We start from the raw sequence: 144179 nt of genomic DNA, 5'->3' as shown, positions 1-144179 counted from the left end.
ATATCATTCATGGTCACCTGGTTGAAATAGGGGAATTTTTGTAAGGGAACAGTAAAAGGACCCCGTTCATGCTGGGCTGTTTGAGCTTGGCTAAAAGTGATCATCCCTGAGAATAGCCATGTGGAGGGGGGAGGGGCAAAGAGATCATCCCAAATAACAATGCGGAGGGGTGGGGGAGGTGTGTGCTGCACATCCACCCGAAAACCGCAGCCCCCTCCTTTTAAATGGCAAACCCAACTGGCATTGCTTCCTATGGGAAAGGAGGGCGCTGCAGTTTGAAAACATTCCCATATGTTACGAAGGTGTTAGAAGCCAAACCCGCATACCCTTTGGCTTACCATGGCTGCCTGGAAACCGAATTCTGTTGCCCAGCCATGTGTGATGTGTCACCATACCAGCAGGCGCTCAATATAAAAGGCAAAATGTGACCTTGTACCTAAAGCACACGTGCTGTCTGCTGTGAATTGTTTGATCCACTGTGAAAGAGTCTCCATTTTGTTCTCAGAAATGTATCATCTTAAATTTTACTCTCCCTTTTTATCCCCCCCGCAGGTGCAAATATTTCTATGCTCCCCCTGTTATCTCTGTCCCTGAGGTTATTGCAGATTAGAAGGCAAAAAACAAACAAAAAACCACTTGCGATGACGTGTTTCCTGAGCTCATGCAGTCCTCCCGCACTGATAGGGCACAGCTGAATGCATGGAGGCATTCAGTGGCAGAGTCCAGGAAAGCATTAAGTGAGCATGATGAGAAGAGGCAGGAGGTGATGCTGAGGCTAATGGGGGAGCAAACAGACATGCTCAGGCATCTGGTGGAGCTGCGGGAAAGCCAAGAAGAACACAGACTGCCACTGCATCCGCTGTCCAACCACCTGCCCTCCTCCCCAAGTTCCATATCCTCCTCACCCAGAAGGCCAAGAATGGGAGGGGGGAATGCTCTGGGCACCCAGCCACTGCACTCCAGAGGATGGCCCAAGCAACAGAAGACTGTCATTCAAACAGTTTTGATTTGTACTGTGGCTACAATAAGCAATGTGGCCTTGTCCTTCCCTCCTCCCCTCTCCCTACCCCACCCAGGACACCTTATCAGTTATCTCCCTTTTTTAATTAATAAAGAAAGAATGCATGGGTTTCAAACAATTGTGACTTTATTTCCTTTGCCAGCTGTGATCGAAGGGGGGGTGGGTGGGTGGTTGACTTACAGGGAATTAAAATCAACAAAGGTGGTGGGTTTGCATCAAGGAGAAACACACACAACTGTCACATCGTAGCCTGGCCAGTCATGAAACTGGTTTTCAAAGCCTCTCTGATGTGCAGCGCACCTAGCTGTGCTCTTCTAATTGCCCTGGTGTCTGGCTGCTCAAAATTGGCAGCCAGGTGATTTGCCTCAAACTCCCACCCCGCCATAAACGTCTCCCCACTTACTCTCACAGATATTATGGAGCACACAGCAAGCAGTAATAACAATGGGAATATTGGTTGTGCTGAGGTCTAACCTACTCAGCAAACAGCACCAGGGAGCTTTTAAACATCCAAAGGCACATTCTACCACCATTCTGCACTTGCTCAGCCTATAATTGAACTGCTCCTTACTAGTGTCCAGGGTGCCTGTGTATGGCTTCATGAGCCATGAGAGCAAGGGGTAGGCCGGGTCTCCAAGGATAACTATTGGCATTTCAACATCCCCAACAGTAGTTTTCTGGTCTGGGAAGTAAGTCCCTTCTTGCAGCTGCTTGAACAGCCTGGAGTTCCTAAAGATGCGAGCGTCATGCACCTTTCCTGGCCATCCCACATTGATGTCGGTGAAACATCCCTTTTGATTCACCAGTGCTTGCAGCACCATTGAGAAGTGCCCCTTGTGGTTTATGTACTGGTTGGTAAGGTGGTCCGGTGCCAAGATAGGGATATGCATTCCATCTATCGCCCCACCACAGTTAGGGGAAACCCATTGCAGCAAAGCCATCCACTATAACCTGCGCATTTCCTAGAGTCAGTACCCTTGATAGTAGAACGTCAGTGATTGCATTGGCTACTTGAATGACAGCAGTCCCCACAGTAGATTTGCTCACTCCAAATTGATTCCTGACTGACCGGTAGCAGTCAGGCATTGCAAGCTTCCACAGAGCTATCGCCACTTGCTTCTCAGCAGTCAGGGCAGCTCTCATCTTGGTATTCCTGCTCTTCAGGGTGGGGGAAATCAGCTCACAGAGTTCCAGAAAAGTGCTCTTATGCACGCAAAAGTTTCGCAGCCACTGGGAATCATCCCATACCTGCAACACTATGCAGTCCCACCAGTCTGTGATTGTTTGCCAGACCCAGAATCCGCGTTCCATTCTATCAACCAGCCCCACTGCCGCCATGATGTCCCTATTGCCACAGCGTGTGCTTTCAGGAATGTCTGTGTCCATGTCTTCCTCACAATCATCCTCGTGCTGGCGTCTCTTAGCCAGGTTCTGCACATACTGCAGTATAATGTGTGAGGTGTTTACAGTGCTCACAACAGCAGCGGTGAGCAGAGCAGGCTCCATGCTATGGCGTCTGCATGGGTAACCTTGGCAAAAAGGTGTGAAATGATTGTCTGCAGTTGCTTTCATGGAGGGAGGGAGGGGAGAGTGACTACATGTACCCAAAACCACCCACGACAATGTTTTTGCCCCATCAGGCATTGAGAGCTTAACCCATAATTCCAATGGGCAGTGGAGACTGCAGGAACTGTGGGATAGCTTCCCACAGTGCACCGCTCCATGAGTCGATGCTAGCCATGGTAGTGAGGACACACTCTGCCGACTTAATGCGCTTAGTGGGGGCATACACGATTGACTGTATAAAATCGATTTCTAAAAATCAACTTCCATAAAATCGACCTAATTTCATAGTGTAGACATACCCTTAAGGTGGCTGAGCAGGCAAGGCGATTAAGTATTCACCACTGGTACGACATGTTTAAGGGTTGGTCACCCACCTGGTCCGCAGTTCTAAATATAGTTTTTCATTCCATCATTGTTCTATTAGTAATCCAGACAGTTATGTTGGTTCTAATGCTCTGCATGTGCTTCTGGATAAAACACATCTCTTCTAAATTGAAATCACAGGTTGAAATCATAACCCAATACATAGCTTTAAAACAGATACGGAAGATTTAAATGGTGACCACACAAGAATTGTTCTTGAGAGGTCAAAAGGGGGACAGTGTAGATAAATCTCTGCATTAAGCATCTTCGCATAACTGTGTATCATTGTCGCATGACTTTGTATTATGCCTCTTCATATAACCTTGCATTTAAGTCTTTCCATATATAACCTCTATTTTCATACAACTTTGTATGAAAGTCCTTTGATATAGGAACTTTGTATCAAATCCTTATATAGAAACTTTGTATTGAGCCCTGGTATAATGTGTTATCCCCTAAGGATAGTTAAGGTAGAAGAAAAATGTCTTTTCGCTAGGAGTAGAATAAGATCTCCCCCCTTTTATTCAATTGCCCTGTTGAATGAATGAAGTGTGAATGAGTAAGGCATGGAAGGCAAACACCTCCAGACAGCTGCAAGAGTTGGAGAGAGGATGGAAGCCAGACCCAAGAACAATAAAACTTGTCAAGTGGGTTCATTAAAGAAGATCAGACATATTGATGGTCTTCGGAGTTAGAAGCAAGCACCTTCTTTTGAAAACACCCTCTTTGAAAATAAATGTGGCAGCATTAAGACAAGACCCAGAAGGAAGCCCCACAAATGACGAACTGACCGACACAGATTTTGCATCTGGTATATATTTGCATGAGAGGGAAGCTGCTATAAATGTGATGTGTCTTGCAGAGGACCCTGGGTCTCATCTTGTCAACATCGGAGCATCGATCCAGACTGACAGAAGTCTGGCTCCACCCCTCTTCCAACAAGACGGAGTGTGTTTGTGTGTGTATTTGAGTGCATGAGTGTTATATATATCATATGCATATGATACAATGTTAATTGATACATGTATTACCAATAAATGTGGCGCTTTGCCTTATTTCCCTGAAAAGATCCTGTCCGGTGGTTTAAGTACAACAGGGTCCCTGCCCGGTTGATGTCCTCAGTTAGCGAGGATACCATGACATCATCCAGAAAGTGGGTCCCTTCCCACCTATTGGATCATTTCTCTCCACACCAGCTTGATGCGCTTCTGCCTGGAGACTTTCCTCCTCCTTGACAGCACAAGGGCAGTCAAACAGGAAGTGGGACTGCTTTATGTCCTTGACAGTCTCCTCAATGTACCTCTCTGTCTCCCTTTGCTTCTCTAGTGCAGCCGCTGTGGCCTCAAGAGCACATACTCTGTCTTTGACAGCCGTGAGTTACTTGCCCTGCATGCATGCATACACCACCTGTCCACAGGGCAGGTCATAGGTGCCGACTCTGTGGGTGCTTCACCCATGGAAAGTAAAACAGTGGGTGCTGAGCACCCACTGACAATAGTAGTTATGCAGACCTGGCCACAGATCAGCAGTTCCAGGGTGGCCCCACCCGCACTGGTGAGCTAATAGGTGGTTGTGCTTATCAGCTGTTTAGTGGACTCTGCTAACTAGCTGTTTAGCAGTCCTGCCCCCACCTATCAGCTGTTTTGTGGCCCCTAGGATGATCAGCAGCTGTGAGATCTGCTCACCTGGGTTGCCCTGCCTCCTACCTACATCTCTTGAACAGGCTCCTGCAACTCCCAGCCTGGCTTTAACTGCAAGCAGCAGGTCAGTCCCATTCCAGGCAGAGGGAGCCTGGTTGGGCTGGGGCTGTGTGTGTAGGTGTGAGTGTGGGTGCGGGTGCACGCAGAGTCACTGCTACTGCCCCTGCTCCCCATTTCTTCAATTGCTGAGCTGCTCTGCCTGGGCTGGGGGAGGGGTGTCCTCAGGGATGTTCTTTAGGAGGGGAAAGGAGGACTGTTCTGCCCCCACCCCAGGTTAGTAAAAATCTAGGGGCAAATTTGTCTCTCTCATCCCTTCCTTGCACCCATGCATCCTTTATCCAAAATATTCATTTGGCACGGATGTTAAATCAGACAAAACACAGAGTTTTTCAAGGTGTGATTTAAAATCCCTTCCTCTCTCCATTGCTCAATTTTCTGTCCCTTGACTCTTGCGAGGTTATCATTTCACTAGGTCTCCTGTTGTCATAGGCTTTGTCAAGACCAGTGTTTGTCCTCCTGTTGTAGTTGATTGCCAATTGCTTGTTAAGTGAGTGTAAATGCTAACCTAGACACTTTGCAAATGTTTGTTTGTATCAGGACGTGGGGGCTCAGTCTCCAGCAAACCACAAAACTTTGTGCTTGAGGGCTTGGCTACACTGGAGAGTTGCAGCACTGGTGGAGGCTTTACAGCACTGCAACTTAGTCACCGTCCACACTTGCAAGGCACATACAGCGCTGCATCTCCCTGCCTGCAGCGCTGGCTGTACTCCTGCTCTGCCTCGGGTATAACTATTGCAGCGCTGGTGATGCAGCGCTGCTCCGCCAGTGTGGCCACCAAAAGCGCTATAATTGGCCTCCAGCAGAATTTTCCCATAATGCTTTTAACTAAAGAACTCTTTGCTTTGTTATAATGCCTCTCTTTGTTTTGTTGTGAACTCGGGGCTCCCGGAGCTGCTTATCTAAAAAACAAACACAGCTCCTGTTTGCTGTGAATGAGGCAGGCAGGGGGATGAATGTCTACAGCTAGTGTTTGCTTTAGGAGAGAAACAGCACGGCGGGGAGGGGGGAAGGGAGTCCTTCGGAGCAGCTGCTTATCTGGTCTGCAGGCTGTTTGCATTTAAGAGTGAATGAGGCGTCGGGGAAATGGTCAGAATTTGCAAGGCAGGGAGCTGACACAGTGTCGGCTCCAAAAATCCCCTCTCTCTCTCTCTCTCTCCCCCACGCTCCCTGTCACACTCCACCCCACCCCCCTCTTTTGAAAAGCACGTTGCAGCCACTTGAATGCTGGGATAGCTGCCCATAGTGCCCATAATGCACCACTCCCAACACCGCTGCAAATGTGGCCACACTGCAGCGCTGGTAGCTGTCAGTGTGGCCACACTCCAGCGCTTTCCGTACGAAGACAGCTGTAACTCCCAGCGCTGCACATCTGCAAGTGTAGCCAAGCCCCCAGAACAAACATTTGTGGAGAGCCTTACTTATCAATGTAATTAGTATTTTTGAAATTAGCTCAAATTATAACAGGACCACAATTCTCAGCTAGACAAAGCCAAAGCATGAGTCCCCCAGGCTAGACAGGACCTGGATTTTTAATATAAAAAGAGGCAACATAAATGTATCTTCCTTCCCCAAAACAAACACAAACAAACATACAAACAAAAAAAATCTAGGCCCCCCAAATCTTTGTGCCTTCTTTACACATCAGAAGAAAATAAAAAAGGCAGAGTCTCAGTTATTGCCCCTTTACAGATCATCTTTAAAAATGAAATTATCCTTTACATTCCTTATTCCCCCCAAATTAGGGTAACTGCTGACTTTGTGGGGCTGAAAAGCTGGATCTGGGTGTGAGAATTTGTCACTTTCCACCATTGCATGTACTTATAGAACAGAATGCTTGGAGCACAACAGCATAGGTTAGTGTAAGAGACAGCTGATTAGGGGAAAGAGGCCATCAAAAAAGCCTTGTCTTGAAAATAACCACAGAGCAAGATTTTTGAGGTCATAGAATCACAAAAGATTATGGTTGGAAGGGACCTCAGGAAGTCATCTAGTCCAACCCCCTGCTCAAAGCAGGACCAACCCCAACTAAATCATCCCAGCCAGGGCTTTGTCAAGCTGGGCCTTAAATACCTGTAAGAATGGAGATTCCACCACTTCCCTAGGTAACCCATTCCAGTGCTTCACCACCCTCCTAGTGAAATAGTTTTTCCTAATATCCAACCTAGACCTCCCCCACTGCAACTTGAGACCATTACTCCTTGTTCTGTCATCTGCCACCACTGAGTACAGCCTAGCTCCATTCTCTTTGGAACCCCCCTTCAGGTAGTTGAAGGCTGCTATCCAATCCCCCCTCATTCTTCTCTTCTGCAGACTAAATAAGCCCAGTTCCCTCAGCGTCTCCTTGTAAGTCATGTGCTCCAGCCCTCTAATCATTTTCGTTGCCCTCTGCTGGACTCTCTCCAATTTGTCGACATCCTTCTTGTAGTGTGGGGCCCAAAACTGGACACAGTACTCCAGATGAGGCCTCACCAGTGCTGAATAGAGGGGAATGATCACGTCCCTCGATCTGCTGGAAATGTCCCTACTTATACAACCCAAAATGCCATTAGCCTTCTTGGCAACAAGGGCACACTGTTGACTCATATTCAGCTTTTCGTCCACCGTAACCCCTAGGTCCTTTTCTGCAGAACTGCTGCCCAGCCATTCGGTCCCTAGTCTGTAGCAGTGCATGGGATTCTTCTGTCCTAAGTGCAGGACTCTGCACTTGTCCTTGTTGAACTTCATCATATTTCTTTTGGCCCAATCCTCTAATTTGTCTAGGTCCCTCTGTATCCTAACCCTACCCTCCAGCGTATCAACCACTCCTCCCAGTTTAGTGTCATCTGCAAACTTTCTAAGGGTGCAGTCCACACCATCCTCCAGATCGTTAATGAAGATATTGAATAAAACCGGCCCCAGCACCGATCCTTGGGGCACTCCACTTGATACCGGCTGCTAACTAGACATGGAACCATTGATCACTACCCGTTGAGCCCGACCATCTAGCCAGTTTTCTATCCACCTTACCGTCCATTCATCCAGCCCAGACTTCTTTAACTTGCTGGCAAGAATACTGTGGGAGACTGTATCAAAAGCTTTGCTAAAGTCCAGAAATAGCACATCCACTGCTTTCCCCTCATCCACAGAGCCGATTATCTCATCATAGAAGGCAATTAGGTTAGTCAGGCATGACTTGCCCTTGGTGAATCCATGCTGACTGTTCCTGATCACTTTCCCCTCCTTTAAGTGGTTCAGAATTGATTCCTTGAGGACCTGTTCCATGATTTTTCCAGGGACTGAGGTGAGACTGACTGGCCTGTAGTTCCCTGGATCTTCCTTCTTCCCTTTTTTAAAGATGGGCACTACATTAGCTTTTTTCCAGTCATCCGGGACCTCCCCCGATCGCCATGATTTTTCAAAGATAATGGCCAATGGCTCTGCAATCTCATCGGCCAACTCCTTTAGCACCCTCGGATGCAGTGCATCCGGTCCCATGGACTTGTGCTCGTCCAGCTTTGACTGTGAGGAACAGTCAAATGTAATACAGTCCTATTTTTAACACATGAAGGCAAGCAACTGAATATTGACAAAATGTACAAGTGCTTGTATACAAATGCTAGAATTCTAAATTCTAAGATAGGTGAGCTAGAGAGCCTGACATTAAATGAGGATATTGATACAACAGGCATCACAGAAATTTGGTGAAATGCGGCTAATCAATGGGTGTATAAAATATATAGACATGACAGAGTAGGCCATACTGGTGGGGCAGTGGCATTGTATGTTAAAGAAAGCATAGTGTCAAATAAGGTAAAAATACTAAATAAAACAGTGTACCATAGAATCTCTAGGGATAAAAATTCCAGGCTTGAATAAGAAGAATAAAACAATAGGAATGACCACCTGGCCAGGATGGTGACGGTGATTGTGAAATGCTAAGGGAGGTTAGAGAGGCTATAAGAACAGAAAACCCAATAATAATGGGGGATTTCAACTATCCCCATATTGACTGGGTACATGTCACCTCAGGATGGGATGCAGAGATAAAATTTCTAGACACCATTAATGACTGCTTCTTGGAGCAGCTAGTCCTGGAACCCACAAGGGGAGAGGCAATTGTTGATTTAGTCCTAAGTGGTACACAGGATCTGGCCCCAGAGGTGAATGTGGCTGAAGTACTCAGTAATAGCAACCATAATGTAATTAAATTTAACATCCATGTAAGGGGGAAAATACCAAAGAAACTTCAAAACGGTGAACTACACAAAAATGAAGAATCTAAGTGCAAATCAATAGGAACAGTCACAAAGGTGAAATGCCTGCAAGCTGCATGGAAACTACTAAAATCACCGTAACAGAGGCTCAAACTAAATGTATACTCCAAAATATTTATTTATTTAAACAAGAGGACTAAAAAAATGCAACCATGGCTAAACAATGGAGTAAAAGAGGTGGTCAGAGGCAAAAAGACATCCTTTAAAATTTGGAAGTCAAAACCTACTGAGGAAAATAGAAAGGAGCATAAACTCTGGCAAGTCAAGTTTAAAAGCGTAATTAGTATAATTACTGCACTCAGTATTTAAGGTGTGGGCCTGAATTTATAGAGTAGCATTATGATATTGTCAGTATTATTTTCTATCCCTTTCCTAACAGTTCATAACATTGTTAGCTTTTTTGATTGCTGCTGTGCATTGAGCTGAAGTTTTTAGAGAACTATCCACGATGACTTCCAAGATATCTTTCTTGAGTGGTAACATTAGAACCCATCATTATATATGTATTGATGGGGATAATTTTCCAGTGTGCATTACTCTTCATTCATCACCATTAAATTTCATCTGCCATTTTTGGCACCTACTTTTGGGAGAAACCCTGTAACTCTTTGCTGTCAGCTTTGGAGTTAACCATCTTGTGTAATCTTGTATTATCTGCAAACTTTGCCATTGCATTGTTTACCCCTTTTTGCAGATCATTTATGATTATGTTGAACAACACTGGTCCCAGTACAGATCCTTGGGGGATCGCGCTCTTTACCTCTCTCCATTGTGAGAGCTGACCATTTATTTCTACCATTCGTTTCCTATCTTTTAACCAGCTACTGATCCATGAGAGGATCTTCCCTCTTATCCCATGTCTGCTTATTTTGCTTAAGAGTCTTTGGTGTGGGACCTTGTCAAAGGCTTTCTGAAAATCCAAGAACACTTTATTGCAGGGGTGGGCAAACTACGGCCTGGGGGCTGCATCTGGCCCTCCAGATGTTTTAATCCGGTCCTCAAGTTCCTGCCAGGAAGCGGGGTCCAGGGCTTGCCCCGCTCCGGCGCTCCAGCCAGGGAGTGGGGTCAAGGTCTTGCCCCACTCTGCATGGCTCCCACAAGCAGCAGCATGCCCCCCCTCTGGTTCCTACATGTAGGGACAGCCAGGGGGCTCCGCACACTGCCCCTGCCCCAAGCGCCGTCCCCACAGCTCCCATTGGCCAGGAACTGCAGCCAATGGGAACTGTGGGGGCAGTGCCTGCGGACAGGGCAGCGTGCAGAGCTGCCTGGCCACACCTCCACATAGGAGCCAGAGGAGGGACATGCCACTGTTTCTGGGAGCTGCTTGATGTAAGCGCTGCCTGGAGCCTGCCCCCCGACCCCTTCCCATGCCCCAACCCCCTGTCCCAGTCCTGATCCCCCTCCTGCCCTCCAAATTTCTCGGTTATACCCCAGAGCACCTCCTGCACCCCCAACCCGTCATCCCCAGCCCCACCCCAGAGCCCGCACCCCAGCTGGAGTCCTCATGCCCTCCCACACCCCAGCTCCCAATTTCATGAGCATTCATGGCCCACCATACAATTTCCATACCCAGATGTTGCCCTTGGTCCAAAAAGTTTGCCCACTCCTGCTTTATTGACTGGAACACCCTTACCCACAGGCTTCTTGACAGACCCATAGAATTCTAATAGATTAGTGAGGCATGATTTCCCTCAAACGCCGTGTTGATGCTTCCCCAACAAATAGTGTTTATCTCTGTGTCTGATAATTCTGTTCTTTACTATAGTTTCTACCAATTTGGCTGGTACTGAAGTTAGGCTTACCAGCCTGTAATTAGCTACCTTCCAGTCATCTGGAACAAAGATGGATTTCAGTGATAGGTTACATACTACAGTTATGTAGTTCTGCCGTTTTACACATGAGTTCCTTCAGAACGCTTGGGTGAATACCATCTGGTCCTGGTGACTTATTTGTTTAAATTTAAATCTTTTTTCTATTGACACATCAGCATGGGACAGTACTTCAGATTTGTCATCCAGAAAGAATAGCTCTGATGTGGGTCTCTCCCCCACATCCTCTGCAGTGAAGAACTATGCAAAAAGTTCATCTTGCTTCTCTGCAATGGCTTTGTCTTCCTAGAGTGCTCCTTTAACTTCCTTTGCCATCTAGTGGACCCACTGCCTGTCTGGCAGGCTTCCTGCTTCTGATGTATTTTAAACAAATTTCTTACTATTAGTTTTTGCGTCTTTAGCAAATTGCTTCTCAAATTCTTTCTTGGCCTGCCTTATTATACTTAACCTGGCAGAGTTTGTGCCCCTTCCTATTATGCTCACTAGGATCTGACTTCCACATTTTAAAAGATGCCCTTTTGCCATCTGACAGCCTCCATTACTCTGCTGTTTAGCCACCATGGCATTCTTTTGGTCCTCTTACCATCTTTTCTGAGTTGGGATACATATTTAATCAGAGCCTCTATTATGGTGGTTTTAATTAGTCCCCGTTCCACTTGCAGGCATTTAACCCTTGGGACAGCTCTTTTTAATTTCCTTCTTACAAGCAGCCTCATTTTTGTGCAGTTCCCCTTTTCAAATTTAAATGCCACATTCCTTCTCTGTCATTTCTATATATCTTGTACCCTGGTTTACCATGCCCTATCATCATCATTCCACCACATTTCCATAATACATATTGTATCAGGGGTGGGCAAACTTTTTGGCCCCAGGGCCACATATGGGTGGGGAAATTGTATGCAGGGCCTTGAATGCAGGGCTGGGGGAGGGGTTGGGGTGCAGGAGGGAGTGTAGGGTGTGGGAGGGGGCGCAGTGTGCAGGAAGGGGCTCAGGGCAATGCGTTGGGGGGCAGGAGGGGGTGTGGAGTGCAGCAGGGGGCTCAAGGCAGGGGTTTAGGGGGCTCAGGGCAGGGGGTTGGGGTGTGGGGTGCAGGAAGGGCTCGAGATGCGGGCTCCGGCCCGGCACCGCTTACCTCGAGCGGTGCCGGGGTGGCAGCAGTGCACAGCTCCCTGCCTGCCCTGGCCCCGCGAAGCTGCTGGAAGTGGCCAGCATGTCCACCTGGGGATGCGGTGGGACCCTCACCTGTGGGTACCACCCCCCAAAGCTCCCTGTTCCTGGCTAACATGAGCTACAGGCGGCGGTGCCTGCAGGCAATGGCAGCACACAGAGCCCTCTGCCCCCCACCCCACTCAGGGGCCACAGGGACTTGGTGTGGGGCAGGGCAGGCAGGGAGTCTGCCTTAGCCCCGCTGCACCATGGGACTGGCAATCCCATGGGCCAGATTTAAAGCCCTGATGGGCCGTAAACAGGCCACGGGCCATAGTTTGCTCTCCCCTGTATTATATCAATATCCTCACTTAATATCAGCCACTCAAGTGCACCCATCTTAGTATTTAGACTTCTAGCATTTGTATACAAGTACTTTCAAAATTCATCAATATTTAATTGTCTGCCTTAAAGCCATCATGTGATGTAACTGAATGGGACTCTTTCATGTGACTTTTTCTTCAGTTCCTACCTGTACTTTGTCAATTTCTATCCCCTCCTCTTTACTGGGATATAGAGAATCCCCTTTAATAAATCCTCCCCTAAGGGTCATGTATGTCGGAACTATGTGCACCTCCACACCTGTCAGCTCTCCCCCAGCCCTTAGTTTAAAAATTCCTCTATGACCTTTTTAATGTTACTTGCCAGCAAGCTGGTTCCATTCTGGTTTAGGTGGAACCCATCCTCCTTATAGAGGCTCCTCCCTTCCCAAAAGATTCCCCAGATCCTAAATCCCTCCTCCAAACACCATTGTCTCATGCATACATTGAGTCCATGCAGTTCTGCCTGTCTAACTGACCCTGCATTTGGAACCAGCAGCATTTCAGAGAATGTTACCATGGAGGTCCTAGACTTTAATCTCTCACCTAGCAACCAAAATTTGACCTCCAGGACCTTTCTCCTACCTTTCCCTTTGTCATTGGTACCTACCTGTACTATGACCACCGGCTCCTCTCCAGCACTGCACATAAGCCTGTCTAGATATCTCGAGAGATCAGCAACCTTCGTATCCAGCAGGCAATTCATCATGCAGTTCTCCCAGTCATCACAAACTGAAGTATCTATATTTCTAATAATCGAATCCCTCATTACTATTACCTGTCTCTTCCTAATAACTGAGGTCCCCTCCCCTGGAGAGGTATCTGCTGTGTGAGAGGACACCATGACATCTTCTGGAAGGAGGGTCCAAACTATGGGATTGTTTCCCTCCGCTCCTGCTTGATGTTCTTCTTCCGAGACTTTTATACTCCTCAGGAGCACAGAGGCCGTCAGACAGGGAGTGGGACCATTCTACTGTGTTCCAAAAAGTCTCCTCTATGTACCTCTCTGTGCCCTTTAGCTCCTCCAGTTCCGTAGGCGCTGGCTTCCTCTGGGCCCAGGGGGTGCTCAACCCCCAGCCCTGGAGCACCCATGGTGTCAGCGCTTATGTCCAATTCAGCCACTCTGGTCTCAAGAGCCCGTACTCAAGTCTCTGAGGGCCATGAGTGGCTTGCACCAAAGGCACACATATGCCTCCTGCCCACAGGACAGGTAATCGTACATGCTGCATTTAGTGCAATAAGCTGTTTAGCCCCCACTCTGCTGCTGAACTTCTGTCTGCATTGTTCTGGGGGGGTTGGGTTTTGGGAGGCTTTTATTAGCCTACGTTTAAAGTACATTTGTTAGGCATATCTGGCTCCCATGCTCCCCTGCAAAGCACTCCTGTTTTCTGCCCCATGTCTCTTAGGAACTAGATTTTAAACCCCTGTTCTCCCCCAGTTAGCCCTGCCCCCTTGTCAAAGGATCCTAAGGGGATTGGGGATCAAAGGCTAGCAGGCTAGAGCCTGGCCGAGCCTAGCTGGCCGCTTGGCTTAGCACACAGCCCCAATGCAGAGCACTCTGTAAACTTCACTCAAGCAGGCACATGGCAGGGAAGCAAGTCCACACCAAAACAAACAAACAAGCAGGTAACAAACTCACCCTCAAGGGTGTCACAATCGCTCCTCCTCCACCAGCAGAACTCCACTGCAAAACTCCCCTCTTTGCTGTGTCGTGATGTCATTCTGGGTGAAACGGGGCGTGAGGGCAGGCAAAGCTCAGGGAACTGTATCAACACGCTGGAAGAGAAGCCAGCACATATTTGTTCAACCCCACTTGGAAAGGGGCTCTTGACTGAGCTCCTGCAAACACCCTGTTTGCTTTTGATGCAGCCACTACCTGTCAAGGGGAGTTCAGACTTAAGCCTGGTCTACACTAGGTGTTTAAACCGGTTTTAGGAGCGTAAAACCGATTTAACGCCACAACCGTCCACACTAGGAGGCACCATATATCGATTTTAATGGCTCTTTAAACCGGTTTCTGTACTCCTCCCTAACGAGAGGAGTAACGCTAGTATCGGTATTAAAATATCGGATTAGGGTTAGTGTGGACGCTGATCGACGGCATTGGCCTCCGGGAGCTATCCCACAGTGCACCAGTGACCGCTCTGGACAGCATTCTGAACTCAGATGCACTGGCCAGGTAGACAGGAAAAGCCCCGCGAACTTTTGAAATTCATTTCCTGCTTCCCCAGTGTGGAGATCTCATCAGCACAGGTGACCACGCACAGCTCATCAGCACAGTTAACAATGCAGTCTCCTGAGAATCGTAAAAGAGCCCCAGCATGGACTGCACGGGAGGTACTGGATCTGATCGCTATCTGGGGAGAGGATTCAGTGCTAAGAGAACTGCGTTCCAAAAGACGAAATGAAAAAACATTTGAAAGAATTTCTAAGGCTATGACGGATAAAGGCCACAGCCGGGACTCAGTGCAGTGCAGAGTGAAAGTTAAGGAGCTCAGACAAGGCTACCAGAAAACCAAAGAAGCAAACGGAAGGTCCGGGGCAGGTCGAAAAACATGCCGCTTCTATGCTGAGCTGCATGCAATTTTAGGGGGCTGCGCCACAAGTACCCCACCCCCTGATCGTGGATTCCGAGGTGGGGGTTGTAATCTCTGCCATGGCTGAGGATTATGCAGACGGGGAAGATGAAGATGAAGAAGAGGAGGAAGACCTAGCAGAGAGCACACAGCACTCCGTGAGCCCCAGCAGCCAGGAGCTTTTTATCACCCTGACGGAATTACCGTCCTCCCAGCCCTCACAAGCCACTATCCCAGACAATGACGCCATGGAAGGGAGCTCCGGTGAGTGTACCTTTGCAAATAGCAAACATTTTCTTTTAAGCAAGCCTTTTTTAATGATTGATTTGCCCAGAGGACTTGGGATGCATTTGCAGACAGTATAGTTACTTAGAAAAGTTTGTTAACATGTCCGGGGATTGAGAGGAAATCCTCCAGGGACATCTCGATGAAGCGCTCCTGTAGGTACTCCAGAAGCCTTTGCAGAAGGTTTCTGGGCAAGGCAGCCTTGTTCCGCCCACCGTGGTAGGACACTTTACCACGCCATGCATGTAGCAAGTAATCAGGTATCATTGCGTGGCAAAGCATAGCAGCGTATGGTCCCGGTGACTGCTGGCATTCAAGAAGCATCCGTTCTTTATCTTGTTCTGTTATCCTCAGCAAAGTGATATCGTTCAGGATAACCTGGTTAAAAATCAGGAATTTAAGTAAGGGGGGTGGCCATTTTTCTACTGGGTTCGTGGACTGCATCAGCTTAAAAAAAAAACTTTCCTGCACGTAGCGAAGCGGGGGGCGGGGAGGAGTGAAATGCCAATGATCTTTTCTGTGTTTGGTCACCGGCGATCTTCCCCAAGGTACCAGACACGCAGTGGGTGGGGGGTGGTGGGGTGGGAAGGTTGTTGATTAGCAGGGAGCTAGCGTGGTATTAGCCATGCGTTGGGGGGGAGGGGTAAATCACTACAGACGCTGAAAGACAGTGGCTTACCATGGCCGCATGCAAGCTGAATTCTGATGCCTGGACCTGTGTCTGTGAGATCTGTAATCCCAGAGCTGCAGGCACTCACTATTAAGATGAAAAATGCGACCTTGTAGGGAAATCACATGTGCTAGGTGAATACTGCTTTTCACTGTGAAAGAGTATAACCATTGTTCTGTGAAATGTGTCTTTCTAAATATTTATCTCCCTCATGCAGCTGCAAATTTTTCAACCATCCCTCCTCCATCCCAAAGGCTAGCACAGATAAGGCGGAGGAAAAAGAAGACGCGAGATGAGATGTTCTCGGATATTATGGAAGTTACACGCAATGAAAGAGCTCATCTGAATGAGTGGAAGGACGTGGTTTCAAAAGGAAAGAGGCCAGTGAACGTGAGGACAGGAGGGATGAACGTGAGGACAGGAGGGACAACCGAGATGAGAGGTGGCGGCAGGAAGACCGGCAGGAAAATCAGCGGTGGCGGCAGGAAGATCAGCGGTGGCGGGATGCAACTCTGGGGCTGCTGCGTGATCAAACTGACATGCTCCGGCGTCTTGTGGAGCTTCAGGAACGGCAGCAGGATCACAGAGTGCCGCTGCAGCCCCTGTATAACCACCCTCAACCCTCACCATGTTCCACATCCTCCTCACCCAGACGTGTAAGAACGCGTGGGGGGAGGCTCCGTGCACCCGCCCACTCCACCCCCGTGGACAGCCCAACCAGAAGGATGTCGTTTATGTGAATTTTTTTTTAATGGCCTTCTCCATCCCTCCTATCCTCCTCCCAAACCACACCCTTACTTCTCTCCCTCTTTTTATAATGAATCAATAAAGAATTCATGCTTTTTAAATGAGAGTGACTTTATTTGCATAAGTAAGCTGTACTCGAAGGGGGTGGGGGAGTTGCTTACAGGGACTGAGTCAATCAAGGGGGTTGGGTGTTCATCAACAAACACAGCAGTCACACTGTACCCTGGCCATTGATGAAGCTCGTTTTCAAAGCTTCTCTGATGCGCACCGCTTCCTGGTGTGCTCTTCTAATCTCCCTGGTGTCTGGCTGCGCGTAATCAGCGGCCAGGTGATTTGCCTCAGCCTCCCACCCCGCCATAAAGGTCTCCCCCTTACTCTCGCAGAGATTGTGGAGAATACAGCAAGCAGTAATAACATAGGGGACATTGGTTTGGCTGAGGTCTGAGCGAGTCAGTAATGTGCGCCAGCGCGCCTTTAAACGGCCAAATGCACATTCCACCACCATTCTGCACTTGCTCAGCCTGTAATTGAACAGATCCTGACCACTGTCCAGGCTGCCTGTGTATGGCTTCATGAGCCATGGCATCAAGGGGTAGGCTGGGTCCCCCAGGATAACGACAGGCATTTCAACATCTTCAACTCTTATTTTCTGGTCTGGGAAGTAATTCCCTTGCTGCAGCCGTTTAAACAGAGTAGTGCTTCTGAAGACGCGAGCGTCATGAACCCTCCCTGGCCATCCCACGTGGATGTTTGTGAAACGTCCCTTGTGATCTACCAGTGCTTGCAGCACCATTGAAAAGTACCCCTTGCGGTTTACGTACTGGGTGCCCTGGCGCTGCGGTGCCAAGATAGGGATATGGGTTCCATCTATCGCCCCCCCACAGTTAGGGAATCCCATTGCAGCAAAGCCATCCACTATGGCCTGCACGTTTCCCAGAGTCACAACCTTTCGTAGCAGCAGCTTAGTGATTGCTTTGGCTACTTGCATCACAGCAGCCCCCACAGTAGATTTTCCAACTCCAAATTGATTCCCGACTGACCGGTAGCTGTCTGGCGTTGCAAGCTTCCACAGGGCTATCGCCACTCGCTTCTCTACTGTGAGGGCTGCTCTCATCTTGGTATTATGGCATGTCAGGGCAGGGGCAAGCAAGTCACAAAGTTCCATGAAAGTGCCCTTACGCATGCGAAAGTTTCGCAGCCACTGGGAATCGTCCCACACCTGCAACACAATGCGGTCCCACCAGTCAGTGCTTGTTTCCCAGGCCCAAAATCAGCGTTCAATGGATAGAATCTGCCCCATTACCATCAGGATCTCCAAAGCGCAGGGGCCCGCGGTTTGAGAGAATTCTGTGTCTACGTCCTCATCACTGTCATTGCCGCGCTGCCGTATCCGCCTCCTCCTCGCCTCGGATTGAAGGTCCTGGTTCACCATAGACTGCACGAGAGTGCGCGAGGTGTTTAAAACATTCACGATTGCGGTATGGAGCTGAGCAGGGTCCATGCTTGCTGTGCTATGGCGTCTGCACAGTTCACCAAGCAAAAAAAGGCGCAAAACGGTTGTCTGCTGCTCAGGGAGGGAGGGGTGAGGCTGTACCCAGAACCACCCGCGACAATGATTTTTGCCCCATCAGGCACTGGGATCTCAACCCGGAAATGCCAAGGGGCGGGGGAGGCTGCGGGAACTATGGGATAGCTACGGGATAGCTACCCACAGTGCAACGCTTCAGAAATCGACGCTAGCCTCGGACCATGGACGCACACCACCGATTTAATGTGTTTAGTGTGGCCGCGCGCACTCGATTTTATAAAATCTGTTTTACAAAACCGATTTATGCAAATTCGGAATAGTCCCGTAGTGTAGACGTACCCTGACTGAGAGAGCGAGGAGTAAATTCTTGGGAAAAGCTTCCTCAGAGTTAATGTGTTTGCACACAGGAGGGCAGTGTTGTACCCCAAATAAAACAAGGTGGCCTTGAGGTGGTGTGAGGCCACCAGGCTCAGCTCTCTAAGGGGATGCTTGCAGGGGGCAGAGGCTGGGGGAAGGGGAGAAAAGAAGGGTGATGGTGAATAGTTTTCTTCCCCTTCCTTCCTGGAAACATTACGAGCTAAATCCTGGTCATTTCCATTGACTTCAAAGGGGGCTAGGATTTAATCCAATGTGAGCACAGGTCCAATTCACCAGTGTCTGTCTGTCCGACTTGTTACCCTGCTAATGCGTAAAATCTGAGCAAGGAGTCCTGTAATATAAACACAGTGACAGACAAATACTGTGGTTTATTTAGCCAGGTAGCCGCTCCGCCTTTGTTTTCTGTGTATTGCGCCTTTAACGCTAAGTAGTGTGCAGTCTGCAGAGACCAGCAGCCAACTTGTTGTTGAGTTCAGTGCAGAGGGCGGGATCTTTCATCAGGACTTGCCTTTGCTCATTTCTGGTGGTGCTGTTCTCCTTTTAAAATAAAGGTCTTTATGTCCGTTTGCTCTTCTGGATGCAGAAGACTGTCTTCTTGCTCCTGGGTTTGGTTAAAGTCCACCAAGTGTAAGTTAAAAAACCTTGCAAGCCTCCTATTCCCACTCTAGCAAATACTCTCTAGTCAAAACAGGGGTGTTAGAAACGTCCCCCAATGTGAAGTGCCTGAATAGATTTAATGCCCTATGAGCTCTTGAGACAGTATTGACATGTGTTCTGTCACCCTATCCTATTATTACAAGTAAAGAAAAACGTTCCCAACCTCTGTGCTTTTAGCATAACCAACAAACATGTGCATCCCTCTTGCTGCTCATGGACATCCAAGGCCAAATTCACCTCTGGAGTAGGCAGGTACAACTCTGCTGAAGTCAATACAATCACGCCTGCTTCCACCCATTAATTCTTGTAGTTGCAGAATAGCCAACCCCAACTGTTCAAAAATAATGAGTCAGGCCCCAAAATATCATGAGATTATTTTTAAGCCAATGAGATTTTCTAAAGCACAATACACTGGGGAAAGGGGCCTATTTGCTTTCTGGTTCTGCACCTTTAGCACCGGTGTCGTGTTTTCCAACTTCTCAGCAATTGTGAGGACTAGAAACATTTTTTTTTAAAATGAAAGATTAGAGGGGCATGTCACATGACTCCAGGAGCAGGGAATCTAAGGCAAAAATCAAAAATTGCAATGCTTGTTACTGAAATCATGAGAGTTGCCAACACTGTGTTGCTTGACATTATAACTTCCAATTGTGGCTAAGGAAATCTTGTTTAAAGTGGCTTGCATTCCAGTGGGTTCAGCCAACATGGCAGAAAAAATGAGGCGCGAATGAAAGAAAGAAAAACTCAGAGGAGGGCTCCCTTCATTCACCCAAGTAGTCCCACTGCCCTCCATAGAAATGCTTGATAAGTGAGCAGGATTTGGTAAGAGGAGTGAAGGAGGTAAGAAGAGACATAAAAAGAAAACAACTGAGTTTCATTCCATCCTTTTGCTATCTAGGGTTTTATTGGGGCTATTAACTATGTACCAGTAGCTAGACTATCCCCCAGTGATTTGAGGGAGAGGCATTATTAAGCACCTCTGGATCGTTGTAAAATGCATCTCATCTTAAGGAATCAGGCACTTGCTGTTTAGCAGAAACACCCCAACACAGTTGAAAACAATGATAAAAACGTGTTGGCGGATGAAATCCATATGGAAACAAAATGTACTAGAGCAGGATTATGCCTGAATCAGCACAAATTGCCAGTGGTGAGATTTTTCACTCTGTGCTAGATCTTCTTATGAATCAAAGCCATATTGAAATTGTGAAAGTAGAATGAATTATATTGTAAAAATAAGAATGGATTAAAGAAATGTTGTATGTACCTTTAAGCAGAAATAAGAAATGTTGAAATACAGGTGCCAGGAAAAGAAACATTAGGCATAAACAATGGTGCTAATGGCAAAACATTAACAGAAGATGGGTAATAGTTAGTAAGGAAATAAGATATGCATGCCTAGCCCAGGTAAACTTATCTGATTCTGCTTCCTTTGTTATCTTGTTAAGTTCTCACCCTTTTATCTGTATAAATAAGATAGTTTGTGCCTTGCATGGTGCTCACATTATCTGGGTGTCATTAGCAGAGCGCTGTGCTAATAAAACAGAGTGGTCTGACAAACTGTGAGTCCTGAGTCTAACTTTGACAATTTGTCATAGGTCTCACCCCCACTTGGAGCTGTTGGGTTCCAATGTGGGGACCTGCACTGGTTTCCCTCTAAACTAAAATCCTAGTTTAGCTCTAGTAAGCTGCCACCACTCAATCAGATATGTGGATTGAGACACAGTCCTTCCCCAAAATCCTAGGGGATTCCAAGAGCCCCAAATCCACGGAGTTCTTACACTCAGAAGAAATAAACCATTCCCCCTGCTTCCTCCCCCCTCCCTTTTCCTAGGAGAGACACCGGGATCCAACTACAGAGGGATACCTCCCCCTCCTCTTTCCCTGAGAATCCACCCAAAGAAAGATCAACCAAGTCCTTAATAGAAAAGAAAAGAATTTATTAAAGAATAAAAAAGAAAGTCACTTGTCTCTGTAATCCAAGATGGAACAATACAGGGTCTAAATTTATCAATCTCTGGAGAGAATCCCCCCTCCCCCTTTCTTTCTCAGTGAAAGCAAAGTAACAGCAAACAGAAATAAAGAATTTCCTTCAGCAAAACACACAATTGCAAATATAGAAAGCAACTCAAAAGACTAATTCGCCTTTCTAATTAATACTCACTATTGAATAGTAGAAACTACTCCAGGAGAACTTGGAGACATGACTGGCCTCTTTTAGATCCAAAGAGAGCTCTCTAACAAAGAACACAGACAAAGGCTTCCCTCCACAGAGATTTGAAATTAATCTGTCTCTGATTGGTCCTCTGGTCAGGTGGTCATCAGGTACTGCATGTTAACCCTTTACAGGTAAAAGAGACCTTAACCCTGATCTGTTTATTTATGACACGCCCCCCAAATCGCAGACAGTGGGGGACCCACACTAGCGGTGATTTCCTTCTAGAACTTTAAAATAAACAGATTAACAAAACACATGCACTATTACATATACTACTAAGTATGTAAACAACAAGGTATTTGACATTGAAGAACACTTTTTATGCATTTGACCAGACATACTTGGCAACGTCCTTGCCCATCCCCTCCCAGTGGAAGGACTTCCCCAACCTGTCCTTGGTTATGTTTACCCCAGAATGACCACTGGGATGTCGTGGCCCAAGCTTAAGAGCTTGTACTGGTACTTAGTTGGAACTACCAACTGTTTTTGAGGATTCTGGCCTTTCTGGTGTCCACCAGAAAGAATCTTGTTATATAAAAGTCCTTGTTTTACAACAAACTGGGATTGATTAGAAGAGCTGAGAGGCGGTGGGTTGCTCCGTGCCGCCGCCCAAGCTGTCTTAAGGCTGTCGTTGGCTTCCTGCTCAGTCTGGAACTGTTCCCTTGAGGCTGGAGACACCAGTTCCTTCGTAGACTGTGGACTTGGACTTGGTCCCTCTGGAAGCGATGTAGGTGATGAGGTTGTTTCCATTGACTGTGGACCGCTCTCCGCTGGTGCACAAGGTGATATTTTAGGCTCTGGCTGAGCCTCTTGGGTAGGGTTGTCTGCTGCTTTTGCCAGTTCAGGCCCGTTGGCGCCCTCTGGTGGTGGAGTTGCAAGCACTGGCGTCAGTGCTGGCGTCAGTGCTGGCGCTGGTTGCTCTTCCAGTTCCGGTCCTGGGACTGGATGTACTATGGCTGCTGCAGTTGTTGGCATGGGATCCGGTTCCACCACCTTGGTCTGGGTCCTGGTGGATGGCTCAGGAACAGGGATGGGAGTGCCTGCTTGTTTGGCCTGGCTGCGGGTGACCACTCCCCCCTTCTTGGCCAGCTGCACATGGCTGGCCAAGTCTTCCCCTAGTAGCATGGGGATAGAATAATTGTCATAGACAGCAAAAGTCCACTTTCCTGACCAGTCCTTGTACTGGTCTTCAGGGATGCTGTACCCATGGCAGGTCCTTTTAAAAAATTTTAAGAAGGCCTCAGTGTCCTCACCTGTCATGTAGGTGGGAAATTTCTTGGGATGGGGAACTGTGCCTGGAGAAGGATTGTTAGGGTTGACTGGAACATGTGGGTTAGCTCTTGCTAATTCCAGGTCTTTGTCTCTTAACTTCATTTGGTTCCTGTGCTCAGCCTCTTTGGCTGCCTCTTTGGCTCTGTGGTTAGCTTCTTGTTTTTCCAGCTCCCTCTTGTGGTTAGCCTCTTTGGCCTGTTGCTTCTCCATGTCTTTGTGCTTTCTGGTGCTGGCCACACCCCTCTGCATTCAGTGAACTGTATTGCTTGGTTCACTTTTACTACCCTTTCTATTCACGACTGAATAAAAAGAAACAAAACCTTTTCATTTGCAAAAGTGTAGCTGCTGTTTGCTGATATACTGAGAAGACCAAAAAAACTGGTTTGTCCTGTTTCTAGCACTTGCTAAGTACCTCACAGTGGGGGTTCTTCTAACAAGCCTCCTAGAAAACTTACATCTCTTTGCTAGCTGTTTTCAAGCAGACAGAAAGAAAAAAGGGAAAAAAAAGAAGAAGAAAAGTCTTTTTCTAACACAGCCCATTAGAAAACCTTATCTCCCTCAGATAATGTGAGCACCATGCAAGACACAAACTATCTTATTTATACAGATAAAAGGGTGAGAACTTAACAAGATAACAAAGAAAGCAGAATCAGATAAGTTTACCTGGGCTAGGCATGCATATTTTATTTCCTTACTAACTATTACCCATCTTCTGTTAATGTTTTGCCATTAGCACCATTGTTTATGCCTAATGTTTCTTTTCCTGGCACCTGTATTTCAACATTTCTTATTTCTGCTTAAAGGTACATACAACATTTCTTTAATCCATTCTTATTTTTACAATATAATTCATTCTACTTTCACAATCCCTCCTTTTGGTCAAGTTCACGCCATGACCAAAATTTTACTGGGTTCCACATATTAACCGTTCTTTATCTCTTTGTTCATCAGCAATATTCAAAATTATCATATTAGCACTCTGTTTTGGGGCAGTCACCTGGGTGGCAGGCCTTACGCAATTTTGGGTACAACAGGAGACTAACTGAAAACATACAAAAATTATTAGGATTCCAAACAGGATAGTCAGGGCTCCCTGAAACAACCAGTTTCCTAGGCCAGAGAAATTGAACAGGTTACTTAGCCACTTCCATAAAGAACTCGGCTCTTCATGGGAAAGATATGCGATTTGTTCTAAGTGGCTAGCGTGATCTATTACCTCATTGGTATCGTCAAGGGACACAATCAACTTTCACCAGAGTTTTGATTTCTTTCCACTTTCAACTCCTGCTTACAAAACACACAGAGATCTGAAAAAGAAAACAGTCTATTGCAGCTCTTTTTGGAGCCCTAATAGGATTTTAATTCAGTAGCATATTTCATTTGTATTTCTTTTACCCCTTTTTACAATATACACTGCACATGTCCTAGGGAAAAAGCACATTCCTTCTATACTACAACTTTTTTTTTAAACATTAGCCATATCAATTTTTACATACGATGTAACTGTTTCTTTTTTCTTACAGAGTTTTCATGTACCCTTATCAAAAGTGACAGTCTGATTACACAGAGCCATTTTAAGGCTCAATGTTTTTAACATTGCTTCTTTTTGATTTATGCACCTCACCTCTGCTGTTGCTTCAGAGGGGCACTGTTAAATTTTTTTTTTTTATTCTTTCACTACAGCTCTTATCTGCTATTGTTACAAAAAAAAACCAACCAAACAAACAAAAAGACTCCAGAATCTCTCCCTATTCTCCTGATTTTGACTGCCCTATTGCAGCCATGACTTGGTTTTTATTTAAAAAAACATTTTAAATTTTATAAAGAATCAAGTTACCCCTTAAGGGTTAAATGCTAAATCCCAAAGCCAAACAACACTAATTACCTGTGTCTTGCAAAAAGGTCTGTCAGTTTTGCAACTTTGAATTAAGAGTCAAATGAATTTTTAGTGGCATTAAAAACAAAAACAAAACCAATTTATCTTATACCTACAAAACAGGAGTTTTACAAACCAGATGTGCTGGTTTAGATTCTAAGAACTTTACATATTTTCACAGACAAATAGATACATACACATTTTCTTTTCCTTAACATTCCTTTGCACTGCTTTGTTTTTACATAGCTGTATATATATTTGGATTATTTACAGGCATTCTTTTGGAAAAGGGCCCATTTTTCCTTCAGAATGGCTGCAAAGAAACCAAGAATTCTCTCTCTTTAACATGGTCCTTTTTAACATTTTCACAAAGTTTAACTGCTTAATTCTCTCCAGACTCTGTAGAATTAACTTTTCACTCTCTTTCCTTAAATCACTTGTTTATCTCCCAAAATAACACCTTTATCACCTCAGATTTCACCATTTTAAGTATTGTTCCAGGGGTTCATGCCTGCACTTACTGCTTTTCTTACTCCTTACACTATGCCCTTAGGGCTTCCAACCTGTTTTTCAGTTTCTTTATCTGTTGCTTGCCTGCTTTTCTGGGCCCGATCCTGCTTTTTTCCAATGAACCGTTTGTGAGTGATATTGTAGTCACTTCACAATTTTGAAATAAATGTTTAAGGAAAGGGACCAGGAAGGGTGGGGGCTAGTTGAGGAACCCACCTTCTTTGCTGAGTTGGTAGTGGAACTCTAAAGAATCAGTTTTTGAGGCAGACAACAAAGGGGAACAGAACAAGGGGCTTTTTGTCCTTTTTACAATGAGATGGGAGTATTAAGGGGGTTGGATCGATCCGGGGTGGAGGTTTTTTTTTTTTGGTTTTTTTTTGAGAACGGGCTAAAGGGGAGCGCTCGGTCTGGTGGTGGGAGAGGAGGCTTTTAATAAAGCTTTCAACTTATTATTTGAATATTTGAGAGAGGCAAGTTTTGATTTTGTCCAGCTACGATTTGCCTCTTCCCACCACTGAATGAAACAATTAACCTCTTCTTTAGCCAATTTAGTTTTAGGTTGGCCGAGTTTGTCATTTAAGACGTCCACTCGGTCTTTGTTCCAAGATTTTAACAATGGCCACTGAGTTTTGGGATCCCCCTGAGTTAGCCTAGACCATTTTTCCAGAAATTTACAGGAGTCCGGACCCTTCTTACAGGAGTCTGGACCCATCCTAAATATATAAAATGAGCCAGCGTTCGTTTAGGGAACTGTCCTGTCTTAGACGTCTGGTTACCCATACAGGAGGACTTCACACACCAATCACACAAGAAGGAAATTCGGGTTAGGAGCCCACAGGCTACTGCCTCAATCGCCCTTGCTTTCACACCAGGGCTTTTACCCAAAGTGCGGTGCGGCTGCGATTGTGCAGATTCCACTCACTCAGACCGCGGGGACAGGAACCCCTTGGTCGGCCGATCCCCGGACGGAGATGGCACCCAGACTCAAACACTCCACAGGAGGACGGATAGACACAGAGACAGGACAGTCCTCAGTCCGGACAAAACACAGAAATAATTACCTGACCAGATTCCTGATGTCAGATCCCGGGATCCCTACCAGAACAGAGTGGGAACCAACAGGTTCAATGGCGTAGACTTCACTGTGGTCGTGCACCTTTCCATTCTGGTGGAGGACCGCTCGGGCCAAATGCCCAGGTGCCGGCTGCCACGGTCATCCTACAAAAACGGTCAGGAATCACACAGCCCCAGTGAAGACGGTTGCCATCTCAGTGGAACCTCCAAATTGTCAAAGTTAGACTCAGGACTCACAGTTTGTCAGATCACTCTGTTTTATTAGCACAGCGCTCTGCTAATGACACCCAGATAATGTGAGCACCATGCAAGACACAAACTATCTTATTTATACAGATAAAAGGGTGAGAACTTAACAAGATAACAAAGGAAGCAGAATCAGATACGTTTACCTGGGCTAGGCATGCATATCTTATTTCCTTACTAACTATTACCCATCTTCTGTTAATGTTTTGCAATTAGCACCATTGTTTATGCCTAATGTTTCTTTTCCTGGCACCTGTATTTCAACATTTCTTATTTCTGCTTAAAGGTACATACAACATTTCTTTAATCCATTCTTATTTTTACAATATAATTCATTCTACTTTCACAAAATGCTGTATAGTGCAGTGCCGCAGTAGGGTGTGACTATACATTGAGACACTTAAGGGAAAGGGATAAGAAGGAATTCCATTAAAGCATAGCATTTTCATGGCAATACTGATGTCTGAATATACTTTCCATTGACTGGCAGGAATTAGGGCCCACAACTGCGCTTCTCCGGTCATGAGGCAGCCAATGTGCACATCAGGGCTGCAGCCAAACCACCTGATTGACTAAGGCCATCAGGTGGCTTGCTCTTAAGCCCAGCAGCTGCAGAGGCTCAGTGGCTGCTCCGCACAGGTGCCTGTGGATTCTCCGCCTGCCTGTGCTTGCCTCACTGCAAGCCCTGCTCCTGTCTAGACCCTGCTGTCACTGTGCCTTTGTGGGTCACAACTGAGAATACCAAATTCAGGACAAACTGCTGAGAAATAGGGCAGACATGCCCCAAACTAGTAGTTATTCTCCCATGAGATATACCAAACCAGCAACAAAAGTAAACTTCTGTTTCACCACACTGACTAAAGAAGTTAGAACTGCAGTTTCCTTAGGCATTCCAGTCCTTGTATCACCACCAAAAACACTAGACTAGACACTTGAGATGAGTGGTTCTTTAAAACCAATTTCATCAAATAAAAGGTTCTTCTGATCCCAAAGGACCAGCCACACACCTAGGTCAATATACAACTCAGAATCTCACCCAAAAATCATGCTGTTGCCAATCCTTTAGTATCTAAAAATCTAAAGGTTTATTTATAGAAAGAAAGAAACAAACAAAGAAACAAAGATAGATGAGCGTTTAAATTGGTTAAAGGAATCGAATACATATAATAATTGCAAAGTTCTTGATTCAGGCTTGTAGCAGTGATGGAATAAACTGCTGGCTTAAGTCAAGTCTCTGGTTGCTTCCAAGTCATTGGAAGGTCCTCAATTCCTTGGTTAGAATGCTCCCAATAGTATAAGTCCCTAGTCCAGAGGCTTTAGCAGGAAAGGTGCAAAATGGAGGTGTTTCCGGGGTCTTTTATAGCTTCTCCCATGTGGAGGGAAAACCATTGTTCTCACTGTGGAAAACTACAGTAACAAGATGGTGTTTGGAGTCACATGGGCAAGTCACTTGTCCACGCATGATTTCGCCTAATCATAGAAGAAGCTATTACCTATACCCCAGACAGAATGTTCACCGGACAGTCCATTCAGTGTAGATGGGCGTCTTCCATTGTGAGTTAAAAATCCTTTTGATGAGCCACTTAACTTGAATAGTCCCTTCAAGATGTGCAGGCTTAACCAGAGGTGGGCAAACTTTTTGGGCTGAGGGCCACATCTGGGTGGGGAAATTGTATGCAGGGCCGGGGCAGGGGGTTGGGATATGGGAGGGGGTGCGGTATGCAGGAAGAGGCTCAGGGCAAGGGATTGGGGCAGAGGAGGGGTGCGGTGTGTATGAGGGGGCTCAGGGAAGGGGGTTGGGATGCAGGAGGAGGCTCAGGGCAGGGGTGCAGGAGGGATGTGGACTGTAGGAGGGGGCTCAGGGCAGGGGGTTGGGGTACAGGAGGGATGCAGGGTGCGGCAGGGAGCTCAGGGCAGGGGGTTGGGGTGCACAGGGGTGCGGGGTGCAGCAGGGGCTCAGGGCAGGGAGTTGGGGTGAAGGAGGGGTGAGAGGTGCAGGCAGGAGGCTTAGGGAAAGGAGTTGGGGGGGTGGGGCGCAGGAGGGGTTCGGGCTCTGGCCTGGCGCTGCTTACCTGGGGTGGCTCTGGGGTGGCAGCAGCGTGCACTGGGGCCAGGACAGGCTCCCTGCATGCCTGCCCTGTCCTCGACCCCGCGCCGCTCCAGGAAGCGCTGTGGCCTCTGTGAGGGGGGACGAGGGCTCCGTATGCTGCTTGCTGCGCCTTCAGGTACCTCCCCCGAAGCTCCTATTGGCTGCAGTTCCCCGTTCCTGGCCAATGGGAGCTGCAGGGGGCGATGCCTGGAGGCAAGGGCAATGCACGGAGCCCTCTGCTCCCCTGCCCAGGGGCCACAGGAAAGTGGTGCCGTCCGCTTCTGAGAGCGGCGCAGGGCCCATGGTGCCACGGGGGGCAATCCTGCAGGCTGGATCCAAAGCCCTGAGGGGCCAGATTCGGCCCACGGCCTGTAGTTTGCCCACCCCTGAGCTTAAACACACAAGCCTTTACTGCATGAGCTAAAAGACACGTCTCTTAGACCAGTGGCTCTCAACAAGGGGGTCCATGGCTCCCGGGGGGTCCACGAGCCCTTTCGGGGGGTCCATGGAGCCCCACAGCTGAAGGTGCCCTGAGCCCCAGTGCTAAAGCTGGGAGCAGCATGGGGCTGAAGGTGGCACCCTCCCACCCTGCCCTATCTCCACCCCCCAGGCAAGAGTGGTGCAGGGCTGAAGGTGGTGCTGCCCATACCCCCAAGCTGAGAGCGGTGCAGGGCTGAGGCTGGCAAACCTCCCCCACCCCAAGCCAGGAACAGCAGGGGGCGGAAGCTGGGAGCCCCAGCACACACACCCCGCTGAAGCAGGGAGCCACACTGGGATCCCCACCCCCACCCCTACACAGGCCCTAGCTACCCATTGCCTGCACCCTGAGCTATTCCCCTGCCTGCACACAGCCCCTGGCTACCACCTCCCTGCACCCTGAGCTACTCCCCTGACTGCATCCAGCTCCTAGCTACCCCCTGCATACACCCTGAGCTACCCTCTCTCTGCGCCCAGCCCCTAGCTACCCCCCGAGCCACCCCTTGCCCACACACAGCCCCAGCTACCCCATCTGCACCCTGAGCTACCCCCTGCCTGCACACGGCCCTGTTACCCCCTCCCTGCACCCTGAGCAGGTTTCAAGGTTTTTGAACTGAGTCCCACCTTTGAGTTATATTTTTTGGTTGCATCCCCCCACAAGACAGGCTGGGTGGCCTCCTGAGTGAGTCAGGGGGTGGAGGTGGGACTCCCTTTCTGGACCCTGCTCTGTGGAGCTGGCTCGAGCCCCACCAGCCCTTGCCCCCCAAAAATAGAAGTAAAACTATGCCTGTGCCCAAGGGTCTCCCCCACCCACCAGCCCTGAGTCCTGAGTTTCCCCCCCCCCCCGCCCCGCTCCCTTTGGGCCCTGGGGTTTGCATAGCGTGTTGAGTGGGGCCTCAGCAAGAAAAAGGTTGAGAACCCCTGTCTTAGTCAAAGCTGTAGCTGGCTCATCAATCTCTAGCTGGACTAAGTGCCACTAGAGGGGGACAGAGCCACGCCAGACAGGCATGGGTTACATGTACCCCCTTAGGGTGCAAACTGGAACAGCGAAGAGACAGAGCTATGGGCCCACCCCACACTGCACTGGGCTACACAGCTGCTTTCCAAGGGATTTTTTTAAATATTTTTGAGAGTCACCTGATGGGGTTCCCTCCCTGAACTCCCTCTGGGGAGGTGTCACTTGGCATAGCCTTTTGTGCAGGGCTATGCCTACATGGCACAAGTTAGCCTTAATTAGTGAAATAAATGTGCTAGTGCAGATTGATTTAATGTTGATTGATATGCATCATAGCAATAGATTTCATTTCCATCAGAGAGTTGAAAGATACACAAATCATTAAGCCTATAAACAGTTTCTAGCTATAAGATTACAATAATCCATCATTAAACTATACCTCTAACCCGCTGGGGAAACAGGTAATCTGGCACAGCTTTCCATTACAATACACCATGCTGCAAGTGCACCATCTGTAAAACTATACTGTAATTAAAAACCAATGTGCTGCTGCTGCAGAGTTGATCACATTCATTAGGTTTTCTGTCCAGCAAGAATAAAGTACTTTGTTATCTTGGGGGGAGAGGGGGAGAGGCCCACCTTGAGCAAACCCAGGGGGCTCTATTTTCTGGGTCAGTAGAGTTCAGGCCCATTAAGGCAGGAAGTGCAGAGGGGAGAGAATGGCTGTGCAGGGAGTTGCACAGCTGGGATGGGTGATGGGAAGGACACTGTGCCATTATGGAAGTGGTCAGATTGTGCCAAAGCCCAAGTAGGATGCAGCTTCCTGAGCGCTTGCTTGCCTCCTCAGGGGATTGAATTCTGACATATGTGAGCATTTAGTAATGTCCCAGGGATGCATTTCTAATAATAAAAAGAAAAGTGTGCCAGTAATGTGTAGGCACCAGAAATAGCGAGGGCAGGGGCTCAGAGACTGGTGGGCAGCTGGAGAGAATGGTGCCGGCTGGTGCTCATCAGTCACACACTGATGGAGACAAACTTTGTCAGCTGAACCCCTGAGTGCTGGGAGGGATTGATGGTCTGATGTGCAGGGAGTCAGACTAGAGGATCTGGTGAACCCTTCTGGCCTTGAACTCTGATTCTACAGCAAAAGAACCAACTAAAACTGACGGATGAGGGGCTCAACCAGGCAGCTGGAAATTCTCTCAGGTGTGGTGAAATCCTCAGCTGGAGAAGAGCTGACATGGTGACTTCCATGCACTCCCTTCCCAAGGGTAGGGGAAATGTTATATTGGGACATGTCAGGGACTTCCTGAGGAGAGAGAGGGGAATAGCTAGAGTTGCCCTAGGCTCTAGTGATCTCTGGCTGGTGTAATGACCCCTAGGGGGCAATATAAATCAGCAACATTTAGAACAGAGGGAGATGTGCAGAATTTAGAGAACATCTGGATGTGAAAAATTAACAGATAATCTGGAGAACCTAGAGAATTGGGGCTGACAGAAAAGATTCTTAGGTTGGCTTGCATTCCAGACTGATGCACTTAGAACAGGTAGCTCTCGCAGGGTTTAGCTGGAAGGTCTAAACAGTGCACTCATGATGAAAGGAGTATTTTAAATCCTTAAGTATCAGAGGGGTAGCCGTGTTAGTCTGGATCTGTAAAAGCAACAAAGAATCCTGTGGCACCTTATAGACTAACAGACGTTTTGCAGCATGAGCTTTCGTGGGTGAATACCCACTTCTTCAGATGCAAGTCTTGCATCTGAAGAAGTGGGTATTCACCCACGAAAGCTCATGCTGCAAAACGTCTGTTAGTCTATAAGGTGCCACAGGATTCTTTGTTGCTTTTAAATCCTTGTCATCTGGACATAGGGTTTGGAGACGTGGAAAAGTGCAGAATAATTTTGTAACCACGGTTCCCATAAATTCTCATTCAGGAAGCCAGAAATAACTTCGTTAAGCTTGAGAGAGCCAATCAAATTTTGGTTCCCAACTCAACTGATGGAAACCATTCCAGTCTTATTATCCTTAGATCCCACAGTTAAGTAAGTAAAGCCCCAGTCCTGGTGGTTTACTGGGCTGCTCAATGCTTTATTCTACTCTGAAAGAAAATATTAATGTACCAGGCTTTTTCAGTAAACTGAACGCTAGTCAGACTTTAATCCACCTTGCTAAAAGCTGATCATCCTTGGTGTAACTAGATAGTGCTTTACCCTGCTTTTCTTTTCTGAATGTCCTAGAGTCTGTGAAACCTTGCAGGAATCAGAGGGAGAATTGCAGACAATCGCTAATAAAAGACAGTTAAAGGATTAAGAGGTGGTTGCCCTTACAAAATTACTGACTGTTCATCCAGCCACATCATCTGTTTTATTTCATTGGACACCATAGCTTAGTCACTGAGGACTGACTGAGAATGATAGGCTTAGGGCTTGGCTACACTTACAAATTTGCAGCGCTGCAGCAGGGTGTGAAAACACACCCTCTCCAGCGCTGCAAATTGCGGCGCTGCAAAGCGCCAGTGTGGTCAAAGCCCCAGCGCTGGGAGCGCGGCTCCCAGCGCTGTCCGTTATTCCCCACAGGGAGGTGGAGTACGGACAGCGCTGGGAGAGCTCTCTCCCAGCGCTGGTGCTTTGACTACACTTAGCGCTTCAAAGCGCTGCCGCGGCAGCGCTTTGAAGCGCTAAGTGTAGCCACAGCCTTATTGAGCTACCTGTGAAGCAGGAATACACAGACACACCTGGTACAAGAATTCACGAGTGTTTGTTACCATTCCATGCTGTGAACCTTGATTTTTTTCCCCCACTGTATAATCTCTTTACCGATAACCGTTAGCCTATTAACTATTGACCACTATGTAACAATTAACCCAGGTAGACTTTAAAGCAGGGGTCAGTAACCTTTCAGAAGTGCTGTGCCGAGTCTTCATTTATTCACTCTAATTTAAGGTTTCGCATGCTGGTAATACATTTTAATGTTTTTAGAAGGTCTCTTTCTATAAGTCTATATTATATTACTAAACTATTGTTGTATGTAAAGTAAACACGGTTTTCAAAATGTTTAAGAAGCGTCATTTAAAATTAAATTAAAATGCTGATCTTACGCCGCCAGCCTGCTCAGCTCGCTGCCAGCCTGGGGTTCTGTTCACCTAGGCCGGCAGCGGGCTTAGCAGGGCCTGCGGCCGGGACCCCAGACCTTGGGGGGGGGTTTCAGGGATCAGGGCAGAAGGCTGGATGTGAGGGGGGGTGCAGGGCAGAAGGCTGGGGGTGTGGAGGGGTTCAAGGGTCAGGGCAGAGGGCTGGGGGTGTGGGGGAAGTCAGGTCAGAGGGATGGGTGTGTGTTGGGTGGGGAGGTTCAGGGCAGAGAGGTGGGGGTGCAGGGCAGAGGGATGGGGCTGTAGGGAGTGCAGGGCAGAAGGCTGAGTGTGTGTGGGGGGGGGTCAGGGCAGAGGGCTGGGGGTGTGGGGGAAGTCAGGTCAGAGGGATGGGTGTGTGTTGGGTGGGGAGGTTCAGGGCAGAGAGGTGGGGGTGCAGGGCAGAGGGATGGGGCTGTAGGGAGTGCAGGGCAGAAGGCTGAGTGTGGGGGGGGTCAGGGCAGAGGGCTGCGTGTGGGGAGGGTCAGGGCAGAGAGATGGGGCTGTGGAGATGCAGGGCAGGGGGCTGGGTGTGTGTTGGGGGGGTTCAGGGCAGAGGGCCTGGGGGGGTGTAGGGGGTGCAGGGCAGAAGGCTGAGTGTGGGGGAGGGACAGGGCAGAGGGCTGGGGTGCTCCCAGCCCTGCCCAGAGCGGCTCATGGCAGGGGGCTGGAAGGGATATGCCCTGTTCCACCCCCTTCCGCAAGGTCCCATCCCTACCTCTCTCTGCCTCCTCTACGGAGCTGTGTACATGCTGCTGCTCTTCCCCCTCCCCCTGGCAAGGGCCATCAGCTGATCGGCATAGGGAAGGAGAGGGGGCAGGGCAGGGAAGCACCTGCGGGGGATGGGGAAGCTTGGCTGCTGCAGAACCAAGCCTCTGCCTCCTGCCCCCGCAGGGGAGAGTGGTGGGCGAGGGGGCTGAGTGGGGCTGGGGGCCGGGACCGCGGCAAGCAGCTGCGTGCCACTCAAAAAATCGGCTCACGTGCCGTGTTTGGCACGGGTGCCATAGGTTGCTGATCCCCGCTTTAAAGTTTTAACTAAGGCCTTGTCTACACTACAAGACTATTTTGAATCAACTTAGTTCGAATTTGTGGATTCGACCTTATGAAGTCGAATTTGTGTATCCATACTAAATACACTAATTCGAATTTCTGAGTCCACATTCACGGGGCCAGCGTCGACTTTGGAAGCGGTGCACTGTGGGAAGCTATCCCACAGTTCCCGCACTCCCCGCTGCCCATTGGAATGCTGGGTAGAGCCCCCAATGCCTGCTGGGGGGAGAAATGTGTCGAGGGTGGTTTTGGGTAAGTGTCGTCATTGAACCGTCAATCACAACCTCCCTCCCTCCCTCCGTGAAAGCGCCTGCGGGCAATCTGTTCGTGCACTTTTCTGGTCAGTGACAGCGCGGACGCCACAGCACTGCAAGCACGGAGCCCGCTGCGATCATCGCCGTTTTCTCCTCCTCGCACTTTATCGTCCACGTCTTCCACAGTCATCTGCTGAGAAATTGGGCTACTTTTCAATGGTGCGGCAAGCACTGGGGGACCATAGGGGACGTTTTACAAACAGCAACGTCGGGTGGCCGGGCAAGGTTCATGATGCGTGTGTTTTCAGGAACTGTGGGCTGCTCAGACGCCTGCAGGAAGGTAGTTTCTTCCCGGACCACGAAATAACTGTTGTGGATGTGCAGATGCCTATAGTCATCCTCGGGGACCCAGCCTGCCCGCTAATGCACTTGCTCATGAAGCCCTATACAGGCGCCTGGGACAGCGACAAGGAACTCTTCAAATACCAGCGAGCAGCGAGCAGTGTGACCTGTGACTGTTCAGTTTCTTTACAGAGAAGCTGAACCTGCCCCTGTTTCTTTACCCAGTTACTGTTGACTCTCCTCTTCGGTTACATACCCCGTTCACCCCGTTACCCCCACTTCCAGCACACGTGTAAAAATAAAATACATGTCCCATTATTACTTAACAAAGGTTTCTTTATTCATGACTTTTCGTGAAAGGGTTGAAACTGGGACGCAGGCTGTGCTGGGTAGGGTGTGCGGTGATGTAAAGACCGCCTCTAAACTCAAGGAATGACAGGCTCCTGCTCCTAGAGCGGTCCGCAGTGCCGGAAGGCTTCTTTCAACGGAGCCTGCCATCCCTCTTTATGGAATTCTGTGTGCGGGCGGATATGTGACCTTGTGGTTGAGGAGGACGGATACAGATTCCTCAGCTGCGTGACTCAGCGGTCCAGGACAAGGACCGCTGTATAAGATCTGTAACCGCCCTCCCCCGCTGCAAAGTCACATCTCCCCCGCCCACACAAATCCTGGAAACCACCTCCAAAAACCGACCAGGTTGCCTACTGACTGCACCATGTGTGTGACCTGCTGCTGATCCTGCCCCCGTGTCTGTACCCTGGGAAAGGTGACTGTCCTATGCAATTAACCACCCCCTTCCCCACGCCCCCCATTCGAACACAGTATCCTTTGAAAAAACATAACGGAAACAGTAATTAACAGCAAAGCATTTTTATTAATTAAGTAGACAGTTAGGGGATGGGACTGGGATTGGGACTACTGTGAGTCTGGAAGTGAAGGACTTCGGCAACTGTAGGGTATGAGAGCTTTTGGGTACTTGAGCACTGTGCTGTGGTGCAGTGACAATATTCACGTCCCCGGCCGCCCCTCCTCCTGATTATTTTCGGTGAGGGGGGTATGGGACTTTGTGGCGGGGGAGGGCGGTTGCAGATACACTGCAGGGGGGCTCTGTCCTCCTGTGGTCCTGCAGAACATCCACAAGGCGCCTGAGCGTGTCCGTGTGCTCCCTCACTAGTCCAAGCATTGTTTCAGTCGCCTGCTTGTCTTCCTCATGCCACCTCTCCTCCCGTTCGCTGTGTGAGCGCTGGCCCAGAGAGACGGTCTCCCTCCACTGGCTCTGCTGGTCCGCCTCTGCTAGGTAGCAGCCCATACGTTCCTCGAACATCTTGTCCCTTGTCTTTTTCTTTCGCCGCCTAATCTTCGCCAGCCTCTGCGAGGGGGATGCTGTGGCAGGTCTGGAGACAGTGGAAGCTGTGAGATGGGAAACAGGGAGTGAATTCCTTGCAAAGATACATTTTTGCGAACAATTAACTGAGTCTAGGCTGTCTCTGTGAATTCTGGGTTGAGACCCCTGTGCCTGCTGGGGCAGAAATCATTTTCGCGGTGGATTCTGGGTAAATGTCGCCAGTCATTCCTTCCTCCGGGAAAGCAATGGCAGACAATCATTTCAAGCCCGTTTTCCCAGAATTGCCCTGGCATACGCCATAGCGTGGCAACCATGGACACTGTTTTGCCTTTTGTGTATGTCACCGTATGTGTACTAGATGCCGCTGACAGAGGCGGGCAAGCAGCGCTACACAGCAGCATGCTTTTGCTTTTGCATGACAGCAGAGATGGTTACCAGCCATATTGTACCATCAACCATACCATAAATTGGTAATAAGATGGTAATAAGATGGGCATGGTTACCTGTCTTTTTGCACTGCCCCATTTTGGGGCTGTCATAAGTGCCCCTGGCCGAGCAGCCAGGGGCGCAAAAGCAAAAATTGGGAATGACTCCCTGAGTCAATCCCTCCTTTTTGGTACCTAAAAATAGAATCAGTCCTGCCTAGATTATGGGCAAGTGTACTAGAGAACCACTGTATCATAGAACCAGAGAGCACAGAGAGCTCTGTGTCCGATCCTGCATAAATTATGAGCTGTATGCTATTCACAGGGGGTGCTCCTGCAACAACACCACCTGTTCATTCCGTTCTTACCCCAGCCTTCCTGGGCTACCATACCATTGTCCCCCCACTTGTGTGATGAAGTAATAAAGAATGCAGGAATAAGACACAGTGACTTGTTTGTGAGAAATGAGTGGAAGGAAGCCTCCAGCTGCAATGATAGTCCAGGCAGGACATTAAGGAGTGTGGATGAAGGAGCCCATCATCCCTCTGCTAGTCCAGGGGCAATCGAATCTTTTATTTACAATGAAGGGTGGGGGCTGATGGAGCTCAGCCCCCTGTTGCAATGATGAGGACGGTTACCAGCCATATTGCACCATCTGCCATCAAAAATTAGGGACAGGCACCCTTGATCGACCTTACTGATGCTAGTCGGCATGGTTACCAGCCCTTTTGCACTGCCCCATGTGCCAATATGCTGATGGTACAAAAAGATGGAAATCCATCATCATCATCAGGCATCCATAGCGTGGGGGGAGCAAGGATGTTGGTGTTGAGTGCTGCACCATCGCGTCTATCTTTCTATCATAAAATACTTTGTCTATCATTCAGTAAAGATAGGGTGACATGTAAAAGAGTCAACAGAGGATTGTTTTCACTTCTGGTGGTGGGTGGGGTGTGTGCGCAAATTGCCGAACTATGCCCTGACCCACCGCAGACACTGTGTTTGACCCTAGAAGCATTTGGAGCTCATCCAAGAATGCAAATACTTTTCGGAGACAGCAGGAACTGTGGGATACCTTGCGTCCTCATTCCCTCCTCCCTCCATGAGCGTCCATTATATTCTTTGGCTTTCCGTTACGCTCGTCACGCAGCTGCGTGCTGAGTCTGTGCTATGCCGTCTGTCCGTAGATTTTTTAAAAATACTTTGGACCAGGCGTAAAATTACAGTAATTACCCTAATTAGATGCAGGAGTCTCCGAGCGAGATCACCCTGAGGAGGGTCACTGAAGGAGATAGAGAGCGCATGCTGCGTGAAAGCTAGCACGAACCAGGGCCCGATGCAGCCGTGCTCGGGGAGGCAGTGCTCCCTGAGTACCTCATGAAAGCCTTGCGCGGAAAACTGTGCTACCACGGAGCACCCAATAAGGCAGCTCTCCCCAGGAACCTCCTGCTGATGCTTTTCGATTAACGCAAGGAGAGCTTCGTGGAGATCTCCAAGGATGATTTCTGTTCTATCCCCATATCTAGAGAGACCTCCTTTTCACACAGTTAAGATTCCTGTTATATTAAGAATAAAAGTTAACATGGTTAAAGCACTTACCGACTGCTCCTTCCCCTGATTCAGGGTCCAGGTTAATGGCCGGGGAGGGTTGTTGGGGGATCTCTGTGACGGTCATGAATAGATCCTGGCTGTCGGGGAAACCAGCGTTGTAAGCGCTCTCGCCTGCCTCGTCCTCCACAAACACTTCCTCATCTTCCCCGTCCGCGAACATCACCGAGGAACTGGCCATCGACACTGTCCCATCGTCAGAGTCCACGGTCACTGGTGGGGCAGTGGTGGCAGGCTCCGTAGCGTCCGTTTGCCGCTTTGATTTTTTGGTTGCCTTGTCTGGGGTCCTTGATTTTCACGCGGCGCTGCGTTGCATCCCGCCTGTATCCTCTGTCTCTCATGGCTTTGGAGACCTTCTCGTAGGTCTTTGCATTCCGTGTTTTGGAGCACAGCTCCGAAAGCACAGACTCCTCGCCCCACACACCGATCAGATCCAAGAGTTCCCAGTCAGTCTATGCTGGGTCCCTCTTTCTATTCACAGATAACATGAACTCCTCTGCTGGAGAGCTCTGCATCGTTGCAGGTGCTGCGGAGCTCGCCCCGATGTCCAGCCAGGACGTCAGATTCAAAGTGCCCAGACAGGAAAATGAATTCAAATTTTCCCGGGTCATTTCCTGTGTGGCTGGTCAGAGAATCCAAGCTCCGACTGCTGCCCAGAGCGTCAACAGAGTGGTGCACTGTGGGATAGCTCCCGGAGCTACTAAGTTCGATTTGCATCCACACCTAGCCTAATTCGAGCTAGCCATGTCGAATTTAGCGTTACTCCACCTGTCGGGGTGGAGTACCAAATTCGAACTAAAGAGCCCTCTAGTTCGAATTAAATGGCTTCCTGGTGTGGACGGTTGAGCGGTTAGTTCGAATTAACGCTGCTAAATTCGAATTAAAGTCCTAGTGTAGACCAGGCCTAAGATCATTGCCCTACATTTAGAACATTTTCATTAGGGTGGTGTTTTCAGCCACAACAGAGGAGTCAACTGCACCGATTACTTTGAAATTCAAGGATCTTTCTAAATTGCAGCAATCTTGTAAAACTCTAACACCAGATGGCTTCAGTGTGAAGTGCTGTGAAGAATTTTGTGACACTCTATTGAAGCCCTTATCTAAGCAATAGCAGGTGGCTTTCAAGGCAAAAACACTTCCTGATCCCTTTAACAGAGCCTGTATTTCTGTGAAACTTAAAAGCAGTAACGATGCAGGATGCAAATTAATTTCACTCATTAATACAGGCTTTAAAGTTTCAGCTAAATCACAGAAATGTAAACTAGATTCAGAACATTTCCTCTATAAACTTAACCAAAAATCTCAGAAGGGGTTTGTCAAGGCTGAATCCTCAAGCCCTTTCACCCCCACCCCACCCCGGGAAGAGCTGAGAAAGGAAACAAAGAAAATTAGCTGTGGCTACCAGCTAATCAAATAACACGCACAAACCTCTTAGGACACCAAAAATCCAATCCTGTTCTTAAAAAAGGTAAATTTTATTAAAAACAAAAAGAAAAAAAATATACCTGGAATTTAGGCTTTTGCTAGATTTTAAAAGAGCAATTCCAAAAATCAAGCACCCAACATAGCTTTCTTGGGGATTCAGCTTAAAGGTTACAAGCAAACAAAAGCAGCTGGTGTTAGCACAGAGATACACAAGCCAAAATAAACGTGTTCATGTCTAGCTAAACATCCCTAATTTACTTACATATTTGGGGGGTTCCAAATAAGTAATTCTAGGTATGATCTGATGAGTTTTCATACCTGGTTCAAACCTTACACAGCATTCCTGATTCTAGCATTGCCGCTCTGTGTCCCTCCAGAGAACAGATAAAGGGAAAGTTTTACCTTCCCATTGGCTCTTTTGGTCAGGTGCCCACTTTTTTCCCTTTACCTGGGGGACTTTTTAACCCTTTACAGGTAAAGCAAGTAAAGAACAGCTACCAGGAGGTATTTTACAGCTAACTGGCTGGCTGTCCATCAAAGAGAGCTATTCCCCTCCCCTTTATTTATCACAGGGTTCATTAGATGGGAATGTTTGGTGTAGAACAGTGGTTCTCAATCTTTTTTTCCCATGGACTACTTGAAAATTGCTGAGGGTCTCGGTGGACAACGTAATAATCTTTCCAAATGTTGTTTGTACCGTTAGCTAACTATTGTACAGCACGTTGGATAAAAGCGCTATATAAAAACAAAACTTAATAATAATAAATTGTTTGTTCTACAAATAAAAGCACACAACTCATATTTTAATATCAGTAGTCTTACCTTTCTAATGCAATGGATGTGCCCTCTCTCCCCGCTCTTTCCCAGCGCCAACTCAAGGGCTGCCACAGCAGGGGTCTCTCCCTCTCTCCCCCACCGCAGCAGCCCCTAAGCTGAGGCTGGGAAGGAAGGGGGTCTCTCCTCCCACCACAACAGCCACAGAGCTGAGACTGGGAAGGAGGGCCATCTGTCCCCAGCAGGCGCAGCCCTGGAGCTGCGGAAAGTCGCCTCTTTCTCTGGCCGCCGCAGCCCTGCACAGCTCAAATTCCCTCACCCCCTCTTTTCACCCCACTGCCCCCTCCCATCTACCCCCTATTTCCCCCCCTCCCCCCAAGGTCACTACCTCACCTTACATGTGCATCTTCTCCAGGGTCCAGGAACTTCATTAGTGGATGGCCCTTCATTCTCTCGTGTGCAGCCGCCCAGGTGCGCACCTTAGAGGGAACTATCTGCAGACCACCTGACTGGAACTCACAGACCGCAGTTTGAGAACCTCTGGTGTAGAATATACACAGAGCATTAGGGTCCTGAAGACAGCTGAACTCTCAAAACAAGAAATCATGTTTTTTTAGAAGCCTAATAGGCAGATCATAGAATCATAGGACTGGAAGAGACCTCGAGAGATCTAGTCCAGTCCCCTGCACTGAGACAGGGCTAAGTATTATCTAGACCAGCCCTGACAGGTGTTTGTCTAACCTGCTCTTAAAAATCTCCAATGACGGATATTCCGCCCTCCCCAGGCAATTTATTCCAGTGCTTAACCACCCTGACATTTAGGAAGTTTTTCCTAATGTCCAACCTAAACCGCCCTTGGCATTCTAAAGTCCTTTCTTCTGTGCCTTCCAGAGGTTTAAATTACAGACAAAATTTACACCACAGATACAAAATTGAATTGGTTGAATTCAACGCACAGGAACACTGCAGCAATGTGCACTTTGATACCCAGGTGACAGGCACCTTGTCCATTTCCTAGAGAGAGGAACCAAGCAGAGTTGTCCCCTTTCCCTGCTCACATACCTGTTTTTCACCCACCCTGCAAAGAGCGTAACTAGGATTCCAGTCTGAAAACTGTCAGATGTGCAGACATCATCATCGTTACTACAAATCCCAGCCCTTCAGGCCTTGCAGTCAGCGAAGCTCCTAGCCACCTGATGGAACTGTCACTTCCACTCATCAGTTACAGCAAAGTAGAGGCTTAGGGTTCCCAATGCATGAGGGACCTGGACTGAATGAAGAAGGAGAAGGAACATGTGGCTGAAGGGGGAAGAGAGAATGAAGAAAGGGAATGAGAGGGGAGGAGAGGCTGTGCTCAGCGCAATAAGAAAGCAATGCTGAGCCACAATGCTCCAGCCATATGTCAAACCTCAGTTGCTTCAGAACTTCCCATTTCAATTGGCAAAGAATCAGGAACATATTCAGGCTTTCAAATTCTGTCCAGCATCCATCATATTTATGATTTAAACATCCAACCACCAATGGAAAAATTATATTGGAGCATACCCTAAATCAGGCCTGCACAACTCGTAAAGTGGCGAGGGCCATATTCCTCCAAAGAAAACAGCTGAGGGCCGAAACCTCCCAGCCCGAGGAAACACCCCACCCCAGGGCCGCCCAGCCCTGCGGAAACAAACCCTCCTTCCCCAGCGCCACCCCACCAAAACAGCTGTGGGCCAAAAAGGAAGGTTGGGAGTGGGGAGGTGATACTTTATTTTAAATCAACCAGGGGCTCCCAGCTAAAGAGGTGGCTGGAAGCCCTGAGGGTCAAATTAAAGGGCCCGGGGCTCCGGCGGCTGGGGGAACCCAGCAGGGCTGGCTCTAGGTTTTTTGCTGCCCCAAGCAAAAAAAAAATTTGGCTGTCCCCCTTCCCAGCCCTGGGCTCCCCCCGTACCCTCCTGCTGCCCCAGTCCTGGGCTCTCCCCCCACCCACACCCCCTGCCGCCCCAGCGCTGGGCTTCCCCCTTTCCTCCCCACCAGTGCCCTCCCTCCACCCTGCTGCTGCTCCAGCCCTGGGCTCCCCACACCAGTGCCCCCCCCACACACCTCCTTCCGCCCCAGCCCTGGGTCACTGGTAACTCGCTCCCAGGGTGGGTCGTTCAGCCGGAATTTTGGATGTGCACAAAACACAGACAGGATTGGTTCCCATATGGTTACAGAGCTGCAGTAAAGTGGAACAATTTTCAGCTTGTGTGATTGGAGGATATCTGGATGCATATTATGACTGTCCTCCATAAATGAGGAAAAGTTGAGGTGCCTTTATTATTCTTTTGTTCCACTCTTTCTTTCTATGGGGAATTTGCAAATGCAATATCACTGTCTTCCTTTCAAACAAACAAAAAGGCAATGGCTGTTGAAAATAGCAATTCCAGTCCTAATAAGCATTTCTTGCTCAATTTTATCCTACTTTTTCTACAGCAAGTTACAGTGGATCAGTATATTTGATTTGGGAGAAATGAAGTAAAAGCTGCCCAAACCGAGCTTGAGCACTCCTGAATTTTGAGGTGTTCAAATCTGGAAAGCAGGTGCTGGGGGTGGGAGAGGGCTGTGGGCTCCATGGGGGAGCATGGCAGCAACTGTCTGGAGCTGCACGGAGCCAGACACGCTGGTCTGAGTAGCACAGTAAGCGGTTTGGGGGTTGGAGAAGGGGTAGGGGGTTCTGGGGAGCAGTCAAGGGAGAGGGAGCGGGGGGGGGTTGGATGGGGCAGAGGTTCGGAGGGGCAGTCAGGGGACAGGCAGCAATTGGATAGGCATGGGAGTCCAGGAGGTTTATCAGGGGACAGGAAGGAGGGTCCTGGGGGGAAGCTGGGTGGGGTCTCAGGAGGGAGCAGTTGGGGACAAGGAGAAGGGAGGCTTAGATAGGGGCAGGGGTCTCAGGAGGGGGTAATCAGGGGACAAGGACCAGTGGTGCTTAGATAGGGGGTGGGGGTCCTGGGGGGGGGGCAAGGGCTGGGATTCAAAGGGCTCTGGGCTGCTGGCAGCTGCGGGGAGCCCTGAGCCCTTTAAATCCCAGCCGCGGCCGGGAATCAGAGGGCTCTGGGCTGCCTGCAGCCGCGGGGAGCCCAGAGCCTTTCAAATCCCAGCCGCGGCCGGGAGTCAGAGGGCTCTGGGCTGCCTGCAGCCGCGGGGAGCCCAGAGCCCTTTAAATCTCAGCCGCGGCCGGGAGTCAGAGGGCTCTGGGCTGCCGGCAGCAGCGGGGAGCCCAGAGCCCTTTAAATCTCAGCCGCGGCCGGGAGTCAGAGGGCTCTGGGCTGCCGGCAGCAGCGGGGAGCCCAGAGCCCTTTAAATCTCAGCAGCGGCTGGGATTTAAAGGGCTCTTGTCTCCCTGCCCCTGCGGGCCGCCCAGAGCCCTTTGATTCCCTGCCGCGGCTGGGATTCAAAGGGCTCTGGACTGCCCGCAGAGCGCCCTGTGCGGGGGATTTAGAATCCCCCGGCGGGCCACATGTGGCCCGCGGGCCGTATGTTGTGCAGGCCTGCCCTAAATCAATGGAGCATTCTTCCGGGACCATGCTCAACTCAAGAAACCCCAGCATATTCCCCATGCTTTACATTCATTGCTAATGCTTCCAGCTGTGTTATAAAAGAGACACTAAAGAGACTAATTAAACCCTTGCAAAATATAGAGAGTGACGGGGTGCGGGCAGGAATGGAATCTCAGAAAGACCTCAAAGGATTGAAACTTCTTTTTAATATTGAAGAGTCTGATCTCCCAATGCTGGGCTATATATGTGATGCTAAATCCACCATTTTAACAAAGTTGCACTGGATACTGGCAGAGGAAATAGAAACCTTATTCCCCTGCCCAATAAAAGCCCTTCCTCCTCTGTATATTGCATTCCAGGAAAGTAGACCGTGATCAAATGAATATGCCCGTGTCACCCTCCCTTATGCCGCCAAACTAGAGAAAATCCAGTTTTATTCCAGGCATCACTGGGATTAATTTTGTAGTCTGAGGGAAGCATGAACTACATGAAAGGGCTTGTAGGAGATACACAAGGGCCTTATCCAAGGTCCACTGAAACAATGGAAAGATTCCTATTGTCTTCAGTGAGCATTGGAACAAGCCCTTATTTAGCAGCAATTGGCTAACAAGTCTAGCATTCTCTGACCTTCCCAATTCACGCATCCAGTATTAACATTATGCTCAGGAATACATTAAAGAAGACATAGAAAACTCAAGCAATGCAGCTTATCCCAGGTTCTGAGATGTATTTCTTGCTTTGAGAATCTGAGTTTGGCACCCACCACAGAATGGGAGAGGCTTACAGTGCAGTCTTCTCTGAAAAATGAATCTGTAAGTATGGTATGATAGCACTCCATGTTTACTGCTCCTCGATGATTTCTGTATCAAAGTGACTCAGTTTACATGTAAAAAGAGGGATTCCTAACTTCCAGCACTGCAAACTCACCATGGACTCTGAGGCTAGGTCTGCACTAGACAACTGAACTGTTCAGGCTAACCAGTTGGATATAAACAGTTAAATGCACTCACCCGGCCAGGCTGGCTCAGTTTAAGAAGCTTCGCATTTCAGTTCTGTGTCCACACATGGGCTGGTCTAAACCAGTTCAGTCGTACAACCCTGTGGATATGTATCCCAGAGTCTCCAGTACAACTCCCAACAGAAGTACCTTGTGAGTGATTTCAAAATGTCTGACTGCTGCTCAGGGGAACTGTAGGAAGAGAGATCAAATACCCATAAGCACCTGGGAAACTCTCATCAATCCACTGGAGCTCTGCTTATACACATGAAGGTCAGGCAGAGCAGTCAGAAGGTTTATGTTGTAGCATTTGAGAAACCACCATGACAGATCTGAGGTGGTTGTCGGAAGAAAGCAGAGGGTGTCCCAGCAGTGCCTGAAGAGAAGAGAATCAGACACTGATACCAGCACTTCAAAGAGCTTGCAGACCAAGTAACCGGGTACCATCACTAGCTGAGCCGATGGCTCTGTGCTTTACTCCTGAATGAATTACAGAGGGCAAATCACTGCTTTTGGGTCTTCTCCAAACCCACAGACTGGTGGAACTCAGTTGTTCTTCAGACTGGCAGTAGCAGCTGAACTTCAGGATGAGGAAGGAGACTTTCCTGCAACTCTGTGCTGTGCTTACACCAACCCTGCAGTTGTCAGACCACCAGAAAGAGAGCTCTTTTATCATGGAAAAGTGAGTGGCAGTTGCCCTGCAGAAGCTGGATACCATGAACTGCTACAGGGTCAATATGTTCACAGTGGGTGATGCTGTGGTAGAGATTTGCAGGGTTGTGCAAGATTGTTGCAGGGCTCTGTGATGAGAGTGGCCAAATATTCTAGAGCTTGTCAATGTATATAAACATTCTGGTTTCCCAAACTGTGCCAGAGCCATTCATGAAGACTGTGTTCCCATCCTATGCTTGTACCCACCAATCATGACAGTACATCAGCAGGAAGGGGTACTACTGCATGATGATTCAGGAATCAATGGATCATTGTGGAAGACTCATAGACCATATCAGGTGGCATCGAAGGGTGTAGGATACAAGAATTTTTAAAACTCCAGAGGAAACAGAGTGGAGCTCTGCTCCCACCAAATGATATTGACATTAATGGTGTGTCTGTTCTCAGTGGGATCATAGAAGAACCTGCCTATGTACTATTTACCCTGGCTCATGAAGCTATTCCCGCACCGTGCAAAGAAAGATGATTTAACTACATCCTAGCAAGTTGACAAAAGCAAGCTAGTGTACATTGGAAGGAGTAATGTGAACTACTCTTACATCTTACAGAATTCTAACTAAGGTAACAACTGATAAAGCAGTCGCTTATCATTGCTAACGGGACAATGGAGGCCTGTTCTCTATGTAATGTCAGTCAAAGCAGCAAACAAAAATTAGGATACATCAGAACAGCCTGTGCTCACTGTGGGCCCATTTAAATTCAGTTCAACCCTAGGATTAACCATGACCAGCAAATAACAGCTTTAAACATGATTGTCCTTGTACACACTAAGGGCAAAACTGTGTTTCTCATCATGTTAATTAACATGCTTTCCAACAAGATGCATTTTCTAAAGCTAAATGAGAACCAGGTTTTCCATTTTGCAGGAAATGTCACAATTTTGAGAGGTTTGTCCATCCCAAAACAGAGCAAACACAAAATAATTCAAAATTTCCTGCGAAACAAGAGTCCTAAAAATATTAATTGCAGGTGGCTCTAAATGTTTTATTTTAATAAAAATCAAAATGTTTCATTCAGATTTCAATTTTTTGAAATATTTTAATTTAAAAACTGAAACCAAAAGTCATTTTAAAACAGAAAATCAAAAGGTTCCATCCTGCACAGTTCTAAATGGAATGTTTCAACCTTATTGGAACATCTGTTCTTTTTTCTTCTTCAAGAAATTGTTGAAATCAACACATTTCCACACAGCATTTTGCTTTTGAAAAATCAGCGTTTTCCAACCAAAAAACATCCCACCGGAAAATTTCCAACCAGCTTTCACATTTTCTCAGTGTAGATATGATTGGTATAAGCAGCTAAGCTTGTAATGGCAAAGCTACAGCAAAGTATTATAGAAGCCATTTCCCTCCTAAAATCAAATCAAGCTGTTTTGCAGGACCAGTTAATGAAACTATGGGTTATTTTGCTATGAACCCTATTTTGGCAAATTAATCATTCGTCTTTGTGGCAGAAATAACTGCCCTTTAATTAACTTGAAGCATCCTATGGCAGAAAAGCCTTAACCTCCCTCTTAAAGTCAAAAAATGTCTTGCAGCAGCTGCAATGAATTTGCAAGACTCTAAAAATTTCTAGGCAGCTTAAGTATCAGAGGGGTAGCCGTGTTAGTCTGGTTCTGTAGAAGCAGCAAAGAATCCTGTGGCACCTTATAGACTAACAGACGTTTTGCAGCATGAGCTTTCGTGGGTGAATACCCACTTCTTCAGATGCAAGTAGTGGAAATTTCCAGGGGCAGGTTTATATATGCAAGCAAGAAGCAAGCTAGTGATAATGAGGTTAGTTCAATCAGGGAGGATGAGGCCCTGTTCTAGCAGTTGAGTGAAAACCAAGGGAGGAGAAACTGGTTCTGTAGTTGGCAAGCCATTAACAGTCTTTGTTTAATCCTGAGCTGATGGTGTCAAATTTGCAGATGAACTGGAGCTCAGCAGTTTCTCTTTGAAGTCTGGTCCTGAAGTTTTTTTGCTGCAGGATGGCCACCTTAAGATCTGCTATTGTGTGGCCAGGGAGGTTGAAGTGTTCTCCTACAGGTTTTTGAATATTGCCATTCCTAATATCTGATTTGTGTCCATTTATCCTTTTCCTTAGAGACTGTCCAGTTTGGCCGATGTACATAGCAGAGGGGCATTGCTGGCATATGATGGCATATATTACATTGGTGTACGTGCAGGTGAATGAACCGGTGATGGTGTGGCTGATCTGGTTAGGTCCTGTGATGGTGTCGCTGGTGTAGATATGTGGGCAGAGTTGGCATCGAGGTTTGTTGCATGGATTGGTTCCTGAGTTAGAGTTACTATGGTGCGGTGTGCAGTTACTGGTGAGAATATGCTTCAGGTTGGCAGGTTGTCTGTGGGCGAGGACTGGCCTGCCACCCAAGGTCTGTGAAAGTGTGGGAACATTGTCCAGGATGGGTTGTAGATCCCTGATGATGCGCTGGAGGGGTTTTAGCTGGGGACTGTATGTGATGGCCAGTGGAGTCCTGTTGGTTTCTTTCTTGGGTTTTCTAGGCAGCTTATTGAGCTTTGACTGAAAAGCTGAACTGTTGCTGGTGTTTTCGCAAAAAATAACTTTCTGTGAATTGCCTGTAGCTGAAAAGCTCACTCTTTTCCAACTCCTGCTGTCACTACTGACCTCTGATCCGAACATTAATGGAAGCTAAGACTCAATAATGCACTTCTCCCTGGCCCATCACCTTTCCCAAACCATTTCTTGTCCAACTGACTTCAAGTCATATCCCTTCTGACAGCTCAACACTATGACCCTGGTCAGCCCTGTCTCCTCCTCCTCACATCCTGAACAGTTCAATTCTCTTTGCTCCACTCCCACTTGGCCCCTCTGGGCATCCTTCCCTCCCACTGGCAGCTTTGTGGCACTGTGCCTCATATCACTCAGCCTGTGCCTAGTCTCCCCTGTTGTCCTTGTCTGACAGGAAAGGAACCTGATACTTTTGCTTATTCAGATAGCACTTCAGCTTTCTCTAGGCTTCTGGTCTATAGGATTTGTTCCTACCTGTTGCCAAAAATTCAGTGGGCCTTGAGAGGAGACTCCCAGTCTAACCTCTCTGTGCAGGTCCTGGATGACTACCAGTGCTCATGAGCTACCTCTTTCAGGGGCAAACACTGTGCTTCCATCCCCAGGGCTATCTACCTGATAATTTCCTAAAATCAAAAGTTATCTGAGTTTATTCTAAATGTAGAAATTATGCCAGGTTCCATATGAATTGTACATGAAGGGTTGTTAGGTCAGTTTATTTGCCCATCCCTAAGAAATACTAAACCACAAGGGACGGAAAGAGGCACTCCAGGACAGACCACAGCAGCAGCTAACAAACTTGAACACTAATGAAGGAGCGGAAGTGGAAATGAGAGGAAAAAAAAACAAAACATGCTTGATTGTGGCTCTGTTCTTTCAATCAGTAAGACACTGACTCCTTCACAAAGAGGAAAAACAGGAAAACAAAGACCATTTCTTAACCTAACAACTCCTTCTCCAAGCATAAGCCAGGCAAGAGCCATTAACACCTCACCGTATGCTCACCATGAGTATATCATTACAAAATAACATAAAAAGCCAAGGTGGAAATAGACTCCATCTCCCACCTAGGCAGAAGTGAGGAGCTTGATGCAACAAAGGTCCCATTTGCCTTTCTTTAACCATGGCAGATATCCACCCTCTATTAGGGCACAACTAACAAATGCCTTCAATGAATTATCAAAAGAAGAAAAAAAAAAGTTCCGTGATGCTTGGAGAGACACAGAAAGTGTAACTATCCTAAAAACCTGTGAGGACTCCTTCAAGTGAGCCTCTTACAGGCCCATCTTCTTATTAAATCAAGCTGCAAACATTTATGCTGCAGTCCTTGCAAACAGACTGAAAAAATTACCTACATATATTAACAGAGGCCAGACAGGGTTTATATAAAACAGGCAGCTAATGGACAACATTCACAGACTACTAGAACCGCTCTTATTTGCAGACTCTATCAATGAAACCCATCTATTTTTTTCACTAGATGCAGAAAGAACTGTTCACAGACTAAAGTAGCCATTCTTAAAAGATAGTATAGATACACTAGGTTTTGGTCCTAACTTTCAAAATTGGATTTCCATCTTGTATTGCAATCTACATTCTACTATAAGAGTAAATTGATATCTATCAGAAAAATCCCCCTTTTATAGACAAGGATGCCCCTTAGCATCCCTTCTTTTGGCTGTGGCAATGGAGTCATTCACCCAATCGATCAGAAATAATCCTAATATAAATGAATTACAATACAGAACAGGAAACACAAATGAGCCTGCTATGTCATGGCATTTGTTATGAATCCAGCTCAGCCCCCACCAGAATTTCAAGAGAAAATCTTAAAATGTGGCAAAATGTCAAGATTTAAAATAAACTAGGACAAGTCAGAACTCCTGGGTATCTATGTGGGCTCTGTTCCGTAGAAAAGTATAAGAGAATTATAAATAAGTAACTACTTCAATAAGACATCTGGGAATACACATTTCAAAGAGATGGCAAGACTTATATAATATTAATTATACTCCTTTGAGTAAGAAAATCAAAATGGACCTGGAAAATTGGTCAAGATATGAAATTTCACGGTTAGGGAAAATTGCTACAGTTAAAATGAATCTTATCTCGAATTAATTTCCTTTTCCAAACACTCTCACTTTTAGCCCCAGGAAGTCTCTTAGGTCAATGGCAATCCGTGATAAACAAATTCATTTGGGGAAATCAGAAACCCAGGGTTAAGAAATCTACTTTACAAAGACTATGGCAAAAGGAGAATTGGCTTTACCAAACATTAAGAACTATTACCAAGCTAGTCATATTAGATATCTGATGTACTGGATATCACCAACCCCCCAATAAGCATTGGGTAGAGATAGAACAAAGCTACTAGTTTGCAACCAAACTCCACATGATCCCCTGAATAAAGACAACCCATAGGCCAAAATCAATATAGAAACACCCTTTTTTTAAAGCAACAATAGAAACTTGGGATATTGTATTTAGAAAGTTATTCTCATACACACCACCTCTAATGCCCACAGTAGATAATATAGAATTTAACCCATCTAATAGCCTGGGAAGTTTTGACATTCGGGAACGTATAGGTATATCAAAAATTGGCCAATTGCTTAGAGACAATACATGTAGATCACTTGATTAAATACAACTTTCAAAAGACACCAGAATTCCAGTATATCGATACAAGCAATTAAGGCATTTTTTCAATCCACCCTCACAAAAAGGCATATCTAAGGAGAAAATGGACAGAATTTGAAAAACTGTATACTATATCCATGAAACATAAAGGTTTACTTTCTACTATATACAAAGTAATTTCTAACTATTACTTAGATGAAATAACCACAGTCATGAAAAGATGGAAAGTTGATGTAGGTATTGTGACAAAGCTCTGTCCTTGTCTCCGTGGGTCCCGCATTTCCTGGTGGATTTCACTAGCCTCAGAGGTTCACTGTGACCCTCCACATAGCCCTTCTCTCTCTAGAGACAAGGGTCACAGTCTACTGAGCCATTTTCATCATAAGCCAGTGAGGGAGGTGAGGAGAAGGTATCCTCCCTTGCACAGTCTCTGTTGTCTCCCAGTCTCAGTGATTAATCAGGGGGCAAAGGGGGGAGCCCAGGCCCACTCTCTACTCTGGACTCCAGCCCAGGGCTCGGGGTGGGGGGGCCACAAGGTGGAAGTTTTGCCTAGGGTATGAAACATCCTTGCACCCACCCTGGCTTCAGGTGTTCCAATCCACTGCTTTCTGGAAGGATCTTAATTGGCCCCAGGTGTCTTGATTAAGCTGGAGCAACTGCCATTTGGTTACCATGGTAACAGGGATTTGTTTAGCCTGGGTCTAACATACCTGTTTCTCACTACTTTCCTATAGCCATCTGGCCTTGCCCCATCACAGTATAGACTCCAAAACTGAGAAATGGAAGAACATAACAGGCAACGGTCTCTACACCTCAATAAGCACATTAACTAAGGTTTCAGAGGGGTAGATGTGGGAGAGAGGGATTGAATTGGCTTCGTTAGCACTGACCCCGCTACTTGGTAAGGCAACTCCCATCTTTTCATGTGCTGTATACCTGCCTACTTTTTTTCACTCCATGCATCTGATGAAGTGGGTGATAGCCCATGAAAGCTTATGCCCAAATAAATGTGTTAGTCTCTAAGGTGCCACAAGGACTCCTCATTGTTTTCACATTGATTAAAAAAATCCATTAAAATTCTTTATCACTGGTACCTAACGCCGCTTAAAATTAAATGGATTTATGGTACAGAGACTGGGAAATGCTAGAGAGAATGTAATGAAATGGGAGGATTTCTCTATGTTTGTTGGAGAAGTCAAAAAATTAAGCCATTTTGGAAAGCTGATGGAGACTCCATAAGTGTCAGCTGTCAGAGAACCTGTTGGTATTTTTATTAAATTGTCCAGAAAATTCTGTCTTATAAAAGCCATAAAGAACCGATCATTCACCTACTTGTTGCTTCAAGAATTACCAGAATTATCTTTCCAGACAGGTTTGCCAACAGGCACATTCCTGGAGAGATTAAAGCAAAAAGAACACCGAAAACGATTGTTTAGGACTGGTCTACACTAGGACTTTAATTCGAATTTAGCAGCGTTAATTCGAACTAACCGCTCAACCGTCTACACTAGGAAGCCATTTAATTCGAACTAGAGGGCTCTTTAGTTCGAATTTGGTACTCCACCCCGACAGGTGGAGTAACGCTAAATTCGACATGGCTAGCTCGAATTAGGCTAGGTGTGGATGCAAATCGAACTTAGTAGCTCCGGGAGCTATCCCACACTGCACCACTCTGTTGACGCTCTGGACAGCAGTCCGAGGTTCGATGCTCTGAGCAGCCACACAGGAAACGACCCGGGAAAATTTGAATTCCTTTTCCTGTCTGGACAGTTAGAATCTCATTTCACGGTTGGACATCGGGGCGAGCTCAGCAGCACCGGCAGCAATGCAGAGCTCTCCAGCAGAGGAGTTCATGTAATCTCTGAATAGAAAGAGGGACCCGGCATAGACTGACCGGGAACTCTTGGATCTGATCGGTGTGTGGGGCGAGGAGTCTGTGCTTTCGGAGCTGCGCTCCAACAAACGGAATGCAAAGACCTACGAGAAGGTCTCCAAAGCCATGATCCAGACAGAGGATACAGCCGTCATGCAACGCATCGCCGCGTGAAAACCAAGGACCCCAGACAAGGCTACCAAAAAATCAAAGCGGCAAACGGACGCTACGGAGCCTGCCACCACTGCCCCACCAGTGACCGTGGACTCTGACGATGGGACAGTGTCGACGGCCAGTTCCTCGGTGATGTTCGCGGACGGGGAAGATGAGGAAGGGTTTGTGGAGGACGAGGCAGGCGAGAGCGCTTACAACGCTGGTTTCCCCGACAGCCAGGATCTATTCATCACCGTCGCGGAGATCCCCCAACAACCCTCCCCGGCCATTAACCCGGACCCTGAATCAGGGGAAGGAGCAGTCGGTAAGTGCTTTAACCATGTTAACTTTTATTCTTAATATAACAGGAATCTTAACTGTGTGAAAAGGAGGACTCTCTAGATATGGGGATAGAACAGAAATCATCCTTGGAGATCTCCACGAAGCTCTCCTTGCGTTAATCGAAAAGCATCAGCAGGAGGTTCCTGAGGAGAGCTGCCTTATTGGGTGCTCCGTGGTAGCACAGTTTTCCGCGCGAGGCTTTCATGAGGTACTCAGGGAGCACTGCCTCCCCGAGCACGGCTGCATCGGGCCCTGGTTCGTGCTAGCTTTCACGCAGCATGCGCTCTCTATCTCCTTCAGTGACCCTCCTCAGGGTGATTTCGCTCGGAGAATACTGCATCTAATTAGGTTAATTACTGTAATTTTACGCCTGGTCCAAAGTATTTTTAAAAAATCTACGGACAGACGGCATAGCACAGACTCAGCACGCAGCTGCGTGACGAGCGTAACGGAAAGCCAAAGAATATAATGGACGCTCATGGAGGGAGGGGGGAATGAGGACGCAAGGTATCCCATAGTTCCTGCTGTCTCTGAAAACTATTTGCATTCTTGGATGAGCTCCAAATGCTTCTAGGTCTGCGGTGGGTCAGGGCATAGTTCGGCAATTTGCGCACACACCCCACCCACCACCAGAAGTGAAAACAATCCTCTGTTGACTCTTTTACATGTCACCCTATCTTTACTGAATGCTGCAGATAGACGCGATGGTGCAGCACTCAACACCAACATCCTTGCTCCCTCCACGCTATGGATGGCTGATGGTACAAAATGATGGAAATCCATCCTCATCATCAGCCTATTGGCACATGGGGCATGTCGGCACATGGGGCAGTGCAAAAGGGCTGGTAACCATGCCGACTAGCATCAGTAAGGTCGATCAAGGGCGCCTGTCCCTAATTTTTGATGGCAGATGGTGCAATATGGCTGGTAACCGTCCTCATCATTGCAACAGGGGGCTGAGCTCCATCAGCCCCCACCCTTCATTGTAAATAAAAGATTCAATTGCCCCTGGACTAGCAGAGGGATGATGGGCTCCTTCATCCACACTCCTTAATGTCCTGCCTGGACTATCATTGCAGCTGGAGGCTTCCTTCCACTCATTTCTCACAAACAAGTCACTGTGTCTTATTCCTGCAGTCTTTATTACTTCATCACACAAGTGTTGGGACAATGGTATGGTAGCCCAGGAAGGCTGGGGTAAGAACGGAATGAACAGGTGGTGTTGTTGCAGGAGCACCCCCTGTGAATAGCATACAGATCATAATTTCTGCAGGATCTGACACAGAGCAGCTGTGCTCTCTGGTTCTATGATACAGTGGTTATCTAGTACACTTGCTTATATTCTAGGCAGGACTGATTCTATTTTTAGATACCAAAAAGGAAGGATTGACTCAGGGAGTCATTCCCAATTTTTGCTTTTGCGCCCCTGGCTGCTCGGCCAGGGGCACTTATGACAGCACCAAATGGGGCAGTGCAAAAGGACAGGTAACCATGCCCATCTTATTACCATCTTATTACCAATTTATGGTATGGTAGATGGTACAATATGGCTGGTAACCATCTCTGCTGTCATGCAAAAGCAAAAGCATGCTGCTGTGTAGCGCTGCTGGCCCGCCTCTGTCAGCGGCATCTAGTACACATACGGTGACATACACAAAAGGCAAAACAGTGTCCATGGTTGCCACGCTATGGCGTATGCCAGGGCAATTCTGGGAAAACAGGCTTGAAATGATTGTCTGCCGTTGCTTTCCCGGAGGAAGGAATGACTGGCGACATTTACCCAGAATCCACCGCGAAAATGATTTCTGCCCCAGCAGGCACAGGGGTCTCAACCCAGAATTCACAGAGACAGCCTAGACTCAGTTAATTGTTCGCAAAAATGTATCTTTGCAAGGAATTCACTCCCTGTTTCCCATCTCACAGCTTCCACTGTCTCCAGACCTGCCACAGCATCCCCCTCGCAGAGGCTGGCGAAGATTAGGCAGCGAAAGAAAAAGACAAGGGACAAGATGTTCGAGGAACGTATGGGCTGCTACCTAGCAGAGGCGGACCAGCAGAGCCAGTGGAGGGAGACCGTCTCTCTGGGCCAGCGCTCACACAGCGAACGGGAGGAGAGGTGGTGTGAGGAAGACAAGCAGGCGACTGAAACAATGCTTGGACTAGTGAGGGAGCACACGGACACGCTCAGGCGCCTTGTGGATGTTCTGCAGGACCGCAGGAGGACAGAGCCCCCCTGCAGTGTATCTGCAACCGCCATCCCCCGCCACAAAGTCCCATACCCCCCTCACCGAAAATAATCAGGAGGAGGGGCGGCTGGGGACGTGAATACTGTCACTGCACCACAGCACAGTGCTCAAGTACCCAAAAGCTCTCATACCCTACAGTTGCCGAAGTCCTTCACTTCCAGACTCACAGTAGTTCCAATCCCAGTCCCATCCCCTAACTGTCTACTTAATTAATAAAAACGCTTTGCTGTTAATTACTGTTTCCGTTATGTTTTTTCAAAGAAGACTGTGTTCGAATGGGGGGCGTGGGGAAGGGGGTGGTTAATTGCATAGGACAGTCACCTTTCCCAGGGTACAGACACGGGGGCAGGATCAGCAGCGGGTCACACAAACGGTGCAGTCAGTAGGCAACCTGGTCGGTTTTTGGAGGTGGTTTCCAGGATCTGTGTGGGCGGGGGAGATGTGACTTTGCAGCGGGGGAGGGCGGTTACAGATCTTATACAGCGGTCCTTGTCCTGGACCGCTGAGTCACGCAGCTGAGGAATCTGTATCCGTCCTCCTCCACCACAAGGTCACATATCCGCCCGCACACAGAATTCCATAAAGAGGGATGGCAGGCTCCGTTGAAAGAAGCCTTCCGGCACTGCGGACCGCTCTAGGAGCAGGAGCCTGTCATTCCTTGAGTTTAGAGGCGGTCTTTACATCACCGCACACCCTAGCCAGCACAGCCTGCGTCCCAGTTTCAACCCTTTCACGAAAAGTCATGAATAAAGAAACCTTTGTTAAGTAATAATGGGACATGTATTTTATTTTTACATGTGTGCTGGAAGTGGGGGTAACGGGGTGAACGGGGTATGTAACCGAAGAGGAGAGTCAACAGTAACTGGGTAAAGAAACAGGGGCAGGTTCAGCTTCTCTGTAAAGAAACTGAACAGTCACAGGTCACGCTGCTCGCTGCTCGCTGGTATTTGAAGAGTTCCTTGTCGCTGTCCCAGGCGCCTGTATAGGGCTTCATGAGCAAGTGCATTAGCGGGCAGGCTGGGTCCCCGAGGATGACTATAGGCATCTGCACATCCACAACAGTTATTTCGTGGTCCGGGAAGAAACTACCTTCCTGCAGGCGTCTGAGCAGCCCACAGTTCCTGGAAACACACGCATCATGAACCTTGCCCGGCCACCCGACGTTGCTGTTTGTAAAACGTCCCCTATGGTCCCCCAGTGCTTGCCGCACCATTGAAAAGTAGCCCAATTTCTCAGCAGCTGACTGTGGAAGACGTGGACGATAAAGTGCGAGGAGGAGAAAACGGCGATGATCGCAGCGGGCTCCGTGCTTGCAGTGCTGTGGCGTCCGCGCTGTCACTGACCAGAAAAGTGCACGAACAGATTGCCCGCAGGCGCTTTCACGGAGGGAGGGAGGGAGGGAGGTTGTGATTGACGGTTCAATGACGACACTTACCCAAAACCACCCTCGACACATTTCTCCCCCCAGCAGGCATTGGGGGCTCTACCCAGCATTCCAATGGGCAGCGGGGAGTGCGGGAACTGTGGGATAGCTTCCCACAGTGCACCGCTTCAAAAGTCGACGCTGGCCCCGTGAATGTGGACTCAGAAATTCGAATTAGTGTTTTTAGTATGGATACACAAATTCGACTTCATAAGGTCGAATCCACAAATTCGAACTAAGTTGATTCGAAATAGTCTTGTAGTGTAGACAAGGCCTTAGGCTTTACCACTGCGTTTCTGTGAACTAGGATTGGCATCTGTGAGGGAGGATGCATCTGTGAAAGGGAGGATGCCATAAATCATGCTGTCATGTTAGGCCTCTCCCTGAACTCTGGTTGGCATTTGGGGAGTATGTACCATTATCTTCTTCCTGAATCAGGGAGCAGACTTTAAGGCCCCTCTCAGTGAGTTGTGTGCCTGTAAGTACGAATAAGCCTCCCAATCACTGCTCTCCACCTGGAGTTATGCTGTCTCAGCTTATTTTATGTATAGTTGAAACAAACAAGGTCATCTCCTGCTTATCAGCTTTCTTTAGTCATGTATTGTCCATTGTTAACTAGGCCTCATGCCTCAGACCGAGCCGTAGAGTTTGGGCCTGTGTGAAAGGTTCTTAACAGAGACTGTGGTCAAGATCTTACATACATATTACTGGGATTTTGGCCCTTCAAAAACAGTAGTCCAAATTAAACTCAAACTTCAGATATTAAAATAAGGAAAACAAACAGTAGGAAAAAGGACATAAACTTAATGTCACGTAGAATTTTGATAGGACAATTAATAAACAGGTTACACATCTAACAGTAAGAAAAACAGAAGTTTGAACCTAAATATGAGAAAATGAAAGACTTTAACCTGTGCTACCAACTGACAAATTAGAAGAGGAACAAGAAGAGTAGAAAAACATCAATCACAATATGTGATCAACACCACAAAGTTGAAGAAAGTGACTGGTAGCATGTCTCATCAATACAGCTTGAGGGACTTCCATAGACCAATTTATAATTGTATATTTGTGTATAATACTAAGTTTACCTATATTTAAGTTGTAAAACAAGTTCTGTAAGATTTCTGTTACCAAATAATGGTTCTGTTAATAAAATAATAAATCAACAAAGAACACAGAGGAACTAGTACACTGCATTATGTCCCTAGGACATGCAAGTAGTTGATCGCTATGCACTGTATAGAGCTCCCATATAATTTTTGTTCTTGCTGTAGATTCTGAGCAGTCAGGAATGTTAGATCTCCAGCAATAGGCTATTTCCTTGTTTGAAGAGATGTATCCATGCAGGAAGTTTTATCCCAATCTATTTATGTTCAGAACAGGTGAAACTCCTGGAGTGCACAGTGCCAGCCTAACGTGAGGTCTATGCACCAATTATTTGCCATTTATGCATCAATTTGAGGGCTTAAGTGGGACATACACCTTGTGCTAACAGGGATGAATTTTAATCCACAAGAAACCTCAAATGGCAAGGAGGCAAGGGTTATAAAACCAACAACAATGAAAGACCTGCAATAAAAGGCAATTCAGAACAAATTTTAAAGTATCTTGTGTTCCACCCATCCCTCCCCAACATCTTTATATACCGTTGATTTGAAATACAGGCAGTACAGGGCACGGATCTGTCTTCTTGCTTGTGTGGATGTAAAGCACCATCCAGACCTATGATGTTGTGTATATGCTTTGCTGAGTAGGATTTTGAACAGTGATATTAGCAGGGGTGAAAGTAACTTATAGGACTTACCAGTACTGCCGGAGTCCTGAGGGGGGCATGGCCTCATCCGGAAAAGGCGTGGCCTCAACCAGAAGATGCAGGGCCTCTCAAAATTTAAAGACCCTGAGGCACCGGCTGTGGCAGGGAGCCCCAGGGCCTTTAAATCACTGCAGAGGTGGCTGGGAGCCCCCGGGGCTCATGGGCAAATTAAAGGGCCTGGGGCTCTGGCCGCTGCAGAGTTCTGGGCCCTATAAATCCCCACCGCAGCTCCAGCTCCAGAGCTGCGGGCAGGATTTAAAGGGCTCGGAGCTCCCCGCCGCTGCTGGGAGCCCAGAGCCCTTTTAATCCCAGCCATGGAAGCCGGTGCGGTCCAGCATGGCGTACTGGCTCTTGCCGGTACGCTGGACCGGACCGGACCGGCTTACTTTCACCTCTGGATATTAGGTAACAAACACAGAAAGCTGAAGTTTCCTAAGCATCTGCCTGTGGTATCCACACTCTTATCCACTGGACACTGAAAATCAGCAGATTCTCTGTTCCCAAAGAAGCAGAACATAACTCTGCTTAACACATGGCACTTAGTGTTGTTTATAGAGAAAGCAAGGATAAGTTTATTTAACAAAGAACAGAGAGTCAAATGCTAGCAAACAGAAATATTGGAAACAAAGAGTTATATAAATGTAACCCTTCTGCCCCTCTGAGTTGGCAGCAACAAGGGCCGGGTTCAGTATCCAGGGATTCTGTTTCAATAACACAATGCAAAACCGGCTCGAGCCCCCACCCAGTGACCTGGGACAATTACCTACCACCCCCCCGGGCGCCTCTAGGAGGCAATACTTCCCCACTCGCAAGCGCAGAGTCCGAGTGTAGCAAAATCCTTTTAATAAAGGAGGGAAACAATGCGGCATCACGTTGGAGAGACACCACAAACAGGACTATACACAAACCATAAGCAAAAAACCCACCTCCAAGTACATTTGGCAGTGTCCTTTCCCCCTTAGGGTCTTAAGTCCAATCACCCCAAAGTCCAACAACCCAAGAGTCTCCGTCTCTGGTCAGTGCCACCCCAGAGTTCAAAAGTTTATCTGCCGAGTTTTACCCCCCCAGCCTTGATGGAAATGGGGGGGGGCACACACAGGGTGTTAAGGGACACCTTACGTAGGCCAGGGTCGACTGCCCCGCTTCTCCGTGGAGTTCTGCTGCAGCCTTCACCACAACTGGCTCCACTCCATCAGCTGTGCCGCTCCTCCAGCCAACCCGCGAACCGCTCCACACTGCTCACTGTTCCACGGGCTGCACCAACGTGCTGCAGACTGCTCCGCTCTGCCAGCTGCTTAGCGATCGATCTTCAGGCTTCCCCACTCAGTGATCTCAGCTCAGTAAGCTTAGCTCTTTTAGTGATTTCAGCTCTTAGTGGTTTCAACTTGTAGTAGAGGAGCCCCAGTGCCACCTTGGCCCCAACGTGAATTCAGGTCAGCAGCCTCCAGATGGACTCCTAAAGGATTCAAAATTAGCTCTGCTCTTTAACAGTGGAGAGAGGAGGATGTGCAATTGGTGTTCCAGGCCCTCAAAAGGGGCCCATACCATCAGGTACACACACCAGTCCCCAGCCTCTCTCTCTTCACTGGGTTTTGGAACCCATGTCCCTTGTCTAGCAAGTACTATTTAATGTAGGTTGAGTCATTTCTGTCATAAAGCAGTCTCATAGTTCCTCATTCACATAATTAAGGTAACAGCACTTTTTTTTCCTTCCTGCCCCAATAACAAAGAAATTGGGGATTCCACAGTGTGAAAATAACCATCCCATGCTGCTGTGTGTTATGCTAAGTGGAGTGGGTTTACCAATGCAAATGCACATTCCTAAAATTCCTTTGCCCACTCCTCATAATGTACCACCAGATGTCAGGGTAGATCTCATCCTGACTCTGCTTACATATAAAATAAAATCATAACATGCATTCTTGAGCCTAATCCCAGCAAAGAAGATGCCCTCTTGTCTAATAAAGTACTATTCACCCCAAAGTCCTTCCCACAGTGTTTTTCAACCAGGATGGCGTTCACGGAGCAATGCAGACAATGGAGTGCTGCTTCCAGGCCCAAGAAATGAGCACTGACTGGTGGGATGACACTGTAATGGAGGTTTGGGACGAAAAGCAGTGGCTGTTGATTCCTGGATCTGTGTGCAGTGCTTGTCCCAGCGCTTCAAGTACAGGAACACCAGACTGAGAGCTACATCAACAGTTGAGAAGCAAGTGGCAATCACACTCTGGAAGCTTGCAACACTGGATCACTACCAGTTAGTGAAAATCACTTTGGACTTGGAAAACCCAAAGTGGGAGCCAACGTCATGCAAGTGTGTAGGGCCATTAATCATATCCTGCTACACTGGACTGTGACTCTAAGGTCTGGTCTACACTGGGGGGTGGGGTCGATCTAAGGTACGCAACTTCAGCTATGTGAATAGCGTAGCTGAAGTCGAAGTACCTTAGCTCGAATTACTTACCCGTCCTCACAGCGCGGGATCGATGTCCGCGCCTCCCCCGTCGACTCCGCTACCGCCACTCGCTCCGGTGGAGTTCCGGAGTCGACGTGAGCACATTCAGGGTTCGATATATCACGTCTAGATGAGATGCGATATATCGAACTCCGAGAAATAGATTGCTACCCGCCGATCCGGCGGGTAGTGAAGACATACCCTAAGCAATGTGCAAGACATCATGGGTGGATTTGCAGCTATGGGGATCCTGAACTGCTGGGGGACAACAGATGACAAGCACATTCCTATTTTGGCCCCAGCCTGCCTTGCCACAGAGTACAGCAACTGAAAGGGCGACTTTTCTATGTCTATGCAAGCGTTGGTGGATCACTGGAGATGCTTCACTGATATCAGTGTGGACTGGTTAGAGAAGGTGCATAATGCTTGCATCTTTAAGAAAACAGGACTGCTCAAGAAGCTGCAAGCAAGGACATTCTTTCCTAACCAGTGAATTACCATTGGTGATGCTGAAATGCCAATAGTGAACCTGGGGGACCCAGCCTACCCCTTGCTCACCTGGCTTATGAAACTGTACACTGGCAACCTTGACAGCTCCAAGGAAAGCTTCAACTACTGGCTCAGCAGATGCAGAATGACAGTTGAATGGGCTTTGGGTAGATTGAAGGGACACTGGCGGTGTTTACTCACTTAATTAGTTTTTAAGGAGAAAAATATCCCAGTGTTTATAGCTGCCTGTTGTGTCCTGCATTACATCAGCAAGGCAAAGTTGCCACCAGGATGGAGAGTTGCCACCAAGATGGCGATGGAATAGCTGTCTGCTGACTTTGAACAGCCAAACACAAGGGCCATTAGACGAGCTCAATGCAAAACTGTGCCGCTAAGGCAGGTGGTGAAAGAGCACTTTAACAGTCAGCCACAGTAATGTGCTGTGCTGGACAGTGCGGTACCTGGCCCCAAAGTTTTGGGGGTCATTAGGAATTGTGTAGTACTTGGTGTATGTTTATGAATATCACACCATCTTTTAATGAACCTCTGAATCATGCAGTGTTTACTGTCCATTTATCCATATGACACTGTGGTTTAGGTCCTGTTCCATTACAAGTAAGGCATGCTTTGAGTGGCGCTAGGCATTCCATGGGATATGTTAGGAAGTAATCAAATAACGTATAAAAATGTATTGTGTACCAAAAACAGTGCACAAAATAATGTGCAATTAAAAACAATATTGTGCAAATTCACCAGATAAATTTACAGAACGGAACTTTAAAATGAGAACGGTAGAAAACATCTGTGTTCATTTCAGCCAAACAGACACCGAATGTAGCTAACATGAAGCTCGCGTGCACTAGCATGGCCAGTGCCTTGAACCAGACTGCCAATCTCTTTTCTCCTGCTTCCTGACCAGCCACACTCCCTTTCTAATCCCTCTTTATAGTAAACCTGAGGTCACCAGCCCTTGGTAATGAGGCTCAGCAGCTTTTTGTCAGCTCTGGACACACTAGAGAGAGATCCATAAAAACTGGTCAGGAATAAGAGAACTGCTCTTTCCAATTCTCTGGTTCCAGGCACTGGCTTCTTGTGCCACCTCTTGTAGTCCACTTAGAATGGGAGATGGTTATCTCAGAGGTAGCCTGTTTGTAAGTGCCCAAGTATGTTCACTTTCATGGCACCCTGCAATCCCCAGCAATGTTCCTGGGTTCATAAGGAGATGGGTGATCGCTGAAACTGGGTAGTGGCAGAAGCAGGGATTCTGATGGTGTCAAGGCTGGATCCCCACTCTAGCACTTCAAGCAGGGCCGGCTACAGGCACCAGCGAAGGAAGCAGGTGCCTGGGGCGGCCAATAGAAAGGGGCAGCACTCCATCCGTGAATGGGGCGGCATGTCTGGGTCTTTGGTGGCGGGTCCTTCACTCCCTTTCTTCTTCTTTGGCGGCGCTTTGGCAGCCGGACAATCAGGTTTTTCTTTTCTTTTTTTTTTCTTTTTTTTCTTCGCTGCTTGGGGCAGCAAAAAAGCTGGAGCCGGGCCTGACTTTGAGTACAGAAGGTGGGGGCCCGCAAGGATTTTAAAAATTAATACTTGCTACTCCAGGCTTGTACTAAACTCCCAAGGTTACAGCTTTTCTCTGACCTTGGCTTGGTAAACGCTGCCACCACCCAAATGCAAAAAAACCTTTGTGGGGTACCCTCAAGCCCTTTCGCCCCCCCTCCGGGGAAGAGCTGAGAAAGAAAACAAAGGAAATTAGCTGTTGCCACCAGCTAATTAAACAACATATGCACAAACCTCTTAGGACACCAAAAATCCAATTCTGTTCTTTAAAAAGGTAAATGTTATTAAAAACAAAAAGGAAGAAAATACATCAGGAACTTAGGCTTTTGCTAGTTTTTAAAAGAGCAATTCCAAAAATTAAGCACCCAAAATAGCTTTCTTGGGGGTTCAGCTTAAAGGTTACAAGCAAACAAAAGCATCTAGGGTTAGCACAGAGGAGATCCACAAGCCAAAACAAAGAAATAAACCTGATCGCATCTATTTAAATATTTCCTCTCCAATGATTTAGTCTAGGTATGGAAGATGAATTTTCATACCTGGTTCAAGCCTTACACAGCATTCCTGCTTAGAGCATTGATGCTCCCTGTCTCCTTCTCTGGAGAACAACAGACAAAGGGGAAGGTTCTTTTCCCCCATTTTACAAAGTTCTAGCCTCCCAATGGCTCTTTTGGTCAGGTGCCCACACCTTTTCCTTTACCTGGGGAACATTGTTAACCCTTTACAGGTAAAGCAACCAGAGAACAGCCACCAAAGGGGACTTTACAGTTAACTGGCTGGCTGGGTGTTCATAAAAAGGAGCCCACCCCACCCCTTTCATTTATTACAGATGAAAATTCTGTTTGGAGAGGTTATTCATTTTTTGTTACATTTATATTGTTGCTAGGGTATAATGTGAGGATAGTTGAGGGAGTCTGTTTCTGAAGCGTGTTTTTAAGAAAAAATTGTCAAGGATGCCCAGAATCTTGGATGGATGCTCTCTTGATGTAAAGTAGTAGAAACTGAAATAAACAAATATATATCTACAGCATCTGTGTATGTACACTATCTAGCTACTGTATTAAGGCACAGTCACTACTTATCTAGCTCCATGAGAGGTTCTTGCTCTTTCTCATGAGAGCAGACCACATCTTAATAATAACAGAGAGACTGGTGTCATGGACATCTCTCCTCTGGTTCACTATCCTATCCCATCCTTGTGGCATCTACTGCAATTGTTTACTTTTCTTGGAAGAGTAGTATTGGGAACATGCTTTATGTACTTTTAGCCAAAATTTTAATGCAGTGTAACAGCCAGAAACAAATAGAGAGTCAGCTCCAGGTCACCAGACAGTTTGCCAAGGACCACCAGTGGGCAACGGATCACCGTTTGAAAATCACATCGATAGTATTTGTCTATGGCATATAGACATAGTATCTAGCTAGCCAGCTAGCTCCCTGTCTCATGTACTGTGCATCTACTGTATCTAATCTAGCTAACCAAGCATTTACCATTCTTCACTGTGGTACCTGAGGCAGGTGTCTATCCCCCTCCCTACCAGGGACAGTGTGCCTCTCCCTGAGCTGCCAGCAGACAGAGCCCCAGGAATCTAGGTTATCTCCTTGGGGATTACATAGGGAAGGATACAGAGGTAGAATGTGAAGCTTATCGGGAGGATGACGGGGGGAGATGGAGATGGGGTTGTCTTATTCTGTCAACCTTTAAAAGTTTTAGAGCAAATGGAGGTTTTGCTCTTAGTGACCTAATTGATCAAAATCATACCTTTGTCCTCCTCGGGTTAATTTCCATTTTCTTGTAAATAACGAAACTCCGCACGGTAGGGAGCTACTTGGTAAATATATGATTTAATTCCCTAAGGGAAATGCCAAGCGTAATCACTGTTTAGGCCATCAGAGGTCTCCGGTAATTATGAGAAGCCACCAGCTGGTTTTGGCAGGGTTATGTGCTGGCCATATGCTGATTTGATTCAAATCAGAAAAGTCAAGCCAAGGGGCAAAAAAGAAAAAAAAGGAAATAGAAAAGGACATATGATGTGGTTCCTCTTTAAAAATATAATGTAAACATTTTACCTGGGTATGTTTCGAAACTGAAACTCAATTGTAGTGAATCATAAACTTAGTGGTGCCTGTTCTTATTTATTTATATTCCTCCTGGGCTCTCTGTATTGGCAGCTTACTGCAGAAGGAAGAAGTGGTTTGTTGCAAAACCCTTTCATAACCTACCGGAATATTTAAAAGCCTTATTTCAAGTTATTGACCATTATGCTGGCAAGAGACACATTTCATCTCACCACACCTTAGAGGGTACCATATATCTCTCTCACCAAAAGCACTGAAATCCTTTCTGACACTATGTTTGCTGAGTCACTACACTCCTCCCACGCCACTCTTGAACAATTATTCACTAGTTCTTTTTAGCATGTTTGAAGGTCTATCTGGTTCGGTAGCTAACATTGCTCTGCTTCCTTGTTTCCCCCTTTGGGAGACGTGGAGTACTTTGATTTTGTACACGTGTAGTTGCAGTCATTGGGTTTAGCGATGTTATATCCTTGGGGGCAGCCGGTTTAGGAAGAAATCACTTGAGGCCAGACAGCAGACAGCTAACAAAACCACCATTTTATTTACAGACTCAGAGAACTCACCCAGCCGGCTGAAGCTGGCTGAGCTATCCCCTAATAATCTAACTCAGTTACCATAGGAACCAAAAACCATGACAACCAAATACACAACATATTCCTCCCCCCCAATAAGAACATCCCCTAAATAAAACACACACTAGACTAGAGAAGGAGGGTAGACTGCCTCCATTCCCGGCTAAACTCTGGGGATTATTTTGCCCCATAACCATGGGTTCGCCCTAGCTAAAGATTCAGCCGATGAGGAGGCCTTCTGTCTCTAGGTGGATTACGGCGAACTTCTGGTGTTGTTGCGCCCGAAAGTACCATGGGCTCAGGGTCCGCAGCACGAACGGGTGAGGAGGTGGTATCAGCTCGTGCTGGGCAAAGGGGCATCTCAGCCGCCGGCAGTAATGGAGGAGGACAGTCAGGAATAGGTGATTCGTGATTCGGTGTCTCACCAGAAGAGGTGAAGTCAGACCCCTCAATTGCAGATGTGTCCTGAGGACTGGCATGACCTGGCAACAGCTGATCTACATGTCGCCGCCAGGTAAGATTCTCTGCAGTCCGGACTGTGTAGGAACCAGGTCCTGTTTGAGTGATGACTGTGGCCGGGACCCATTTAGCTCTGGAAGTATAATTCCGAGCCAAAACTGGCTGTCCCGGGCTAAAGGTTCGGTCTTTTGCTCTGGGTGCCCGTCTGATGACTTGATATTGCTGCTGATGTTGCACAGTTTGTCTGGGTTCAGAAGGTTTCAGCAGATCAAAGCAAGTGCGCAGCTGTCATCCCAACATTAGAAAGGCTGGGGATGCCTGGGTCGTAGCATGAGGTCTGTTTCGGTAGGAAAGTAAGAAGGTATCCAGACGCTTTTGAATGGAGTGTTGTCCCCTTGCTGATTTCAAAGCGTTTTTCATTGTCTGCACAAATCTTTCAGCTAATCCATTGGTGGATGGATGATATGGTGCTGACGTGATGTGGTGTATCCCATTTGCCTTCATAAAATTTTGAAACTCCTGAGAGACAAATTGCGGTCCGTTGTCGCTCACATGTTGTTCTGGCAGACCAAAACGACTAAAGAGTCCTCGTAGTTTTTGGATAGTACTCTCTGCTGTAGTGAACTGCATTATAGAGACTTCTGGCCATTTAGAATGGGCATCTATTGCCACCAAGAACATGCTTCCTTCAAGGGGGCCAGCAAAGTCAACATGAATACGTTGCCACGGGTTTTCAGGCCAGTCCCATGGGTGTAGGGGTGCCCACTGGAGTGCATTCCTCACACCCTGACATGACATACAAGCTTTTGCCTTCTCTTCAATAGCACTGTCCAATCCAGGCCACCAAAAATAGCTTCGTGCAATTTCCTTCATGCGCACTATTCCACAGTGACCAGAATGTAGCTGTTCTAACAGCTGTGATCTCAGTGGTGGTGGAATAATGTCACGTCTCCCCCACAACAAACAACCAGATTGGACCGATAACTCCGTCCTTCTGGACATGTAGGGAACAAGGTCAGATGAGACCGGAGAGGTTTGTCGAGATTTTCCATGCATCACCAGGTCCATAACTTGGGACAATACTGGGTCAACGCGGGTTGCCTTCTTTATCTGAGTAGCAGTGATGGGTGTATTCTCTACCTGTTCAAAGTAGAAGATTTCCTTTTGGGCACTGTCTTGATGTTTGACCGGCAAAGGCAACCTTGAGAGGCCATCTGCATTGCCATGCAGAGTGGATTTCCGATATTTGATTTCATATGTGTGTGCTGAAAGTAACAATGCCCAACGTTGCATACGACTAGCAGCTAATGGGGGAATGCCTGTGTAGGGTCCAAAAATTGACGTCAGAGGTCGATGGTCTGTGAGAAGAGTAAACTTTCGCCCAAACAGGTACTGATGAAACTTCCGAATTCCAAAAATAATTCCTAATGCCTCACGTTCGATTTGGGCGTAGTTAGTTTCTGCTTTGCTTAGAGTGCGTGAAGCAAAAGCAATAGGTCTCTCTTCTCTCGAAGGCATAATGTGTGACACGACTGCTCCCACTCCATAAGGGGAGGCATCGCAGGCCAATTGTAGGGGTAAGGATGGATCAAAGTGCGTTAGAACTTCAGAATTTAGCAATGGATCCTTAGCTTTGTTAAATGCAACATCACAGGCTTCAGTCCACTTCCAGGCCTTGTTCTGCTCAAGGAGCTCATGAAGTGGTTTTAGCAGTGTGGCTAACTCTGAGATGAACTTTCCATAGTAGTTCAGTAGTCCTAGAAATGAGCGCAGCTGGCTTACATTTCGAGGTGGGGGAGCCTCCACAATAGCTTTAACTTTTGCAAGGGCCTTATGAAGACCTGCAGAATCAATGATGTGTCCCAAATATTCAACAGAGGGCTTGAAGAATTCACACTTGTCTTTGTGAACTCGTAGGCCATACTCTTCCAGTCTTTGTAGGGTAGCCTCTAAATTCTTTAAGTGATCCTCTTCATTTCTTCCAGTGACCAGGATATCATCCAGATAGCACTGAACTCCTGACAAGCCACACAAGATCTGGTCCATAGCCCTCTGGAACAGGGCGGGAGCAGATGTTATTCCGAAGGGTAGGTAGGCGGCAGTATCGATAAAGCCCCTTATGAGTCACAATAGTCAACAGCTCTTGGGACTTTTCATTGACGTGCATCTGTAAATATGCTTGACTCAGATCAATCTTACTGAACTTTTGTCCCCCAGCCAGGCCTGCGAAGAGGTCATCGATGCGGGGAAGCGGGTATTGCTCTGCACACAACACTGGGTTGACAGTGACTTTAAAATCACCGCAAATCCGGAGAGAGCCATCTTTCTTCACTATTGGAATGATAGGAGTGGCCCATGAGCTATGGGTAACTGGTATTAGGACTCCATTGGTGACCAGGCGCTCCAGGTCTGCTTCAACTTTTGGCCTGATGGCATATGGCACAGTTCGGGCTTTCAGATATTTTGGTGGACTGTCAGGTTTAATGTTCAATGTCACAGTGATTCCCTTCATACTTCCCAAATCATCTCCAAAAACAGCAGCATGTTTCCTTAGTATAGGGGTTAGACTGGTTTCTTCTTTAGTCATCCGGTGCACTTCTGCCCAGTTCAGTTGAATCTTCCCAAGCCAAGACCTACCCATTAAGGCTGGGTAATTACCTCTCACCACAAACAGTGGCAATTTAGCCACCTGTCCATTGAGCTCCACCTTAACATCAATAGTGCCCAGCATAGGCACAGCTTCGCCCGTATATGTCTTCAGAACAGTTTTTGTTGCCTTAAGCGGAAGATGCTGTAGCTTTTCTTTATACACAGTCTTGGAGATCAGTGAGACGGCTGCACCGGTGTCCAGTTCCATGCGTATACGTTTGCCATCCAATAACGGGGTTACCCAGTATTCATGTGAGCCCACTGCCAAAGACAAAACAGGCAGTGGCACTTTCTCTTGCGCTGAGGTGTCACCTTGATCATCCTGGGTCTGCTCTAGGTTATGCAAGGTTCCTCTTTTTGTCGGCCAGACCACAGGCCTCCTTTTCTTTTGTTTACAGGCACACTCAATGTGTCCCTTTTTGCCACAGTGTCGACACACCAGGTCCTTACACTAGCATTCCAATGCCTGGTGACCCGGCTTACCACAGCGGTAACATTCTTGACTCTGCACTGTTTTGTGGGTCAGTTCTTGTGACACTTTTTTCACCCTAGGGGATGCACCGATGTATTGCGCCTCCCTTGTAGCCAGTTCCATGGAGACAGCAATATCAACAGCCTTCTGTAAGGTAAGCTGAGCCTCTGTCAGTAGGCGCTTCTGTATAGCTTCACTGTACAGGCCACACACTAACCTGTCACGCAGGGCATCATTTAACATCTCTTTAAATTCACAGTGTTCGGCTAGCTTTTTTTAAATGGCTACAAATTGTACAACTGTTTCATCTTCCTTTTGGTCTCTTTTGTGGAACCTATATCTTTCAGCAATTACCAGTGGTTTTGGGGAGAAATGGGACCCCAGGATTTCCACAATGTCACTGTAAGATTTAGTCTCAGGCTTAACAGGGTGTAGTAAGCTGCGTAGCAGGGAGTAGGTTTTAGCCCCTACAACACTTAAGAATATTGGCACCTTCTTTGTTTCTGTAATGTCATTTGCAATACCAAAAAGCTCAAAACGCTCAGTATACATATGCCACTGCTCTATATTCTCATCAAAAGGTTCCAGTGGCCTGGTCAGAGTAGCCATGATTTTAGTTTCACTTTCACAGTCAGTGCAAACAAGCAGTATTTTTATTTGTTTGTTTTGTACCTTGACTTCTACTTCCTTCTGTTACTGGAGCAGCACCAGGATCCCATCTATCGTCGCCACTTGTTATATCCTTGGGGGCAGCCGGTTTAGGAAGAAATCACTTGAGGCCAGACAGCAGACAGCTAACAAAACCACCATTTTATTTACAGACTCAGAGAACTCACCCAGCCCGCTGAAGCTGGCTGAGCTATCCCCTAATAATCTAACTCAGTTACCATAGGAACCAAAAACCATGACAACCAAATACACAACAAGCGACAAATTACACACTCTTGCAATGTGTGTGCTGCTGAACGTGACTGATTTACCTTTTTGAGGGGTGAAAAAACAGAGCAGTCTGCATGCAGGAAACTAGGTAAGATGTTGGTAATTCTTTGGGTTCTCCTGCTATCATGACAGATGCAGACCGCACAATGAAGTCAATGGAAGTTCTTCACACAAAATATTGAGGACAGGGTTCATTAAGGGCTAGTCAGGGGTCGGCAACCTTTCAGAAGTAGTGTGGTGAGTTTTCATTTATTCACTCTAATTTAAGGTTTCGCGTGCTAATAGTACATTTTAACATTTTTAGAAGGTCTCTTTCTATAAGTCTATAATATATAACTAAACTATTGTTGTATGTAAAGTAAATAAGGTTTTAAAAATGTTTAAGAAGCTTCATTTAAAATTAAATTAAAATGCAGAGTCCCCCGGACCGGGGTAGGCAGCCTATGGCACGCGTGCCAAAGGCAGCACACGAGCTGATTTTCATTGGCACTCACACTGCCTGGGTCCTGGCTACTGTTCCAGGGGGCTCTGCATTTTAATTTAATTGTAAATGAAGCTTCGTAAACATTTTTAAAACCTTATTTACTTTACATACAAGAATAGTTTAGTTATATATTATAGACTTATAGAAAGAGACTTTCTAAAAATGTTAACATGTATTACTGGCATGCAAAACCTTAAATTAGAGTGAATAAATGAAGATTCGTCACAGCATTCTGAAAGGCTGCTGACCCCTGGACTAGAGCATTACCCTTATATTCTTAACACAAACAATTAAGAATTATTACCCTATTAAGAAGAAGGGGGGGGAAGCAGTTCAGTGTTTGTTACCACCAGGATGTGGCATGACTCAGGCAGATGAGAGTTGCCGGAATGGGTTCCATCACTTGGAAGGAAGAATGAGAACTCAAGAGTGGAAGGAAAGCAAGAGTCTGTCTGTGGAGATTGTGAGGAGACAAGCAGCAAGGAAAGTCTGCCCAGAGGAGCCCCAAAGTTTTTGAAGAACCCGAAATTAAGGTGCATTCAGGACTCCTGTTGCCCCAGCCCTGTTGGATTTAATGTACAATAAGATAGAGGGCTGTCAAGAGGCTAGAACAAAGGATTAGGCATCATATGCCTGGGTTCTATTCACAACTGTTCCCTACACACAGTGAGACCTGAGACAAGTCACATCACCACTTTGTGCCTCAGTTTCCCCTGCTGTAAAAGGGAGATTATGATACTGACCTGCCTCACAGGGATGATGTAAACTTTAATTCACTAATTAGTCAGTAAAGCTACTTGAGATCTCTATGCAAATGATTCTGCTCAAGTGGATTATTAATAAACCAGAGGACAGGAGTCCTCTTATTCCTTTCCTTTCAGCTGTTATTAGCTGCCAACGGTAACGGCAAAACATCTTCTAAATAGAAGAAGCCATCAAGACCACTGTTGTTGTTTTTCTTTCTGAAATGCAGCTGACCAATGGAGCACCTGGTTACATTTTCCATGGACAAAAGAAAAGGGGCATTGTTTCAGCTATTTCCTCTTTCAGAGTGGTGCTGCACTACGTCTTCTAGATCGCAACTATGCAAAGCAGATGTCTGAACGTAGTACACGTCTGTACAACAAACTTCAGAACCTACAAGATGAAGTCAGAAGTTCCATTCTTGATGTTTGAGAGGGAGGGGGCTGAAAAATCACTCTTTTTGAGGTACCGCCCCTGCCAGTACATCTGGGGTATAAGTAAGATCACTCACATCTTTAATTCACAGATTGAACCTTAGCTGTTGACTTACAAGCAGAGAGGTGAATTGGATTATTAACGGCAGTACATAGGACCAAAGGTTCTGAAAGAAAGGTACGTAGCAAATATGTTTGGGATTTCATTTTGATTAATCAGCTGAGCAAATGGTTCATCCAGAATATCAAAAAACTGCTCCCCCCCGCTGCAATCAGATGAAGCGCACAGCACCACCCCCCAATATAGCAGCATCTCCCTCTGCAGCTTTGTACTTCATTCTTTTTTTAACAAAAGATAAATATATGGCAGGGCCATAAAATATAAACTTGCTGTGAAGTTTCAGTTATGTCAGAGGATAAATCACAGTGAAATCTCCTGCAATGAGAAAAGCCAGTGCTTCCAGGCAAGCCGCTACGCTTCCGACATGCTCCTCACATTTTTTTGGTCTGAACTCAATTTTTCATGACGCTGATCAAGCAAAAGAGCCAAGCAAAATGTTCCTCACCCACTCACCTGTGGGGAGTAATGTTTTTGACAGGCAAGTGGATATATTGCCTGCACCGTGAAGCGTTTGCAAGGCTAGCTTAAAATGAGAGGTGGGCTTGAGTTGCTCCGGCCGGCGCTTGGGATACAGCATGCATTTGCTGAACAAGTCAGACCAAAACCAGAAAGGGCAGAGAAATGATGTTTTACACTCAGTTTAACTATCTCACAAGTAACGGTGTTCATCAGCTAAAAGACAAACTTTGATTCAGCTGCTCCCAGTTTTATGAGGTCAAAACTGAGTAGGTTAACGGAGAGGGCAAATGGTTTAAGGACAACATTCATTTCTGAGAACCTCTGGGATGGCATGGGCAACTGGTTTTCTCTCCCATTTGTGAACTACCAGCCTGTTTCTGAAAATTTAGAGAGCTGTGATTTGTGTGCATCCTTTGTAATTGTAGAGAACTGCGAGTTTTGTCTCCTACTGGCTGCTAGCATTCTTAAGTTAGATGGGAAAAGAGACCTTTCTTGATGAGTGAAGGAGAATGAACTCTGCTTTTCTGATTCAGGTCTCTCTAACTTTAAATAAACTTGATAGTTTTCATAGCTGTTTTCAATATTCTTCTTATCTCTTTTCAAGCACCAGCAGCACTTTTGTACAAGGTATTAGTTCACATTTAAACAAGAGATATTTTTATGAAGTACATAATATTCTTAAACTTAAACAAATTGATTTCACTAACAAGGACCAGACCTTCTCTATTTCTCTCCTTTTTGGCATGTGGGAAAATTAACAATATATTAGGAGAGTAGAATCAACAGTCTGCCTTTCAAGTGACTTTGAGCCTTTCATTTTATTTAAGGAAAAAATTAATCATTCAAGTATCCAAAAGAGGCTGGATTTCTCCTCAAAGAGATAGTGGGAGATACCGATAGCTCTCCAGTGTGTGTTGTAAATGGAAAGAAGCTGGTTTACTTGAATATTATTGCATATTTTAAAGGGGTTCTTGTGGTAATTACAAAATATCTGTATTTATTCACTTAAACATCCTACCAGTTTGAAAGATTCAGGATTCCAGGGGTACTGCCTGTTTTAAGGCTAGGAAGTCGCTCTCAAAACATGTTGAATCTTTAAAAATGTAAGAACATTTTTAAGTCTTGCCCATGTAGACACCATATGGAAAACTAGATATTTATTTAAATGGCTGGTTTTCTATTAATGGAACAGGGTGATAACTATCATTAATGTTTTTCACTTCAATTAAAAAACAGATTAATATGAGAATTTAATATTACATTTTCATCCTCAGTGGTCCCAAAGCAGTTCCAAACGGCTGATTTATATGCAATCTATGCAGTGCACAAATGTGGAATAAGAGGGGCACAATCCTGCAGCATATATAAATTAGCCAGCCATTACAAGTGTGCTAGCTGCCTCACAGAACATAGAAGGTGCCTTCCTCAGAAGATCTTATAGTCGAACAGTGTGTCTTCAGTGCAATCAGGAGGCACAACTGCAGCATGTGTAGACATAAGTTGAGCTAGCTTGCTAAAAATAGCGGTGTAGCTACAGCAGCAGGGGTGGAGACATGGGCTAGCCATCTGAGGTGCATTCCCAGGATTCGGGCAGGATGGTATTCAGATCGCGAGCCTGTTCCACTGCCTGTGCCACCATGGTTATACTGTTATTTTTCACGAGCTAGCTTGATCAAAGGTAGCTTGGGTCTGCCTAGACATGCAGCAATCATACCTCCTGACTGCAGTGTAGACATATCCTAAAAGTCCAATCTTGAAACCAGGCACATGAGTCACTTTACACACAAGTAGCCACACTGAAGTCAGCCGGACTTCCACTGGACTCCTCATATGAGGCATTAAAATTGGGTTGGAGTTATTTTCAGTTCCTTAATCAGCCAGCAGAACATTCTGCCTCGTATAGCCCCTGTCCCAGTCATCTGATATCTACTGTATCGCTACTTGATGACCACTCTCTGTGTATTTCTTTTTGCAGAAGAATAAAGAGCTCAAACCGCAAAACAAAAATTGATGTCACATGTGTGGACATGCGTCATGAGTGTAAACTCTGAAAGGTAGGGCAATAGGTAAAAAATAATAAGGCCAGGTGGTTTAAAGACAAACTCAATCATTTTCATAGAATCTCAGGGTTGGAAGGGACCTCAGGAGGTCATCTAGTCTAACCCCCTGCTCAAAGCAGGATCAATCCCCAGACAGATTTTTGCCCAAGATCCCTAAATGGCCCCCTCAAGGATTGAACTCACATCTCTGGGTTTAGCAGGCCAATACTCAAACCATCTGCTCCAGGAGGTGAAAGGCAAGCCACCTTATAAATTTCACAGTAGTAAAAAGGAATGAGAAAAGCTATGATAATCACAACTCTAGCATCAGTCTCATTCGACCAGCTGAACAATGTTACATCCATAAAACTTGTTGCTGAATGAACAAAGCCGTAAATCTGGAACTGCCATGCAGCCACATGTGGATTTTACAGACATTGACTGAAGCTAATGAAATCTTTAGTTTTTGGTTTCTTTTTTAAGTTTGATTATGATAAACTACTAACGATCAGGCTTTTACAGCCACATAAGTACAAAAAGAGATGGCCACCACACAGAATTAGTATTACTTCACCAAAATAAAATGCCATCATTTACAGTTTTTCCCTCAAAAACTGTAAATCAGACCAAGATCAATTGTGTGGATCATACACATCACTATGCCCCAGAGAGATAGTCTTGCTCTAAACAGCATGTAGCAAAAGGGATTACAAAGCTGTTAGCTTTCAGTGAGTGCACTACTTGGAAACATGAAAGTGAGAGTTCTTTGTCTTTAGAAATGAGGCGGTATTGAAGTGACCTTATTAGAAACCTGGAAAATTATGAAAGGGGATTAATGATCCCGTGGTGATTTTTTGAACGCTGAAGGGTTCAAAACTGGCAGGACACTGCAGTATAAATCTAACAGAAGCACTAATTTGGGAACTGTAGATGTTTTCTACCAGCCGCACAGATGGGTTTTCTTATATATTTATGTGGAAGCAGGGAAAGAATTAATAAGGATTTGAAGGGGATCTTAATGCATGTCAGTCAGTTAGCAAGAGTTAGCCCAGCTGTAACCCTAATGACGTGAGACTTCTAGAAGCAAGGATAGTGTGAGGCAGAGGGAAAGAACTGTGTAAAAAGTTATTACGACCTTGTAACTGATAAACCAAATATGCAGCCTGGTGTCTTCTAGGAGTGAGACAAATAAGATAGCAGGATGGCTTATGTATAAACAAAATGCAGTTGTTGCTCTCTATCATCTGTATTATTGCTAGTTATTGTTTGTAACAAAGGTATAAATGCTTGCTGTAATTGTTTACCAGTTGAGAGACCTGTCCGGGACTGGGGCGACCCTGTGTCCTAGGGCACTCTCTCCCTCCATTGTAATTACTGGAGAAATAATAAAGTATTTGATTTTGCTGCACCCAAACGAAAAAGCGAGAACTGAGTTTTTCTCCGACAATTTGGGGGCTCGTCCGGGAAACGTGTCTCTTGCCCATTGTTGTCAGAGCAGCACAGTTACATAAAGACAAACAATAATGCTCTAAAATGCACATAAAATCAACCCCAATATTACCAGCAAGGCATCGCTGTGTGATGAGAAATATTTTTCCAACCATTGACCCCAAAAGCCAGAGTGAATAGCTGTGTCTTGCATTGCATTTTCAAAGCTGCAAAACTCTGGCTCTGCAAAAGTCAAATTTCATAACCCGAGCTTCCCTCTGCCCTCCAACAATGCTCTGCCATAAACACCCAGGGATAAAACACTGTAAAGAGATAGCAAGAGATTCCAGCCAGTTGTAATGGCTGTGACTATAAACGTAGCTAAAAAGAACTATGGCCATTTTTTCTGTGCAATTTCTTAGAAGCTCCTAGGGTATGTCTACACTGCAAATTAAGGTGTGACTGTAACACAGGTAGGCATATCCACACTAGCTTTCATTTAGCTAACATGAGTAACCACAGCAGTAAAGATGTGGCGGCATGGCTTTCAGCATAGGCTAGCAACATGAGTACATACCCAGAGTCCCCTGCGGGCTTGAACAGGGGTGGCTAGCCCATGCTCAAACCTATGCCATCACGTCTAGACTAAAGCTAGTGTAGGTATGTCTCCACTGCAAATGAAGGTGCAAGTGGAATAGGCCCAGTTGTACGACTATTACACCTTAATTAGCAGTGCAGACATGCCCTTAGAGATGGTTTCTCTTCTATGGAAACTGTAATTAAATGCGCATCTGCATGTTTCTGCACATGCACAGACACATGCCAAACTGAAGCTGCCAACTCTTACACACATAAAATAGGGTTCACGTAATTGGTACAAGCTGTGAGAGATTCTTTGCTTTTCTGCTTTCTCCATTGTTGGTATTAGTGACACATGTATCTCCAAACAATTAAAGGTTTGTTTCCGATGAGCCCCCTCTCCAAGAATTCACATTTCTCTGAACCTTACCTTCTTGAGCCGGCTGCACCCCTTCACTACTCCAGTTTTTTGCCAGGATAATTCCATCATATTAACTGAAGGAATAGCTCCAATCTAAAACTGCAGTAATGCAGTGCTGAATCAGTCCCAAATGTGTTTTCAGCACTGGGCAGGTAGTGTTCTTGTAGGATTTCTGGCAAGTCCTTTTCTATAAGAACACAGGAATTGCCAGGTTGATTCTAAAAGAGGATGAAGGTGTCAGGCAAACGAGGTTCTTATTTTTCCCAGTCTACTTTTCCCATCCTTTCTCTACACTGTGGCCTAGTCCTTGGACAAAGACACCAAGCAAACAGCACTGATTCCCCTAGCACTGAGCAGCGAGACCGATCCTGCCCTAGTGCATGCTAAAAGATTGACCTCTCATCATTCAAATCGTTCCTTAAAACAAACTTCTTTTGTAATGCCCACCAATGCTAATGCTCTAAAGCAACAGGGCTCAGTCCGGTTCCCATTTAAATCAGTGGCGGGTTTGTATTTGGTTTCACCAGGAGCAAAACTGTGACCAGGGTGCACCAGAGTACAGAGACAGAGATGGGCTCTGTTTTAAGACTAGACTGTCTTTTAGCTATGCAAGGGTACTTTGAGTCTGAAAGTACTGTGGGTCTAATTTAGCTTGTAAATTATTGGGCATAGGGGCTCTCTCTCTTTGTCTATAGCTATGTCCACAATAGGAGAAAAAAATGTGTTTTCAACATATGTTATCTAACACTTGCTAAACCCTTTGTATAGACAAGGCGATTTCCATTTAATATGTGCTATCAACCCTAGGCTCCCTCATAGGGTTTATCTCAACCAACGAAGGTCAGGTCTACACTAGAAGCACAACTTCGGCTCAGCTGCACTGCTGTAGCATGCCTGGTGAAGATGCTCTGTGCCGGCAGGAGAGCGTCTCCTGCTAACATAGCAGCAGTATGGATAGCACTTAGGTTGGTGTCACTTGCGTTGCTCGGGGGGCGGGGATCTTTTTCACACCCCTGAGCGATGTAAGTCAGATCGACGCAAGAAGTAGTGTAGACTGGCCCTCAACTGAAACTGCCTTGTCTACACTAGAATTTTAACAAACAAGCTAATATGTTTTAGCTAATATTAGGGCTGTTGATTAATCATAGTTAACTCACACGATTAACTAAAAAAAATTAACTGCAATTAAAAAAACGTAATCACGATTAATCGCGCTGTTAAACAGAATATTAATTTACATTTATTAAATATTTTTTATGTTTTTCTACATTTTCAAATATATTGATTTCTATTACAACACAGAATACAAAGTATACACTTCTCACTTTATATTATTTTTATTACAAATATTTGCACTGTAAAAATGATAAACAAAAGAAATAGCATTTTTCAATTCACTCGTACAAGTACTGTAGTGCAATCTCTTTATCGTCAAAGTGTAACTTACAAATGTAGATTTTTTTGTGTTACATAACTTCACTCAAAAACAAAACAATGTAAAACTTTAGAGCCTACAAGTCTACTCAGTCCTACTTCTAATTCAGCCAACTGCTAAGACAAACCAAGTTTGCTTACATTTACCGGAGATACTCCTGACTGCTTCTTATTTACAGTGTCACCTGAAAATGAGAACAGGAGTTCACATGGCACTTTTGTAGCTGGCGTTGCAAGGTATTTATGTGCCAGATATGCTAAACATTCATATGCCCCTTCATGCTTCGGCCACCATTCCAGAGAACATGCTTCCCTGCTGATGATGCTCATTAAAAAAAAAATGAATTAATTAAATTTGTGACTGAACTCCTTGGGGGAGAATTGTATGTCTCCTGTTCTGTTTTATCTGCATTCTGCCATATATTTCATGTTATAGCAGTCTCAGATGATGACCCAGCGCATGTTCATTTTAAGAACATTTTCACTGTAGATTTGACAAAATGCAAAGACGGTACCAGTATGAGATTTCTAAGGATAGATACAGCACTGGACCCAAGGTTTAAGAATCTGAAGTGCCTTCCAAAAATCTGAGAGGGACGAGGTGTGGAGAATGCTTTCAGATGACTTAAAAGAGCAACACTCTGATGCGGAAACTATAGAACCCGAACCAGCAAAAAAGAAAATCAACCTTCTGCTGGTGGTGTCTGACTCAGATGATGAAAAATGAACATGCGTTGGTCTACTCTGCTATGGATCATTATCAAGCAGCATCAGTCATCAGCATGGATGCATGTCCTCTGGAACGCTGATTGAAGCATGAAGGGACATATGAATCTTTAGCGCATCTGGAACGTAAATATCTTGCAATGCTGGCTACAACAGTGCCATGGGAATGCTTGTTCTCACTTTCAGGTGACATTGTAAACAAGACGTGGGCAGCGTTATCTCCTGCAAATTGTAGCCAAACTTGTTTGTCTGAGCGATTGGCTGAACATGAAATAGGATTGAGTGGACTTGTAGGTTCTAAAGTTTTACATTGTTTTATTTTTGAATGCAGTTATTTCTTGTACATAATTCTACATTTTTAAGTTCAACTTTCATTATAAAGAGCTTGCACTACAGTACTTGTATTAGGTGAATTGAAATATACTGGGGGGGTTTGTTTTTTACAGTACAAATATTTGTAATAAAAAATAAAGTGAGCACTGTACGCTTTGTATTCTGTGTTGTAAATGAAATTAATATACTTGAAAATGTAGAAAACATCCAAAAATATTTAAATAAATTGTATTCTACGATTGTTTAACAGTGCGATTAATCACGCAATTTTTTTAATCTTGCGCAATTAATCACAATTAATATATTAATTGCTTGACAGCCCTAGCTAATATGTTAAAAAAACACCTTTTATCCAAGTGAAGACAAGTTCTGTGATTCGTGCAGCTCCAAACAGACTACCAGCACTCAATAAATAACAATAACTCCCAAACTAAAATCTTTCTTAAAATCAACTTCTGGTTGAAGGTGTTTTTTCACTACCCATTGAGTCCAGCTACCTATGCCACCCCACTACGCCATCTAATCATGGACTAGATATGCCTCTCTTTTACCCTGGTGCAACTGCAGCAAAGTCAACCAGGATGGAACTGAAAGGAGACTTTGGCCCCATGTATCCATGAGAGGCAACTATTCTTGGAGTAATGAGAGGTGGTTACAAAACAGGATCTCTAGCTTGTAGAATCTCCAGCTAACATTATGCACGACTAATGCACAAATAGCAAACACAATGACTAATAGCAAACACAACCAGAAAAAGATCCAAGGTGATCCCTTCTTTGAATATTTATTGTAGTCTCACAGATGTGTGAGCTTCCAAATGTTCCACCCTCTTTATTTGTGGGAAGAACAAACTCCTGCCCCAGGTGTACCTGGAGAAAGCAGTGTATTTGGGGGGGGGGGTGCACAGTGCACTGTGTGAACCAGGGAGTAAGAAATAGAGTCTGAGTCATAAGGCGGGGGTGAGGGAAGTGGTATAAATGATGCGGATGAGTAAAAAAGAGAGAAAGAAGGACTGATGGAGAAGAGAAAAGAGAAAAAAGCAAGGGTTGATGGGGAGGCAAGATAGTAAACAAGACTGAAAAAGAGAGGAAGGGGAAATAACAGGATGGAGGGAGAGAGAATGAAGTACAGAAAAAAATATACTGCAGAAAAATAAAATTGTGGGACAGAACAGAAAAAGAGGGAGGAAAAGTTAAACCAAGATAAGGAGATAGTGGAACGAAAAGAGGAACAAAGGGAAACAAAAGGGGAAGAGAAAGAAGAAGAAACACAAAGATATTGTGTGTTTTTAAACATACGACGTAATACAGAAAACAACACCAGTGCGTGCACCAGACACCGACAAAGTAAAACACGGGTGGGGTCAAACGGAGGAGGAGGGACACACATCCTGAACATTGCATAGCACAGCTAAATACGGAGGGAGGATGCTGCAAATGCTGACCGGCCAGCCTACCTCTTCTATGGCTATCCCAGCTTGCTTTGCAAGGGGACTGCTGAGTTTTATTCCTGAGATACATAAAGGAGCAAGCCTCTGTCTGTCTTTTTTTTAAAAGTCCCTTGAGAAATTCCAGAATAGATTAGAAATTCTGTATCACCCTGAGATAAAAACTCTGTGCGGCAGTGCATTGGGAATCCAACTGTGATTCCAAGCCTTTGTATTACCTTTCTGAGGAGGGAAGATCCATTACTTGTGACATCCATGTGGCCATGAATCCTCTGCATTTAGGTTACCCTCCACTCTCTCCACTCCTTGAGCCATATCCCTGCATGCCGTTTCATTTTGACCTTTTAAACAAACATACTTTAAAATACTATTTCAATGGTAAATTGTTGTTACTCCAAATCACCCCCCACTTAGCCCACAGAAAAACCCAAACAGTTGGTTACTTTAAGTTGTCGGCATCATATTACGTCTTATTTCCTCCCAGCATCAAATGCTATCCAGCTACCCTGAAGCAGGAAGGAAGCTGTACAAATGTCTTTCTGCTGAGGTAATAGGGCTGGTGCTTCTCCAGATCCAGTCTTGGAGGCCATGATTGAGGGAAAGACAGACATTCAAATGCACATTGGGTAGGAGACTTCCTTTTTCTGTGTAAGGAGAATGGGTTCTCATGCTGTACAGCCAGGTTCTGTAGCCTATCAGTCAATCTTGCAGGACTTGGGCTGGAAGATTTTTGCCAGCATAAACCCAGCTGCAGTGTCCCCTTTCCCAGGCTGGCCATAGGGGACCAGTGCAGCCCTAAAATTCAGTAGGCCTAGCAAGAACGGGGACATGGCGAGGGCAGCCAAGCAATGTGCTCATTCGATGAACAACCAATGCTGCCGATGATGAAAAACCCATGAGGGGTACAGCACCAGGGGTTGAGTTGGGGCAGCAGCATGGTATAATTTAAATCTCCCTGAAACAGCTTTGATGCAGATGAACGAAGAAAGGAGAGGACTGACGGAGAAGAGGAGATGAAAGCCAGGACTGGTGGGGAGGCGAGACACAAACAAGACTGAAAAAGAGAGGAAGGGGAAAGAATGGGATGGAGGGAAAGAGAATGAAGTGTGGAAAAAATATACATTAGAGAAACTTCACGAGTCGTTTTGCCTGAGTTGGCCCCCACTAAAGTATTACAGTAAGGTTCTGTCACTTAACGTTGTTTCGATCTTACATCCCTGCTCAGTTGCAGACATGCTCCATTTAAAGTTGTGCACTGCTTCACTATAACGGCTTTTGGCTGCATGCTTTGTCCACAGCTGGCAGCCCCTCTATCAGCTCCCCTATGCCCCCCCACACAGCACCTTCCGCCCGCCGGCAGACCCTGCGGATCAGCACCTTCTCCCTCCTCCCCCCTCCCCCCGGCAATTAGCTGGCTTGCGGCGTTCAGGGGGAAGGGGGCAGGAGCAAGGACTCAGAGCGCAGGCTCCCCCTCCCTCCCCTCCCTCCCGAACACCGCAAGCCAGCTTATTGCCACAGGCAGGAGGCAGGGGAGAGAGGGGGGAGCCTGCGCGCCGAGTCCTCGCTCCTTCCCACTCCCTCCTGCCCCCTGAACGTTGCAAGCCAGCTGATTGCCACGGGCAAGAGGGATGGGGGAGGAGCGAGGCCACAACGTGTGGAGTAGAGGGGGACGAGGGGGGGAAGAAGAGCAGGGTTACGGGTGGGGGCTTGGGGGAAGGGGTGGCGTGGACGGGCCAAGGGTTGAGCCCCCCCGCCCCTGGTGCTTGAAGAGTAGGGGAAGCTGCCGCTGCTGCTGCGCAACGTGCTTCTCCGAGCCTACAGCACCTTCAGCCTCCTTGCCTGCCTCATTGTCTCCAGTGCCAGTGGGCTGTGCCTGTGTGGGGTAAGGCGGGGGCACCTCCCAACTATGGTACTGTACTGTATGGCCCAAAAAACATTTCCTGGAACCTAACCCCCCCATTTACATTAATTCTTATGGGGCAATTGGATTGGCTTAACATCATTTCACTTAAAGTCGCATTTTTCAGGAACATAACTACAACGTTAAGTGAGGAGTTACTGTACGTTTTGACTGGTAGACTCATGTCATGATAGCACTGTGATTCTGCTGAAGGGAGGAGGATGCAAAGGAGAATACTGGGAAAATCCATGGACTGCTGTGAACTACAGCAGTGGTTCTCACCCTAGGGCTGCCGCTTGTTCAGGGAAAGCCCCTGGCGGGCCGGGCCGGTTTGTTTACCTGCCGCGTCTGCAGGTTCGGCCGATTGCGGCTCCCACTGGCCGCGGTTCACCGCTCCAGGCCAATGAGGGCTGCAGGAAACAGCGCGGGCCGAGGTCCTGAGGCCTGCTGCAGTGCACTTCATAGAGGGAAAGGTGTGATGGGAGTGGGCTAGAGGCATGGCCAGGAGTTCTGTGAATTACATGGATCTGCTGCCCCACCTATGGAGAGCAGTTGCAGCCCCCAGCCACTACTCTGCTCCTACCCTGCAGTGGTGTGTTGCAGGTCAGTTCCACATCAGCTACTGTAAGCTGCAGAAGAAATTCTCTTCCTTAACCTGGCACACACATTGCTGAACATATGGTCGCTTATAGCAGCTATGGTGCTCTAAATATCAAAAAACTGCCAGGAAAGGAATGGACTCTCAACCAGGCTTAGCAGAATCCAGGAGTCAACTGAGCTCTCAGCACTATGCGCTTTTGATCTTGTGTTTCAGCAAATGTGAAGCGCCTCTTAGAAACAATGAAGACTTCATGCAATAGCAGTTCGGAGCAAGTCATGGAGGGTTCTCCCTCCGTACCACTAAAAAAATGCAGTTTATGGAAACAGAGTTTAATTCCTCCCCTGGACGAGGCTTTTATTGTTCATATTAATTACTAATAGACTTAAAAATATAAAGATTTTCTTCATAGCTCTGGGTTGTGAGCCCGATACACTGGCACATTCTGCCTGCTTTCAGCCACTTTGCTGCCATAAAACAACAAAGCCCCAATCTTACCCCACTGAAGGCAATGGGAGTTTTACTAGATTTAAATGTGTGCAGGATCAGACACCAAGAACATATTGGTGAACCTGAACAATTGGTTGTATTTTAGCTGTTAGTCTAAATCAGCTTTATGGTCTAATTATGATAAAGGATTCCCTTATTTCAGCCTCATTCTTTAGAATTTTAGGTAACATTTTCAAAGCATCTAAGTGATTTAGGAGCCTCATGCCAAAGTCATTTTTGAAATGTCACTTGGGCACCTATGTGCTTTTGCAAATTTTACTTTTTGTCTATTGTTAGCCCCAATTTAGTGCATTTCTGAGGAACTTTTTGCTTCTTGCTGCAGGGGTCTTTTGAAAATGAGATGTTGCAATTTTCCATATTTGCTTTTGTTTAATTCTTGTATTTATTTTCCTTAGTTTATTTAAATAAGTCAAGTCTTGAAAAAACTACTTACAGAATTTTTTTACATCCCTTTCAGAAAGTGAACAATGTGCCATGCAGAGCTAAATTTTCAGGCACTTTAGTGTTGCAAATGCATCCCTAATTTGTGCACATAATCAGCGTACTTCTTAAAAACAGAAACAAACTGACTGTGCAAACTGGGTAAGTGTCTGCATTTGCAAAGCAATCTGGTAATTTTTGTGTGCAGTTGCAGTGATTCCAGGGCCGGCTCCAGGCACCAGCGCAGGAAGCAGGTGCTTGGGGCGGCCAATGGGAAGGGGCCGCCGAATTGCCGCTGAAGAATGAAGCAGCGTGGTAGAGCTGCTGTCAAAGTGCCGCCGATCACGGGGGTTTTTGGTTTTTTCCTTCGCGGCTTGGGGCGGCAAAAAACCTGGAGCCAGCCCTGAGTGATTCCACGTACATATTATGTGCATTCTCACAACGCAGATGTACAACTGTACCTTTAACTGTTTGAAAATCTGGCCCACAAACAAAGTACAAATTCTGGTAAATTTATATAGATAACGTGTTTGAAAAGTATTTATACAGAAACCTCAGTAAATGAAGAAAAGGAAGACTGATAATTGATTTAAAATTCTAATATCTGATGTGAGGAGAATTGTAAGTGTACCACTCATTTTCTTAGTTGAAGACCTCCTCGGTTCACAATGATCAGTATCTAGTTATGAGTCAAGGAGGTGGTGTTTGGATCTGGGTCAGGATAAAGCTAGGTTTTATAGTTCAAACAGGAAGGCAACAAAATCTTGCAAGCTGTTTGGCAGACTGGATTGTAGAGCACTCATGAGAACAGTTATATTGTGAGATTCTGGCTGTCTATGATCTGGAAACAAGAAGTCTTATGGTCAAGGCACTGGACTGGAACTCAGGAGTCCATAGTGTCACCGACTTCATATGTGACCTTAGGCAATTTACTTAATCTCTCTGCGCCATTCCCGACCTGTAAACCTGTGATAATAATACCTCCTTTCTCTGCTTTTGTCTATTTGGACTGTATGCTTTTTGGGACAGGGGCTGTTTCTTGCTATGCGTACGTCCAGCACCTACCGCAATGGGGCTTCAGTTTCAGTTGGGGTTTCTTAGCACTACTGTAATACAAATAATAATAATAATAATAGAAATACTAAATCTTTCCCTTTTAGTTTTGAAGTCAACTTGTACCCAAAACCAGAGGTGGGCTTGGATCTAGGTGTTAGAATCCAAAGCCCTCCAAAATTCCAAGAGGCTACAATTTTAGGCACTTAGCCATCGCATTGATGAGTGCAGTACAGCTAGATAAGACTGGATAGAGAAAGAAAGAAAGAAAGTATGTAAATAAATAGAATGAGAGACAGAACAGTGCTATCATTAATACCATTGCACAAATGAATGATGTCCTGCTTCTAGTCCTGCCATGCAGGATTATGGACTCTGTCATGTGCTTCCCTGGTGTGGCTGTGAGCCGAGAACAGCACTGAGCCACCAGCAGAGCTGCTGAATAGAGCTGTTCGGAAAATGGAATTTTCCTTTCACGGAAAATGTTGACATTTTGAAATTAATTTCAGTTCCAGTTTTGCACCCACTTTGTACCCAATTCACACATCTTGGGCTCATAAATTCAGTACTGGCTACCCATGAGCGCAATGTTGCTGGTAGTATAAATGTATTAGTAAATCAGCAGTGACAGGTATTTGGGAGGATTACAGGAGCGCAGTATTTGAAACCAAAGCAAACTGAATGAATCATAGAATATCAGGGTTGGAAGGGACCTCAGGAGGTCATCTAGTCCAACCCCCTGCTCAAAGCAGGACCTAATACCCAACTAAATCATCCCAGTCTGGGCTTTGTCAAGCCTGACCTTAAAAAACCTCTAAGGAAGGAGATTCTACCACTATGCTATGATAAAGGGAAATCAGACAATCTGCTAGAGAGGCACAGGCTTGCATGCCTTACTGCCACTATAAAATGGAATCTTTAAATAAAAAATATGGAAGTAAAAGAAGTCAGACCCTTTCCTGAGTATTTCTGACATGGGAAGTGACATCACAGGCAGACACTCCCATAGTTTCATTGATATCCAGACTTCCAAAGTCATTTTTCAATATGCATTTTCTTCTTTAAAAGTATTTATTAGGGAAAAAAAGAGAAAATTTATTTTTTTCAAACTTTCCTGTTTGCAAATATTTCCAGTATTAAGGTTTTCATTGTCTTTTGTTCCAACTCAAAACTAGGCTTTCCCACACCCTACTCTGTTGCAATTGCTTAAAATCTTGTAAACACACATTGCCAGCTCAAGCCATCTTTCTATCCCTTTCTTTGGCTCATATCCCTCTGTTTCTCGCCATCCCAATTTAAAAAAAAAAAATCACTAGGCCTAATTTTTTTTCCAAACATTGTGTAGTTGTGAACAAGTTATGCGATCCTAAAGGACAGACTGGATGGCAAACTGTATGCATCACTGATGAGCTGCACAGGAAAAGGAAACTGGGCACAATTCTATTCCAATATCACACAATGGTTTCTAGACTTTTCGGCAAGGGGGAGGGTTATATGGACATTGTACTGATTAGGCTGTGAAATTTTTTTTTTCCTTAGACTTGATTTATTTAGGATCATTTGTACATAACTACGTCTGCAAAGTCTACTTTATTCTACAAGACAGACAGCTTCCCTACCATTAGTGAAACCCTGGTTTAGAATGGTTGCTTTACATAATTGATATATTAAAACATGGAATGCTTGTAGAGTTGTGGCACTGTATGGCATCTACACAGGACAGCCTTCAAAGGCTACGATTAGGGAGCCTCCTAGCTTATCGGCAATGTAAGCTCAGTTAAAGTCCTCTGGCCCATTTGCTTGACATTCGTGCTTTATGCCTTGAAATTTCTTTTTGATTGCATCCTTTGAGCTTGCATAGATCATCTTACTCTTGAGCTTGATCCTTCAGCCACTGATGTTGGTGGGAGCTTTGTCACTGATTTCCAGGGATGCAGGATCAGACTCTCAGTCCCTGATCCTGAAAATGCTTACATACATGAGTAGTCCCCTCAGGGTCGTCACCATTAAGGATCATATCTGCCATCTAACTACATGCGTACAGATGAGTCAGTTGAGTATAAAAGATTAACAGCACACTATGGCCCTAAGCCAGCACAGAGGAGGTAATAATACATTTGTGAAATTTACAACTGGAACCTGGAAATTAATCAGGGAACGCTCAGACAGATCACAGATCATCTTAAAACAGACTCCCAGGTACTACGTCTGATGTAAGTCCACATTGCGGCTCGTCAGTCTTTTGCGCAACCAACCTATTTCTGGGAATTTACCAAACAGCCTTTTAAAAACTTTTTTCTTGGGCTCATGATTTTTGCCAGGTTAACTCATTACTGGATTTAACCTGCCCACCTTTAGTCAGGCAAAACACCCCCGTTGAAGTCAGTAATGACTGGGGATCCCATCTTGCATACGTTTTGCATTCATAATGCCTATTTGAGTGAATAGGAGGTCAATGCATGAAGGCCTTTTAGGACTGGACTGTAAGTAAGGATGCAGCAGGATTTAGAATTTACCAATAGGCCTTTTTACTTATTTCTCTGCTATGTCATTATTTTTACCTGATTAGTACAGACGGCAGCTGAACCTGTTCCCACTGAAGTCAATGGGATATTTCCCAGACTCAAGGGCAGGATCAGCGCATTAGAGTATCCTTTCTCTTTGAAGATTGGGGGTGGGGGGAGAAAATCCTTCCCATAAAATATATTCAGGGCAAAACAGTAAATACATAGCCTCCTGACTGACAGCAGGAATTCAAAGGAGCATGAAAAGAAAAGCCTGTCTGCACCAGGAATAATTATTGTGTCGGTTACAACACAATAAATGCTTCTGCATGGCTTTCCGTGAGGAGGTGATACTTGAAGGGAGGCTGCTCAAAGGGGAGTATTAAAAATTCCAAGAGCTTTGTCCATACTTCTCTGCAGCCCAGCGGGACAAAGGAGACGAGCTGCTTTGATTTGCATTAGATCTGGTTAATTGAACGACCACTTGCTCTTTAGGTAGGATACAAATAATTAGCCTCTTCTAATGGGTGTTTAACTTCGGTCTTATCATTTGGACTTACAGCAAACATTTGCATTTTAGTTCTGGGCACTGGAAATGATTCTCTGATTTTCTCTTCTAGCCAGTCGCAAAGAATTCTCTGGATGGGCTGGGAAGCCATGAAGTTAAAAATCTCCCTTACTCTAATGTCTTCTATTTACAAAATTTTGCCTATTATTTGCTCCAGTTTTATGCATTCAATCTTAAATGTGTTTTCAATATCTACCGTAATTTAGCCTTTTTTGATTCCCGTTATGTGGCATGCTTTTAGGTTTTCCAAGTTTTACTGAGGCTTTCTCTTTAATAATTCAGCTCTCTCATTTCTCCAATTTCCCCAAGAAGCTTTGATCTGCTTTTGAAAAACCAAAATGTGTTACATTTTCTCATTACTTTTATGACCTACTTATTATATTTATTAATATTAATTAAATGCTAAACTAATTAAACTAACTGCTATGTCTGAAATTGTTCCCTGAACATTAACATTACAGAGGCCAGTTATTTAATTTCTTTAGTTAGTATTTTTGAATACAGTTGTTTACTTACAATAAGCTTTTTAAATACCATTTTAATCATTCTACTTTTTTTTTTAACTGTGATTAATTGCTCTAAGGTTTTAGGTTTGATTTGTTTGGTTGGTTTTGAGGGTGTTGTTTCTGTTTATTCTCTGGGTGCCAATAAAAATGTTGGTGTTTTTCTTCATACTTTATTATAGCACACCAAGTCGAGGGTATTTTTATATTAAATGTCAAAAAGTGTCCAATTTTCTGCCCTTTTTTTTTTACATTCGTTTTTCTTTCTTAATTATTTTATAAATAAAAAAAGTCATGAATGGAGTAATTCCTTTCTTAGGTGAACAATGACTAGCATAAAAACCTAATACAAGTGAAACAATAACTTTAACTTTCTTCCAGGACTCTTACCATTAAATAGATAATGTTCTTTAAAAAATATATTTTCATTTCCATTTAGAAGTTTTATCTTAACTTCTATCCATTGTGATCTAATGACATATCAAGTAGTTTGAACTTATATTGACTAGATTTTATTCATTCACTTTATTATCGCTCTAGTTCAGTGCTTTCCCCAATGTTTTCTACAGTTATTTTTACTTTATTTCTCACCGTATACTACACCTCTCTTTTTTTCAATCAACTTTGCCATTTGCCCATGTGATAAAAGGAACCTATGCTCTGCATTGTTCAGCAAGAACTTTTTTGTTTCGTCTGTACTCGCACTTTCACTATTAAGCTTTGGGACAGGATTCTATACTCCATAAAGTCAACAGCAGTTTTGATTTAGTGAGGTGGACCAGTTAGGTCCCTTCAAGGCATAATTTTACAGCAGCTTTTGTGACCCTTTCTAAACTTTTTGCTTATTTGCCTGTATATTTTGTTATTGTTTAATTTCTTCATTTTGTGTATAGTTTGGGGGATTTTTTTTTAACTCTTCTATATCAGTTTGTGCATGAGCCTCTTCATTTTGTGTCTTGTACTGCACTAAGCATATCTTCAGCTCTTAACAAACAATAATCCAACGCTTTATCTTCATTCACTTTTAAACCACCTTTGGAAAGAGAATTTGTGGTGTCTTTATGTTCCCAGTGCTTATAATCTAATTTAGTTCTATTTCTCTGCTCATTTCTCTATTTTTTCAGCAGGAAAAAAATTATTGGTGAAATACATAATAAGCATCCATATAAAATTGCAGAGAAAGTTATTGTCCCCCATACAAAATTACTCCTCCCAAAAAGTGAATTAAGAGAATTTTGCAAGGCTACCCTGAAGATTTTTTCATTCATTCTGCCCTAAGCATACTATGTGTAACACTTAGACTCAGGAGTAACTTGAGAGTGGTGCCACTGAAGCCATGCGAGTAAAGTTTTTCTAATGTCTAAGTGTTTTTGCAGGATCAGGCCCTGTTTAGAGCCAAAGTGGAAGGTTTTAACATCTGTTATGATAAAATTCAAAGGCTTTTATTATCTACAGGGTTTTTGTTAAAATGCAATACATAACAAAGGAATTTTTTTAAACTACCATAGCTTGTTAACTCAAAAACAAACTCGTTAGACTGACCTCACACTTGGTAAAGCAACCCCCAGCCTTTCATGTATTTATACCTGCTCCTGTATTTTAAACTTCATGCATCTGATGAAGTGGGTTCTAGCCCATGAAAGCTTATGTCCAAATAAATTTGTTAGTCTCTAAGGTGCCACAAGGATTCCTTGTTGTTTTTTCAAAAACAAAAATCTCTCTGCATTTGCTTATGAAATCTGGGTTTTAATTTTCACTTTTCCTTTTAATAGTTTTTAATAGCTCTTAATTTTTTCTACCAGGAACTTAAGTGAAATATTCTGACAATTCTGTGCCACTGGCATATTCTTATGAAATGTTTCCTTTTCTCCATGTTTTCATTTTGTTTCAATAAATATCTGCGCTAAGACAAATCAGGGGTTATTTCACACCCACAAATGCATGGGGCGTAATTTAATTATTTATAAAATCAGACATGCCAATTGTCTCCATTTAGGAAGGGCCATTCTTATTGTTTAGGAAAATATATACCCTTTTTTTTTTTTAAATTCTGTCCCTAAAGCTCTTGTAGTCCAAAATACTTGAATGGCATTTATAGGGCCTATTTTCCCTTTTAAAATATTAGCACTTTTAAGTGTTCGATTTCATGTATTTCTAAGGTGCCTGTGATTGGGACATCTAATCCTGCAGGCTGCTCCATGCAAGTGAACTCCTGCTTCCACACAAAGCCCTGCTTGAAGTCAATAGGCTCTACTCAGAGCAGCTCGGAGGGCTGGGAAGTAATTGCGGTGTTTGTTTGCAGGCATGGTTTATCGGCCAGATTCTTTGTGAAAATATATGACGGGCAATACATTTATTGAATATCTTGCACAGGAATGGTGACAAACCTTGCTTCTAGGAAACGTACACAGAAATCCACATTTTAGTAGCCAAGCTGACCTGAGTCTAATGCAGGGGTCAGCAACCTTTCAGAAGTGGTGTGCTGAGTCTTCATTCATTCACTCTAATTTAAGGTTTCGCGTGCCAGTAATACATGTTAACATTCTTAGAAGGTCTCTTTCTAGAAGTCTATAATATATAACTAAACTATTGTTGTATGTAAAGTAAATAAGGTTTTAAAAATGTTTAAGAAGATTCATTTAAAATTAAATAAAATGCAGAGCCCCCCGGACCAGTGGCCAGGACCCAGGCAGCGTGAGTGCCACTGAAAATCAGCTCGCGTGCCACCTTCGGCACCCGTGCCATAGGTTGCCTACCCCTGGTCTAATGCATTCCTGTAATCAATTAACAACATCAGCCACAAAGAATCCATTCTGAGGCAGAGTCACACTGAATCTGCACGGATTTATTTCTCATACTCAAACTATTTCTAAACAGATTTCCCCCCCCTTTTGGCACAGAGAAGCAATTTGGAGTAGTTTATCTGAAGGCAAATACACTTTGCAGTTGAAATGAGGAAAATATCAGCATGTGCAGTACTACAAAGCAGAGGCCTTAGGCAAATGAACAGTCTGAATTAGATATTCGTAGAGCAGGGCCCAAATCCTGTGGGCAGATCCCTACACGTAGACAGGGCCCTTCTACCACAGAGCCCATGCAAGGCATGCCTGCATGGATCCATTTGCAAGATGAGAGTGTAAATTTGGGGACTAGGGGAAAAGAGAGGATGGCACTAGTATGGTAGGGTGACCAAACAGCAAGTGTGAAAAATCGGGACAGAGGGTGGAGGGTAATAGGCACCTCTATAAGACAAAGCCCTGAATATCAGAACTGGCCCTATAAAATTGGGACATCTGAGCACCCTATGGTATGGTTATAGGAGGAATTTATGAGCGCTATCCTGTCGCCATTCTGCAGTCCTATAAAACCACTACTAAAATCATCTCAGTATATAGGGGTCATTATTCAATTAAATTAAAGACTGGTTTCATCCCCAGAAGTGAAACAGCATGCTCCAGCAACCGATCCCTGGCTTGAACACACCCCTTCACCCCCACAATCCTGGCACAGATGGAACCCACCACACGCAGATCTTCCTCCTCTGTGGAAGGGTTGCTCAGTTGTCCCCAGCACTGTCACCAACCTCCCTACTCCAGAACCTGGGGAGACTTGTACATGGGTCTGAGGTGTGCAAAGGGAGATGGGGATGGAGATTATGGTGGCTGCCAGCATGGGAAGCACACCAATAGCCCGTTCTCCCCACCCCCAACACACACACACACAGCCTGCAGCAATGGAGCAGAAAAGATGATAGAACCCTGAGCAGTATTATCTTCCACAGGTCCCAGGGGCTGCCAGGCCTACAATCTCCATTGGCCTAGAACTATCAGCGATCCTGAGAGGGCGCCACCGGGGCCAGAGCCAACACAGGAGAGATAATCCTGACCTCCTGTGGATCTCTGGGGATATGGCAGAGCTCCTCCCAAAAGTCAGGGTATATCTGGGCCTGTTTGCAATCTCTTTCATGCACTAATGCAGACCGTGCAAACACTTCGATTCCTCTTTCCCTTTTCTGCATTTTACCCCAAAGATAAAAGACAAGTTGAAAGAAGAGAAATTAATTTGCATTAAGTGCAAAACTGTTTAGTCTGATTGGCAGAGATATACAACTAGCTGTTCTTCTGTCCCTTCTTCTGGTCTCATTGAATGCACTCAGATGTTAGGTCTTGGGCCTTCACTTCCCCTGGGATGGAATCCCATGGCTCTCCCATTCTTAGATTAGGCTCTGGGCTACAGTACACTATGCATCCATGAAGATTATTTAGGAGGTCTGACTGGGTTCATTACCTAAGAACATAAGAACAGCCATATTGGGGGAGACCAATGGTCTATCTAACTCAGTGTCCTGTCTTCCAACAGTGGCCAATGCTGCATGCTTCAGAGAGAATGAACAGAACAGGGCAATTATTAAGTGATTCATCCCCTGGCGTCTAGTCCCAGCATCTGGCACTCAGAGGTTTAGGGACACCCAGAGCATGGAGTTGCATCCCTGACCATCGTGGCTAATAGCCATTGATGGACCTAGCCTCCATGAACTTATCTAAATCTAATTCTTTTTTGAACCCAGTTATACTTTTGAACCCAGTTATACTTCACAACATCCCCTGCCAATGAGTTGAACGGGTTCACTGTGTGTTGTATGAAGTATTTCCTTTCATTTGTTTTAAACCTGGTCCCTGGTTCTTATGTTATGTGAAGGGATAAATAACACTTCCTTATTCATACTATTCATGATTTTATAGACCTCTATCATATCCCCCTTTAGTCGTTACTTTTTCAAGCTGAACAGCCCCCGTCTTTTTAAACTCTCCTCATATGGAAGCTGTTCCATAACCCTAATCATTTTTGTTGCCCTTCTCTGTACCTTTTCCAACTCTAATGTATCTTTTTTGAGATGGGGCGACCAGAATTGCACGCAGTATTCAAGGCGTAGGTATACCGTGGCTTTATATAATGGCATTACGATATTTACTGTCTTATTGTCTATCCCTTTCCTAATGGTTACTGATATTCCATTAGCTTTTTTTATTGCTGCTGCACATTGAGCAGATGTTTTCAGAGAACTATCCACAATGATTTCAAGATCTGTTTCTTGAGTCGCAACTACTAACTTAGACCCCATCATTTTGTATGTATCATTGGGATTATGTTTTCCAATGTGCATTACTTTGTATTTATCAACTTGCCTTCAGAACTTGTGATCAGTGGGTAAAATAGGTGACCAGACATCTTTCTCAGAACACAATATTGTTTAATATAACCGAATGAACAAAGCATAAGCTAAGGGGGAGAGAATTTTAAAACAGAAGGTCTCTATATGTCTATCTTACTCTAAGGCCTACTACCCAGTAGCAGTGGCCCAGTTTTTGCTTCATCAGCTTCATCAAACAGCCCCCGATAACTGCCTCCCCCTTTCTCTATAGAGTCACTTTTTAACTGTTTGGTGTCCTATTGATCTTTTGGCACCCAGCCACAGAAAAGGAAATCATGTAACTTTGCTGGTGCCTGCAAAACTGGCTTCCCAGCTAACAGTCATGTTTACTGGGAAGCTGCTTAACTGGCACCATTGTGCTGCCCTAACTGGACTGCTATTAAATTAAACCAACAGATGCATACAGTAAACGTTCCAATAAGGCCATGCAGTAACTATCCCAATAACCAGGTGCTACGCAGTATTCATAAATTATTACAGATCAGCCCCACATGCTTCCCACTGATCATTAAAATCAAGCAAAAAATTACAGATTCCCAGTACCCCTTTCACTCTGCTGGAACAAGTCCCCCCAGTTCATCATCGCAGTGTTGCATTTTCTGCCATTCAGTGGTAATTAAGAGTGTGTAAATGTTTCCATTACAATCTTCTAATTTTGGTTTAAAAATTTACTCCATCCTGGAATCTGTCATAGTGTCTCATCATGAAAGTGAACCTCCCAAGGGGAGGGTAAGGGTCCAATTTAAACCAAAAAAAAAAAACCCTAATCCATTTGGCCACTTTAAAGCTGGAGGTGGATTACCTACGCCACGGGGAAACCTCTCCCATCAGAGTAGGTAGTGTCTACACTGAAGCACTACAGTGGCATAGTGTTGCTCTAGCATTTTAAGTGCAGACATACCCTAAGACTTTAAAAGACATTAGGAAGGAGAGACTTAATGTTCTGAGGACACAGATTTAATGAGCACAGAGGCTTTATTTTCCGTGAAATTTTCCGGAGGATATTTTGCCTACGGGTTTGGCATACAAGCAGATTATTTTAGAAAGGCACTGATGTTTAGGAGGCCGCAAATACTCCTTAAGAAAACTGACTCCTCTGAAGCAGTTACCAGGCCTCAAAAGTTGTTAAAATTGCTATGCACTACTATTTATGGAATAGGGCTTAAAAGTTGTGAAATAATCTAGTAGATACCATTTTTTAAATAGTCCCAAAACATATATTTATGAAACCCATAATTAGCCTTTATTTGGTATGTGTCATTTTTATAGCCCCTTGTTGTATATTTATATGTGCAATCAAGTAAACAAAAGTTGGATGACTTTTCATATCATTAAAGACTTTTTTTCATTTATTTAAAAAAAATGTTAAGAATAGACTAGGAAACACACACATTGTTAGGATAATGCCAAAAGCCTGGCTTGAGTCTCCAAAACCCAAGAAACAGGATGAAATCCAAAATGCTATCTCCCCATTTTTGGTGCCAATGGGAGATAGCATAGAACACAAATAGGGGCCTGCAAAAGCCTGTGTGTTCCTAATCAAATGTACTGTCTGCAAATAATGATGCTTTGCACTCTAGCACCTTCCATCTGTGTTTAGAAACACCAAGGGCAAAATTATGTCTAGCTATAAAGCCTGGAGGGAGGAGCACAAGGACTTCTCACTATCCAAAGTGGTAATTGAAGGCAGGTAGGGGGCAGAGACAGAGCCCTGCCTCTCTTTGATGTAATGCAGTGGCAATACTCTATTTATACCCCAGAAGCATTGTGCCTGCTTTACAAAGGTCCCACTGGAGTAGTGGGTGTTAGAGAGCTTATTCCTTCACTCTCACACTTCCCTGGTCCTTCTCGCATGAACAGAGAGCAACAATACCTGAAGTCCAAAGGTGCAAACAATTCAATGTTTATTGGGGTGAACTTCCAGCAAGCTTAAATTCAAGTTCTTTTTCTTATTTTCGAATCCCAACTTACTTCCTGTTTGCCCCTAATTATATAGTAATATTCTTAGCTATACCTTAACCAATCATTCTACTAAAATTTACCTAACCAATCCTAACATTCTGTAACCTGATTAGCTAACCAATTATATCCCACCACCTTAATTAGTTTACACTCAGCAAAATTAATTATTCAGCAGACAGAAACAATCACCGAACCAGACAGAGACCATGCAAATAAACATTCAAAACAATACAGAAGTGAGGATTTCACAACTACATCTATACAGACATAAGGGTTTTACAACTACATCTATACAGACATAAGGGTTCTCCAGCTGTGTCTATTAATAAGTGAGTTCTTACCAGACAGAAAACTATCAAACTAAATTTTCTTTTACATGTTTTGGGCTTTTCCCTTTCTCTGGAGGTGATAGATCGAATCACCTTCCTAACAGCTCCAGATTACCTTATATCAATATGACTAGTTTGGAATGTGAGGATGTGACCATACATTTCCCAGTTTATGGCTGGCCTCTGCTGCTTAGCTGAAGAACCAGGCCTCAGACTGTCACAGTAAGAGAAGGCCATTATACAGACAGACAGTGATTTTTTATTCTTTCTTTTATACCTCTATAACTAGGTAAGTCAGGGGTCCCCAACGCGGTGCCCACGGGTGCCATGGCGCCCATGGGGGCATCTTAATGCGCCCGCGTCCTGGCCCCCGGGAGAGCACCCGCCGAAATGCCGCAGCGGCATTTTGGCGGGGACGCCTCTCGATGACGACGCTTGTCGCTGACAAGTGATGTCATCGAGAGGCATCACTCCCGAGTTTCGGCAGCGATGCCTCTTGATGATGCCGCTTGCCGTTGACAAGTGACGTCATCAAGAGGCGTCACTCCTGAATTTCAGCGGGGACGCCTCTCGATGACGCTGCTTGCCATCGACAAGTGACATCATCGAGAGGCGTCGCTCCCGAATTTCGGAGGAGACGCCGCTCGATGATGCCGCTTGCCATCAAGGGGCGTCACCGCCGAAATGCCACCGCATTTCGGCGGGTGCTCCACCGCTGCAGTGGTCCTTCGGCTGACGCCCGCCAGCCAAAAAGGTTGGGGACCACTGAGCTAAGTGATAAGAATACACCTAAATTCTTAAAGTATAGGCCTTTGCAGACAGGCCTGAATATCTATATCCTAACAGTGGGGCTTGGCACTAGTCCCCATGGCGGGCACTGTGCCTTAAGGTACAGTGGGACCCTAACAAAGGAAGGTACACAACATCCACTTGGGTCACTTTACGACAGCTGGCAGCCTAGAATTAAAAGGGATGGAAACCGACTTCTCCTCCACAGCATGTTTCTGGCTCACTCAGCACCTGTCCCCAGCAGCTGGGGCGGCAGCGGGCCACCCCCTGCCCATGCTCTGCTGCTGGAGACATGGGCCAAGCGAGCCATAGCCCCTCTCCCTTCCCGGCATGCTTGGACTCCATGTCCCCAGCACCTCAGCCTGGGAAGGGAGCACGCTGCCACTGCCTCCCAGCCAGGCTCTCTCAGGCAGATGCAGCTCCATCCCACTCCCCCTGACCCAGATGCCAGAGAGAGTAGCCAAACATGCAGGGGGTGGAGGGAGAGGAGGCACAGGGAGAGAAGGACAGAGCCCCTTTTCCTCCCCGTCCCCAGCAGGCCCCTGGGGGGCATTTGATCCTCCATGCCCCCCCTTGATGACCTTCAAAATAAGCCCAAATAAGCCCAACCTGTTTCAGAGGGAGGGCGATGGGTGTGTTTCTACAAATTCCATATGTTTAGTAGTTCTAGTTTTGCTGCATACAACATTAATTTACACATTAAATGTATTAAAATAATACGTGTGTGTACTGACATTATTAAAAAAAGGCCGTCCTTGCTCTTTCCATCCTCCGTGGCCTCTATGGCCTTAATGTAGCACATTCCCACGTTGAAGCACACCCTGGTGTGGGGGAAAAAATTGGAACATAGGATATGTCAAGTGGGCGGACCAGAAAGTTCATGAATTTGAATGTGTTTTCTGAGTTGAATGGGAGTGGGGATAGGAGGATTCTAAAATTCAAATGACGTCACCATCACATTGACACCAGTCAAGCACTAAAACCACTCCTACAACCATTTTTAAGCTATAGCTTTGTGTTGAAGTCACTTATTTTAAAAAAGCTCAAATAAGCAACCACCAACTAGAACAAGTCCGAAACCTCGGAAAATTAAAGCGCCTTTTTTAAAAAACTTGACCAATTCTGCTTATTATGTAGCACAAGCACTGACACAGGCGTCATGGGAGGAGGGGAGCATGGGAGTCACATGCCCCCCCCCCAGATTTGCTGCTTGACTTTTATTGAGCATGCTCACACGGACTGAGCATGCTCAGTAACACTGCTGAAGCCAACGGGAATGGTGAACCATGGCCACTGGGAGTTGTGGATGGCCGTGCCTGCAAACAGTCAATGTAAACAAACGGTCTCACGGCCCGCCAGCGGATTACTCTGATGGGCCACGTGCAGCCTGCAGGCCACAGGTTGCCTATCACTGCTCTAAGGCCTTCCTCACCGCAGTAAATTATTTCTACTCTTACCAGGAACAGAATGTATACTGGAGCTAGGTGTAAGAATCATCTTGAGCAAATTCATATCACCTTTGTAACAGACATCGGTGTTTGTTTATCTAAGGGTGTTCATGCATAAGCCAGCCAGAGTTTGTTCCAAGGACACAAAGAGAAAGGAAGATTTTTGCACTGACATTTGGGTTTGAATTAGATCTTACTATGACATACGTGGGACAACATTTAGAGAAGCAATTGCTCAACACCCTAATTGCTTCTTAGAACAACTAGGTCTAGAGCACACAAAAAGTAATTAAGAACATAAGAACGGCCATAAGGGACAGATCAATGGTCCATCTAGCCCAATGTCCTGTTTTTTGACTGTGACCGGTGCCAGATGCTTCAGAGGAAATAAATAGAACAGGGCCATTATCAAGTGATCCATCCCCTGCCCTCTAATCCTAGCTTCGGGCAGTCAGAGCATGAGGTTGCATCCCTGACTATCTTGGCTAATACCCATCAATGGACCTATCATCCATGAGCTTACCTAGTTATTTCACAACATCCTCTGGCAAGTAGTTCTACAGGTTGACTGTGTGTTGTGTAAAGTACTTCCTCTGTTTGTTTTAAACCTGCTGCCTAATAATTTCATCTGGTGACCCTAGTTCTTGTGTTATGTGAAGCAGTAAATAACACTTCCTTATTCACTTACTGCACACTACTCATGATTTTATAGACTTCTATCAAATCGCCCTTTAGTCATTTAATTTCTAAGGCCTGGTCTACACTAGGATCTTAAATCGAATTTAGCAGCGTTAATTCGAACTAATCGCTCAACTGTCCACACCAGGAAGCCATTTAATTCGAACTAGGGGGCTCCTTAGTTCGAATTTGGTACTCCACCCCGACAGGTGGAGTAACGCTAAATTCGCACTTGCTAGCTCGAATTAGGCTAGGTGTGGATGCAAATCGAACTTAGTAGCTCCGGGAGCTATCCCACACTGCACCACTCTGTTGACGCTCTGGTCAGCAGTCCGAGCTTGGATGTTCTAAGCAGCCACACAGGAAATGACCCGGGAAAATTTGAAATCCTTTTCCTGTCTGGACAGTTAGAATCTCATTTCTTGCTTTGACATCGGGGCGAGCTCCGCGCCACCTGCAACGATGCAGAGCTCTCCAGCAGAGGAGTCAGCCCAATGCAAGAATAGAAAGAGATCCCCAGCATGGACAGACCGGGAAGTCCAGGATCTGATCGCTGTGTGGGGCGAGGAGTCTGTGCTGTCGGAGCTGCGCTCCAACAAGCGTAATGCAAAGACCTTCGAGAAGGTCTCCCAAGCCATGACACAGAAAGGATACAGCCGGGATGCGATGCAGTGCCGCGTGAAAGTCAAGGACCTGAGGCAAGGCTATCAAAAAGTCAGAGCGGCAAACGGACGCTCCAGAGCACAGCCCCAGACATGCCGCTTCTACGAGGCACTGCATGCCATTCTCGGTGGGTCTGCCACCACTGTCCCACCAGTGACCATGGACTCAGTGGATGGCATAGTGAGCCAGGACAGTTCCTACTCGATGTTCGCCGATGGGCAAGACGACGAAGGGTCCGTGGAGGAAGGCGCAGGCGACAGCGAACACAATGCCGCTTTCCCTGACAGCCAGGATCTCTTCATCACCCTCACAGAGATCCCCTACCAACCCTCACCGGCCGTGAACCCGGACTCAGAGTCAGGGGAAGGATCAGGCGGTAAGTCGTATAAACAAGAAAATATTTATTTGCTCGAAAACATGTATACCAAAAATATAAATTCTATCTATAAATAGTATATCTAAAAGTTTTTAAAGGGAAACTAAACGAACAGTAGGTCTACACAGATTGGGATGGAACAATAGTCCTCCATGGACAATTCCACAAATGCTTCAAACAGTTCCTCAAATACCCTCCGCAGGAGGTTTCGAGGAAGAGGTGCCTTATTTGGTCCTCCGGTGAAGCTCACTCTTCCACGCCACGACATCCTCAGATACAGGGGAACCATCGCCTCTACCAGCATGGCCGCGTAGGGTCCCGGTCGGTGAAGTGCTTCCCTTAACATCCTTTCTTTCTGCACTCGAGAGACACGCCTCAGGGTAATCTCGTTACTGAAGTGCTGCATCTAATTAGGGCAATTAGCGAATAGTTACTGTTCTTAATGGTTTACTTATACTTTGCATAACAAAGCCCCGCGCTTAGCAGCCACGTGCTGTAGGCCACACAGGAAAAGCATACATTGATCTTTCCCCTGCAGTGTCGGGAGTGGCTGCAAAAGGGTCATAGTATCTGATTTCCAGATTGCCTTTAGCACGACGGCACAGCTATCCGTTAACTGATAAGCATAATGTACTGTAAGGCTTACCAGGACTCTCTGCTAGAGGGATTCTGCTATCTCTCCCGACTTCTCCGCTCTCCTGTTCAATGGCGCAGCCAATCAGAGCGTAGGCCAAAATGTTGTGCTTCTCTGGAGACCACATGACACTTGTTGTCCGGTACGGTCTTCTTCATAGAAATTGACTAGACGGTGTTCACTGTTCGCCAAAATGTATCTGTACAAGGAAATCACTAACTTTCCCCATCACACAGCTTCGGCTCCTTCCCGGACTGCCCCGGCATCCCCCTCGCAGAGACTGGCAATGATTAGACGGCGAAAGAAGAAAACTAGGGACGACATGTTCGCTGAACTGATGGCCTGCTCCCGAGCAGAGGCTGCAGAGCAGAAACACTGGAGGGAGACCCTATGTGAGCAGCATCGCACACTCATGGAACGTGAGGATAGGTGGCGGCAGGAAGACCAGCAGACCACCCAAACGCTGCTTGGTCTCATGAAGGAACAAACGGACACGCTTCGTCGCCTTGTTGATGTCCTGCAGGACCGCAGGCTGGAGGACAGGGCCCCCCTGCAGTGTCTCTGCAATCGCCCTCCCCAGCCAAGAAGTCCTGGCCCCCCCTCACCCAAAAGTACAAGACGGAGGGGTGGCAGAGGCCGTGAGAACTGTCACTGAACCAGAGCAGAGCGGCCGTGTACCCCGCACTTCTCACGTTAGAAATTTGTAGAAGTGCTTCCCTTATAGGCTCAGCCAGTCCCAAATCCAAGGTTCATCCCCCCACTGTTTATTAGATTAATAAAAGATGTTTGCTGTTAATCACTGTTTCCGTCATGTCTTTCCTGTCAGAGGATTTTTCGGTGTATGGGGTGGACAGGGGTTTCATACTTGCACGGTATAGCCTACAGTACCAGGATACAGACTTGGGGAAAGGATCAACTGCGGGGCACACACACACTGCAGTCAGTAGGCACCAGGGTCATTCTGTGTTGTGTATGCTGCCCCTGATCATTTCGTAATGTGTATGCTTGTCCAGGTCCTAGCGCCTGCCACGCCATTACTGTGAAGGCAGGCTGCCCTTACGATGCACTTGCAACGGATCCACGAGCCTATCCGCTGCCCTGAGCCCCAACAAGAGCCCTCATCCACGGACAGATAGTCACCCTTCTCCCACACCCATCACCCCTTCCCACGCAGAAACCCGCAGCCCACTGCCGTCATCCAAACCCCTATGCAAAGAAGGCACCACTCGCCCCTTCCTGCAAACCCTCCCCTTCATGCAGAACCACTGTCATCCGTCCCCCACCCCAGGGACCTATGTAGGAGCAGGAGGATGTCAGTCCTCTATGGAGGAAGCGGTCTGTACGTCAGTGCACACCGTGCCCAGCACAGTATGCGTCCATGTCTCAACACCAGAACAGAAATGCAAAGTAAAAGAAAGATTTATTAATAATGAGTGTAACAATTAATTTGCTTAAAAACGTGCTTTGGAAGTGGGGGAAACTTGGAGAACGCGGCATGTAGCCGCAGATCCAAATCGACACAAACTGACACAGGCCCAGGGTCAGTTTCTCTTGAAAGCAAGTGGAGAGTCATAGGTTACCCTGATCTCCGAGGAAACTTGCTTTCAAAGCCTCCCGGATACAGAGCGCTTCCCGCTGGGATATTCTCTCGGCACGGGTGTCTGGCTGAGCGTAAACTGCAGCCAGGCGATTTGCCTCAACCTCCCATCCGGACAAAAAGGCCTCGCCCTTGCTCTCACACAGATTGTGCAGCACACAGCATGCAGCAATAACTACGGGGATATTCTTTTCGCTGATGTCCGAGCGAGTGAGTAAGCTCCGCCATCTCCCCTTGAGACGTCCGAAAGCACACTCCACCACCATTCTGCACTTGCTCAGCCAGTAGTTGAAGAGTTCCTTCTCTCTGTCCAGGGCGCCTGTATAGGGCTTCATGAGCCAGGGCATTAGCGGGTAGGCTGGGTCCCCGAGGATCACTGTAGGCATCTGCACATCCCCAACCGTTATTTTGTGGTCCGGGAAGAAAGTACCTGCCTGGAGGAGTCTAAAGAGACCAGAGCTCCTGAACACACGCGCATCATGAACCTTGCCCGCCCACCCGACGTTGATGTTGGTAAAACGTCCCCTATGGTCCACCAGTCCTTGCAGCACCATGGAAAAGTAGCCCTTTTGGTTAATGTAATCGCTGGCCTGGTGGGCCGGTGCCAGGATAGGGATGTGAGTCCCATCTATAGCCCCACCGCAGTTTGGGAATCCCATCGCGGCGAAGCCGTCTATGACAACCTGGACGTTTCCCAGGGTCACCACCTTTGAGAGCAGTTGCTCAACGATTGCGTGGGCTACTTGCATCACAGCAACCCCCACGGTAGATTTGCCCACGCCAAAGTGGTTCGCTACTGACCGGTAGCTGTCTGGCGTGGCAAGTTTCCAGAGGGCTATGGCCACTCGCTTCTGCACACTCAGGGCTGCTCGCATCCGGGTGTCCTGGCGCTTCAGGGCAGGGGACAGCAAGTCACACAGTTCAAGGAAAGTGCCCTTACGCATCCTGAAGTTTCGCAGCCACTCTGTGTCATCCCAGACCTGCAGCACTATGCGGTCCCACCAGTCCGTGCTTGTTTCCCGGGCCCAGAATCTCCGTTCCACACCATGAACGTGACCCATTGCCACCATGATCTCCACTGCCCGGCGTACCCTGCTTTCTGAGAGGTCTGCGCCACTCTCCTCACCGCGCTGCCGGAGCCTCCTCGCCCGATTTCTCAGCAGCTGACTGTTGCAGAGGTGGACGATAAGGTGCGAGGAGTTGACAACGGCCATAAGTGCAGCGATGATCGCAGCGGGCTCCATGCTCGCAGTGCTGTGGCGTCCGCGCTGTCACTGACCAGAAAAGTGCGCGAACAGATTTCCCGCCGGCGCTTTCAGGGAGGGAGGGCGTTTGTGAGTGACGGTTGAATGATGACAGTTACCCAAAACCACCCTCGACACATTTTTCCCCCAGCAGGCATTGTGAGCTCTACCCAGCATTCCAATGGGCAGCGGGGACTGCGGGAACTGTGGGATAGCTTCCCACAGTGCACCACTTCCAAAGTCGACGCTGGCCCCGTGAATGTGGACTCAGAAATTCGAATTAGTGTATTTAGTATGGATACACAAATTCGACTTCATAAGGTCGAATCCACAAATTCGAACTAAGTTGATTCGAAATAGTCTTGTAGTGTAGACAAGGCCTCAGATGAACAGTCCTAGTCTTTTTAATCTCTCCTCATATGGAAGCTGTTACATCCCTCTAATCATTTTTTATTGCCCTTCTCTGTACTTTTTCCAATTCGAACATATCTTTTTTAAGATGAGGTGACCAGAACTGTACACAGTGTTCAAGAGAAAACTCAAAAAAGAGTCCTACAAAAAGTAGAAACTCAGTCAAATTACAAAGGGTGAATATAACAAATAACAAGTATGTACGGACAAAATTAGAAAAGCCAAGGCACAAAATGAGATCAAACTAGCTAGGGACATAAAAGGAAACAAGAAAACATTCTACAAATGCATTAGAAGTAAGAGGAAGATCAAGGACAGAGTAGACCCGTTACTCAATGAGGGGGGAAAAAGATAATAACAGAAAATGTGGAAATGGCAGAGGTGCTTAATCACTTCTTTGTTTCGGTTTTCACCAGAAGAATGGTGGTGATTGGACGTCTAACATAGTGAATGCCAGTGAAGATGAGGTAGGATCAGAATCTAAAATAGGGAAAGAACAAGTCAAAAATTATTTAGACAAGTTAGATGTCTTCAAATCATCAGGACTTAATGAAATCCATCTTAGAATATTCAAGGAGCTGACTGAGGAGATATCTGAGCCATTAGTAATTATCTTTGAAAAGTCATGGAAGACAGGAGACATTCCAAAAGACTGGAAAAGGGCAAATATAGTGCCCATCTATTAAAAGGGAAATAAGGACAACCCAGGCAATTACAGACCAGTCAGCTTAACTTCTGTACCCGGAAAGATAATGGAGCAAACAATTAAGCAATCAATTTGCAAATACTTAGAAGATAATAAGGTGATAAATAACAGTCAGCATGAATTTGTCAAGAACAAATCGTGTCAAACGAACCTGATAGTTTTCTGTGACAGGGTAACAAGCCTTGTAGATGGGGAAAAGTGGTAGATGTGGTATATATTGACTTTAGTAAGGCTTTTGATACTGTCTCGCATGATCTTCTGATAAACAAAATAGGGAAATACAACCTAGATGGAGATACTATAAGGTGAGTGCATAACTGGTTGGAAAATCATTCCCAGAGAGTAGTTATCAGTGGTTCACAGTCATGCTGGAAGGGCATAATGATTCTATGATATGGGCACACCATCAATTTATATAATGTCATTATATTTTCTGTTTTATTATCTATCCCTTTCCTAGTGGTCCCTAACATTCTGTTAGCTTTTTTTGACTGTTGCTGCACATTGAGCAAATGTTTTCAGAGAACTATCCACAATGACTCCAAGTTCTCTTTCTTGAGTGATAACAGCTAATGTAGACCTCATCATTTTGTATGTATGGATTGAATTATGTTTTCCAATGTGTATTACGTTGCATTTATCAGCATTGAATTTCATCTGCCATTTTGTTGCACAGACACCCAGTTTTGTGAGATCTCTCTGAAACTCTTTGCAGTCAGTTTTGGACTTAGCTGTCTTGAGTAATTGCCACCTCACCGTTCACCCCTTTTTCCAAATCATTTATGAATATGTTAAACAGCATTGGTCCCAGGACAGATCCTTGGGGGACCCCTTTGATTTCAAAATACAGCCATCATTATGAGTAAATGATGGTCAAAGTACTGCATAGCTTTCTGTGGTAAATCTTCATTAGTACTTACTCCTTTTCCATGATAGAAGAAGTTCCAAAAGTGATTATGTGGATTGCTGGGGATTCTTGGACCAGATGGGTACACGAGTATTATCTAAAATTCCAACGCAATTCAAATTTAGAACTAAAGAAATGTCATTATCTGGGAGGTACATCAGGAAAAGGTGGCAATAGTTAATTCCAACAATGAAGATCTCTTATCCTTTCCCAAACTTTAAAAAGATTTAGTGCAGAGCAAGTCATCTTGGCATGTTAAATGTAGTACAGTTAATTCCAGCAATAAAGACCTTTCATCCTTCCCCAAACCTTATAGTGATCCTTTAGAGAGGAAATTATTTTAGCATATCAAAAGAACTACACTTAATTCACTTAGCAACTTTTGGCCTGATAATGAACTCACCCCAGTTTTAAATTCAGTGTGCTTAAACCCTAAATATAGATGCACTTAAACTGGTTTAGCCACAATGTTGCCAACTCTGGCCATGTTATCATGAGTCTTGCAATAATTTTGTTTTCCTTAAAGCCCCAAGTGTTGGACATGTGTGAATACCTGAGTATCTCAGCTTTCATTTACAAAAAAAAATTAAATCCCTAGTCTTCATGATCAGAGAGTGCTTAAAAATGTGATCCCAATGTGGCCTAAACACTCAAAAATCTGAAGGCAAATAAAAAGAAACCAAAATGTATTAGGTTTCAGAGTGGTAGCCGTGTTAGTCTGTATCAGCAAAAAAAAATGAGGAGTCCTTGTGGCAAATTTATTGGGACATGAGCTTTTGTGGGCTAGAACCCACTTCATCAGATGCATGAAGTGAAAAATATAGGAGCAGGTATAAATACATGAAAGGATAGGGGTTGCTTTACCAAGGGTGAGGTCGGTCTAACAAGATAAATCAATTAACAGCAGGATACCAAGGGAGGAAGAATAACTTTTGAAGTGGTAAGAGTCTGGCCCATTACAGACAGTTGACAAGAAGGTGTGAGAGGGAGAAATCAGTATTGCGGAAATTAAGTTTAGGTTTTGTAATGACCCAACCACTCCCAGTCTTTATTCAGACCTAATCTGATGGTGTCCAGTTTGCAAATTACTTCCAGTTCTGCAGCTTCACGTTGGAGTCTGTTTTTGAAGTTTTTTTGTTGAAGAATTGCCACTTTTAGGTCTGTTATTGAGTGACTAGGGAGACTGAAGTGTTCTCCTACTGGTTTTTTAATGTTATGATTCCTGATGTCAGATTTGTGTCCATTTATTCTTTTGCATAGAGACTGTCCAGTTTGGCCAATGTACATAGCAGAGGGGCATTGCTGGCACATGATGGCATATATCACATTGGTAGATGTGTGCAGGTTCTATCAAGTACCACAAAGCCCTCCATACACATTGGAAGACTTGGTCCTTTGTGTTCATAATTTTTGTTTTTCCATAGACAATGTATTCTGATTTATAATGAATGATCTGTGGTGAAATTAAGGGCTCTGCAAAGGCACCTGTTGCATGAACCTTTTTCAAATCTTTTAATGCTGTTACTAAATGATTTGACACTGCACAACAGTATGTTTTAAAGACAGGCCACAGTAGATTATGTCAGCTGAGTCGACAAATGAAAGTGCAGTGCACGCTTGGTAATTTTATCTGCAATTGACATATTGAGGAAACCTTTTCTTCTCCTTTAATCCACAGCTTCTGCCTCCTTTGTCCCGCTATTGATGTGATCGACTGCGCTTACTGCAACCAAATCACGAGAAAAGGTTGGCCTCGCTCTTTTTGTTCCTTTGAATTTTGTGCTGGCAGACACAGTCGTCAATGAATTCGTGACACAGCACAAAACTAATGCACAGTAAAAGTAAAACCAGCCCTCAACTTCACTAGGGCCAGCTGCCCAAACAAAGGGATGTCAGAACTGCTGGAGGAACTACTGGGATGTGGGATGTCAAAATATGAATCCGGTTTATTGCGAAATTAGGGAGGGTGGTATCAGTGATGAGCTGCCAAAATACTAACAACCGGTTCCCTCCTCCTCACCCCATGAGGGGTCATGCCCCCCCCGGACTCCTGCCCCATCCAACCCCCCCATGTTCCTTGACAGCCCCCCCCGGGACCTGTGCCATATCCACCCCCCTTCCCTGTCCCCTGACTGCCCCTTGCCACCCCATCCAACCCCTTCTCTCATTGCTGATGGCACCCGGGGACCCCAACCCCATTCAACCACACCTTCTCTCTGTCCCCTGACTGTCCCTGGAATCCCTACCCCTAACTGCCCACCACCACCCCGTCCAACCCCTACTCCTTCCTGACTGCCCCTGCAGGACCCTTGGCCCCGTTCAATCCCCCTGTTCCCTGCCCTCTGACTGCCCTGACACTAATCCACCCCCCACAACTCTCCTGCCCTCTATCCAACACCCGCTCCCTGCTCCCTTACCTTACAGTGCTGCCTGGAGATGGGGGCCCAGCTGGGCTGGGGCCAGGACCGGAACCACCCGGCCGAGGTCGGGGCCGGGCAGGAGCCGCGCCGCCCGGCTGAGGTCGGGGCCAGACTTGGGGACCGGGCAGGAACCGCGCCGTCCGGCCGAGGTCACGGCTGGACCCTGGGGGTAGAAGCCGCGCCACCCGACCCCAGAGTCCCGCCACGACCTCGCCGAGTGGCGCGCCGCCTCCTGCCCTCCTCCCGCTGGCACCCCCGCCCCCTGGCCCCAGCTCACCTCATGGAAGCCGCTGCTTCCTTCTCAGCCCTCCCAGGCTTCCCGCGCGAACAGCTGATTCGCGGGAAGCTGGGGAGGGGGAGGAGAAGCCAGAGGAACTTCAGCAGAGGAGGCAGAGTGAGGTGAGCTGGGGCTGGGGGAAGGATAGACAGCTGCTAGAGCTTTAGTTAAATTTAAAAGCCCTTTTGGAACTAGTTGTCCCTCCAGGAACAACCGGTTCTAAACGGGCTTCTAAATTTAACAACCGGTTCGCACGAACTGGTGCGAACTGGCTGCAGCTCACCACTGGGTGGTATATGCCTTTCAGACAAGACATGAAGCTGAAGTCTTGAATACTTGTGGTTGATTAATATCATAACGAGCCTTTTACAATAGTACAAGATGCTAGACTAGACTTCGTTCTGGCCAAATTCCAGTGGGTTATAACCATTCTTGTCATGAAGTTCCCCTTGCAGTTTCAACTGGCTAAACTGTTCTTCATTTCCTGTCCACAACTGTTCTCTAGTGTTGCTGCATGCTGTTGAGCAGCTGCATCACTTCACCCCAGAGGTGGCAGCATTTCAGGAGTGGATTAAGTAATTCCCATGTGGCTGTTGGAGCAGTTGGGGATGAAAGTGCTATATAGAACCATAGAAATGTAGGACTAGAAGGGATCTGGATAGGTTATCTAGTCCAATCCCCTGAAGGAAGGCAGAACTAATCTCCAACAGGTGATAGATATTATCTCAACAGGCCTCAGTCATCGGTGCCTGGGATCAAACCTGAGACCTCTGGAGCTTAATGCATGAGCCTCCCTTTTTAAGAAAGAGGAAAAACATGATCCAGGAAACTAAAGGCCTGTTAGTTTAACCTCAATTGTATGCAAGGTCTTGGAACAAATTTTGAAAGAGGAAGCAGTTAAGGACAGAGATTAACAGTAATTGGAATAAAATACAGCATGGTTTTACAAAAGGTAGAACATGCCAAACCAACCTTATCTCCTTCTTTGAGAAGATAAGTGATTTTTTAAACAACGGAAATGCAGTAAATCTAATCTACCTGGCTTTCAGTAAGGCATTTGATATAACTCTATATGGGAAATTATTAAATTGGAGATGATGGGGATTAATATGAGAATTGAAAGGTGGGTAAGGAACTGGTTAAAAGGGAGACTACAGTGGATCATACTGAAAGGTGAACTGTCAGGCAGGAGGGAAGTTATTAATGGAATTCCTCAGGGATCTGTCTTGGAACCAGTCTTATTTAACATTATTACTGACCTTGGCACAAAAAGTTGGGGTGTGCTAATAAAATTTGCAGATGACACAAAGTTGGGAGGTATTGCCAATACCGAGGAGGACCGGAATATCATACAAGAAGACCTGGATGACCTTGTAAACTGGAGTAACAGAAATGGGATAAAATTTAATAGTGCAATGTCTAAGGTCATGCATTTAGGGACTAACAATATGAAATGTTGCTGTAAACTGGGGACGTATCAGTTGGAAGTGACAGAAGAGGAGAAAGACCTGGGTGCATGGGTTGATCGCAGGACAACTATGAGCCACCAATGTGATCCGGCCATTAAAAAGATTAATGCATTCCTAGGATGCATCAAGCGAGGTATTTCCAGTAGAGACGGGGAAGTGTTAGTACCATCATACAAGGCACAGGTTAGACCTCATATGGAACAGTCTAAAAATAGGAAATGTTCAAAAACAAGGTGGGGGGAGTAATTAATTTTGAATGAATTCCACCATGTGACTAATGTCAACCAGCCAAAATCAGCAACAAGACCCTCCCCTGCAAAAAAAAAAAAGAAAGAAAGAAAAAAAAATCATACAACAACCAACAGCCTAAACTTCTTCTTTGCAAGTTTCTGTTGCAATGTTTTGAAAAAGTGAACATTTGGGAAAAAAATTATTTTTAGAAAATGGTGGTTTTCAGTCACATATTTTTTCATATGAACACTTCCCGCTAGCTCCAATAACAACCCCTTCTGGAGCGGATATACAGTAGAACTTCAGAATTTCAAACACCTCAGGAATGGAGGTTGTTTGTAACTCTGAAATGTTTGTAACTGAGCAAAACATTATGGTTGTTCTTTCAAAAGTTTACAACTGAACATTGACTTAATACAGCTCTGAAACTCTACTAGGCAGAAGAAAAATGCTGCTTTCCCTTTTTTTTTTTAATAATTTATGTTTAACTTGGCTTTTTTTTTCTTTTTTTTTTTTTGCTGGTCTCTGCTGCTGCCTGATTGCCTACTTCTGATTCCAAATGAGAGGTGTGGTTGATTGGTCAGTTCATAATTCTGGTGGTGTTCATCACTCTGAGGTTCTATTGTAACTTGCACCCTATCCTAGGTGTTCCTCTACTAGCAACAAAATGCTACAAATATATGAAGCGAGCCACTCTAAAATCCAAACAATAAGCATGTTTTCCAAGTCTGAGATTCTTCTGGGAATTTATTGCATTTCACTAGAAAATCTTTTGCAACCCCAAAACTTTCACCACAGTTAGAGCATGAAATTTTGTTTGTATTCTGACATGTGCCTAATTCGTTAGCAGTTATGTGATTGCAAACTCATTGCAGAACATAGGGTATGATTTAACTTAACACTTCCAAACATTTTACTCTATGAAGGTATTAAACACAGCAATACTGTGAAATTGAAGATTATTTTGTCTGTGAACCTGTATCACTCCATAGTAAACCATTTCAAAGCTCTTTTCGCTACTCTTCCCTCGCCCCCTCTATAATTTGTGACTAATTTTGGTGTTCATGGAAGCACATTTTCTTTTCTCCCCAGGATGGAAGATAAGAACCTCTTCCTTGCTTTATTTCTCTGCTCCATTTTGCTTTCAACTGCCTATTCACACATGATCTTTGAGGAGAACAGAGACACCAATCTGGCAACCAGCAACAAAATGAAACTCCCAGATCTCCCACCCATCTCTATAGTAGGTTAGTAAAATGCTATTTGGTGGCAAGCTGAAGCACTTTGCAGAAAACAGTGTGGTTATAAATTAAGAGAGGGCATATTGACATCTGAATACAAAAGGGGTGGGCAAACTTTTTGGGCCGAGGGCCACATCTGGGTGGGGAAATTGTATGCAGGGCTGGGGCAGGGGGTTGGAGTGCAGGAGGGAGTGTGGGAGAGGGTGCGGTGCGCAGGAAGAGGCTCAGGGCAAGGGATTGGGGCAGAGGAAGGGTGTGGGGTGCAGCAGGGGGCTGGGGTGCACAGGGGTGCAGGGTGCAGCAGGGGACTCAGGGCAGGGAGTTGGGGTGCAGGAGGGATGCAAAGTGCAGGCAGGGGGCTTAGGGAAAGGAGTTGGGGGGTGAGGTGCAGGAGGGGTTCAGGCTCCAGCCTGGCGCTGCTTACCTGAAGCGGCTCCGGGGTGGCAGCAGCACACACTGGGGCCAGGGCAGGCTCCCTGCATACCTGCCCTGTCTCCAGCCCCGCACCGCTCCAGGAAGCACTGCAGCCCCTGGGGGAGGGCCATGCAATCTATGAATTATTAACCTGATGTAGCCATAAAACCAAAGTGAGTGCAAAAGGGGTGTGAATCATGCTCATTATTGTTTAATAGCACTTGTCACTCACTTTACACCAGTGTAAATTACTACAGAGGGTGCTGGGCAGTGGAGAATTGGGTCCTCTCAAGTCAGGATTGAGGCACATTGGCAGGGAAGGATCTGAGGGGCTCATCTAGTTGCTGCTGTGCTATACAGAGGAGCAAGTATGTGCTGATTGACACAGCAAAAGGCTGGGAGTCTGGAGCTCAGGATTCTGTTCTGGCACTGCCGCTGACTCCCTCTGTGACCATGAGCAAGTTACCTTACCACTTCCCTGTCTGGAAAATGGAACTAATAATGCCTGCCTCAGGAGGTATGTTGTGAACCCTAAAGATGATACTTAGAGGGCTGCACATTTCATTGCTCATGTGGTCTGAGCTCTGTGTTATCCCAACTTTTTATGCACAAATGGAGGCCTGGCTGAGCAGGGAGGCTGGCTGGAATTGGAATCGAAAGACCCAATTGTGGGATCCTAAAGTGGGGGAGAAAGGAGGAGAATGGCTGGAATGGGGGTGACAAGGATACGGAGTGGGGGGAGCTGGCTAGAGAGCAAAGGAAAGGGGCCTATATGGGAGGATCAGGCTAGAGTGGGGGCGAGGGGTCCACCTGGGTTACCTCCTAGCCTATTTAAGAAAAGAAGTGTGTGATCAAGCTGTGGCCTGTGATATGTGTAAGCAACAGCAGAGGACACCAGAGAGTTTCATCAGCCTGCAGCACCTATGAAATGTTTGAGCTGCCCAATGAAAGGTACTAAAGATGCATAAGCTGATATTAATTATTAGTATCATTTATACAAAGTCACTAGTCAAATAGAATGCAACGTTCCCAGGGTTCTCAAGCGGGCCCCTTTCCATGTCACAGTATTTACATACAAAATATCAATTGTAAAGAAATCTGAAGGGAAGGTAATCAAGTGATCATTACAAGTTGCTCCACCTGCTTCTCTCACTTTGCAGGATAGTCAGCTACACAGCTGTATTAGGCTATGAGATGCCAGTGCAAGGTGGCTACATGTATGTATTGTTCCTGTATTTGGGGTTCTAGTCACCCTCTCAGTTGGAACACAAACATCATCAGTCCAGCTGAGAAATACACTGTTGCATGTTTTTCTCTGGGGAGAGCTTGGGTTATTGTCTGTTATTTGAGGGAATTTCTCTCCATCATCAGCTGGTTCCAATACCCAATTTCAGTGTTTATGATGAAGCTTCTGCCTTCATTAACTCAGTCCCACTTGCCTGATACAAGCCGTGTAACTTCTGGTTGGATACACAATGAGCAGAACGGTACAAATTCGTTACCTATTATTTATGCTCTCCCCTCTATACAGCACAACTCTTTAGTCCTTAGCTCTGTGCTCATATCACCTTACATTTAAAAACACACAGAAAATATGGAACAACATTCCCTAGGCACTTAAATTCAATGGATAGCAGGTGACATCACAATAGGAGGTTGTTGAAACATCAAGGCAAATTGTTTAAAATTATTCCATGGCAATATTGGGTTAAGAAAAATATTTTAACTGGCCTGTTGTTCCCAAATCCCAATTCAGTTACAGTAGGAAAATTACAAAATAGATTTGATTATGGATGGTCCCCATCAACAAGCAATATCAGGTTTTCATAAATGGCCTGCAGCGATTCTACTTTGGGTATCAAATCACATCTCTCAAGCTAAGCAGGGTTGGACTTGGTTAGTGCTGATTAGATAAATGTGCAATTACTCATCTTATTTGCATGTGCAGTTACCGGGACTGCACACAAATTGAATCAATGTGTTCACAAGTGACCACCATTTGCATGCAGATTTTGGAATATGTGGATGTTTCAAAATAAATGGAAGGATAAACAAAATTGCATCTGAGACTAAGGTTTACGATTTCAAAAGGGCTAACTTTACTAAATTAAGGCGACTAGTTAGGGAAGTGGATTGGACTAACATATTTAGGGATCTAAAGGCGGAAGACGCCTGGGGTTACTTCAGGTTGAAGTTGCAGGAGCTGTCAGAGGCCTGTATCCCGAGAAAGGGAAAACAGTTCGTAGGTAGCAGTTTTAGACCGAGCTGGATGAGCAAGCGTCTCAGAGGGGTGATTAAGAAAAAACAGAAAGCGTACAAGGACTGGAAAATGGGAGGGATCAGCAAAGAAACCTACCTTATTGAGGTCAGAGGGTGTAGGGATGCAGTGAGAAAGGCAAAGAGCCGGGTGGAGATGGACCTAGCGAAGGGGATTAAAACCAATAGCAAAAGGTTTTTTAGCCATATAAATAGGAAGAAAACCAAGAAGGAAGAAGTGGGACCGCTTAAAACTTTAAACGGAGTGGAGATTAGGGATAATCTTGGCATGGCACAATATCTAAACGAATATTTTGCCTCAGTCTTTAATGACGCTAATGAAGGGCTAAGGAATAGTGGTAGAGGGACTGATGGGAATGAAGATATGGGGGTAGACATTACGGTATCTGAGGTAGAAGCCAAACTTGAACAGCTTAACGGAAGTAAATCGGGGGGCCCGGATAATCTTCATCCTAGAATATTAAGGGAATTGGCGAGTGAAATTGCAAGCCCATTAGCGATGATTTTTAATAAATCTCTAAACTCGGGGGTTGTATCGTTTGACTGGAGATTAGCTAATATAGTTCCTATATTCAAGAAGGGGAAAAAAAGTGACCCAGGTAACTACAGGCCTGTTAGTTTAACATCTGTAGTATGCAAAGTCATGGAAAAAATTTTAAAGGAGAGAGTGGTAACGGACCTTGAGGCCGATGGCAACTGGGACAAATTACAGCATGGTTTTACGAAAGGTAGATCGTGCCAAACCAACCTGATCTCCTTCTTTGAGAAAGTAACAGATTTTTTAGACAAGGGAAATGCGGTGGATCTAATATATCTAGATTTCAGTAAGGCGTTTGATACGGTACCGCATGAGGAATTACTGGTTAAATTGGAAAAGATGGGGATCAAAATGAAAATCCAGAGGTGGATAAGGAGCTGGTTAAAGGGGAGACTGCAGAGGGTCGTATTGAAGGGCGATATGTCGGGTTGGAGGGGGGTTACCAGTGGAGTTCCTCAAGGTTCGGTTTTGGGTCTGATTTTATTTAATCTATTTATCGCTGACCTCGGAACCAAAAGTAGGAGTGGGCTGATAAAGTTTGCGGATGACACCAAGTTGGGAGGTATTGCCAATTCGGAAAAGGATCGGGATATCCTCCAGGGAGATTTGGATGACCTTGTAAACTGGAGTATTCGTAACAGGATGAAATTCAATAATGAGAAGTGTAAGGTTATGCATTTAGGGATGACTAACAAGAATTTTAGTTATAAGCTGGGGACGCACCAGTTGGAAGTAACGGAGGAGGAGAAGGACCTAGGAGTCCTGGTTGATCGTAGGATGACTATGAGTAGGCAATGTGATGTGGCCATTAAAAAAGCTAATGCGGTCTTAAGATGCATTAGGCGAGGTATTTCTAGTAGAGATAAGGAGGTGCTAGTCCCGTTATATAAGGCGTTGATGAGACCTCATTTGGAGTATTGTGTGCAGTTTTGGTCTCCCATGTTTAAGAAGGATGAATTCAAACTGGAACGGGTACAAAGAAGGGCCACTAGAATGATCCGAGGAATGGAAAGCCTGTCGTATGAAAGGAGACTTGAGGAGCTCGGTTTGTTTTCCTTAACCAAAAGAAAGATAAGAGGAGATATGATTGCACTCTTTAAATATATCAGAGGGATAAATACCAGGGAAGGAGAGGAATTATTTCAGCTCAGTGCTAATGTGGACACGAGGACAAACGGATATAAATTGTCAGTCAGGAAATTTAGGCTTGAAATTAGACGAAGGTTTCTAACCATCAGAGGAGTGCAATTCTGGAACAGTCTACCGAGGGAAACAGTGCGGGCGAAGGACCTCCATGACTTTAAGATTAAGCTGGATAAGTTTATGGAGGGGATGGTATGATAGGATAACAGGTTTAGTCAATAGATCAATAACGTGCCACACTGGTAATTAGTACAAAGGGTCAATGTTGGGATATTGTTAGCCTTTTCCAGAGGGTCTGGCTGGAGAGTCTTGCCCGCATGCTTGGGGTTCAGCTGATTGCCATATTTGGGGTCGGGAAGGAATTTTCCTCCAGGGTAGATTGGCAGTGGCCCTGGAGGTTTTTCACCTTCCTCCGAAGCATGGGGCAGGAGTCGCTTGCTGGTGGATTATCTGCTACTTGAAGTCTTTAAATCATGATTTGGAGCATTCAACAGCAGAGTCAAGGGAGAGAATTAGTTCAGGAGTGGGTGGATCGGCTTATGTGGCCTGCATCTTGCAGGAGGTCAGACTAGATGATCATAATGGTCCCTTCTGATCTTGAATTCTATGATTCTATGATTCTATGATGGCATTCTTGATCACTTATATTTTCAATGCAAGGGTTACCTCTCATACACAGTATACATCCTGACTTTACGAGGACCATCATATTTTTTCATATGATGAATTTTTCAGGGTCCTGACATGTCCCAGATTTTCATTTAATCAGCCAAAACATTCATTATTATTTTCTTATAATTGCAAGATGTAAGTTCCAGACAACCTACAGAACTGAATGGAATTTGCTCTGAGCTTACGAGGAGTAGACATTCCGGCTGAACACTGATTCAAGTGAAAAGAAAAGTCAAACAGGCTGATAAGTATACAGTATCAGAACTGTTTATTTTCTCAGAATGTTAATGACACTTGTTCAGTGTTTCATGATAAACTTATTCAGATACTGGAAAAAATCCTCCACTCAGACAAGCATGTTCACATTTGTCATATTTGCTGTTAAATCAGAACAGGCAGTAGCAAGACCAGCACATATTTAAAGCAAAATCATGCACTTTTGCCTGTTGTAGAAATATTTCATAACCCTAAAATATGATGTTGTAAAAACACCCAGTATTTTATTTTGAAAATATAACCACTTTAATTAACCTTTGTATTTGTACAAAACCACAATCTTGATTGGGTTCTTTGGGCACTAAAGCGATAGATGTAATAATTAATAATTATTCATTGTAATGCTTAAACAGTTTCATCTTCCTCCCTGTGCAATGGCAGTTTATAGTATCACTTCTGAAGTATGGGGTGACTTTAGACATGGTAGCTTTGTCTGTCATTCAGGCTTGTATCCACTAGGTGGCTCTCATTTTCAAAAGGCGCTCAGGAGGCCTGTTAATCATGCGTGTAGTAGTTTATGAATCTGTCAACTCCCAAACAATCTGCCCTTTGTGTATTCCCTGAAGAGAAGCTATGGGAGCATGAATTACAGAAGAGATAACCAGAGCAGAAGTTAGTTTTCTAGAAGTTAGTCAGCAAGAGATCCAGCTTAAGAGGTTGCCCACATGACACAGAGGCAGGGATAGAATCCAGTTCTTCGGGGCAGCATTTGACAGCCTGAACCAGAAGACCATCCTTTCTGTCTGCTGTTGTCTGCCTCACTCACTACATGCCTTCCAACTTCCGAAAAACAAAAAGATACAGGAGTCCAGCAGACAACAGTTTCCTTCACTACAGAGATTTCATTCATTCCCAGGACAGGTCAGTTCTGGGCACTGAATAAGGAACACTCAGATCAGGCCGGGGGGGGAATTAGTGTGTGAGCACACAATGAACAACTATCACAATGCATATGCAGAAGGGGGCCAAATTAATGTTGCATGTGTAAGCAGGGGAATGGTCCCACTATTGTGCAGAACTTTCCTGGCTTATATTCAACAAGGACAAGTGCAGAGTCCTGCACTTAGGACAGAAGAATCCCATGCACTGTTACAGACTAGGGACCGAATGGCTGGGCAGCAGTTCTGCAGAAAAGGATCTAGGGGTTACGGTGGACGAAAAGATGAATATGAGTCAACAGTGTGCCCTTGTTGCCAAGAAGGCTAATGGCATTTTGGGTTGTATAAGTAGGGGCATTTCCAGCAGATCGAGGGATGTGATCATTCCCCTCTACTCAGCACTGGTGAGGCCTCATTTGGAGTACTGTGTCCAGTTTTGGGCCCCACACTACAAGAAGGATGTGGATAAATTGGAGAGAGTCCAGCAGAGGGCAACAAAAATGATTAGGGGGCTGGAGCACATGACTTATGAGGAGAGGCTGAGGGAACTGGGATTGTTTAGTCTGCAGAAGAGAAGAATGAGGGGGGATTTGATAGCTGCTTTCAACTACCTGAAAGGAGGTTCCAAAGAGGATGGATCTAGACTGTTCTCAGTGGTAGAAGATGACAGAACAAGGAGTAATGGTCTCAAGTTGCAGAGGGGGAGGTTTAGGTTGGACATTAGGAAAAACTTTTTCACTAATAGGGTGTTGAAGAACTGGAATGGGTTACCTAGGGAGGTAGTGGAATCTCCTTCCTTAGAGGTTTTTAAGGTCAGGCTTGACAAAGCCCTGGCTGGGATGATTTAGTTGGGTTTGGTCCTGCTTTGAGCAGGGGGTTGGACTAGATGACCTCCTGAGGTCCCTTCCAACCCTGAGATTCTATGATTCTATGATACTACCCCGGTGAAATGGGCTAGCGAAAGGATCTGAGTCCTCGCTCCCAGTCCCTTTACCCCCAGGCCTGCCTGACCTCGAGGACTCCCCTTACACTTGCCTATGTGGCAGAGTCTTGGTAACCTCAACAAACCTGGGCCCAGGATTCCTGGGGTGCTCGACCTCCAACCTTGTCGTGGTCACTTAGGGCAGAGGCTAGGGGGTCTCCACTCCGGGGTGCTCCCTCCATACTGGACAGTTCCCTGACCCACTGATCATTACATACAGTTCAAAGCAAATACAGTTTATTAAACAACAATCAATTTAAAAAAATAAGGAAAAAACGGAAAAGGTTCAAGGAAAACCCGTCACTCTGCTCTCTGGCACAGGGGCATCACAACCAGCATCTCTGGAATGTAAGGGAAGTTCAGTCTGTTCCTCACATGTCCCAGGCCTCCTTCTCAGGCCCTGGCTGTGCTGCAGGGATGCTGCAAGTCGGACACTTGCTCTGGCGGTGGCCACACACCCTCAGGCTCTTGGTGGCAGGACTCTTCTTCCTAGCATTGCCTTGACCCTGTCAGGGTTACGATCCCCCTCCAAGTCTGGCCTGCAGAGCCTCTTGGAGGGGGCATCTCCCTGAGCTGGGCCCACTGCCCAGGGTCCCCCTCGCTCTCCCCAGCTGCTCACCGCACCCTGCTCCGGACTGCTCCAGCCTCAGCTCCGGCTCCACACTGCCTCAGCATGGCTGCTGCTGCTGCTCTGCCTCCAGCTCTCTGGGCTGCGTCTCTGCCCCCCTGGCTCTGATTGCTGCAGCTCTGCTCCCAGCACAGGTCTGCTCTGTGGGCTGCTTCTGTGACTCTGCTCCCAGCTCTGACCTGCTCCCTGGGCTGCTTTTCTGGCCCCTCTGGACAGAGGCGGCAGGTTTGTATAACCTTTGGTGGTGCCCAGAATGGCTCCAAGTCCCACCCCCCCTCCCACCTGCTTAAGGCTCTGGGAGGGAGTTTGGGTGTGGGAGGGGGTTTGGGGTGCAGGCTCTGGGAGGGAGATTGGGTGGGGGCTCTGAGCTGGGGCAGGGGTGCAGGCTCTGGGAGGGAGTTTGTGTGTAGGAGGGGGTTTAGGGTGCAGGCTCTGGGAGGGAGATTGGGTGTAGGAGGGGGTTTAGGGTGCAGGCTCTGGGAGGGAGTTTGCGTGTGGGGTACGGGCTCTGGGCTGGGGGTTGAGGTGCAGGAGGGGCTGAGCAGGGGTGCGGCGCTTACCTCGGGCGGCTCCCGAAAGCAACCCGCACACCTCAATGGCAATAGCTCCTAGGCAGGGGGTGCTGGGGGGTCTCCACACACCGCTGCCCCCAGGCACCACCCCTGCAGCTCCCACTGGCCACAGTTCCTGGCCAATGGGAGCTGCAGAGACGGGGCAAGGGCAGCATACAGAAACACACACCCCCATGCCACCCTCTTCTGGGAGTGGCATGGAGCGAGGGTGGGCAGGAAGCTGCCTTAGCCCCGCTGTGCTGCCGGTGGCGGCTGGGGGCCCCCCCTTTTAAATCGCCTGGGGGCGGCAGGCAGGGCTGGGAGACACTCCAGGGGAGGCGCCTGGGGGCGGCTGGGGGGGAGACCCGGCCCCAAACATTGGTGGAGCTTGGCTCCTAGGCCCTGAATATTCCTGGAGCATGGGCACCACAGGCCCATATAACTCACACACACCCCCGCCTCTGGATCGGGCACGGCTCTGCTCCCCAGCTCAGCTTGGGCCCCTGCTTTCTCCTCAGCTCGGCCCCACTCTGGCTGACCCAGGCAATTCCAGCTCACACAGAGGACGGGACCCACCCTGGCCTCCTGACTCCCTGATTAGCCTGCCCGCCCTGTCAATCAGGCTGACCTGGAGCATTGGCCTCTCCCCATTGTTCCTGGGGACTGTCAGTCTCAGGCTCCTGATTTCTCATTGGCCCTTCCCCTTTCTTTTGGTACTGGGAGCTAGCCAACCAAAACACCCCCACTGAGTGTTAGTAAGGGGACTGTTGTCCCCTTACACATGGGCAAATCTGGCAATTCCTAACTTCTGAGTGCTTGACTTTGCTAGTTTAACATAGTTTGGGGGTGTAATTTCCTAATAAATCAATTATTTCTTTAAAAATTGAAAAAAAATGCTGTCATGTGGAACCATATAGACCATCGACTTTGGTCATCAGCAGGGTTTGGATCTTTAGCTCCACAGCATAAACATCTACCACTTGAGCTAATGGAGTAGCTGTTAACAGTAGTAAGCTGTTTTCCTCTATGTGGACCATGCCATTAGTGGGAGATGAGACACACTTTGCCAGTGAGTTCCACAGCTATGCGTTGGCAGTAGAGGACTGTAGAGAGTCAGGACTCCTGGGTTCAATTACAGGTTCTGGAGGGGAGTGTGCTGTAATGGATTATAGACTGTCCTGCCCCTGTGCCCTCACCCTGTCTCTGTCTCCCTCAGCTCCTGTTTGCCTCCCATCCCTGTCTCCTGCCCCTTGTCCTATACACACCCAAACTCCAGCTCCTCCACACTCCCCTTCTTCTATCTACTCCCCACCCCTCAGGTCCTACCCCATTTCCACAACCCAGCTCCTGCCCTGCTTTCACTCAGCTTTGTGTCCCACCAGTGCAAGCACTCCGGTATGGCAATGCAGTAACACCACCTCCCCAAGTGGTGTTGAGCCAGGGTCAAAGTACTGTGGTGGATGCATTGTGAGTGTAGACACTGCATGATCTATGTTGAGCTAACAGTCCTCCAGCAGCTGATCCCCGTCCCTCCACCTCCCTCCCCCATGGCCGGAGGAGCCCTCCAAGCCGCACTACACTTCCCCTCCTGAGACCCCAAACCACCCCGCAGGAAAAGCTCATCTCTTCCTGAAGAACCTGAGCTTTTGATATGTGCCATGCAGGTTCCGGGGTGGCTGAGGAGGTATGTGTTACTCAGCTTTCTGGTTTTATCAGCAATCGCCCTGGAGTCCAGGGAGATGACTGATGAACCCAGGAAGCTGAGCAGCACATACCGCCTCCTTAGCCACCCCAGAACCTGCATGAGGCATAATAATGAACAAAAACTTCAGTGAAAACCCTGCAACCAGCGTCCAGCGGCCGCAGTAACACTAGGGGAGGCTTAGCTGTCCCTGGTCTATTATACCCCCGGCCTATGCCCATCCACCCTTTGAAAACCTCACACATTTTTGAAATGCCTTTTCCTGATGGCCTAGCTTGGTGAGAACAGCTAACAGAGCAGTTCTCCTTTGTTGTGTGCAACTGCCCAATTGATCATGTTAGTCACAAGCTCCAGCCATGCTCCTGCCTGGAGTAGACAGGAGGTATTGGATCTCCTGGGTCTGTGGGGAGAAGAGGCTATGCAGGCACAGCTACAGATCCATTGTAGAAATGTGGACACCTATGAGCAGAAATGCATGAAGGATGCAGGCAAAGGTGTATGACAGGAATCAGCAGCACTGCTGTAGGAAAGTGAAGGAACTGCATCAGGCATACCAGAAGATCAGGGAGGCCAACGGTTGATCTGGTGCCAACAGCTGATGCGGTGCCAAACCACAGATCTGCTGCTTTTACAACAAGCTGCATGTCACACCTGATGGAGACACCGCCACCACCCCACAGAGCACCATGGATACTCCAAGGAGCCCAAGACACAGATCCCTGCTGTGGACAGTGAGGCGGAAGAGGAGGGTGGTGGATATGCGACGAGGGATCCGGCTATGCCACGAGCCAGGACCTGTTCAAGGCTCCACCTCCGACTAGCCAGTCCTGGCAGCCAAGCACGGGCACGCCCAATGAAGGGGCAGGAATCTCAGGGAAATGTGTGAATGCATTTTCTGCTACAATGTTTAAATGTACAGATGGCGCCCGACTCCAGCTTACCAGGACACAGGTATCAACTTCTCATTAATTTACTTGTACTAGAAGAGGTAGCGGTAAAACAAACAGAAGTAGAGTTGATATCTGCTTTTCATTCCCTTGTAGGAGTAGACCAGGGGGATGCGGAGCAATTTGTTTGTGTACATGGGGATGTCCCTTGAATCCTCCTAAGAGACCTCAATGAAACTTTCAAGGAGATACTCTGCAATCCTCTTATGAAGGCTTCTAGAAGGGAAGCTTTATTTCTTCCTTGGCAGTAGGACACTTTCCCATGCCAGTCCATGATGACTTCAGCAGGCACCATTGCAGAACGCAGGCTAGTGGCATATGAGCCCAGGTGGGACACCAGCAGCAGCTGTGCTCTCTGTGCCTATGTTACCCTCAGGAGGGAGATACCAGCTAAAATCACCACTGCCTATGGGAAATGGTGCCAGTGCTCAGTGCCAGTGCCCTGCACTTGTACCCACAGAAACTGGGGTTTCATGCAGGAGAACAATTCCTTCCTCATTCCCCCCATGGCCCTGCTGGGCCATACGTACCATGGCTGGGCTGTGCAGACGTGCTCCAAGGCTGAAGGGTCAATAAGCAAGTCTTGTTTAAAACTTTAGGGGTGCAAGGGATGGGAGCTCTGAAACTTAACTTTCAGTTTCCGTTGTGACTATAAACACAATGGTACCTCTGTGTGTTTTATTAGCAGCTGCTGCCATTGCGGCCTCAAGGGGTTTCCCCCCTCCCCACCCATGGAATGCCTGACCATGGTACAGAGGAGTAAGAAGAGGACCCAGGCAAGATATGTTCTCAGAGATCCTGCAAGCCAATGCTGCATCAAACCATGAACAGAGGGCCTGGAGGATGAATATTTCAGACACTATGGAGAAGGAAAGCGCGGAGAGGAGAAAGGCCCAGGAGTCCCAGCAGGAAAAGGAGAAGGAGATGCACCAGGACATAATGGGGCTTCTCCAGCAGCAAACACAGATGTTACGGACTTCTGTTGACCTGCAAGTTCTGTAAGCACAGGCTCTCCTCCCTTTGCAGTCAATCAATAATTCCACCATAGCATTGCCCTACACCCCCTAATATTCTTCATGGCTGCATCTGTACCCCTACTACTGCATTCTGGGCAACAGTAAGGACAAGTACAATTTCACATACATGGCCTGTGAAAGCCACGGTTGCTGTGCCAGTAGCACAAATGGACTGAAATTGACATGAATGTTCTTTTCCATGTTAAGTTCTGTTCTTATTTATTAATAAATAAATAATTTATTTGAGACGTTTTTATTACATTTTCTTTTAAATTGCACATATTTTTGCATTGCTTTTGGGACTCAATAAAATTATATTTTTTGGAAATTAATTCATTACTACACCACATATGCTGCACAATGCCCAACGGTACTGAAAACCGCTATTAGTTATTGTACAGGGCAAGAGAACTCATAGGGCCAGTGACAAACAGTGTAATAATTATGAATGTGCAGCAAGCATCACAACACTAATAGCTGCATTAACAGACAGTGTTATATTCATCAATGTACACCAAGCACCACACAATTCCTGAGAGGCACCCAGACTTCAGAGCCAGGTAGAATACAATCCACCTCACCACATTACTGTTGGCTGACTCTTAAAATGCTCTTCCCTAAGCCACATAACTTCACACTGAGCTCTTCTAATGGACCTTGTGTCTGGCTGTTCAAAGTCCGCAGACAGCCACTCCACCTCTGCCTTCCACACTGGAGGCAACTTGTCCCCCTTTGCCTCACAGATATTATGCAAGATACAACAGGCAGCTATAGGCATTGGGATATTTTTCTCACTGAGATCCAATCTTGTCAGTAAACACCACCAGCGGCCCTTCAAGCTACTGAAAGCACATTCATCTGTCATTGAATGTTTCCTCGGTGCTGTCAAGCTGGCCCCTGTATGATTTCATGAGCTTGGGGAGCAAGGGATAGGTTAGATCCCCCCAGAATCACTACGGGCATTTCAACATCACCAATGGTAATCCGCCAGTCTGGAAGGAATGTCCTGGCTTGCGCTGTTCTGAACAGTCCTGTGTTCTTAAAAATGCAAATGACATGCACCTTCCATGACCAGCTCACACTGATATCGGGGAAGCATCCCAGTGATCCAACAATGGTCACACTTTCTGTTGACAGTCAAGGTGGACTGAGGCCAAAATAGGGATGTGCATACAAGCCATCTATCACACTGCTGCTGTTTGGGAACCCCATTGCTGCAAATCCATGCTCTGTGTCTTGCACATTACTGAGAGTCACAATCGTAGCAGAAGATGATTAATGGCCCTGCACACATGCATGACAACAGCCCCCACTGTGGATTTTCCAACTCCAAAATGATTTCCCTCTGATCAGTAGCAATCCAGTGTTGCCATTCCATTGTGTGCAGTCAGAGTAGCTTTCACCCTGGTGTCCTTGTGCTGAAAGGCTGGGACGAACTTGACACACAGATCCATGTATGTGGCCCTTCTCATCCAAAAATTCTTGCAGCCACTGCTCATCATCACAAACTTGCATTACAATGCGATCCCACCAGGCAGTTCTCATTTTGCAGGCCCAGGCATGGCACTCTACCATCTGCAACTGCTCCATGACCACCACTGACAACCTTGAACTGGTTTGCGCAATGTCCCACAGCAATCTGTCCTCTGCAAAATGGTCAGTTCCCCATCGCCGTGGTTCTCTTCTTGCAGCTCTGCACATACTGGAGGCGCATTCATCCTGTGTTTGCAGGGCTCGTGACAATAGTGCAGGGCTGTGCAGGATCCAAGCTTCAGTCAGAAATGGTTGCCAGCAAAAATGCCATCCAGGTTTGTGGGACTTTTAAGAAAGGTGCAAAAATTATGGACTATGGATGGCATTATGGGATGGAGAAAGTGCATGATGGGAATTTGACCCCTAGCTCTCAATCACCCTTGTATGCCTAGTTTCTATCCCACCATGCACTGCAAACATTTCCCAGAGGACGGTGCACAAAACGATGGCGAGTTGCACACTGGGATACATAGCCACTGCACTATTCATTGACAAACACACTTGTTGAGTACATGCTGCGCTGACATAACCAGCCAGATATGCATGCACACAAGCAATATACTAACTGGCACCATATGCTGATATAACTTGCATCGATCAGTTTGTAGTATAGACATGGCCTCAGAGCTCAGACCCACTATGTTTATATAAGGATGGCTCCTACAGAAGGGCTTCCTGAGTTTACAAACACTGTGCTCCAAGAAGATAAGTTAGTGAAGCTACTTTATTTCTTATCAGTAAAGACATCAGCACAAAAACAGTGTTCTATATCTAAATTAAACAATCACATATGCCTCACAGTAAATACACTCTTAACTCCATGCTATGTTTTATTTTCTCTTTGAAGAATTAACCAAAACATCCCGAAAAGTAAGCAGAAAAGAGGCAGAGAAGAAGAAAGAATCCAAGGTGCGTGACTATTCTCTTACCACTGTAAGGCAGTGGTCCCCAACGTGGTGCCCACCAGGGCATTTATGTGCGCCAGCAGGGGAGAGAAGCCGCAGCCCCGCACCTGACAGGGACACAGAACTCAGGCTGTGAGCACGGTGTTCTCTGTTCCCAGCAGGCGCAGAGCCCACCTAGTGCCCAGCAGGAGAGACAATCCGCGGCCCCGCGCCTGACGAGGACAGAGAACTCCGGGGCTGCAGGCGCTGGTGTTCTCGGTTCCTGGCAGGCGCAGGGCCACGGCCTTACGGGAAGGGATGGAATGGGGGAAGGGCCTAGGCGGGGGTGGGGCCTAGGCAGAGCCGGGGGGAGCACACACACCCCCGGCAGATTAGAAACTTGGTGCTTATGTCCCGGGCCCTGCACCCCCCTAGGGACAGCCCTGCCAGAGTAAATAGGATTTAAGCTCCTGAATTACATAGGCACTTCTGAAAATTTTACCCTCAGTCTTAGCCCTCTGAAAAAAATTGAGGGTTAATAATGGGAATGCCGGTCGTTATGTACCTGGAGCTTTGGGGTCCCAGGTGCCTCCCCCCTTTTGCATACTGGGACAGAAAGATTCTGCTTGTATTGACTCATAGACAAGAGGAGCTGCATTTGCAAAATATCTCCACAAGTAGGCTAGAAGATTTGCAAGAGATTTTGTTTGCTCACCTAAAAACTTGCATTTGTTCTTGCAAATAGGGGTTTCCATGCAGGAATTGGGTGCATACTTGACTAGCAGTTTGCACATGCCTACATGCAGGATGGTGGTTGTTTTTATACCCTGCTATTATGGAATAATTTTAGAAGACTAAAAATATAGCCCTAAAAATTGACAAACTCTCTTAGGGGGGCAGTTAGACTTGTGCTTAAAGCACCAGTCTAGGGGCCAAAAAACCTGAGTTCTATTCCCAGGTTTCACTTCACCTCTCTGTGACTCAGTTTCTGTGTTTATAAAACAGGGCTGATATCAACTTTGCAGAGGTGTTGTGAAGTTTGAAACATATTCTCAGATCTTCACATAAAAAGACATTGTAGATGGGCAAAGTATTATGAGCGACCCTCAGATATTGATGCTTTATTCATGATCTAGGATTGCTGTAGAGTTAATAAAAGTTTTCATTTCTGTCTTGCAGAGAAAGACCCAGAAAAGAAAATCCCGCAGGCCCCGGCCCACACTCCCTGCTAATTGTGTGGCTACTTGGAAAAATTGCAAGCCACCCTCCCCCCCGTGCTGTGATGTCTGCACCTTCTGCCACTGCCGGCTTTTTCAGACTGTCTGCTACTGCCGAGTAGGAAACCCAAACTGCTAAACCCACAGCAGGAAGGCAGTGCTGGAACTCTGTCATTAACTGCTCCAGAGTTTGTTTCAACCTCTTTTTCTCGTGTGTATTGCAAGCGAAGTATAGAGTCTTTGAAGCTTTCTCGCTGGCTTTGTGTTCCCCAGACCTGAATGAACGCTGGGGTTTACCTCATGGAACAAGCACTGTGGCCCACAAGTCAATCATTACAGGGAGTGTGAGGGAGGGGGGATGGAGGCTGACGGGCTGACTGAGTATTTAACATAAGAACATAAGAACGGCCGTACCGGGTCAGACCAAAGGTCCATCTAGCCCAGTATCTGTCTACCGACAGTGGCCAATGCCAGGTGCCCCAGAGGGAGTGAACCTAACAGGCAATGATCAAGTGATCTCTCTCCTGCCATCCATCTCCATCCTCTGACGAACAGAGGCTATGGACACCATTCTTACCCATCCTGACTAATAGCCATTTATGGACTTAGCCACCATGAATTTATCCAGTTCCCTTTTAAACATTGTTATAGTCCTAGCCTTCACAACCTCCTCAGGTAAGGAGTTCCACAAGTTGACTGTGCGCTGCGTGAAGAAGAACTTCCTTTTATTTGTTTTAAACCTGCTGCCTATTAATTTTATTTGGTGACCCCTAGTTCTTGTATTATGGGAATAAGTAAATAACTTTTCCTTATCCACTTTCTCAACATCACTCATGATTTTATATACCTCTATCATATCGCCCCTTAGTCTTCTCTTTTCCAAGCTGAAGAGTCCTAGCCTCTTTAATCTTTCCTCGTATGGGACCCTCTCCAAACCCCTAATCATTTTAGTTGCCTTTTTCTGAACCTTTTCTAGTGCTAGACTATCTTTTTTAAGGTGAGAAGACCACATCTGTACACAGTATTCGAGATGTGGGCGTACCATGGATTTAAATAAGGGCAATATTATATTCTCAATCTTATTCTCTATCCCCTTTTTAATGATTCCTAACATCCTGTTTGCTTTTTTGACCGCCTCTGCACACTGCGTGAACATCTTCAGAGAACTATCCACGATGACTCCAAGATCTTTTTCCTGACTCATTGTAGCTAAATTAGCCCCCATCATATTGTATGTATAGTTGGGGTTATTTTTTCCAATGTGCATTACTTTACATTTATCCACATTAAATTTCATTTGCCATTTTGTTGCCCAATCACTTAGTTTTGTGAGATCTTTTTGAAGTTCTTCACAATCTGCTTTGGTCTTAACTATCTTGAGTAGTTTAGTATCATCTGCAAACTTTGCCACCTCACTGTTTACCCCTTTCTCCAGATCATTTATGAATAAATTGAATAGGATTGGTCCTAGGACTGACCCTTGGGGAACACCACTAGTTACCCCTCTCCATTCTGAGAATTTACCATTAATTCCTACCCTTTGTTCCCTGTCTTTTAAACAGTTCTCGATCCATGAAAGGACCTTCCCTTTTATCCCATGACACCTTAATTTTCGTAAGAGCCTTTGGTGAGGGACCTTGTCAAAGGCTTTCTGGAAATCTAAGTACACTATGTCCACCGGGTCTCCCTTGTCCACATGTTTGTTGACCCCTTCAAAGAACTCTAATAGATTAGTAAGACATGATTTCCCTTTACAGAAACCATGTTGACTATTGCTCAACAGTTTATGTTTTTCTATGTGTCTGACAATTTTATTCTTAACTATTGTTTCGATTAATTTGCCCGGTACTGACGTTAGATTTACCGGTCTGTAATTGCCAGGATCACCCCTAGAGCCCTTTTTAAATATTGGCGTTACATTAGCTAACTTCCAGTCATTGGGTACCGAAGCCGATTTAAAGGACAGGTTACAAACCTTAGTTAATAGTTCCGCAACTTCACATTTGAGTTCTTTCAGAACTCTTGGGTGAATGCCATCTGGTCCCGGTGACTCGTTAATGTTGAGTTTATCAATTAATTCCAAAACCTCCTCTAGTGACACTTCAATCTGTGACAGTTCCTCAGATTTGTCACCTACAAAAGCCAGCTCAGGTTTGGGAATCTCCCTAACATCCTCAGCCATGAAGACTGAAGCAAAGAATCCATTTAGTTTCTCCGCAATGACTTTATCGTCTTTAAGCACTCCTTTTGTATTTCGATCATCAAGGGGCCTCACTGGTTCTTTAGCAGGCTTCCTGCTTCTGATGTACTTAAAAAACATTTTGTTATTACCTTTGGAGTTTTTGGCTAGCCGTTCTTCAAACTTCTCTTTGGCTTTTCTTATTACACTCTTGCACTTAAATTGGCAGTGTTTGTGCTCCTTTCTATTTGCCTCACTAGGATTTGACTTCCACTTTTTAAAGGAGTTTTTTTTATCTCTCACTGCTTCTTTTACATGGTTGTTAAGCCACGGTGGCTCTTTTTTAGTTCTTTTACTGTTTTTCTTAATTTGGGGTATACATTGAAGTTGGGCCTCTATTATGGTGTCTTTTAAAAGGGCCCATGCAACTTGCAGGGATTTCACTTTAGTCACTGTACCTTTTAACTTTTGTTTAACTAACCCCCTCATTTTTGTATATTAAAACAGAACTGAAGGAGAACAGGTTCCAGTTCAAGGAAGATTTGTTTCTTTCAGAAATGTGACATCTCACCACAGGCTGCAAGTGTCTATGAGGAGGACTCGGGCTGAATGCCCTAGGTTGTCAGTGTCCATCTACAGTATGAAACTGGCCGCATTAAAACAAGTTTGGTTAACACAACAGGGGACCTAGTGTTTATAACATAAGAATGGCCACACTGGGTCAGACCAAAGGTCCATCTAGCCCCGAATTCTGTCTTCTGACAGTGGCCAATGCCAGGTACCCCAGAGGGAATGAACAGAACAGGTAATCATCAAGTGATCCATCCCCTGTCACCCATTCCCAGCTTCTGGCAAACAGAAGCTAGGACCACCATCCCTGCCCATCCTGGCTAATAGCCATTGATGGACCTATCCCCCATGAACTTATCTAGTTCTTTTTTGAACCCTGTTATAGTCTTGGCCTTCACAACATCCACTGGCAAAGAGTTCCACAGGTTAACTGTGTTGTGTGAAGAAATACTTCCTTTTGTTTGTTTTAAACCTACTGCCTATTCTTTCATTTGGTGACTAGTTCTTGTGTTATGAAGAGTAAATAATGCTTCCTTATTTACTTTCTTCACACCAGTCATGATTTTATAGTCCTCTATCATATCCCCCCTTAGTCATCTCTTTTCCAAGCGGAAAAGTCCCAATCTTATTAATCTCTCCTCGTATGGAAACCGTTCCATATCCCTAATCATTTTTGTTGCCCTTTTCTGAACCTTTTCCAATTCTAATATATCTTTTTAGAGATGGGGCGACCACATCTGCATGCAGTATTCAAGATGTGGGCATACCGTGGATTTATATAGAGGCAATATATTTTCTGTCTTATTAGCTTTCTTAATGATTCCCAACATTCTGTTTGCTTTTTTGACTGCCGCTGCACACTGAGTGGATGTTTTCAGAGAACTCTCCACAATGACTCCAAGATCTTTCTCTTGAGTGGTAACAGCTAATTTAGACCCCATCATTGTATATGTATAGTTGGGATTATGTTTTCCAATGTGCATTACTTTGCATTTATCAACATTGAATTTCATCTGCCATTTTGTTGCCCAGTCACCTAGTTTTGTGAGATCCCTTTGTAGCTCTTCACAGTCTGCTTACCACAGCACCATGTTGTTTACCTGTGGGGATAGCACCACATGTTATATTAGAACCAGGATACCATGCTGTAAGTGTAGGCTTTAGGGTCAGCCAGTTCTCCACACATGGAGTATAGACCAGGGAGTTTGGAGTAAAGCCAGGATATAACATGGTTTTGGTCCTATCCTCCCACCTAGGACCAGGCAGTGTTATGACACTACTCAGCACCAGCACAGCCAGTTCTAGGGCACCCAGACTCCTGGGGATCTTACTTACCAGCAGTAGCTCAGCGTATGGGGAACTCCTGTTTAGCTTTTGATCTTAGAGATCTTCCTAGTCTTCGTGTCTTTTCTGGTGACACTCAGCAGCATAATGCTGTCAGTGGGTGATCATCCTCCCCCATATCATCAAGAATAGACCTGGGAAGTCATGGTGGGGAGAGTGGGAGCAGGGCTGGAAACTGGTTTTAATGCTGAGGGTGGTCTTCACCCCACCTCAGCTCTCTATGTCCACCCACTCTCTTCTCTGACTGCAGACTCTATGTCTTCCACATCTTTGTCTTTCTTCTGCAGCCCTTTCCCTCCTCTCATGGACACTGACAGTCATCAACGGACCACTGGTACCATTGGCCCAACTAATACTACCAGGGCTTTCTCCCCCCCGCCCCCCCGAAGTGCTTGTATGAGCAATCTGTCAGCCTGCTATATCAGAATGCAGGTCCGTCCAGCATTCCTCACCTTCACCTTCCTGCCATGCCTGCTTTCCCCAAGCATATGACAGCAGCCTGGAGAGGGTCCTATGCCTACATCTGCTCATTCTCTGCCTAGATGCCAACAGGGGTAACATTACTTTGTTTCAGCCAATTATTGGCAAATACAGGGCTGAACGATGTTCTATGGCAATCAGAGAAAACGTGAAAGACATAGCTGCTCTCTGAAGACATCCTGGCAACATCTGCACATAAATGTTTGCCTCCCTCTCCCAACCCGAACTTAAAAACCCAGAGCTCAAGACACAGGACAGATGTTGACGGAGAGCAGGTGATTAGTCTGTCATTCTGTCTCTCTATAAAGTTAAAAAAGAGAAAAACCTAGGAGAGGTTAAACAGAGACAGACCAACCCCCAGGGTGCATTCCTTCGCCTACTGGCTGCCATAAATCTTGCAAGGTTGGAGTCTATTAAAATGTTCATAGTTGTTTCTTTTAATCAGATGTACAGATTCAGGAGTCTATACACAATTTGGGCATGGAAAAAAAGGAGTCCAGAAAAAACATACATACTAGATGCAGGCACACAGGGCCAAATCCAGGTTGAGGAGTACCTTACTCTGCCATAGACCTACTCCGCGTAAGGTTGACAGAATCTGACCTATAATGTCCCTAAATGGTATTCCCACAGACCAGAAGAAAATGTCCTAATTGGCCATTACAACCACAGTAATGGTCAGATGACATTTTGGAATGTGGAGTGCAAAGAAAATGCTTTTTTTGAGTGCAGTGCTCAGATACAATGAGAACTTGACAGAGCCTTTACCCAGAACCTTTACTAAAGCCATATCTACACAGGAAGTTGCTGTGCAGCAAGCCAGGATCTGAATGTACAGCACACTACCTTGCCATGCAGTAACATCTCGTGTGGACACTGCTAGAGTGCAGTGAAAGTCCTGCAGTGCAGCTTGGCTCACCACGCTGTCAAGGAGTAGTTAGCCAAGCTACACTGCAGGACTTCCATTACACAGCAGCAGAGTGCACATGGGATGTCACAGTGCACCAGCTTGCTATGCAGTATCTTCACAGCGCAGCATAGACACCAGTTTGATAAAGAAATGTACATGCATGTGCTCCTTGATTGTTATTATATCTTTAATTTACATTTTAATACTCTTCAGTGTAGATTTCCACAAAAGGCCAGGGTTAGAAACTAACTGGAAAACAATGCGTATTTTCCTCTAAAAATGAGGAAAGACATGAAATCTATATTTATTCACTTATTTTTAATGATTCCCAAAGGATAAAATAATTAAAATGGTTTCAAAAAATCCTCTTTTTTAAAAAAGGAACTGTATGGTGCCATAAAGGTATATTTCCCAAAATGAAACCAAGAAGTGCTGGAAAATTAAGAAAGGGTAGGAGAGACTTCCAGCAGCCCACACCCATATACAGCTACAGTGTACTCAAAGGACAGTCCACATTGGGGGTGTAGCGATATGGGAGTGGAGGTGGAAAGAGGGCCTTATGTCTCTCCACAGTGCCCCTTCGGGTGGATTAAGGATGCACATTAATGGCTCTGAAGGGAGTCCATGTGGCCCTTTGGCTGAAGGATGATGGCTGATTGCCTAAAGAATGATGGGTGCAATACAAAATACACTGGTATGGAAGGATGGAAAACAGGGAAGGTAGAGAACATCCAGGGCTTCAACAAGGAGGCTGAGGTTTCACCATACAAAATCTGATGGCTGATTTATGATCTCCCCAGAACCTAAAGCTGATCGGAAAGGCCACCGTTTTTCCTATGAAAAAAGTTAAAGCGTGAAAAGTGGCTTTACTCATTTTCACACACTTACTGTCTTCTAACTTTCGAAAACTGGAAAACAGTAAATAAGTATTAAAATGGGTATCCCCTACTTTCACACACTCTTTTACCTTTCATCCCATTTTTCCAGGGGGGGGGGAGTGAAAAAAAGAGAAAGGGAGACAAAAATTCAAAAACTGAAAACCAAACTTTTTGAGTTTCCAAAAACTGAAATGATATTTCAAATTGAAACGAAACAATTTTTCTGTTTTAAATGCTGGAAAAATCAAACATTTTTGTCTATATTCATATTTTCAATGTAAATTAAACCACATTTTCTAACAGGAAAATTTTTCAGTTGAAAATTTTTACCACCTCTAGCAAAACCCAAACATGGAATTCTAACCTTGTAATCTATAGCTGCTTATTTGTGGTTAGTGGAAAGGTAAAGGCTCATATCTCATGCATAGTTGTTTGTGTGTGTGTATGCATACTTTATAACAAAGTATTTACAGTCATTAAGACAAAATAAATAGCGGCTTGATTGTTTTTATTAATGGCACAAATGAACTTGACAATTTAATAGTATTGATTGTATCAGCCTTAATTACATTACTCTTTCAGCAACTGCTCACACTGAATGAGCATTTATAGAGTATGGAAACGAATAAAACACATACCTAGCAATTAATTCCCATGTTCTGTTTGAAGAGTTTTTTTTAAACAGGGAGGAGGGAAATGTATGCCATTTTCTCTGGGGTGGAGGAGCCTCATTCATAAAATGAAGAGACCAGAATGGGATGTTTTGAAAAGACACATGGATGATAACGTTTGTGGATTGACAGAGGGTTAGAGTTGTAAATCAGCCTATCTCCTTTGATTTACACCTGCTGAGAATCTTGTCCCCGATGCAGAGGGCAGGCAGGGAAGTTGTGCTTGAAAATTCTTCTGGAGGTCTTTCAAGATCACTGCCGTGCCAAGTAGAAGGAGCGAAGTACGGCTTTTCAAAGAGTTTTTGGCCAGTTTTGGGGAAGAGTTAAATGAGGTTGCTCAATGGAAAACTAGTGGGGAGCCACAAATGGACTATTTTCAAGGTGGAGGGGCAGTTACTCCAAGACACTGTTTTAGGTGGATTGTTACATGCAGTTTGGAAGAAGGTATTGAGCACAAAGTAGCCAAGTTTGAAGCTGAAACAGAAGTTGGAGGCTAAGCGAAATATGAGGAACAAGGCTCATATACTCCAGAGAAGTGGTTCTCAACCTTTCCAGATGACTGTACCCCTTTCTGGAGTCTGATTTGTCTTGCGTACCCCAAGTTTCACCTCACTTAAAAACTACTTGCTTACAAAATCAGACATAAAAATACAAAAGTGTCACAGCACAGGTACTGAACAATTGCTGACTTTCTTATTTTGTCTGTATGAAATTTTAGTTTCTACTGACCACTAGTGATTTTTATGTAACCTTCTGTAAAATTAGGCACATAGCTAGATCAGTTGATGTACCCCCTTGAAGATCTCTGTGTACCCCCAGGGGCATGCATACCCCTGGTTGAGAACCACAGTTCCAGAGAATACGATTTTGGGAGATGACTCAGCTTTTCTTTCCAGCAATTTCCTCTTCCCTTTGGTACGCTCTCCCATGCTGCATCCAGCTGCATGGCTTAGAACATAGAAAAGTAGAGACTTTTTCAATGTTGCTGCTAATTCTTTGGCTGCGGAAACTGGGATGCAACAAATTTGTGTCACCTCTCAACAATCTTGGAAAATATATTGCCAGATTGGTTTATACAGAACCCGCTTGATGCACCACTGCCTCCCACTTTGTGGTATTATTTAAACCAGTGCAAGGTGCATGCAACGTGCCACCCTTCTGACTTCGTAGCATTTGACATCCACTTTCCATTCTATAGTATTGCCAACCTCAGGAGACAAGTTTTCATGAGACAGGTAGAAAGGGACCCCAATATCACCAGACAGCAATACTGCATTCACTTTGCACTGGTGTAAACAAATGGCTAAGGTGCAGGGCAGTGGAGGATGTTCATTCACCGGCTGGGCTGTTCCCCCTTATGTCTACATTGCAATCAGGGATGTGACTGCGGCATGTGTAGGCATACCCAAGCTAGCTTTGCTATATCTGATCAAACCTAGCTCAAGTAACCATAGCGGTGGAGCTGTAGAAGCAAGCTGGCAGCCACACAAGTATGTACCCAAGGTTCTAGGGAGGCAGGGCTAGCCCATGATGCTGCAGCTTCACTGCTACTGTTACTGGAGTTACCTCGGATCTTGCTAAATCAAAGCAATCTTGGTTATGTCTACATGCGCTGCAAACACACTTCCCAACGGTGGTGCAGCCACCCCCCACTTACTAGCGTTTTCAGGACAGTATTCATAGAATCATAGAATCTCAGGGTTGGAAGGGACCTCAGGAGGTCATCTAGTCCAACCCCCTGCTCAAAGCAGGACCAAACCCAACTAAATCATCCCAGCCAGGGCTTTGTCAAGCCTGACCTTAAAAACCTCTAAGGAAGGAGATTCCACCACCTCCCTAGGTAACCCATTCCAGTGCTTCACCACCCTACTAGTGAAAACGTTTTTCCTAATATCCAACCTAAACCTCCCCCTCTGCAACTTGAGACCATTACTCCTTGTTCTGTCATCTTCTACCACTGAGAACAGTCTAGATCCATCCTCTTTGGAACCCCCTTTCAGGTAGTTGAAAGCAGCTATCAAATCCCCCCTCATTCATCTCTTCTGCAGACTAAACAATCCCAGTTCCCTCAGCCTCTCCTCATAAGTCATGTGCTCCAGCCCCCTAATCATTTTTGTTGCCCTCCGCTGGACTCTTTCCAATTTATCCACATCCTTCTTGTAGTGTGGGACCCAAAACTGGACACAGTACTCCAAATGAGGCCTCACCAGTGCTGAATAGAGAGGAACGATCACATCCCTCGATCTGCTGGAAATGCCCCTACTTATACAACCCAAAATGCCATTAGCCTTCTTGGCAACAAGAGCACACTGTTGACTCATATTCAGCTTTTCGTCCACTGTAACCCCTAGGTCCTTTTCTGCAGAACTGCTGCCCAGCCATTCGGTCCCTAGTCTGTAGCAGTGCATGGGATTCTTACGTCTTAAGTGCAGGACTCTGCACTTGTCCTTGTTGAACCTCATCATATTTCTTTTGGCCCAATCCTCTAATTTGTCTAGGTCCCTCTGTATCCTATCCCTACCCTCCAGCATATCAACCACTCCTCCCAGTTTAGTGTCATCTGCAAACTTGCTAAGGGTGCAGTCCACATCATCCTCCAGATCGTTAATGAAGATATTGAACAAAACCGGCCCCAGCACCGATCCTTGAGGCACTCCACTTGATACCGGCTGCTAACTAGACATGGAACCATTGATCACTACTCGTTGAGCCCGACCATCTAGCCAGTTTTCTATCCACCTTACCGTCCATTCATCCAGCCCATACTTCTGTAACTTGCTGGCAAGAATACTGTGGGAGACTGTATCAAAAGCTTTGCTAAAGTCCAGAAACAGCACATGCACTGCTTTCCCCTCATCCACAGAGCCGGTTATCTTATCATAGAAGGCAATTAGGTTAGTCAGGCATGACTTGCCCTTGGTGAATCCATGCTGACTGTTCCTGATCACTTTCCCCTCCTTTAAGTGGTTCAGAATTGATTCCTTGAGGACCTGTTCCATGATTTTTCCAGGGACTGAGGTGAGACTGACTGGCCTGTAGTTCCCTGGATCTTCCTTCTTCCCTTTTTTAAAGATGGGCACTACATTAGCTTTTTTCCAGTCATCCGGGACCTCCCTCGATCGCCATGATTTTTCAAAGATAATGGCCACTGGCTCTGCAATCTCATCGGCCAACTCCTTTAGCATCCTCGGATGCAGTGCATCCGGCCCCATGGACTTGTGCTCGTCCAGCTTTTCTAAATAGTCCCGAACTACTTCTTTCTCCACAGAGAGCTGGTCACCTCCTCCCCATACCGTGCTGCAGAGTGCAGCTGTCTGGGAGCTGACCTTGTCTGTGAAGACAGAGGCAAAAAAAGCATTGAGTACACTAGCTTTCTCCACATCCTCTGTCACTAGGTTCCCTCCCTCATTCAGCAAGGGGCCCACACTTTCCTTGACTTTCTTCTTGTTGCTAACATACCTGAAGAAACCCTTCTTGTTACTCCTAACATCTCCGGCTAGCTGCAACTCCAAGTGTGATTTGGCCTTCCTAATTTCACTCCTGCATGCCTGAACAATACTTTTATACTCCTCCCTGGTTATTTGTCCAATCTTCCACTTCTTGTAAGCTGTTTTTTTGTGTTTAAGACGAGCAAGGATTTCACTGTTAAGCCAAGCTGGTCGCCTGCCATATTTACTTTTCTTCCTACACATTGGGATGGTTTGTTCCTGCAACCTCAATAAGGATTCTTTAAAATACAGCCAGCTTTCTCGACTCCTTTCCCCATCATGTTATTCTCCCAGGGGACCTTGCCCATCAGTTCCCTGAGGGAGTCAAAGTCTGCTTTTCTGAAGTCCAGGGTCTCTGTTCTACTGCTCTCCTTTCTTCCTTGTGTCAGGATCCTGAACTCGACCATCTCATGGTCACTGCCTCCCAGGTTCCCATCCACTATTGCTTCCTCTACTATTTCTTCCCTGTTTGTGAGCAGCAGGTCAAGAAGAGCTTTTCCCCTAGTTGGTTCCTCCAGCACTTGCACCAGGAAATTGTCCCCTACACTTTCCAGAAACTTCCTAGATTGTCTGTGCACCGCTGTATTAGGTTTACAATGGCACCACTGGCACCGGGCCAACACTCAAAAGGAGCCCGGCCCAGCCTGCTCCACTTGCGCTGTGCCTAGAGCAGCTGGCTCCTCTCTACCCCCCGGCTCCTGCCCCACCCCACCCTCACTCCTCTCAACCGGCCGGCCAGGGCTTCTCTCTCTGGCCCTGCCCCTGCCTGCCAGCTCCTTCCCACTCCCTGACCTCTCCCCACTGCCCACTGCTTGCTCCTTTCGGCTGGCGGCTGGCTGAGGGCTCCTCTCTGCCCTTGTCACCGGCAGGCAGCCGCAGGCAGAGCCGGGGCGGAGAGGAGCCCTCAGCTGCTGCCGCTCCGGGCTGGTGACTGTCCACTTTGGGCTCCCCAGGGGTGGGGCCCACCTCTCCCTGCCGCTCTGCGGAAGCAGCGGGCTGGTGAAGTTGGAGGCTTCCCAGGCAGATAAGGAAACGCCTCCTCCACCGCCAGGCCCATCAGGTGGATAGGGCTGGGCGGGGCCCCGGGGGATGGGGCCGCTCTCTGCTCCCAAGCTTCAGCTGTCCTGCCCCCTCGCACTGTGCTGGGAGTGGGGATCCCTGCTCTGCGCTGGCTCAGCAGGGCAGGGGGGTGATGCTGGGATGTGAAAGGGTGGGAGGTGCTGGGCAGTGGGGGAGGATTGTGTATTTCGAGGTGCTAGGCAGTGGGGGCCCTGGGGGGGCACTGTGCAGTTGTGGTGAGGCTGTGGGGAAGGGTACTGGGCAGTGGGATGGGACGATCTGTGCATGTTGGAGTGCTGGTCAGAGGAGGGTCTGTGTGGAGTACGGGCAACTGTGGTAGTGTTCAGGGCACTATGCATTTGTGTGGGATGGTGCTGGGCATAGCAAGTCCAGGGATATAACCCACCCTCATGGGGAAGGGGTACGTTGGCAGCACAGGGCTGGGTGAGCCAGTGTGCATCTGGCGACTGCCAGCTTGTAAACCGTGCCCTCGCAGTGGGTGGAGCGGGGCCGCCCCATTGCCCCAACTGGCCCCTTGCTCCAAGGACCAGACTTCCCCCCATCATGTTCCATTGCCCCCATAGGGTGTTATATCCTTGGGGCAGCCGGTGTAGGAAGCAATCACTTGAGGCCAGAGAGCAGGCAGCTAACCAAAACCTCCATTTTATTTACATATATACAGAGAGCACCTCAGCCGGTTGAAACCGGTTGAGCTAGCCCATAATAATCTAACTCAGTTGCCATAGCAACAAAACCATGACAACCAAATACACAACATAGGGGCACACAAATATGTTTGGAACCAGGCCCACAAAAAAAGTTAATGCGGCCTGGTTTCTGGATGAGAGGCAATAGCTGTGCCACATTTCCTATCTCACAGGAGTAGCTGGAAATCCATTGGGTGCACTGTGTTCATCACAGCATTGAAAAGGACATGATCCAATAAGTTATTTGAGAGAGCACAGAAATGGTATGACCCAAATAAAGGAGAGGACTAGAGAAAGGCAAGGACAATGACTAGAGAGCTGGAACGGCTTCCTTATGAGGAAAGAGTGAAGAGATGAAGACTGTCTGCTTTCAGGAGGAAACGAATAAGAGAGAATATGACAGAGGTGTACAAAATAGCCAGGAGAAGGGAGCATGCACTCCTGATCACTTCTTCATTAGCTGCAAGAACAAGAATACAATCAATGAAATGAACAGGCATTTATAAAAACACATTGCCTGTGGAACTCATTGACACAAGACACCAGTGAGGTCAGTAGATTAGTAGGATTTGAAAAAAGGTTCAACAGATAGATAGATAGATAAGCACATCTGTACTTACATTGGACAGGATAAACACATAGGGGGTGATAAACTCTCAGCATGCAGGGCACAAGCCAACCACTAACTGCCTAGAGGCAGAAAAAAAATCCCCTATTGTTTGGTTATTCCATAGCTGTCCATTTATGCTGGTTTTCACCTTCCTCTAAAGTACCTGGTCCTGGCCCCTGTCATAGGATACTGGACTAAATAGGTCATTGGTCTCATCTGGTCTGGCAGTTCCTATGTTTCTGTGGCAAGTTATGTCTCCATGAGATGAGTAGGGAGGTGAAATAATATTCCTAAGCAGCTGCTGACCATTGCCCACAGCAGTTGCATTTGCTCTGTTAAGTAGAAATATACTCCTTCCTTTCTTATTTTTAAAGACACTTCGGGCTTTCTTTCATACACTGTCTCCGCAATTTACAAAAGATTAAATTCTCTTCCTGCCTGGGGCCATGATTCTGGAAAGCATCCCTGTTCAAGGCAGTAAATAAGTGCACGGTAAATCTCACTGAAATTAATCAGATTTCAGCATGAGCCTTGCACTTATGTACTGCCCTAAACACATGCTTAAGTGCTTTTTCCTAGTCAGCTTGTGTGTGTGTGTGACAGAGTCATCTGCCACTGGGTACAGGAGTCTGCAAGGAGATGTGTTGCCCCTTTTTGACCCGAGCGGCTAGTCAAAGCTCAGGACTGTTATGCAATTGTGTGTTGGAGGGCGGGGGTAGTTTATCAGTAGAAAGGGAGATTGGTGATGGTATTTGGAGCTGTGTTGGTGGATAAGAGCACCTAGAGATAGTGTGCACAGGGGAAAAGGAAGACCCCACTCAAAAGTAGGCACGGCCTCATTTTGCACTAGCTCCAGCTTCTGCCAATGGTGACTCTAAGCAGGGCCAAAGCACCTTCCTGGAGGTGACAAAGGCATGAATAATTCTGGCAAAGTCTATGGTCACAGTCTCTGGGCAGTAAAGCACACTTCAGGCCTTCAATGGTCTCTGGGAATCCAGACATAGAGATGAACCCAGTAAAACTCCAAGACAAAGCCTTATTCTGCTCCCATTGAGGTGAATGAGTTTTGCCATTGATTGACTACAGTTGGAGTTGGATTACACCCAAAGAGTGGGAATGCCCTTTCAAGGGAGGGAATGCTCATATACCTATGAGCTATTAGTCTCCAGCTCTACCAGATGTGCTTGTCTGGATTTAAACCAGATGCTGTAGATCCCATCCAGGACCCTAATTTAGCTTGGCACTGGGAGACCAGGAAATCTAGACTCAGTGGTAAAGACAGCACGTAGTGTGTGTAGCAACCGTCCTGATGGTTACGGTAGCTCCAAATGTCTTGCAGGTTTTGCAGCTGTAGCAAGGAACCCTGCCGGTCACCACATGGGAGAGGCCAACAGAAGACTGAGCAATTTCCCATTTCATCCTTCAGATCTTCTCAGAAATGGAGTGAATGGAGTCAAGATGCAATAATCCCTGCTAAGCCCTGCAAATGAGGCATCGTCTCTTGTGCAGTTGCATCAAAGGCTGATTTAGGATGTAATAACCCACTGTCAGAGGGATAGGTCAGGCACAAGACAATATGGAGGCCTGCAAGGCCAAATGGAGGAACCCAAGTGGCCACTTGTATAGCCTGTGTCCAAAACTGATCCTGAGGAAGCTCTGTTTTATGGTGACTAACTGCCTCCCTCCACCTCAATGCACATGAATGGGGCCATCATATAGGACACCTGGGACCCAATCAAGATTTGGGGCTTCAACCCTACCCCCTCCAAGAATTTTGACTCCCTGGGTTCCCTGCACTATGAAGTCTCTGTTCACTGATGGGGTCATCCAGTCTCAGAGTCACTTAGCCATCTCCATCAGCAGCTGCTTTCTCCTACACATTAAAAATAGCTGTCTCTGAGACAGCGTGGTGATTTTTTTCCCTAATGACAAAAACAACAACAACAAAAAAACCACAATTCCCCTTAGTGTAAAACCATCCAACACATGGTGTGGTAGAAAGAGAGCCTGAGATATAAGCCCTTGTATCAGAGGCCCGGAGTGAGGCCTGAGGCCTGAACTAAAGTAGTGGTCAAGCCTGCTAATATAAAGCAAAGCTAGCAGAAGTCGGGCTCTGCCTGCTTGCAGGCTCACAGAATCTGGCAAGAACAGGGCTGATATTGCAAAAACACACATTCCTAAGAAGTACTGGGCACAGGACACTCATGTAAACACATTCCAGAAAGATGATACTGGAACACCCCGATACCAAGTGGGTACAAACACATTCCCCAGAGATAACAGGAACATATTGACCCCTGTTGAAGATAAAGTCAGGATGATAGTGTGATGGATAGAGATATTTTGATCGAACCAACACGTACAAGGCAGAGGGTGGTAACTGACCATGTCAGAGGGGCAATACATAACTTGTTTGTCTTGGTGTATAAAATGGAATCGCAGAGGAAGTGTCTTTGGCCAGGCTAGGGAGCAGTGGAAAGTCCCGCCACTGACTGAGCTGGTCCATTGTGACGAGCATACATGTATTATTGGTCCTGCAGAGTCTTTGGGATACTAGAACCGTGCTTTGTTAACAATAAACCTGACCAAGTTCCTTCACTACTACTGAGTCTGTGGTTATTGGGCAGCTCGAGCAAGGTCTGCTGTGCCAACTACCTGCACAGAGCTGGCACAGCATAGAGAGAACACACACAGGTAGACCACCTGATGACAGATGGCACATTGGAGGTCGCACGGCTGGTCTCATTGGGAGGTGGCAGTCAGGTGCCAGTGAGGCCATGTATGTTCACAGAACAATAACTCCATATCTAAATTACTGGAGTCTCTGCAGAGGCGTACGGTTCTCTGGCTGCTCTAACTGTGCATTTCATTACATGTATTTCTAATAAATTCAGCCTTAACTCCAAATTCCTTGAGTTTGTACCACTTGTTTTGGACATAAATTACAACAGCCTTGTAATATATTCTACCCTAAATTACTGATATGGCTCTCAGCCTTAAATCCATTTTAATTTAGCAGTCAGACTGGGAATAGAAAAAAAAAATAAAGTGCCGACAAAAAAATGTGGCATTGTGGCCTTATTTCTTGTACGGGTGGTGGCAGAAGCAGCTCTTTCGGAGGGATGTGAAATGAGATGAGGTTTTGTTACAAGTTTAAGATTTAAATATCTGAAACCCTGAAAAGCAAGATTTTAAAAATGCTATGACCATGACATTTACAAAAATAGACCATGAATTTGGTAGGGCTAGGGTTGCCACCTGGCAGTATCTGGACAATGCTGCTGACCGGACACTAAAAGTCTGGTTACCTGCAGTAACCAGCCTCCACCACCAGGTGGGCAGGAAGAGCAGCAGCTGCTGCTGGAGCCTGGAGAAACAAACACTCTGCAAAGACTCCAGCAGAGAGAGGTACTGGCGGTTCCCGTCCTCCCCCAAGAACGGCTCTCCCTCCCCCGCCCTTCCTCAATCACCCCCCACCTCCCGAGTGCATCTCCCCCATCTTGCCCCAGTTACTCACCCTAGGAGCATGGATGGCTCTCTCCAAAATCCTGCCCCAGTCACCCCTCCACCCCTGCTCAGCTGGCAGAGTGAGGATGGTGGAGAGAGCAGCGAGTGACAGTGTGGGGGAAAGAGGAGTGGGAGCAGGGCCTCGAGGGAAAGTGGTGGAGGCCTTGGGGGAAGAGGTGGAGCAGTGGGTGGGGGAGGTTCTGGCACTCAGTGTCTGGTTTTCACAAATTAGAAAGCTGGCCACCCTAGATAGCGCCCTCGCTAGAGTGTGCTGAGAACGTGCTCAGTGCTTTACAGCACACGCAGCCAAGTCACTCCCTGTCCCAAAGAGCTTCCAACCTAAGATCCTGAGGTCTTCAGAACCTCTCAGCTGAGCACCCCCTGTGACATGCCAAGCACCCCCAATGCCCATTGATTTCAATGGGAGTTTAGGGTACCGCGCACACTAAAGTTAGTAGGAATGAAAATTGCTCAGCCCATTGGCTCCTAACCAGTATTTCCAGTACAATAAAGGGGCAGGACAGAGAACTTTCAGTCATGCCCGAGAAGCGGGTTTAAGCACTTCTATGTATCACTTGACTCCCCAGAGCCAGAAATGGGAGCTTTCTGCCTCTTCTGCCCAGGCTTGTTCAGCTGCATTCAGGTGCTAAAC

The 144179-nt window shown here is 46.1% G+C and overlaps 1 protein-coding gene across 1 annotated transcript; it reads left to right on the top strand.

Moving 5' to 3' along the window:
- Positions 1-70178: 70178 nt before the first annotated feature.
- On the top strand, positions 70179-127332 carry LOC123348607 (agouti signaling protein). Its single transcript, XM_044986176.1, has 6 exons — positions 70179-70255; positions 74385-74463; positions 107507-107574; positions 111318-111472; positions 125871-125932; positions 127087-127332. The coding sequence occupies exons 4-6, from the start codon at positions 111319-111321 to the stop codon at positions 127261-127263; spliced, it is 393 nt and encodes a 130-aa protein (XP_044842111.1). The 5' UTR covers positions 70179-70255; positions 74385-74463; positions 107507-107574; position 111318; the 3' UTR covers positions 127264-127332.
- Positions 127333-144179: the final 16847 nt, after the last annotated feature.

The sequence above is a fragment of the Mauremys mutica genome, chromosome 13, assembly GCF_020497125.1.
Source record: "Mauremys mutica isolate MM-2020 ecotype Southern chromosome 13, ASM2049712v1, whole genome shotgun sequence".
Classification (NCBI taxonomy): domain Eukaryota; kingdom Metazoa; phylum Chordata; order Testudines; family Geoemydidae; genus Mauremys; species Mauremys mutica.
This window is presented reverse-complemented; position numbering and strand designations above follow the sequence as displayed.

What these genes read in the sequence shown, in the direction of transcription:
- LOC123348607 (XM_044986176.1), top strand. Translation starts at nt 111,319, where the DNA reads ATGGAAGATAAGAACCTCTTCCTTGCTTTATTTCTCTGCTCCATTTTG. An exon ending in CCCACCCATCTCTATAGTAG is followed by an intron (nt 111,473 to 125,870) that starts GTTAGTAAAATG and finishes TTCTCTTTGAAG; the next exon opens with AATTAACCAAAACATCCCGA. An exon ending in AGAAGAAGAAAGAATCCAAG is followed by an intron (nt 125,933 to 127,086) that starts GTGCGTGACTAT and finishes TCTGTCTTGCAG; the next exon opens with AGAAAGACCCAGAAAAGAAA.